The sequence below is a fragment of the Hylobates moloch genome, unplaced genomic scaffold, assembly GCF_009828535.3.
Source record: "Hylobates moloch isolate HMO894 unplaced genomic scaffold, HMol_V3 SCAFFOLD_14, whole genome shotgun sequence".
Taxonomy (NCBI): Eukaryota; Metazoa; Chordata; class Mammalia; order Primates; family Hylobatidae; genus Hylobates; species Hylobates moloch.
In genome coordinates, this window is record NW_026652289.1 from 40,811,508 (window position 1) to 40,955,382 (window position 143,875).

The 143,875-nt window shown below is 47.1% G+C and overlaps 1 protein-coding gene across 1 annotated transcript; it reads right to left on the bottom strand.

The window, feature by feature from the left end:
* Window positions 1-1,479: 1,479 nt before the first annotated feature.
* On the bottom strand, window positions 1,480-71,203 carry ACAN (aggrecan). The gene is made up of 19 exons (XM_058427510.1): window positions 71,155-71,203; window positions 38,849-38,925; window positions 36,080-36,463; window positions 34,940-35,114; window positions 33,247-33,374; window positions 31,483-31,776; window positions 29,257-29,634; window positions 27,955-28,129; window positions 27,342-27,469; window positions 25,651-25,944; window positions 23,336-23,575; window positions 17,395-20,532; window positions 16,389-16,502; window positions 8,380-8,493; window positions 5,182-5,340; window positions 4,637-4,719; window positions 3,707-3,851; window positions 2,709-2,891; window positions 1,480-2,325 (listed from the first exon to the last, which is right to left on the bottom strand). Exons 2-19 carry the CDS (start codon window positions 38,916-38,918, stop codon window positions 2,249-2,251), a joined length of 6,279 nt encoding a protein of 2,092 aa, XP_058283493.1. The 5' UTR covers window positions 38,919-38,925; window positions 71,155-71,203; the 3' UTR covers window positions 1,480-2,248.
* Between the last annotated feature and the right edge of the window lie 72,672 nt (window positions 71,204-143,875).

Genomic DNA, 143,875 nt, shown 5'->3' on the forward strand with positions numbered 1-143,875 from the left:
ACCCTCTGTTGTCACCAAGCCCTTTAGGTGATTCTGATGCACGTTCAAGTTTGAAAACCACTGACAGTTGCACCACCAACTTATCAGTTAATAATGAAGTAATGATTGGGCGCCTACTATGTGACCAGTGCTGTACACTCTACTCTGGCCCACTGTTCTTTCTAGAGGTAGAGATGCAAGTATGTGTCTACGAACAAGCAACTGTACACACGCCCGTGCCTGAAAAGATACCAGGACCCAAGAATTCACACTGACCTGCAAGAACCAACACACACACACATTCACAAAGACTCAATGGCATGTCCAGCGACTGTGATGAGGGAGGCGTCTGAGGAGGTGGCACTGGTAGAAGGACACTGCCTGGCATGCCTGTGTGGGTTCAACTCTCAAGGTTTGTCAGGGGAATCCGTAAGCAATTGGAATTGTTTTCATTGCTCTTCTACAGTGTACCAATTTTTTTTTTTTTTTTTTTTTTTTTTTTTTTTTTTTTTTTTTTTTTTTAGACAGTCTTGCTCTGTCGCCCAGGCTGGAGTGCAGTGGTGCAATCTTGGCTCACGGCTCACGGCTCACTGCAACCTCCACCTCCCGGGTTCAAGCAATTCTCCTGCCTCAGCCTCCTGAGTAGCTGGGATTACAGGTGCGTGCCACCATGCCTGGCCAATTTTTGTATTTTTTTAGTAGAGACAGGGTTTCACCATGTTGGCCAGGCTGGTCTTGAATTCTTGACCTTGTGATCCACTGGCCTCGGCCTTCCAAAGTGCTGGGATTCCAGGCATGAGCCACTGTGCCTGGTCTCTATAGTGTACTTAAGGGCAGAATGCCCAGACCTTTTTGCTAGTAGCTGGCAAGCAGTTTACCTTGAAAATGTGTAAGTAAGATTCACTGTTCCCAGACTGTCTGCAGTTTGTTTTTTCCTTCCCTTCTTATAAATCCTGATTTTTGCCTCTGTTCTTGGACTCAGTCTACCAACCCACCAGAGCAGTGTGATCATAAAGAACCAAAGCATGCCGGGTGACCAGATGTCTTGCTTGAGTTGTTCTTTGACAGTGCCCACTTGTAAATCCATATGGCACCCACTGACCGACACACGTCACACATGTGACAGGCACAGCCAGGTGCACACACGTACAGACATATCACATGTGCTTACATGCAGATCATCTACCAAACACATTGGGACCCTAGGAAAAATAAAGCACAACAGATGTGACTGTCCTAGGCGCTCTGAAGAGACCAGAGTCACAGAGTCACACCAATTTGAGATCATTTGATCAAAACCTGTCTCCACTGCCACCATTCATAAGAGCCCCTTTGGGAGACTCCGGGTCATGATTGCCTTCTTCTTAAATTAAAAAAGGGAAAAGAAAAGAGATAGATCTCTTCCAATGTCTTTATTATTATTATAATATTATAATCTTCAGTTTTCAAAAATATAAATAGGTGCACGGAACCCTGGTGCCTGCACGGTCCCGGGGGCGGGGGTGGGGAGGGGAGAAGGTTGGGTGGCACCCCCCACTGGGCAGGAAGTGCCCCCAGCAGCCCTGCCGAGTTGCCACCTGCTAGGGTGGCAGACCCAGGTGAGAGAGAGGACACTGGAAGAGGGACCCTTGGAGGGAACCCAACTCCCAGGCAGCAGAGGTCCCTCTGATGGCTCTCCCCTGCTGGCTTACCCTTGGCAGGAGGCAGGAACCCACCCCTCTCCCCCAAGGCTTTTCCCTCATACAGATGGTGTAGCCCTCCTGGCTCCTTCTCATCCAATACATTCAGCTGCGGTTCCGAGTTCTTCATGCTCTCAGGCCTCTGCCCCTTCCAGCTCCTTTGGAGCCCTCCTCCCTCCTCCCTAGCTTTCCCTGGAGGTGAAATAACCAACGATTGCACTGCTCTTGGATAAAGTCAGGAAACAAAAATAATCTTCTTTATTTAACTTAACCCCTCCCCTTCTCCCCCTGTCCCTGCACTGGTCCCTGGAAAGGCACGATGGGAAATTGAAGAAATGTCTCTAAACTCAGTCCACGGGTTATAATAAGTTTGCTTTGCTTTGGCATTCGGCGGACAAATTAGATGCGGATTTGCTGATTTGGAGGGGTGAGTGGGTGCATACACAATGTGGGATTTATTTTTTTTCCTTCTTTAATGGGATTCCTTATATGACAAAAATCGACAAGAAGAGGACACCATCTGGGTGGGATGCACGTCAGCCTGGCAGGCTCCTGGGCTCAGCGTCCTTGGTGCGTTCTGGAAGCTCTTCTCAGTGGGCCGTGCTGGGGCGGCTCCTCTGAGGGTGCCGTGAGCTCCGCTTCTGTAGTCTGCGTTTGTAGGTGGTGGCTAGGGCAAAAGGGAGATGGAAAAATATCAGTGGACCTGGAAAGAAAGTGGGGCGAGCCTAGGCTCTCCCCAGACTACCCTCTCTCCCTGGTGGAAACCAGGACTCAGTGAGGCGCCTGAGGCTTTATCAGCTTTCCTGATTTTGATTTTTCTTGGACTTTCTGGCTTTTTCCTCCTTCATCCTCCAAGTGAGCCCTCTCCTGGGACAAGTACGTGACCCTTCTAGGGGCAGCGGTCAGCTATTTGTGACTGAGCCCCCTGACCTCCCCTCCCTCGCTCAACCCTGTGGATGGTGCAGGGTCCCCAGGAGAGGGGACGGGGGGAAGGCTGTGCTGGCAGAATCTAACCCTGTGCTCAGCGAGGGTGGCCGGGGTGATGCTCACGGTCTGTGCAGGTGATCCGAGGCTCCTCCCAGTGCCCGCTGGGCTGGCACCGGATGGTGGGCATGTGGCGCTGGACAAACCCCTCCGTGCACTGGTACCGCACCAGAGAATTGATCTCATACCGGTCCTTCTTCTGCCCGAAGGTCCTGGCATGTTCCACCACAGGGGGCTCTCCGCACGCCACTGAGGGGCAAAAACCCTTTATAAAGGGGCTCACAGGGTCTCCTGGGATGACCTATGCTGGTTGTGACCCTGGGCACTATGGGGGACACAGCCTCAACACCTGACAGTGAGCCCTGGACGTTTTCATGCAGTGCTAAGAATCTGGAAGCTGCTGGCTCTAACATCTGGGTTCCTCAACAATTTGGAACAGCAGGAAGGGAATACAAACGGGGTGGTCTTTAAACGGATGAAGAGAAGATGAAAGGGAGGTAGAAAGGTGTGGAGGGCGAGAGCCAGGCAGACTCAGGCTTCTTGATGAAAACATCCAGTTCAGGGGAAAATGAGACTGAAAGGAGGCCTGGGGGATGCAAGGTGGTGAGCAGGGGCAGTGGGGCGCATCCTACCAGCACCTCAATGTCCACAGACTGAAAGCCAAGGGATCGAGGCCTGACAACTATGACTCTGTGATTGATGGCCTTGGGAATCCCAAAGACAGGGAGGCTCCCCACCTGGGGGCCCTTGTGGGTAACTCTGCTGCTGCTATCCAAGGGACTGTGTGGAGTGTGGAGTGGGGGTCCTGTCTTCTAGCCTGTGACCTTCCTGTGCTCGCTGTCCCTGCAAACGGTCCCTGGCAGCGAGCTTGCCCTTGCCATTGGCCCTGGGATGCTGGTGCTAGGAGGGACCCCCAGGTCAGCTCCAGTCTGCTTTTTGGACAGGTGAGGAGACACCAGCAGCCAGAAGACAAGGGCTCACCCCAGGCCACACAGCAAGAGCCTCACCTGTAGCTGGAGGTCTTGATCCTATCCTCCCCGGACCCCTCCCAGGCACCAGCTTACCTGTGCCCTTTTTACACGTGAAGGGGAGGTGGTAATTGCAGGGAACATCATTCCACTCGCCCTTCTCGTGCCAGATCATCACCACACAGTCCTCTCCGGCGGCAAAGAAGTTGTCAGGCTGGTTGGGGCGCCAGTTCTCAAATTGCTGTGGGTGGGAGTGGGGAAGGAGCAGGACAGTGCGGTTGGCCTGCTCCGACTGTCTTCCCCATGGAGCCTCCTCATCATCTCCTTTCTCTTTTAGCCCCAACTTCAGGCTCATCTGATAGCAGCACAAAGGCTGCTGGGAGTCTGTCTGGTCAGGGCTGTTCTAGGGGCCATGGAACCCGGTGGCCCTCTAGGGAATCAGTCACACAGCCTGGCTTGGGTCCTTTGCAGGAGCTCAGAACCCCCAGGACTCACAGGCACTGTACATGAGCTGATTCAACTCCTCTTATCCAGAAGGGCCAACCAGGGCTGACCACATTGGGTAGGGACGGATGGTAGGAACACGGCTCTTAAGTCCAGCTTCTGCCCACCAAGAAGTCCTCCCAAAGCTTATCCTTCCAGCTGTGCTTCAGGACAAAGAGAATCACTGGGTGCCCGTACCATTCACTTGGCATCTATGTTGCTTTCTGTCTCCTTGAGTAGACTCGAGTCCAGTGTGGGCAAGAAACCTCTCTAAAGCTTCCGTATACTCATGGTGGTGGCTGTTATTCCTTCATTTCCTTCCTGGCTCCTTCCCTTGCCTCATGCTGTCATTAGCTCAATCTGTCCAGCCCCGGGCTGGGTTCCAGAGGCAGAGATGAAGGAGACAATCCCTGCCCTCAAGGACTCCCGGTCCAGCAGCTGGTAAGTGAGTGTCTGCATGGGGTGTGAATGCATCTCTCTCCAGGGGTCTTTATCCCACTCCCTGTCCTCTGGGCCACCAGCTGTGCCTAAAGCAGAACTCACCATGGGGTGTCCATCTGACCAGCGGAAGTCCCCTTCAATGGTCCTGTCGTTCAGGCCGATCCACTGGTAGTCTTGGGCATTGTCTGAGGAAAGGGTGAGGGTGTCAGGCCTCACACTGGACACCCTGAGGGTGTCTGAGAAACTTGAGCTCATGGAGGCAGAGGGGATGGAGGAGGGAAGGAGGTGGGTGGGCTCCTAGGAACAAGCCACCTGCTTCTCAGGTCCTCACAAGAGGTTCAGCACGTGCATGCTTGGAGTGCACTTTGGGCCACCTCTCCAAGCTGGCATGGACAGGTGACAGCCATAGCTTAGTCTTGGGCTGACTCTGGCTGGCAATGGGTCTGCCCTGGGTGCAGCCAGAGCTACTGGCCCCGAAGACCGCTGTCTTCTCTCTGGGAGCTCAAACTGCGGGAACACTGTTCCGCCTCCCCCAGGTCCCTGTCCTGCAGTCTCACGAGGCCCAAGTCTGCTGCCTTCTGAAAGGTGAGGCCCTTTGCCTACACCGCCACTCTTCTCTCAGGCTCCAGAGGCCCCATCGCACTCACTGTTGACAAACTCCTGCTCCTCGGGGGTGACGATACTGCTCAGGTGTGACTGCTGCTCCCGACACCGGCGCTCAGCATCCACCCAGGTCTCACGGTCCGGGAAGTGGCGGTAACAGTGGCCCTGGTACTTGTTCCAGCCCTCCTCACATACCTCCTGGTCTGCAACACAGGTCAGGGGCTTGAAGGGAGGGGCAGAGGCCACCAGGGGATGGCAGATGCTGCCAGTCTTATGGCATAGGTTCCTGCATTCACCCCACCTTCAATGCTGTGCCCTCAAGGGAAGGGAGAGGCACAGCTGGAGGGGTTCAGGCTGGAAACTGGTCTGGTCCCTGGGAGTCTCTGCACATGCTTCCACTCTGGAAAATGCCAGGGGCCCTTTCCTTCCCTGATGCCATGCCCTCCCCCCTCACCCTCTCCCAAGCTTTCCTCCTTTTGATGCCTGCTCTGGTGGGCCGGCAGAGGTCAGCAGGCCAGTTAAAAAGAGGTGGGAAGGTGGGTCTTGAGATTTAAGGCAAAACATGGTTCTGGGGCTCCAGGGGACAGGGAGTGGAGCTGTGGGGAAGTGTGTGGAGGCAGTGGGAGCGGGTAGCGCTGGGGCATGGAGCGGAGCTGGCAGCTTCCTTCCTGCAGAACCTCGGGTGGGAACAGAGGAGCAGAAATAAGTCTGCTTGGGGTCCAGAGAAGACTCAGAGCTCTAAGGCTGTCGATCAGAGGTGGCTTTAGTTAAGCACACTGTGCCTGCCTCTTGCGGGGGTCAGATAGCCCACTGAGGGTCTGGGATCCAGGGGCCCTGGCTTTTTATTTTGGGGGTGAATGGGAAGAGGGGAGGAGCTTCTCTCCTCACAAACCTAAATTTGTAATGGGTTCTCAGTCTGGAGAAGGGGCTGGCTTGGAGTTCTTGGACAGCCTAGGGGACAGGCGGAGCCGTGCTGAGCTGGCTCACTCAGCTTTGAGAGAGCTCATTCTTAGTGTCTCCTCCCAACCTCGCCTTCAGTGACATCATGTTGATAGCTTTAAACTGGCCTTGGTGGAAGCATTTACACCTCAGGAATTGGCAGATGCTACAATCAGGGCTCCTTTCTCCTCTATGAGAGCTGGTTGTTAAACATCTGCCAGCACAGTGTGGGACAGAGTGAATTCCAAGGCCCCCCTTCTTCCTTCTTCCCCTGGGATCTCCCAGGTGGAGGGCCACAAACCCCTCAGGCTACATGGTGGTCTCCCTGATTGGGTGCCACCATAGTCTGGCTGTCCTGGAATGGAAGGACCAGTACCCGAGGGGAAGGAGTCTTAGGCTGAAGGGGTGGATGCTTGGCAAAGTGAGGGAGAGACAGTTGGGGACAATGGAGGGAGAGCAGAACAGGGGGTCAGCAGCCTGAGAAGAAAGAGCAGAGCTGTAGGAGCAGAGGCCTCTGGTGCCTCAGCTACGAACGCCTTCCCCAAGGGGAGAGTCTGCAGTCTGGAAAGAGGTGGAGAGGCTTCAGACTAGCTTAGCACTCTGAAGAGGCCAGAGATATCATCTTAGGGCTGACTTAGGGGGTCAGTTTTTGGCCCCTTCAGTGGCTAAGGGCTGAGCTGGGCAGGCAGAGCTGGAGGGTGCAGCTTCTCTGGGAGGTGGGTATGGGAGGGCAGGGCAGTGCAGGCTGAAGGTTCTTAGGAAACAGAAACAATTCCAGGGAGGCTGGAAGAGGTAGCAGGGACAGAGCCAAGGCAGGAGGCACCGTGGAGTGGTGAGGACTCAGGATTGGAATGGGAGAGGAGATGCAGCCCTGCTTAGCTAGGCCCCCAGGCCCAGGGCCGAGCTGGGTGGCTCTGTCACCATCTCTCTGCCCCATCAGGGTACAGAGCCCTGTGAGGGTCCTGCCTCCATTCCAGCAGAGCCCACTTTTCCAGTCTGGAACCAAACAGCTGTTGTCGGCATGGAAGTCCCAGACTCTTCTACCCTGTGGCAAATGTAGTATCCTGGGGAGAAAATCCTTGTAGTCTCTGCTTCCACCCCAGCCAAGACCCCATATACCAATTTCTTGGGGTCTTGGGGTGAGGATGGAGGGTGGGAGGCTGCAAGGGAGTAGGAGTGTCTAGGCCTTTTTTTTTTTTCCCCAAAAGCCTTAAGTTCCTCTACCAGTCTGTAACCTTGGCAGTGCCTCAAAGGAATATGAAACCCCAAACTACCTCCCCACACTGCTTAGGACCAAAGGGAGACTTCCCAGGAGTTTCAGCTGCTTCCTGGAAGTTTCTGGGTATCCAACTTGAGAGTTCATTGAAAAGGATTTTAAGCCCCTACACACTTCCAGTTTTGTCTGGGCCATTGAGACAAGCATCCAAAGGTCTCGTCTCCCCTTTTCCGAGCTGGGAAACCCCCGAGATCCAGGAGGCTGGTGGGGAGACTAGGAAGCACCAAAGGTGAGAGAGCTGAGGGTTCAGTCTGTCCCTGGGAGGGTTCCTGGTGCACAGCTCCTTTTGGTAGAAGTGGTGCAGAAATGGAGAGGTTGGCAAAGCCCAAGAGAGGTAACTCAGCTCCTTCCCCTTGTAACACAGTTCTGTTCTCTCTGGCCACCCTTTGCCTTGCACAAGGGAGGGAGAAAGGAAGCATAGGCTGGCATGGCATTGTCATGGCAGCTGTCACAATAGTGATAAGAAGAAGGTGACATGCAGCAGTCTTTGCTCATGCATGACTTGAGCATGCCAGTGACATGGGAGATCTCAGGCAGACCAACCACAGCTCTCGCCCCAGGAGAAGAGAAAGGCAGCTTGGCCAATGTGGCACAGTGGCTCCCAGGGCCATGAAGGAACCACAAAGGTCCCATGCCCATGACCACACTGAGAAGATCCGTGGCTGTCATCTGGAATGAGAACCAATTACTCCCACCCCATAGCTTCCTTCAAGACAAGTGCTCAGAATCAGCCCTGTCCTCTTAGTCTGAACCATACACCAACCTCAGTGGTGGCATCAGTAGGTCTGGAAGCCCTGGAGAAAGTCAGATCAGCCAGTGCTCCAGAAAAGGGTTTTCAAGGAGGAAAGCAAGAAAAAGAGTGGGAATCAGTGGGGCAGACTTTTCAGTTGTGGCCCCTGAAATGGCTCTCCAGATGGACCTTGGGGGACCCAGCCAGGGCCTGGAGCCTGTTGTTAGGAGGGAAAGGTGAGGGAGGAGGAGGGGGTGCAGCAGTTAGTAACATTAGCTGAAGCCGAGACGGCCGTACCAATCTCACACAGGTCCCCTCCGTAGCTGGGAAGGCATAAGCATGTGAAAGAGTCGATGGCATCCACGCAGGTGGCTCCATTCAGACAAGGGCTTGAGAGGCACTCATCAATGTCTGCAAGAAACCAAGGGCCGCCATTAGGACTCCTGCCGGCAACTCCAGCCTCACAAGCACTGTGGCCTCCTTTTGAGTGGCCAGTCCTGCTGCTCTCCAGACCCCTGGGAGGGAACTGGCTGGTTTTCCTGAGAACTGTTGCTGCTGCTGCTGCTGCTGCTGCCATCTTGGAGTGCTGAAGCAAAGATCCAGACAAGGGTTTCCTTGGGCGTGTGAGATTCTTGATTGGTAAACGGAGCATTGGAGCCAGATTTCCCAGTGGTTTGAAGAGATCTGATATGTCTAAAGCCAAATGCCTTTTGTGACAGTGAACATAGAGTTCCTCCAAGATGCCTTCTCTTGTGACTATTTTGAGAGACCATGGATTCTTAAGTGGTTATGAACATGGCAGTGAGCAAGGAAACTGAAGTCAAGTTCTTGAAGCTTGGTTAGAGGTCTTTCTTTTCCTGGCTTCCTTTGCAGTTATGACCCAGAGAAAGAGGGCAAGGCTGTGTGGGGCTAGAATGAATGACCTCGAAATGGTCTGAAGAGTGTAGATCCATATGAAAATGGCAGCATGGGATGTTCACGTGAGACCCATCAGACTTCTTGGGCTGCAGACATCTTTGTCTTCAGTAGATATGATTTTAGAATATCTTATAAAAATGAAGCCTGAATCTTTCTCTCGGGAGAGGGATGGAAACTCTGTCCAACATCTCCCCATATAATCTCCTTTCAGCTTCAGGACCCAGAAGGTGGCTATCTCCAGGGAGACACAATTTCTAGAGGGACTCCATCCTGGCCAGTGGGAGTCAAGCGTTCAGAGCTACAGAGGTGGTTACCAAGTGGCCGCACAACAGCACTGGCACCAGTCTGGGATACAGGCACATCCCCATCCTCTGCCTCTTTTCAGATAGGCTCTTCTTCTCTTCTGTTCTTCTGGTCCTGAGATATCCTTTCTGATCAAGCTTCTTTGTGGTACTTGAATTGGTAAGTCATTGGCCACTGCCTCAAATTTTCATGAATTAGCCAAGGTGAGAGCTAAATCTCCTCATCTGGTCTTTCTGCATCTTGCTGAGAAACCAGAAGACCTGGGGGTTCTCTTCTGCTTTTATTTGTATTTGTACTTCAAAGGTTCTTGCCGTTTTATCCCCCTACTTGATTTCCTCCCCTGGGAACATGACAAATGGTATTATGAAGCTCCTCTTGCCAGGAGATCAGTAAAATTCTGCAATGAGTGGGTTCCACTGGCTATGGGGCACCATGACATTGGTTTGAAGATACTGAGCCTCAGTATGTGCAGCTGTGTTCACACAACCTTCCAGATCCAACAACATGTCTGTGGGTGGGCTTTGCAGGACAGCAAAGCCCTGTGGTGGGAATAGGATCTCAGAGTCCTAAACATGTGCCAAGACTTAGTTCTTGCTTCCCATAAGAGCAGACCAGACCTTAAAGTCAACCTTCTGATGAGATGGTAAAGGCGGTTTCCTCTGAGTCCTTATGCTGGTACATAGTAGACATCTTCTAGGCCAGAGGCGGATTTGTGCAACAGGTGGCCTGAAAATCCCCAGCTCTCAGGCATCTTGCTCATCCCATGAAGCCCCTAATCTCCAGTGGCTGGGCATCTCTTTCTTCCCATGAAGTCTTTAACTTCATCTCAGGGAGTGCACACCATAGACTAGAACCAACAGTTCCAAGTTGGAACTGTTCCAAGCAAACCCAAAATGCATGGAGGAACAGACTGAAATCCCAGCATGCACTTGGGTTCCCAGCATGCCCCAGGATTCCCAGCAGCAGCAGTAGCAGCAATAGGTCAGGCCAGTCGGCAGGGCGGAAGCTGGGGGCGGCTTTCCTGCATGTTCTCTTTTGTCCATTAGCGTCATTATGGGAGATGGGAAGCACTGGGCAAGGGGAATTAAGCAAATGTAGGTGTTAAGCAGTTGTACAGAGCAGGGAACGGGAGTGGCCTCTGGGGAGAAGAGTAAAACATCAACCCTGGAGCCTCTGGCTGCCCATGGGAGAAAGGGCAGGAAAGGAAAGACGCTCCAGTGGAGGTCAGGCTGGGGGGCATCCAGTTGTCCCAGAGGCTGATCGCACAAAACCTGCTCCCAGGCTGCCCAAGTCAGGGTGAGGGGTAGCGTTGCTTTCTTTCTGTGTTTGACCAGGGCACAAAATCTGAGAAGGCTGCGGGGACTGAAAGAACAAATTCCGGAGCTCAGAAATTTTTTTTCATGGCCCTAGATTTACAGATGAGGAGGGAAAGAAGGTCCACAATCCTGAAAATCAGAAAACCTGTGTTTGCAGTCAGGGTAGTTTGGAGAGGCTGAGTCAGCATCTTCAGCAGTGGGCAGAAGGCCAGGTGACCGGTGTGGGGCTTTCTTATTAGCTATTTTGGCCTGTGGTGCCTCATCTCCTCTTGCTCTGGCTGTAAGAGCCATTCTGGCCCTGCATGGCCCACCTCTTTCTGAGAAGGGCAATTAGGACATCTCATGCCTTCTGGAACTGATAGAGAAGTTGGGCTGGGCCCTCCTGTGAATGCAGAGTGATGGATCCTGGATAAGGAGCTTGCAAGTGGAGGGAGGGAAGGGCTTTGGGCAATGGGCAGGCTTCACAGAGAAAGAGAGGAAAGGGAGGAAACCAATAACTATCAAGAAGCTCCTGTGAGCCACGTGCTGACTCACACACGTTCTCCTTCATTATCCTTCCAGTGGCCTGGTGGCAAGACATCACTATGCCATTTACAGTGAGAAAACATGTGAATTCTTTAGCATGTTTGAGATGTAAAAACAAAACAGAAAAGAAAGAAAGAAAGAACAAAAAGAAAACAAGTGAGGTGACTTGCCCAACCTGGGTGTTGGGGAGACAGAGTGGAAGAGATGGAGGAGTCAGGAAATGAGACTGGAAGTTGGCTTCTGCCCCACGTGGAGGGAGAGAGACACCGGAGTCCTGGACTGTCAGCACCTCCTTACCATTGCTGCTACAGCCACCCAGGGCTCACTCATCATCACTGAGCAGGGACTCTGGGGAGCATCAGGATTCTCAGGGTCCTCTTCCCACTACTGTAACCAAAAGGGCTGGTTTGTTCCTGAACAAGGCCCTCCAGCAATATCTCTAACTTGGGAGAGAAAATAACTGAGAGCCCCTGATAAAGGCCAGGGGAGTAGAGATAGTTGCAAAGTATCACGTGGTTGTCTGAATTGGAGACCTCAGGCCTCCACCTTGAAAAGATCTTGTCCAGCTTTTGCCTAGGTCAGAGCCCAGGACCTCCAAGTGAGTGAGAGTTTATTTGCTCATAAAAAATGCTGAATGAAGAGCGATGCAGGTGCTAAAACTCAAATGATACTGAACTAAAAGGGTTGCCACTCATAAAGAATAAAAACTACAATATGAATAGAACTCCTCAAGTTGTTCGGTGCACACTTGTGCAGCTGTATGTGGTGACTCTGGACATAACTTTCCTGGGCAAGGATGGGGGAAACCTCTTAAGAAATACAGATATGGCCGGGCGCGGTGGCTCACGCTTGTAATCCCAGCACTTTGGGAGGCCGAGGCGGGTGGATCACGAGGTCAGGAGATCGAGACCACGGTGAAACTCCGTCTCTACTAAAAATACAAAAAAGTTAGCCGGGTGTGGTGGTGGGCGCCTGTAGTCCCAGCTACTCGGAGAGGCTGAGGCAGGAGAATGGCGTGAACCCGGGAGGTGGAGCTTGCAGTGAGCCAAGATTGCGCCACTGCACTCCAGCCTGGGCGACAGAGTGAGACCCTGTCTCAAAAAAAAGAAATACAGATAAAATTTCTCAATTCAATGGGTGCTCTGCATGTTGCAAAGACCTGGGATCAATGAAGATGAACAGACCTGAGTAGATACACTGACCTTCTGGTTGTCTCTTACACAAGTGAGAGAAGGATTATTAAAGCATATTTACCAGCCCTAATTTGCTTTTAAGATAAAATAATTAAATTAAAAAGTATAGGCCAGGCACGGTGGCTCACACTTGTAATCCCAGCACTTTGGGAGGCCGAGGTGGGTGGGTCAGAAGGTCAGGAGTTCACGACCAGCCTGGCCAACATAGTGAAACCCTGTCTACTAAATATACAAAAAATTAGGCAGGCATGGTGGTGGGTGCCTGTAATCCCAGCTACTCTGGAGGCTGAGGCAGGAGAATCGCTTGAACCCAGGAGGTGGAGCTTGCAGTGAGGGGAGATTGTGCCACTGCACTCCAGCCTGGGTGACAGTGTGAGACTCCGTCTTTTAAAAAAAAAAAGATTATAACGTGTGCTATCATTATTTGTACTATTTCAAATCTTTTGTATTTTAAAGGTTGATCTTGAATATAACTTTAATATCTTGCTTTTTTTTTTTTTTTTTGAGACAGGGTCTCACTCTGTCACCCAGGCTGGAGTGCAGTGGCACGACCATGGCTCACTGCAGTTTCAACTTCCTGGGCTTAAGTGATCCTCCCACCTTAGCTTCCCAAGTAGCTGGGACCAAAGGCATGTGCCACCATGCCCAGCTAATTAAAAAATATATATATATTTTTTGTAGCGATGGGATCCCACTGTGTTGCCCAGGCTGGTTTTGAACTCCTGGGCTCAAGTGATCCTCCTGCCTCAGCCTCCCAAAGTTCTGGGATTACAGGTGTGCACCACTGTGCCCAAAAATATCCTGCTTCTTAAATCAATTAGTTGCCTGTTAAAATCTGCCCAGGAACTTTTTGGTTAAGTCAAGAAGGCATACTTTGTATTTTCACTTGCAACCCTATATTTTCATTTGCTTTGAAAACATTTCTTTCCCAAGGATAGGGGTTTCACTGAAATTCAAACATCTCTCCTAGAGGAAGAGAGAGTGGAAGTTCATAGATCAGAGCTTCAAACCTAGAAAGTGAAAAAAAGCAGTAAGATAGAAAGGAAACTGATTAAGTTTAAGGTCCTGCCCTCCTAACAGAGGAGATAAGAGAAGTCTACATAGCACCAGTGATGACTGGAAATTGGATGTGAGATCTGGTTAGAACAGTATTTTTCATCCTTGGCTGGCATATTAGAATTACTGGAGTAGTTTTTAAAAATATTCTTATTTAAAGATTTTTTAAAAATACCAATGCTGAAGCTCCTCTTTAGACCAATTGAATCAGACTATCTCAGAGTGGGGCCCAGGCATGACGCTTTTTAAAAGCACTCCAGGTGATTCTAAGCTGCAGCCAGGATAGAAACCTTAGAGTCTGAGCCTAATTCCCATGGGTGCCGTCAGTAATGGAAGTGGGGAAAGATGCTGCTGCTTTTGAAGCGGGTCAGAATAGAATAGTCTTGCTTTTAATTGCTAAATAATCTGAGTATTCATTAAACAGATCTTGACTTTTTTTTTTTTTTTTTAATAGAGATTGGGTTTCACTATTTTGCCCAGGCTGGTCTCGAACTCCTGAGCTCAAGTGATCCGCCCACTTTAGCCTTCCAAAGGGCTCAGATTACAGGTGTGAGCCACCATGCCCAACCTAGATCTTAATTTTGAAGTCAAAATTAAGACGGGGTTTCACCATATTGATCAGGCTGGTTTCGAACTCCTGAACTCAGGCAATCCATCTGCCTTGGCCTCACAAAGTGGTGGGATTACAGGTATGAGCCACTGCACCTGGCCGATCCGTAGTCTTTTTAACAACCTGTAGTTCCTGGTTCTGGTGTAAGACAATGGTGGGTCAACCATGGAGACTGGCCACTATCTGCAGTCCTTCTGGAAGCACTTGAACCTTGAGCTAAGTTGAACAAGAGTGACCTGGGACCCCAAGGTACAGTCATGAGAAAAGAGACCTAGGTTTTGTGCTGGGCTGATCCCCACCACTCACTCTTTGGAGACGCTAAAGCTTCTCTTAGCCAGTAGAGTGGGAGATAGGGAAAGGGAAGCAATTTTTCTTAAATGCCTCTTCTGACCAGATGCTGTACATGGGTGATCTTCACCCTCACAGCAGCGGTTCTCAGCCCTGGCTGCACATTGGAGTCACCTGGGGGTTTTAAAAACCTCAATGCCAAAGCCACAGAACCACTTCAATCACAATCTGTTGGGGCAGATCTCAGGCATCATATTTTTTCAAAGCTGAGAACCATTACTGTCGATCCCTGTTTACAAATGAAGAAAATGAAGGCTGGGCTGCAAGTCTTGAATCCGACCACCTCGGATTCCCAGCTCCTTCCCTCTCTGGCTCCCCTGAAGTCCAGCTTCAGTTTTTTGAGACCGGCAACTGGTTGTTACGTTCAAGAGGGAGTTTCTTATTTAGCCGAGTGTGTTAAACACATGAATTAAGGTCTTGAATCTTGATTCAATCCACTTACTCAGTATAGTTAGGCAAATTACTTAACTCCTCTGTGTTCCAGTCTTAAATGGGAGTAGTTACCAAGCTGCTTACAGAACCGTCTGGGGAGAAATCGTGGGAACAAAAGCCCTTTGGAAATATACATGATCACAGAAAGGCTGTCCTTATAGCAGAATAGTTACAGCCCACTGACACTTCTATTAATTTCAGGGCTGCCAAGAACACGAGCCTTGCTTTGACTTCTGATGCTAGTGTCAGATTTTTGCTTCAAGTATCAGGTTGAGAAGGATTTCCCAAGAGTGGAGTCACCCATCAGGGGTGAGTGATGGTGGGGTGCAGCTACAGTCCATGGGGTCACTATGGCCCAGTGGAAATGCTGTCCCCTTCTGCAGTAAGCCCGGAACCTTCCCAGGATAGCCCACCCTCTCTGTCCTTGCAGCCCACACGTTGGGGAAAGAGTAAATGAATATCTACCCTAATGCCTGTTTATATATACATATACAGTTACTGCATATGTACCATGTATACAGCATGTTTATATTATATGATATCTAATAATATATAATGATGTATTAATTTGCATGTATATTAATATATATAGACACAGGATTCTTCTCTGTGTTTGATGTAAAGGCTATCGAAGGATAATTGCCCGACATGAGGTTTACCTGGAAGTGATTGTTTTTTCTCCAGGATTCATTTTTTCATTTTTGCACATGTCCTAGGAGTGACCCCTTTTATGAAAGACCCTAGGTCTCTGATTCTTGACTTAGGAGGGAGGCTGGGGATAAGGGCACTGGGGTAGTGGGAGAACTAATGAAAGAATATGAGCTTGGTGGTAACTGGGCATTTCTTTCCTCAAGGTGGTGATGTTGATAAGATGAGATGAGATGTCCTCATGACCACTGGCCTCCCGTGTGTCCGCGGAACAACAGGTAGATTCTAACCATCTCCTTCTGGGGTCCACCTCAGATCAGAGGGTCCCCAGGCTCTCCACCCATCCCACAGGCTGCTTCACCCATACCTAAGGACAAACAGGCTCATGGTGGGTGCCTGGGAAGGACGTGCTGCTGGGTTACAGCTGCCCTACAGCCACGAATCCCTGTGCTGGGTGATTACCGCTGTTTGTGTCATTTCCTTCAGGGCAAGAAGGGGACCCAAACCCCACGCAGACCCAAGCATGGAGGCAACTTGGTGGGGTTCACTCTGCACGATACAAGACGGCCCCACTCAGAGACTCCTCACCAGGAGCAGAGAGGTGTGGCCGCTGTATTTAATACTCACCCCATGCTCAATATTTCTTTGAAGTCTCATCTCCAAAATTCAAGCACATTTTTCATTCTACTCCTACAATAGTCATTGGCTTGATATAAAAATACTTACCAACTTAATTACTTGACTCTTTTCTCCTAAACCTAGACATTCGAGAAAGATAAGCCATGTCTGTCCTGTGGCTCCTGCCCCTGACATGTCATCATGCAGCTCCTTCCCAGCCTGAGAAGCCTCAGCCTCAGTGGACCTTGGTTGCCTCCTCCCACCTGGGGACCCTTTGGGGGATGAAGGAGTCTGTCCAGTGCCTCTGCCCTCTCTCTCCACGGCCAATGAGGGCCTTACCTATGTTACAGTGCTCGCCAGTGTAGCCAGGGGGGCACAGGCATATGACGTGTCCCTCTGTCTCCTTGCAGGTCCCAGCGCCACAGGGCTCCTCTGCACAGGACCTGGCGGGGGCTGCAACCCCCAGGGGAGAGGTTGAGCATCAAGAACACAGTCACCTGGCTACCATGGCCTCCAAGACCTCAAAGTTGGGGCATGAGGTCCCTGAAGTCCACAAGGCTGGCTTTGGGTCAGCACTTTTCTGAGGCCTCTGTCCCTCCTGGGCACCTGGCCCACAGCATCGGGGGGAGCTCTCTAGCTGTGAAAGCTCCCTCAGCACAAAAGAAGGTACAAGGGACCCCAGAGCAAAAAACAAAGGAAAATCAGCTACCAGAGCCCACTGCCTGGCACTTGGAGTTATGTCGCGGTGAGACAATCATGATAGTACAGGAGCCCCTTCGTACAGGGATGGGGTTGGGGATGCAGATTCTAAAGCCAGATAACCAAATGACACTTCATAGTTCCTTAAATTGTGCAGGTTTTAACCCAGCATAAAATAAATATTCAGACATAAACACCATCAGCAGATTTACTCTCTCATCTCACACTCACTCCAGGGCAGGGTGCATGAGCAGAATTTCTAGCACTATCTAAACAGTCATCCTTCTCTACCTGTGCCAAGTACAGATAGTTGAATTCACATGTAAAAACTCATGGACTGCAACTCTGCTGTAATGATAACATCGCTAATCTTTATAAGTGTGCACTGTATGCACAGTGTGATGCTGAGTGCTTGGTTTATCTATCTATGTTTATATTCTGTTTAATCTTCCCTGGTATAGTATTATCCTACTCTTATGCTACAGATGAGGCTCAGAGAGGTGAAGACTATTGCCTGAGGCTGCACACCTAACCTATCGTGGAGCTATTCTTGGAACCTTAAAGCTACATGGCCTCCTTCTGTGCTACAGTAGCCTACAGTCTGAACTACCCAAGCACATTTAAAGGGGGAAAAAAATCACAATACCTGCAGCAGTTGATTCGGATTCACGTTTCCATTCTGGAGAAGTTGGGATGGAAGCATCTGTTGGGGAGGTGGCTGTTTCGACTGTGTGAGTCTCTTCTCCTGAGTACAGGAGGCTTGAGGACTCAATTTCTAGATGCGCCTCTGCAGGGCGCTGGGTCTGCTGAGTCCACTCAGACTCTGGGATGCTGGTGCTGATGACAACGCCCAGCCCCGAGGTGTGACCAGACAGGTCTCTGCTGATTTCAGTCCTGTCTCCAGAAGCCATGGGAGTGGCTGAGGGCAAGCCTGGTGCCTCTGTCCCCACATCTTTGGTGGTGGTGGATTCTCCACTCACTTCTGGGGCAGCTGACGCCTCGCCTTCTTGAAATGTCAAAGTGCTGCCGCTCGCTCCTAGGCCAGAGGATCTCTCGAGGTCAGCTTCGTGGAATGCAGAGGTGGTTTCACTCAGATCAGGGGACCCAGAATCTTCTCTGCTGGCCTCAGGGGCAGCAGATGCCCCAACCCCAGCCTCAGGATAGGCGGACGTCTCACTGCTAGATTCTGGGACTGATGATACTTCTACTCCAGACCCAGGGAGCACGGGGGTAGCTCCACTAATGTCCCCAGCTGCGGAGACTTCTCTACTGGACTCAAAAAGCTGGGGTGTGTGTGTCACAGGGGGCCTTTGGCCAAGTTCCTGAGAAACAGTTGGTTCAGTAACACCCTCCACGAACTCAGAAGTGATTAAAGTAACTTCTGGAAGTCCCGAGGCCTCTCCACTGGTGCCCATGGCTACAGAGGATTCTCCACTTACATTGGTGGTGCTGGCAAAATCCCCACTAAAATATGGAGTACTTGGTGGCTCTCCGCTGGGCTCTACCAGCCCGGACTGCAACCCACTTAGGTCCAGAAATCCAGAATGGTCCCCAGACATGTCTGGTGCTCCAGAATGAGCACCACTGAGTTCTAAAATGCGAGAAGGTCCTTCTCCTGCCTCTTGGGCTGTTGGAGCCTGGGTTACAGATTCCACCAAAGTTCTGTCTACAAGAGAGACAGTGGCGAAACCAGATGGAAGTCCACTGCCATAATATGCTCCCGAGGGCAGGCTGCTCCCAATCTCAGCTCCGGATTCTCCACTGACCTCAGCTATGCCACTTGGTAGGCCACTGAATTCTGGAGTCTGGGATGTAAACCCACTGGAATCGACTGTTCCAGAAAACTGTCCACTGACATCCACCATCCCAGATTTGCCTGACAGATCTGCCTCTCCGGAAGGGAGGCCACTGAGTTCCACAGACCCTAAGCCTTCTTCTTCTTTAAATGTAGTAGGGGTCACTTCAACCAAACTAGTGTCCACAAATGTAATGCCAGAAGATTCACTGCTGCCAGTTGTGGCACCAGAAACCAGGTCAGGGACTTCTGATGTTGCCCCACTGAACCCTGGTAAACCTGAAGGCTGCCCGCTGAGATCAGGGACCCCAGATATTTCTCCACTCAGATCGGTTATGCCAAAGGGTTGACTACTGCCATAAAGAACTCCAGATGCTTCTCCACTAACACCTGGTTGTCCAGAGGACAGCCCGCTAAGCTCAGTCACTCCAGATGTTTCCCCACTAGTGTCAGGAAACCCTGATGGCTGCCCACTAACCTCAAAAATCCCAGATGTTCCCCCACTGATGTCAGGAAACCCTGATGGCTGTCCAGTGACACCAAAGAGTCCAGGTGTTTCCCCACTGACATCAGGAGACCCAGATGCTTGGCCACTGAGTTCAGTTCCTGAAGGGAGTCCACTAGCTCTCCCACTAATGTCCAGCTCACTGGAGGGCAGCCCAGATATTTCTCCTGCACCACTGATGCCAATGGTTCCCCTCCCTTCCAGTTCACTTGCAGTGGAGGCTGTGACCACTTCCACCAATGTAGAATCCACTAGGGAAACAGTTGGGAATCCAGATGGAAGTCCACTAAAGTCAGGCAGGCCAGAGGGTGGGCCACTTCCAAAGTCCACCCCAGAATACTCGCCACTAAATCCAGAGGGAAGACCACTTGTTTCTGGAGCTTGCCCACTTCCTAGAGTTACAGAAGGCAGTTTGCCCAAGTCCAGGTCTCCAGAAGCTGAACCCACCAAGTCTTCTTTTCCAGAAGGCAACCCACTGAGGTCCTCAGCTCCAGAAGCTGAAGTCTCTAGACCCTCCCTTCCAGAAGGAAGTCCACTGAGGTCAGTCCCTACTTCAGAAGCAGAGGTCTCTAGACCTTCTCCTCCAGAAGGAAGCCCACTGATGTCCCCTACTCCAGAGGCAGAAATCTCTAGAACTTCTTCTCCAGAAGGGAGCTTGCTGAGGTCCTCTACTCCAGAAGCAGAGGTCTCTAGACCTTCTCCTGAAGGAAGTTCAGTGACGTCCTCTATTCCAGAGGCAGTAGTCTCTACAACTTCTCCAGAAGGAAGCCCGCTGATGTCCTCTACTCCAGAGGCAGTAGTCTCTAGAACTTCTCCAGAAGGAAGTCCGCTGAGGTCTCCTACTGCAGAGGTAGAAGTCTCTAGAACTTCTCCAGAAGGAAGTCCACTGAGATCCCCGACTCCAGAGACAGAGCCCTCTAGGATCTCAGCTCCAGAGGGCAGTTCACCAACCGTAGGAGTGCTGGACCACTCAATTCTCTCTTCATCCCCTGAGGCTAGTCCACTTTCCACAGGCAGGCCTGAGCCCACTGTGGAAGTAAGACCGCTGGAGTCAAGGTCTCCAGAGGGCAGTCCACTTGCCCTGTCCCCTGACAGCTGCCCACTGAAGTCAAGGTGTCCTGAAACATCTCCACTGCCTGTGAAGTCACCACTGACATCAGGGGCCCCATATTCCTCCCCAGAGCTGGGCAGCTCAGTCCAGCTGGGCACCGGGGGTGAAGGTGTATAGGGCTCTTCTGAGGCTGATGGTTCCTCTGAGGGGGACGGCTCCTTGGAGGGGAATGGCTCCTCTGAGGGGAACAGCTCCACTGAGGGGAATGGCCTCGCTGAGGGGAATGGTTCCTCTGAGGGGGATGGCTCCTCTGAGGGGAATGGCGCCACTGAGGGGGATGGTTCCTCTGAGGCAGAGGGCACTTCAGTTGCAGAAGGGCCTTCTGTGATTTCCTCTGTTGCTGCGCCAGTGGGAGGCCAAGTAGGAAGGATCCCTGTATAAAAGAAGGAAGAAAGATGAGGTGTGGGTTTATTAACTCTGCCCCATTTTAGGCTCATACGTAGAATCTAAACTCCATTCTTTCCACAGTAAAATTTTTCCCTCAAGAGCTCAGCAACGTGTCCAAATGCTTTCTAATGGAACTGTGTAAAGTGTCTTGGAAATGAAGAAATGAGAGAAGGAAGGAAGGAAGGAGAGGGAGAAAAGAAGGCAGAAGGATAGGGAGAAAGGAAGGAGGGAGGTAGGGAACCGGGAAGCTCCCCCAAGTGCCCACAGGGCCATGGGCTATACAGGTTGTACTTTGTGTGAGATGCGGGGGCCACCATCCACACAACCCACTGGATGTGGGGGCCTGGCCACCACTGAAGACCACCAAGGTCATCCTGCAAGTACTTCCACATTACCGTCTCATTGATTTGGTCTCATGGTTTTCAAAGCTTGGACTCGCAGCAACAGCACCCTCTGGGAGCTTGAATAGAAAAGCAAATTCCTAGACCTCCCAGCCCCACTGATTCAGCAACTCTGGGAAGGAGCCTGGCATACTGTGTTTTAGCAAGCCCTCCCTGTGATGCTGGGACTCACTTCAGTGTAAGAACTGTTCATTTTAAGCCATCCTTCTGAGGAAGAAAGGGCCAGGTGGTGATGTTTGTAAACATACAGTGACTTTTTCCAGTTCTGAGAACTCTGTTACAGACAATTTGAAAAATAGAGAAATGAAAAAAGGAAACCCCACAATTCTAACTAATCAAGGCTACATTCTTTGCTTCAGCTCTTCTTTCCTTTGGCATTTGAAAAACAGCCACAATGCATTTTAACCTTGTATGGATTTTGGGCCAACTTCCCAGATGGGGCTCCTGAGCACTGAGGGTGCTGGGTCCACTGGACAGGTTTAGTTTGTTTTTGCTGAGAGGAGAATCTTAGAGGGGGAGGTGGGGCATGAAGAACAGCAGTGGTACCATGCAAAAAAAAAAAAAAAAGTTAGCTGGGCAGGATCCGAAAAAGATTCTTTTTATTTTGATAAGTATGTATGTATGTATGTATGTATGTATGTATGTATGTATGTATCTATCTATCTATCTATATCTATCTATCTATCTATCTATCTATCTATCTATCTATCTATCTATGAAACACACCAGGATGACCATTTGCAGTCATACTATAACAGTTCCCTCTTAAATAAATTTACATCTCTTTCTTTTTCTTTTTTTGGAGACAGGGTCTTGCTCTGTTGCCCAGGCTGCAGTGCGGTGGCACCATCTTGGCTCACTGTAACCTCCACCTCCTGGGTTCAAGTGATTCTCATGCCTAAGCCTCCCGCGTAGCTGGGACTACAGGTGCGTGCCACCACACCTGGCTAATTTTTGTATTTTTAGTAGACACTGGGTTTTGCCATGTTGGCCAGGCTGATCTTGAACTCCTGGCCTCAAGTGGTCCTCCCATCTTGGCCTCCCAAAGTGCTGGGATTACAGGCGTAAGCCACTGTACTCAGCCCTACATTTCTTTTTTTAAAAGCAAGTCAACCTAAAGAAAAATACATGGAGTAAATGATAGTGCAGATGGTTCCCAGACATGGTTGAAATCAGCAAGGTAGTCAGGAACTGAAGTCTAGAAAACATTTCTACAGAGCTGCTGGAGCCACTTTCCCACTGTTAACTCTCCACTAGTGGTTGCCAGAGTCTCGTGCAAAGTCATACCCTGATGCCAAAGAGGACTCAGTCATTCTTGTCCTGGTGAAGGGCGAGGAAGGCCACAGGCAGGTGTGGCTGCTGGGTGAGGCTGCTAGGCCAGACTCTCCCCTGCTCTACAGAGGCATCTTAACCTTCTGATATGGAGAGAGGCCAGGCTTTGCATCTCCAATGCCCAGAAGAGCACCTGACACCGCCAAATTGCTCTGGAACCATGCACAGAATGCTGAAGCATGGATGGATGAGTTAGTGGGAGCTCGGATACACTCCTTTTTTCAGATGCACATACCCCAGGGAAACTGACTCTACCAGGTATACACACATACTACTGTACATTGTTTTAAATCAAGCTTACCCCAGCTGGAAGCTGCTAGATGTTAACAATGCTCTGTGGGAGTGGGGGGAGGCTCTGTGGTAATGTTAATTTGGGACACACTATATCTATCACCTCCTTTTGGAGACTTACAGTGCATATTAGCATATTCAAGGCTCTGAGAAGGTCTGCAGTGAGGAAACCTGTTAATCTCTGTAAGTCAGCATTTCCCAAACCTTAGTGGCCACAAAACACTTTATTCAACAAGGCTTAGGGACTGCTGCTTTCATCCTGTTAAGTCTCATCTGGTTTAATTGTGACAGAGTTCAGGAAGTTCTGCCTGAGGAGGCCTGGCCCAGAAAGGCGAGGAGACAGGTCACAGTCAGACTTCTGACAGTAACCCCCTCCCTGGTTATTTCTCTTCTATTAGAGATCCTCCCACAAGAGAGGGTTGAGGTTAGGGTAAGGGTGTCAGTGCAGGAGGACAAGGTAACTGAGGGCCCTCTGATCAGCACAGTCCTGGGCATTTGGGGGTTCATGCAAGGGAAATAAGGGCCAGAAAAGTTAATGTGTAATAAAAAAATTTTATGAACAAGGCTGTTTTTGTCACTCTGGGGCAGGTCCTAGAGGCCAGCTGAGGTGGCTAAAGTTGCCCACAGCAGCACACCCAGCCAGTGTCAGGGCTGGGGAAACAGCACAAATCCCAGGAAGGGAACCCCCCCACCCCACCAGGCACACTGTAGGCAGACAGGGGTATGCAGTTTCAGGGTGTGCCCCAGAACCCAAGCCATACCAACCTGGCAGCGGGGATGTGCCCACTGGGGTGTAGGCTGGTTCCCGTTCTGTCTGGTTTTCTGGCTCGGTGGTGAACTCTAGGATGGCAGTAGTCTCCCCTAAGGGTACAGCAGTTGTCTCCTCTTCTACGGGGACAGCAGCCACACCAGGAACCACTTGGGTCACAATCCACTCCTCCACACCAGAGGGTGATGTGGGTGTGCCTCCCTCTTCTTCTCCTGGAGAAGGAACCGCTGAAATGCCTAAAGGAGATGTGGGTGGTCAGAGTGAGTCCCTCTCTTACCAGTGACCCGTCCCTAGCTGGCCCTTCTTGAGGGGAGCTAGGGGACTCTGAGGTGGGCCAGGCCCCACCTCCTGGTTCAGCGGATGGCTGTTTGCCTTCTCGCTTAGTAACAGACATCGGCACCAATGATATAATATCCATATGCACCACCAGCAGTTTAGTTCCGGTGATCTGGGTCATCTCACCTGCAGAATCCGTCATACATGCCAGGCATTGCTCTAAAGGCTTATGTAAATAAAATCACTTTATCTCACAACAGCTTTATGAGAGAGATATAATTATCTCATTTTACAGATGGGGAAACTGAGGCACAGAGTTACATGATTTGCCCAGGGTCAATGGCTTACAAATGTCAGATCTAGTCTTTGAATTCAAGCATCTGGTGCCAGACTCCACGCTCTCAACTACTGAACAACGCTGCCGATCTTGGGGACGGGGATTATGTTCCAAGTGTGTCAGGACCAAAAATAGGAGGATGGTGCTTAAATTCCATGAAACCATCTCGGCATTTGAAAGCGTGAAGGTAGTATTCATGGGCTAGGGGTAACTGTTCTGATGTGGGGGAAACCAGCAGTGAGCTTGGTCAGCAAGGAAGCTGAACTGTGCAGGATAATACACAGGGCTGAGTTCATGGAGGGTCAGGGGTGGGAGGCTGGGGGCAGCATGGCTGGAAACTTTCTGGGAGGTTAACTGGCTTGGTTTCTGCTTCCCAGAGCAGAGAGAGGGGCACTGGGACAAGAGCCTCATCAAAGCCTCTGGGAGAGAATTGGACTTGACTTACTGAAGCTGGCTGAACTTTGAATTCTATTTTATTTTTTTTTGAGACAGAGTCTTGCTCTGTTGCCCAGGCTGGAGTACAGCAGAATAATCTCGGCTCACTGCAACCTTCACCTCCTGGGTTCAGGCGATTCTCCTGCTCCAGCCTCCCTAGTGGCTGGGATTACAGGTGCACACCACCAAACCCGGCTAATTTTTGCACTTTTCTTAGTAGAGACAGGGTTTCACCATGTTGGCCAGGCTGATCTCGAACTCCTGACCTCAAGCGATCCGCCCAACTTGGCCTCCCAAAGTGCTGGGATTACAGGTGTAAGCCACTGCTCCTGGCCTTGAATTGGGTTTTAAAAGGTGACCCTGGCTGTCTGGGAAACCTGGGGACACTCAAGTTTTTTTCCCAAGTTTATTTGAGAATAATTATAGATTCACAGGAAGTTGCAAAGACACCCAGTTTTGATATAAACTATCTAAAACATGGCACAGGCTGTTATTACAATCTACATTCTGGTCCATGCACCCAGACCCTCCATGGACTGTGCAGGAACAAATCCAATCAGAGCCCAGCAATTCCATGGCTACGCCCTGGCCATGCTTACTATATTGCTTGATGACATCACTCTCAGAAGTCCAATGTGGAGTGACGGTTGAAATGGTAGCATATCCATAGCATAGGTCAATGAAAAACATGAACCACCAGTGCTTAGTGAAGAGTAATAGAATAATTTGACTAAACTCATCACAGAAATATTTGCAAGCAGGAGAGAATTTGACAAGGGTGTACAAATTACAGGTTGTACAAAGTAAAGCTATATATTATAGTTTTACATATATATGTATATGAAATAAATCTAACATTTATTGAGCATTTACTGTGTCCCAGGCACTATACCAAGGGCACCACATGCACTCAATTAATTCTTGCAGCTCCCTGTGAAGTAGGAACCATTATGTCTCCATTTTCACACAGCTATTAAGTAGCAGAGCCATAACTCAAATTCAGGTCTACCTAATTTCTAGTAGATATAAATACCAGCTCAAGTTCTTACTTATCTCTGCTTGTCTCTGGGGAACTTTAGAAGGATGACCTTGCCTTGGGGTCAAAGCCTGCGTTGTGCTGGTTTCAGAGCTGGCTCTGCCCCAGAGGGACTGACTTTTTCTTGCTCTGATGGATGGGATACTGGGTGGTGGCAGGATGGGGTGAAACTAGGGGGGTCCTCTCCAGACAAAAGGGGCTGCTGGAGCTGAAGCGAGGCTGCATACCTCGGAAGCAGAAGGCATGGTGCCGGGACAGTGGGTCCGGGAGGCCCGTCTGGTTAGGATAGAGGTAGACGGTTCTCACGCCTGGCTTGTCTCCACCACAGGCAGGCCTTGGGGTGACGATGGGGTAGCGGAGGCTGCCGTCGGCCAGCCAGCCAGCATAGCACTTGTCCAGGCCGCGGCTCCAGGCGGCGTAGAGCTGGCCCGTGGTGGCCAGTGTGGCATTGTGAGATTCACAGAACTCCTGTGCTTCCTGGAAGGTGAACTGCTCAAGGCGTGTGGCGAAGAACACCTCCCCTGGGGGCAGAGGCAAGGGGTAGAGTATGACCCCCCATATTCAGGCCAGGTCAGTCCCTGCCCACCCAGGACAGAGTTCCTCCAACCCTCCTCACCAGGGCTAAGACCCAGCCCAGCTCCATCACCCCTTCTTTGACCACTCCCCCTTAGATTTTCTGGGATCCTGGGAAATAGGTGACCACCGCTCTGGTTTGTACTGGACTGGGGTTTCCTGGGACGTAGGACTTCCGGTGCCAAAAAAGTCAAAATTCCTGTCAAACTGGACCAAGTTGTTTCTACAACAACTTCTCCTCCTGCCCTCTTTTCTGGATTCTCTAGTCACACTTAGGCACCCCCTCCCTTGGCTAAGCAAGGCAGCTCGCCTGGGCCCCCTCCAATCCCTGTGCACCCCTACACCACTGCACTTTTCACTGTGACTGCTGTGGACCTGCTCACCCCACACCCTGGGAACTCATCCAGGGCAGGGGCTGGGTCCCAGCACCTAGCAATGTACCTGGTACCTATCCGATTCAGGGGGAGGAGAGCTTACACTTACTGAAGACCTACTCGTGCCAAGAAGATTTTCATACATATCTCATTTAATACTCAAAAAAACCTCTGATGTACATATAAATCAGTCCCACTTTATAGATGAAGGAGCTGAGGCCTAGAGAGGTTAAGTGACTTGCCCAGGGTCTTGAAACAAGTGAGTGGCAATGCCGAAATCTTTCTGGAACACCAGCATTTCCAAAATTGTGTTCAGTGGAAATTTGGTAATTTTCATGGAAATTAAAAGAAATGAAATAAAACAAAATAAAGGTCTGTAATTAAAAGTTGGGCAATGCTGAGTTAAAGAGAGTTAAAGAAGTTTCTCTTTTTCTTTCTTTTTAAATAAGTAGAGACAGGGTTTGGCCATGTTGCCCAGGCTGGTCTCGAACTCGTGGGCTAGAGCAATCCACCCGCATTGAGGCACCTCTGCCTCCCAAAGTGCTAGGATTACAGGTGTGAGCCACTGTGCCCAGCCTAAAGAGGTTTTTTGTTTTTGTTTTTACTGCAGGACTTCTCAGTGCCTTTGATTTGTGCCCAGGCATTGGGACTCTCCAAGAAGGAGTTGGTGTATATAGCATTTATTTATAATAAACCGAGATTTACCCACAGACCTCATTGCTTTTCAAAGGGACTGATGCTCCCCTGCAATGCTGGAGGAGACCACATGAAACATTCAGTAGGAGAGCAGGGGCTGGATCTGAGGGAGGGGCTGGAGGCCTTCCTTTTTCAGCAGGCCCTTTCCCACCTGGAAAGTGGGTGGGATCAGGGGTGAGTGGGTGGTAACCCCCTCTCTTCTTTGTATCGCCCTGTCAGCCCCCTGTCCACCCCCTGCCCATCTAGGGCCCGAAATGTGAGAATGTGGCTTGTACCCTCAAGTCTGTCCACGTAGCAGTAGACATCGTAGGTCTCTGTTGATGGGCGCACGCCATAGGTCCTGACCCCTGGGCTGCTGTCCTTGTCACCCACGCATGGGGTCCGTGGGCTCACAATGGGGTATCTGCAAAGGAGAGTGGGAGGAGAAGATAAAGGCCTCCAGGGCCTGGTAGATGCAGGGCCTTGGGCTGAGGCCAGAGGCTACCCAGGGACTTGGGCATGTCTTCAGTTATCTGGTGGGATTCAAACCAGGAAGAAGCCCCGTATGCAGCAAGTTCTCCGAGCAGCCTGGGGAAGGGTCTGGTGGCTCCTGGGGGATTTCTGGCTTCAGGAGAGAGCAGCTGCATGGAAGGGCACTGGGTCAGGCTGGAGGGGAACGGGGCACTTGAGGAGGGGGCTGCTGCCTCTGATGGGGAGAAATGACCAAGAACTGAACATTACCCGGTGCCCTTCACCACCCTTTCGGGATATGCTTCAGTTGAGTCACCAACTAATTCATTAACCCACAAGGTATTGGGTGCTCAGTGTGCTGGGGGCCGTGCCAGGCTGTGGCTCCTTGAGCCTGACCTCTTCCATTGGGTTTGGGCTGGGCGAGGAGCATGGCTTCACCTGACGGTCTGGTCTCGCAGCCAGCCAGCGTCGCACTGCTCATAGCCTGCTTCGTAGGCGGCCTGGAGCTGCTCCGGCGAGGCAATGGCCGCCCCGGTGCGCAGGCAGGCCTGCTGCGCCTCCTCAAAGGTCAGCGAGTAGCGAGTGGGTCCCGGGCGGTAGTGGAACACGACCCCTGGGTGGGGAGGAGGGAGCGGTCAGGTTCAGGGACCCATGGTGTGCAGTTCCCAAGGCTCCATGGGCACAGAGGGGGACCAACTCCTGCTGCCTGACATATTGGATTTATCTGGGCAATGCAGGCTGAAATCCCACTTGGTAGCCATGTGGGTGTGATGGTGGATGGCAGCATCCATCTGCGCCTCCCCTACAGTTATCCTTTGGGATCCAGGATCTCCTCAGATACCAAAATCCGCAGAGGCTCAAGTCCCTGATATAAAAGTGTAGTATTTGTATAAAAGCATCTCTAGATTACCTATAAAATCTGATACAATAACAATGCTATGTAAGTAGTGGTTATATTGTATTGTTTTAAATCTGTATTACTTTTATTGTTGTATTGTTATGTTATTGTTTCTTTTCTTTTGGGATATTTTCCATCCACGGTTGGTTGAATCCAGACATGAAGGACTGACTGTATTCAACCCCGCTGTGATTGTCCTCAGTTAGCCATAGACAACTTGTCCACAGATGGCTATGGCTTTGTTCCAATCAAACTTTATTTGTGGACATTGAAATTTGAATTTTATATAATTTTCATGTGTCACAAAATATTATTTTTCTTTTGACTTTTTGCCCCTAACTAAGAATGTAAAAATCATTCCTAAGTCATGGGCCATATGAGAACAGCTAAACCCAGCCCACTGGCCACAGTTTGCTGGCCCTTGTCCTGGGAGGTCAGAGCAGTCAGAGGCCTCAGGGGTCATCCAAAGCAGTGGTTTTCTAGCGGCTCTGTTTCATGGGGGTGTCTGATGGGGCAAGGAGGGGCCCTGGACAGAAGGAGCCCCAGTTGTTCTCCACGCTACTTCCCTTAGATCTATGTGGCACATGTGCCTGCTTGATATAGAGACTGGATTCCACATATGACCTCATTTGAAATAAATCCTTGATGGCAAGAGTGTGGACCTGACTAGTCTGGCCTATTGTTTTTGTTTCACAGATGAGGAGAATAAGGTCTGAGAGGAGAGAACATCGTCCCAGGTGCCAGGTTAAGTAGAAGGTACAGGCTTCAACTGCGGGAATCCCTTCCCTGCAGGCCAAGTTCTCTCCACCTGCCCCTGGATGCACCCACGGGCAGCTACTTACCCCCTGGCAAATGCGGCTGCCCAGGGACAGCGGTCACCTGCACGACGAGGTCCTCACTGGTGAATGCCGTGGCAGGGCCCAGGCCAGGCGTGGGAAAGCCCCAGGGCCTGGTGGCCTCTCCAGTCTCATTCTCAACCTCAGGGAAGGCAGTGGCCCCTATTTCAGGGGCAAACGTGAAGGATTCCTCGGGTTCCAGGGGACTGGGGGAGACCTCGAAGATGGGCTTTACGGTAAGGATCACGCTGCCTCGGGCTTCACCCTCAGTGATGTTTCGAGGCAGTGGCAGCTCCATGTCAGGCCAGGTCACTGTCTGGATGGTGATGTCCTCCTCACCCCCCACTCCAAAGAAGTTTTCTGGGATGTCCACAAAGTCTTCACCTAGGGAAGGGGCAAAGACAAGCTTTAGCCTCTCAGCCTGGGACCAGCTTGAGGGGGATGAGGAGTGGGCTGGAGATGAGCATGGCTCCTCCTCTTTCCCTGCTGGGGCAGGAGGGCGCCCCTGTGTGCCAGGCGCCTTGCCAAGCCCATTTCAGGGGTACTCAGCTATCGGCATTCATCGTAGGAGTCCCCACAGTTTCAAGATCGCAAAAGAGAGCAAGAGCTATCAGAGGGCAAGATATTGACCAATGAGCTGACGGCTCATAAAGATCAGTTCCCACCCCAACAGCCCTTCCTGCTCAACACAGCTGCTGCTTCACTCGTCTCATGAGCACCTTACTAACCATCTGATGCTGTAACTATCCAACAGGACCAGGTAAGTCAGTTATAAGGAGAAATCAGAAAATCTTGCAGAAAGTACAGTTTGTGAAGTTGATGAAGGTGGCTTTGAAGAACTGCCTGTCTCATAGTCATGGAAAAATGAGGGTCTCATGAGAGTGATACTACTTCCAAAAGAGTGGTTAGAATACCAAAAAGTTAAGAGAGGCTTCGAGGGGGAAATCCCAACTATTAACCCTCTTCCTGTAAGATCAGGTTGTGGAAATGAAACGTGTAATGAGTTGTCATTGTGTTATCACCACTTAGGACATAAAAGTTTTGCAACTCCTCATTCATGTGATACATTGCTTTTTCCTCCAAGAATTAGCATGTAATTATAATTATAACTCAAAATGTGTTAAATGTAAGATAAAAAGTTATTTGAACATTTTGGTCTAATTTTTCAAAATAAAGTCCCCATCAAACTTTCCCCTACCCTTTTCAATAACATTTTGCGGCCGGGCATGGTGGCTCACGCATGTAACCCCAGCACTTTGGGAGGCTGAGGTGGGTGGATCACCTGAGGTCAAGAGTTCAAGACCAGCTGGTCAACATGGTGAAACCCCATCTCTACTAAAAATACAAAATTAGCTGGGCATGATGGCGCACACCTGTAATCCCAATCTATCTGGGAGGCTGAGGCAGAAGAATTGTTTGAACCTGGGAGATGAAGGTTGCAATGAGCTGAAATAGCACCACTGCACTCCAGCCTGGGTGACAGAATGAGATTCTGTCTCAATAATAATAATAATAAAGTAAAATAACATTTTGCCCAGCCTGGGCAACATGACAAGACCCCATCTCTACCAAAAAAAAAAAAAAAATTAGCAAAGCATGGTGGTGCCTGTTTTCCTAGTTGCATGGGAGGCTGAGGCAGGAGGATTGCTTGAGCCCAGGAGGCTAAGGCTGCAGTAAGCTATGATTGCACCACTGAACTCCTGCCTGGATGACAGAGTGAGACCCTGTCTCAAAGAAAAAAACAAAAAAACACAACAAAACCCATTTTGACCCTCCTTTTAGACACATTCAATTTAAAAAGGCAGATAGCAGCACCCTCCCATGGGTGCCAGGGTCACATGTCAGACCCCCAACATCTTCCCAGGTGGGCACCCCATCTCCCCACTAGACAGATGAGAAGAGTGAGGTTCACGGCCTTGACTTTGCCAGGGTTGCACAGTAGTAGGTGACAGAGCCTTGATTCAAACTGGAGAAAACAGTTTGGAGGCTTTTAAGCCTCTTCTGTGCTGATCTGATGAGACAGGGCTAGAAACGCTTCAGTCTCAAGTGTCTCTACCTCAGTGCTTCCTAGGAACCAGTGAAAATGGAGGGGTGTTCTAAAAACATAGGGTTCAGGTACCCAGTGGCCCCTTCAAGGGCAAAAACCAACCCTCCCTTTCCAATATCTCCTCTTCCCTCTAGGACCCCATTTTAGTGGCGTGAACTCCCTTCCCACCACCAGCCGTGCCCCACCTGTGTAGCAGATGGCGTCGTAGCGGGATGAGGGGTCGGGGTAGCCCGTCTGGTTGGCGTGCACGTAGACGGTCCTCACGCCCAGGAGGTTGCCACCGCAGTTGGGCCGGGCCTTGGAGATGGGGTAGCGCACGCTGCGGTCGGCCAGCCAGCCGGCGCTGCACATGTCCATGCCAGCCTGCCAGGCCAGGTAGAGCTGGCCCGTGGTGGCCAGCCGGGCACCCAGCCGCCGGCACTCATTGGCTGCTTCCTGGAAGGTGAACTTTTCTGGAGATGTTGCATAAAAGACCTCACCTGTGAAGGACACAGCCAGCTGGGTAAGGGTCTTCTCCCCCTCCCTCTGCTCCGCATCCCCAGAGAGATCCACACTTTTCCACGAGGCCTTGGGAGTCCTTTAACTTCCCAAAGTCCTGGTCCCATATGTCTGTATCTCAGATCTTGCCCTTCATTGCTTATTTCTGGGCTTTTGTGTAGGATGACATCAATTTCCTAAAACAAGGGGACTGAGAAAGAAGCAGCAAAAATGGCAGGGAGATTGGGCAAAGGGTGGAGCAAACTTGAAATCTGGGAGGAAAATTCTGCTCAAAAGCCTCTTTGCTCCATTTGCATTCCACCACAGGGGGATCTTTCCTAGGAGTTAAGCATTGCCTACTCAAGGCAAATCCTTTTAAAAAACTCAAATTTTCCTGGAAAAAGCAGGCATCAGACCTTGAGCCCTTGGAGCAGTGGTTCCCAACCTGGGGTCTCTAGACCCTGAAGAGTCCATAAGAGCATCATTAGAGGACCGTGAGCTTAAAAAAAAATTTCCCAAAACCTAACAAGGTTGTGTCAGGGGTAAGGGTAAGGGGTAAGGGTGGGGGCGGAGGGCATCCACTCACAGGGGTGGTTCTGGCTACCCCTGCTCAGTGGCAGCTCTAACTGGCAGTTCTATTTGTCTTTGGTTAGCCAAATGTGGGAACACACAAATAACAGGTTTGCCCCCTGGGGTGAGAATGCGGCAGGGGGCTACGGTGGTGAGAAAGCCTGGCCGGGGCCCCTCACCCAGAAAGTGCCAGTTGTCGGCTCTTCTCCTCAGCCTGGAGAAGCTGTGGGCACTGCACTCAGGTGGGGGGAAGGCGGGGCAGGCAGGGAGGGAGGAGACAGACATTGCAGAGTCTGGAATGTACAAAGGGGTATATGGGTGCAGATGGTGGAAAGGGTGTAATCCACGTGCGTGGGTAACTCTGCGATCAAAACTGGTGCCCTTTACAAAACAGAAAAAGTCCAGGTTCCTCTCCGCTGCTCCCAGCTCTGTCCAGGAACAGAGCTGGGGCTGCCCACAAGGACTCTGGGGGAGGGTGGCTGGGTGGCCAGCTGCCCTGGGAGCTTTGTTGCTGGTGTAGTGTCGCTTGCGAGGGTAAGGCTGGGCTGGACTTTGACAGCACGGTGGACCTTAGAACAGCGATGTGCTTGTCACAGCAGCCAGGGTCTCAGCTGGGAGGGGCAATCCCAGGTGAGAAACCTCCTGTGACACGTGCTCTTGGGTCCAGTGGTGACACCAGACATTTTGCAGATGTTGGGGCCACTGAGACCCTCTCCAAAGTGGAGTGCGAGGGGTGCGGACCTGTAGGCCTCAGCCCACCTCCCTTCGTAGCAGAGGAGGACGGAGTGTGTCAGGCCCTGAGCTGGCACCGTGTGTGATCTCAAGTGTCAGTGGGGAGATGGGGAGGGGAAGGGGGCCTTGGGAAGGGAGCTGGGTGCCTCTTGGTGGGCAGGGCAGCTCACCCTCCATCTCCTCAGCGAAGCAGTACACGTCATAGGTCTCGTTGGTGTCTCGGATGCCATACGTCCTCACACCAGGAAACTCATCCTTGTCTCCATAGCAGCCTTCCCGGGGAGTGTGGATGGGGTATCTGCCAGGAACCCGAAATGGAGGTGTGACACTCAGGGGACAAAGGGAAGCCCATGGCCTCTGCCTTTGAATCTTCCTCCCTCATGGGAGGAAACAGCGACTTAATATTGCATTTGACCATGTCTCTTTTGAATATGTCAACTGCCTATCTGTTTTTACAGTGAATCATGATTCAAGGCAGCCCCCACTACTGAATATTTAGTGGTACAAAACACACTTTGTCTATCAGGGGCTCACATATTTTTTTTCTATAAAAGGCCAGATAGTAAATATTTTAGGTTTTGCATAGTCTCTGTGGTGACCACTCAACTGCCACTGTAGCATAAAGCACCCACAGATACGCAAATGGGTGTGACTGTGTCCCAATAAAACTTTATTTACAGAAGCAAGGGGTGGGTTGGACTTGGCCTCTGGGCCATAGTTTGTTAGGCCTCGCTCTATATCATTTGAGTCTCATGTCAACCCAATGAGGTAGGTGCTATCGTCAATCTACTTTACACTTGAAGAAACTAGGGCTCAGAGGTGTTAAACGATTTGTCCACAGTTACGCAGCTTCCAAGTGCCACAGCTGGAATTTGAGTCCAGTTCTTTTTTTTTTTTGAGACGGAGTCTCGCTCTGTCGCCCAGGCTGGAGTGCAGTGGCGCGATCTTGGCTCACTGCAAGCTCCACCTCCCGGGTTCACGCCATTCTCCTGCCTCAGCCTCCCGAGTAGCTGGGACTACAGGAGACCATCACCACGCCCGGCTAATTTTTTGTATTTTTTAGTAGAGATGGGGTTTCACCATGTTAGCCAGGATGGTCTCGATCTCCTGACCTTGTGATCTACCCACCTTGGCCTCCCAAAGTGCTGAGATTACAGGCATGAGCCACTGCACCTGGCTGAGTCCAGTTCTTCATGCCATCAAGGTGTGGGCTCTTGCTCTGTGCTAGACTATTATCTCATCTTTTTTTTTTTTATGGCTATAGTTTTTGTATCCTAAGATCTCTTTTCCTACCCTGAGATTGCAAAGACAGTTTCCTTTTTTTTCTTCCTGAGGCTTTGTGGTTCTGGCTGTTGGAGCTATGATGCTCCTGAAATGGGTGATATCACCTTGCCTTCAGAGTGCATTGAGATTCCTTGAGGGCAAGGTCTATCTGGACTGCTCTGCCCCTCACTCCTCAGCAACTACGCTCAGGGAAGGATGTACCAAGGGGTTCAATTTATGTCTTGCCTTATTAAAAACAAAAAGGATGGAAGGTTGTTTACAAAAATACAGAAGACACCGAAGTTTAAAAGTGAGGAAATCGTGGCAAAGAAAAAAATGAGTAGGAAAAATAATGACATGTAGGGCAAGGTTGCTAGCAGTCCCTCATCCCATTTGCAAGAGAGAATCACAATAACAAGGGTTTGGGATGGGTCATTGAGCTGCTGTTCGGCCAAGGTATGACCATGGCCCCTAACCTAGGCTGGCCATGGTGTCATGCTGGCACCAGCTCAGTGCTGGCCAAAGTTCCACCCAGCACCCGCCCCACTCCCCTGTGGCCACTGACTCCTGGCCCCCACTAGCTGATGGGCTAGGTCTCACCTGACAGTCTGGTCAGCCAGCCAGCCGGCGTCACACTGGTGGAAGCCGTCTTCATAGGCGGCCTGCAGCTGCTCGGGCGTGGCGATGATGGCACTGTTCTGCAGGCAGGCCCGCTGCGCCCTGTCAAAGTCGAGGGTGTAGCGTGTAGAGATGGCTCTGTAATGGAACACGATGCCTGCAAGACACATACACGCCCACAAGTGGAAGAGCTGGTCAGGCACAGTCTCTGATCACTGAGGCCCTCGCAGAATTGTGGCAATAGTCAAAGGGACCTTAGGGAACTAGCTGGTCCAGGCTGATGCATGATTCCCTGTACACCTTTGCACGTGATCCTTCTGAATTTGCTGGAACACCCTGTAATGGGGAGCTCACTACTTTACAAGGCATTCCTTTTTGAAGACTTATGATAATCCTGATAATGAGAAAGTTCTTTGAATTAAACTAAAACCTGCCTCCTTATAGTTTTTTCCTATCACTCCAAGACCCCCATATTGTATTAGGGGAAAGAGACACTCAGAACCCCCTGCACCCTCAGCCCAGGGCCACCCTAGTGGAAACCCCATTTAAGGTGTGCCCAGGAGTGAACCGTCTTTGACAGAGCCTCCCACTGTACCTCCCCCTGGGAAAAATCTGGTGTTGACTGAAGTCCTGAAGCTAACCAAAGACCTGACTGTTTTCCTTGGGCCATGGAGAGAAAGAGACCAGGGAGTCTTCAGCCCTTGCTTTGGCTTCTGGAACTGAGAATGAGAGTGGAGAGGGGGAGGGAAAAGACACCAGGATGAGCTGTCAGGAGATTGCTCTGACTCATTTCCAGGGTAACCTCAGGCAAGTCACTTGCCCTCAGTTTGCTTGTCTGTAAAATGGGCATGATCACAAGACCCACCGGATCACAGGATTCTTGGGAAGCACAAACTGTCAGTTAACTGTGACCACAGCCAGGAAGTATTTAATGCTCCCTAAGTCCAGAGAGAATGATATTACCAGCTCCATGTCACAGAGGAAGCAGCTGGAGTTAAGTAACTTGGCTGAGGTGCGTGGAGGAGATGGTTTGAAGGCCAGCCTGCCTGCACCTGCACTGCGCAGACTGCTCTGGTTCTTTCTGTGGGTGAAGCAGCGTCTGTCCCTATGGGAGGCTCTCACCTTTCACCACGACCTCCAGGGTGGCCTCGCTGTCCTCAATGCCATGCATCACCTCGCAGCGGTAGACTCCAGAGTCATTGGAGCGCAGGCTCTGGATTTCCAAGGTGGCGTCACTGGGGATGGCTGGGTAGTTGGGCAGCGAGACCTTGTCCTGGTAGGCACTGTTGACTCGCACGCGCCCTTCAGTGGCCACCAGCAGCACTACCTCCTTCTCCTTGGACACACGGCTCCACTTGATTCTTGGGGCCAGGGGGGCGGTAGAGGGGGCGGTGGTCACAGGGTGCATGGGGTCGATGAAATAGCAGGGGATGGTGAGGGAAGTCCCCAGGAGGACCCTCAGCGGGGACGGTTGGGGGATGCTGACACTCAGCGAGTTGTCATGGTCTGTGTGGGAGAGGTGGGGTGGAAGAGAGACCTGTTAGTGCCTAGAGAGGACCACCCCGCCTCCCCATCCATCCTTCCAGCAATGCACTCTCCTGAGAGAGCGAAATCCAATGAGTGTGTCTGTCTCTATGATGGGGATGCTCCCGTGTCATGTGGAAATTCCCAGAAAGGCTTGCAATGCCCTTTCCAGAGCAGCGTTCCTCAAGACTCCTGGCCTCCGCACCTCGAGACAGAAACTACGGAGCTGGAAAAGGATTCCAGAGGAGGGGAGGGGAGACGTCAGAGTCAGGACCAACTCCCTGTTTCTCAAACTGGGGTACTGCAGTGGGCAACAAAGCATGGAATAAAACAGGACCCATCTCCTTGGAGTGACAGCTTAACTCAAAGATTTTGGGAAAAATTTTTTTAGGGTAGAAAAGTAATCTACACAATTTTAAAGCTGAGACAGAAAACTTCTAAGATGTATCCCATTTGGGGAGGTCTGCTTTGGGTGCGAGCCTGATTTTGCCACTGGGACAAGTCACTCTCTTCTGCTGTTTGGGAGTCAGGGGACTCGGGTGGAGAAGCAGCCGAGAAGATCAGACATTTTGGTGTGCAAAGAGTCAGATGCAGGAGAGGCGATGGGACAGGACCAGACTCCAAACATGTTAATATAATGGAGAGTGTCAATAGGGAAGGTGCAACGAGCTTACCAAATCTTGTTGGAAGTAAAAGATCTGCTGGGAATGGGGAAAAAAAACAAACAAAAAAAACAGCTTTCAAAAAAAAAAAAAAAGCACCTTTCATGGAGACGCGTACATTTATGAAACCTGTTCTTTCAGGAGAGCCTACAGGTTGAAATAAAAAATGTTTCAGGTATTTGTGGGTGGTAGATACATCACAGGGCAAGGGGAGGGGAGCGAGGAATGCTTAGAGTCCAGCCCGTAACCTTCCGATGTCCTGGACAGTCCCACCGGCCCCTTCCACAGGCATCTTCTTCCGAGTGCTGGGCCCTCGCACCCTGGACATGGCGTGGTTTTAGCAGTAGTGGTTCTCAGGGGACAGCTGAAAGGCACTGTGGTGCCCAGCTCAGCAGTTTTTAAAGCCTCACTCAAACCTAATGAACTGGCTTCCCTGTGTGGGCAGACCACCCCTGGGTACAGCCAGGGGCTGCATGGCTGTGGGTGTCCCAGCAACAGTACAAATGGAGGTCCTTGTCCCATATGTCTACAGATGCAAAAGTTGTAAATCAGGCCAACAGATTGTTAAGTTCAATGTCCTATCTTCCTATTTGACAATGGTACCTTTCAAAATGACCTGAAAGAACAGATTTAAATTCAGAATTCTCGGATTCCTTGGTGTTTTGCCTTGGGCTGTAGTGGCTGGGTGGGAGCATGGGGAGCTGGGCTCCCTTCTTTTTCCCACACTGACTGCACTGTGAGGGGGTCTCATGTGCTGCTGTGCTTATCTCAGCCCCGCAGCCCTGCTCTGCCCACACCCTATACAAACAGCCACTCCTTAGCCCCTCCCTTGGGCTCAGGGTGGCTCCCTCCAGGGATGTGGTGTCCCCATAGGAGGATGGACCCATGCAGGCCCTGGATGTGGCCTGGGCCCACTCGGGGAGGAAATTCTGGGCATGCTGGGACCCCAGAATGTGCTCTAAAGGGGAAGTGCAGATTTGGGCGGACGCATTGGCCCTACCGACTCCCCTGCCTTTGGAGAGGGTTGAGGCTGGAGGAGGGCCAGTGGGGGCCTCTAAAATACACAGCCAAGAGCAGAGTCCTCTCTTGTCTGGGCCTAGGGGAGACATACCTTCCCTTCTGGGGTCAAGCCCATCCTGGGGTCAGTGGAAGTTTTGCTCATTTGGTCCAATGCTGGATTAGCAGTAGACCCAGTGCCTTCCACATGCACGAGACCAGGCTGGGGCTTCCCGAGGATGGTTTGCAGAAAAGGCAAAGACCTGTCTGATTCCCTGGGGCTTTTCTCTGGCTGTCTCTCAAGTGACCTTTCTTCTTTGGTGCTCCAGGCGATCCTCCCTCAATGGCCCTTTCTGCACTGGTTTGTCTATGTCCTGCCCCTCCTGCAAGCTCAGTGCGCAGCAGTCCTCACTGAGATCCATGGAGGGAAGGAGGGCACCTGCTGGGAGCTCTCTCTGCCAGCTGTCGGGGCTAGAGGGCAGTCAGGAGCAGTGTTATCTGAGCGAGGCTCCTGGAAGTGTGTGCCCGCACATGGGTGCTGTCCCATCACAGTTATGCATGCGTCAATAGGGGAAGGGCGGGGCCAGGAAAAGGCCAGGAAAGGGGAAATTATATCCCTGGGACCAGTAGCACCAGGTTCAGTACCCAGTACTCAAACCCAGTACTCAGGCCTACTGAATACGTGAGACATGCATAGGAATGTCCTCACCTGAAGTTTCTACAGTGACAGCTGCAGTGATGACCCTCAGAGTCACGAAAACCCAGAGTAAAGTGGTCATAGTTCACCTGGAAGAGGGAAAGCAGAGGTGTTATTTAGACAGTGAAGGCATGGTGAGGTCAAGCAGAGTCATGTGACATAGGATGCAACGTGATAATTCCATACCCAAGGACCTGGAATCATCTCCAGAGAAGGAGGTTGCAAGTGGTTTGTGAGATATTTTCTTAAAAAATCCTTCCCTCACAAAACCTTCACAGGTTTCTCAGTTTAATTCCAGGCATTAAGCTAATAAACCTAACCTCCCATCTTTCAGCCAGTGAAGTCTCATCTGAATGAGTTCCTGTGATGGTTAATTTTATGAGTCAACTTGACTGGGCCGGGGCACCCAGACATTTGGTCAAGCATTGTTCTGGGTGTGTCTGTGAGGGTGTTTCTGGATGAGATTGACATTGGAATTGGTAGACTGAATAAAGCAGATGGTCCTCCCTAATGTGGAAGGGTCTCGTCCAATCAGTTGAAGACTGAATAGAAAGAAAAGACTGACTTCTCCTGAGAAAGAGAGAATTCTTTGTGCTTGATGGCCTTTGAGCTAGAACATTGCTTTTTCTTCCCTTTGGACTTGAACGAAAACATCAGCTCTTCCTAGGTCTCAAGCTTACTGACTTTCAAACTGAAACTACCCCAATCAGTTCATTTGGGTCTCAAGCCTTCAAACTGGGACTAGAACTACACTGCCAGGTCTCCTGGTCTAGCTTACCAACTTACCATGTAGACCTTGGGACTTGCCAGCCTCTATAATTGCATGAGCCCATTCCTTATAATAATTCTCTCTCTCTCTCTGTCTCGTGTGTGTGTGCATGTGTGTGTGTGTGTGTGTGTGTGTGTGTGTGTGTGTGTCTGTGTGCATGTGTCCTATTGGTTTGTTTCCTTGGAAAACCCTGACTAATACAGTCCTCCAGGCCCAGAGAAGTGATGAGTTGCTCAACATCCCTAATGAAACCCGGGCCTGCCACCAACTTCAAATCCAGAGATCACGTGTGTTTTAGAATGGACTAGCCTCCAAGGTTTCAGGCAAGGTTTAGGGGCCTGGTTCATGTCAGGGAAAAGACATTCACCTAGAGAGCTTTTGAGGAGGCTGTGGGATGAACAGATTAATATTTTAGGAGAGAAATTAGACCTAGGATGCTGCAGCTCTCCTGCTAGTTCAATGACTTCATGTGGATTAGAAAGACAAACCTTCCTTATTGTCATCTGCTGGAGAGCTGTCATGATAAGTACACAGGTCTGTAACAACCACAGTGTAAAGATGCACAATTGGAACCCTGACTCCAGCATAGGTGGACCCAAGAAGACCCAACAGAATGTACAGGAGACCCATCAGAGCAGCGCTCTCAACCTCAGCTGCACACTGAAATCACCTGGGCTTCTGCCTGGACCTCAGGATTTTTAGAGCTTGAAGGTTCTAAGGTGCAGCCAAGATGGAGCACCGTTGGCTTAGAATACGTGCAGTCCCATTACAGACACCTCCTGTGAGCTTCCCTCCACGGCTCATGCCTGGTGATGTTCCCCGAGTTGTTCTGTTGGATGGACTTGCATCAGCACCTACCTGCCCTTTTGGTTTAAGAAGTGCTTGCATCACAGAGGGAGGGCACCTTGGAGCGGATGGAGGATCTGGGACTAAAGAAAAGAGTGGAGCTTTCAGCAACGCCCATGGCGTTCCCAGACCTTTGCTCTATCAGAGTCCAATGGCCCAGCAGGTGTCGCTCTTGGCTCAGTCACCACCGGCTGGGGCTGGATGGATTTGGGGATAAAGGGGGCACCCCAGGAGTCCCTAGGCTCAGGAGGGGTGTTGGGAGGGCACTGGTGTTCCCATCCAGGAATGCCAGGGGCAGGGGCAGGGTGGGCCCAGGACTCCGAGTGACCCTTTCTTCCTGTTGATTGAGTGTGACATCTTTCTACCACCTATGCTACATATACAAGTCACCCCAGAAATGAAAGGGCTGTCTGTGGGTGCTGCTGGGGGTACGGCGTGAATGCATGAGGCACGTCATCCTCACGCTGGAGAAAGTCTGGAAAATCCCAAAGTTCTGAGAAGTAGCCCCTTGTGTCTCCTTAGGGATTTTTCTACCTAGATGCTGCCTTTTAAAGAAAAGCCTCCGGCTCCAGGCTGTGGCACCATGAGGGGCTCTCGTTCAAGCCCCATGTGACCAGTTGCGGCTGGGAAATAGTTCCCCAGAGGGCAGAGGGCAAGGTGTCTTCTCCACTCTGGGGAGGGGTCTAGACTTTCCGGCTCCTCTCTTCCCAGAGCCTTAGGGATTCGTGTTCAGACACAAGGCCCGCCTGTTCTTCCCTCAGAACACCCTTCATTGGGAGGTTGTGTGTATGTTTTCGGAGCTGTGTTTCTTCCCTCACTCTCTGAACAAGCTGGACATTGTCCGGGGTTGTAGGAGTGCTCTGTGGGGCTTGGACGGCTTGGTTTCTCTCCCTGGCCTAGACCAGGAAATGGGAAGGGAATGAAAAGAGGTGGGGAGGGGGAGAGTGGGGGTGGGGGGACAGGGGTGGAGTGGGCAGAGAAACTAATTTTATTTCTTTTTTTTTTTTTAAAGACAAACTTTAGGATAGAAATATCGCAATAAATATGCTCTTGTGTTTGTGTGTGTTTTCTCAGCTGTAAAGAAAATAGGGAGAAATTCCATTCTGTCTGGCTTCCAAGTGTCTCCAGGACTCACTGAGCCTTTTATGCGAGAAGACTGACTTTGGCAGCCCCGAGTCCCAGCACGGCCCTGTCAACAGGGAGGCCTTTCTCCATGGAAAGCTGAATTAGGTGCTGACAAGGCGACTGCATAGGTGAGGCAGAGGAAGGGGAGAGGGAGCCTGAAATGAAGTGAAGAGGGGAGCTTGGGGAGCAGGAAGGGGATGCTGGGTGAAGGCCGGGTGAGAGCCATGTGGTTTGGGTTCATCATCAAGGAATTGACTTTCTCAGAGAGAATTATGTGGAGATTTGGTAGGGGAAAGTGAGGTGCTTTTAGTTTGAGCTGAGGCTATGTGTCTGTGTGAGCATGCGTGCATGTGTCCAGGTTGGAGACAAGGAAACTTTCACCTCCTCATCAGCCAGACTCTACCCCATGGTTGTCTACCTGGCCAAGGTCTTGGCCTGGATTCCATCAAATTATGGGATTGAACAGGCAGCTCACCCACTCTCCCTGAATGCCTCTTCCAGCAACATGTGCAGTGGAGACCCCTCCTCGACCTGGGTGGACGCCTACTGTTTAATAATCCAGGACCTGCCCCATGGCTGTTTCAAAGACTGAGCAAGATAATGTGACAGCCATCGTCCCTCCTCCAGGCCAGACACTGTTTCTTTGGCTCCGCACCCAGCACAGGCTCTGGCACTCAGCAAGCATCCATCAGTGTAACTTTCCTCCCACCTCCCTGGTTGTCAGGCCTGAGTGAGCCTCTCAGAACTGGGGGATTGGAAGAGAGTTTAGTGGTTGTAGAGAGGCTTCCTGTCCCAGGATGAGGGTTGGACCAGATGACTTTCCATAAATAATAAAACTGCATTCATTTCAAACACAACATTATCATACTACCAAACATTTGGAAAATAGGACAATGGGACAAAAATGACCATCATCTACAATCCGAATCCTCATTATTAGTGTTTTGATAGTTTGCCTTCTACTAATCCAGGCTGGAGTGCAGTGGCATGATCTCGGCTCACTGCAACCTCTGCCTCCCAGGTTCAAGCAATTGTCCTGCCTCAACCATCGAGTAGTTGGGACTACAGGTGTGTGCCACCATGCCTGGCTAATTTTTGTATCTTTTGGTACAGACGGTTTCACCATGTTGGGCAGGCTGGTCTCAAACTCCTGTCCTCAAGTGATCCACCCACTTTGGCCTCCGAAAGTGCTGGGATTACAGGTGTGAGCCACCATACCTGGCCATTCTAGTCTTTTTTTTTTAAGGTATCTACTTGTGTTTTTCTGTAACTGCAATCTTTTTGCATGCTATTTGTGTTTTCCACATAATACAATGGACCACACAACTTCTTTTTTTTTCATTCCTTCACTACTGATGATCATGACGCTTTACAATCATGACCTCCCTGGCATGAATCCTGTATATACAGCTCAGCCAGGTGGTCTTTGCCTTCTGATTGCATGGTAGGCGCTCATTCCTTCACAAGGTGGCCCATTCCTCGGCTGAGCAGCTCCAATTGTACTCAAGAACTTTCAAGATTGAGTCAAAATGGCTCACCCATATCATAATTTACACCCAAGAGTTCCACCATCAGGAGCCACACAAAACACATCCCCTCCTCTTTCATGGGACTCATGGTGAATCTTCAGAGGTCCAATCTGCTTCCTGCCTGCTGTTCCTCCATGGAGACATTCCTGGTCCCTCCAACCAATCCTTCCTCCTGTGGCGGCCTTCTGGACCTCTCTTTACCCCCTGGAGCCACATAAGGTCTAAGCTGTGAGAGACCTTAGTGAACATCAAGCCTAACTTCTTCATTTTACAGATGAAGAAACTGAGGCTCAAGGAGGAGGCTGAGTTGCTCAAGGCCATATGGTAGGTTGGAAGTGGAGCCCAAACCAGAACTCAGTGCTAGGGGGCCTGGCCCTCACAATTCCCAGCATTAATGAACTTCACAAGGTAGCTGCTGTGTCTGTCTTGTTCCCCACTGTCTCCCTGGCACCCAATGTAGTGTGTGGCACAAAGAGAGGAAATTGCTGAATGAATGAATGAATGAACGAATGAACAAATGGCTGCCTGTACATCTTAGAAGTAATCTCCTTCAACCCCAGGCCATGGGGGGAGGAGGGCTGAGGATGGGACTAGAGGCTCACATGTGATGAGCACCTAGGTGGTGCCCGGCCGAATGAGGTAGACCACTCCCACTTCACATTCAGTAAGTCTCAGCTAGAGACACACTGCTTCCTTGTGATGTGCATGGCTGTATTGATTAATGATAACGCTTCAGTGCAGCGTGTGATTTTGGGAAGGTCACAGACCATGTGCGGCCCAGAGGAGGAAAAATCAGGGTCACCCCTTCCCAGGGCTCCAAGGAGAACCAATGTTATGCTACAGCCAACTGGCACCAGCCGGCCAGAGCCCATTTTATGCATCTCTTTCCAATTTTGTGTTCGGCGACATCACACTGGTAGTTTGAAACTGGTTATGATGGATATCAGCAGACACTATCAATGAGGTGAGATTCTTCTTTTTCTTTTTCTTTCTTTTCCTTTTTGAGAGTGGATTTACCAGCACACTACTGGAATTAACTACAGGCATGGGCCACATAACATTTCGGTCAACAACAAACTGTACCTACAATGATGGTCCTGTAAGATTCTAATGGGGCTGACAAATGCCGATCACCTGGTGATCACCTGGTGACGTTGCAGCCGTTGTAATGTCATAGTGCAATTACTTTATTTATTTTTACAAATTTAGTGTAGCCTAAGTGTACAGTGTCTATAAAGCCTACACCAGTGTACAATAATGTCCTAGGCCTTCGCATTCACTCACCACTCACTCACTCACCCAACCAGAGCAACTTCTAGTCCTGCAAGCTCTGTTCATGGTAAATGCCCTATAGGTGTACCACTGTTTATCTTTTATACAGGATTGTTACTGTATCTTTTATATGTTTAGATAGGTTTAGATACACAAAGGGAAGTATTTGGGTATACACAAAGGGAAGTATTTGTGTATCTAAACCTATCTAAACATACAAAAGGTACAGTAAAAATACAGTATTCAGTACAGTAACATGCTGTATGGGTGTGTCACCTAGGAGCACTAGGCTATACCAAATGGCCTAGGAGTGTAGTAGGCTGTACCATCCAGGTTTGTGTAAGCACACTTTAGTGGAGGGGTCTCCACCGCACATGTTGCTGGATGACAAAATTGCCTAAGAATGCATTTCTCAGAGTGCATCCCTGTTAAATGTTGCATGACTGTAATAGTAAATAAAGAAACGGGCTAGGGAAGGATAATGAGCACTTTTCTTTCCTTTGAATGAAGCCTCATTCTCCATTCATTGTGCTGTCTTCCACGTGTCCCTGGGGACACTGAGGCTGGCTCTGAAACCAAGGCCAGTTTGCCAGCCATAGGGTATGGTTAGGAAATGTTCATCTCCATGTCACCTCCCCTGGCCCAGCGTGAGTCCACATCAGTGTAGACTCAGCAAATGTTTGCCGGCTACGTGAACGCCCACCTCCCCCTCCCAGACCCTGCAGGCCTCCTCCCTGAAGCCTCACCAGGCCTTGGCCCTGGGTTCTATTCCCCCCAGCTATGACTTTCTATACGCTCTTTAGCACCCAATTTTTCTTCTGTTGTTTTATGTGCGTTAACTTTGTCTCATCACGCAGACTGTGACCTCCTAGAGGTTGAAAACGAGTCTTAAATTAAAACAAAATCCCTCTATGCTAACTCACACAGTACCAGGAATAACACAAAATGGTATTTGACACCGCCTTGTTAGATGAACAAGTAGACATTGGGGTTTGGTAGACTGATGGACCAGTAAGATTTGCCTGCGACCAGGTGGCTCTGTGTCCCTGACTTAAGTCCTAGAAGAGGATTCGAAAGGACCAAGGTCCCCCATTCCTATAGTCACCAGCCACCAGCACATCACTTATTTGCAGCCTAATCTCCCAATAGCACCTTTTCTTTTGTCACTCGCTCATGAACAAGATAATCCTGATAGCTGTGCATAAACGCAGTAGCATATGCACTTGAGGCTGGGATTTCAAACCCAGCATAGGGAAAAGGCCAGGGACCCTACACCAAGAGCACATCTGGCCAGAGTCACCCCAACTGCAGCTGTTAACTTCCCACATATTCTAAACAGACACGGTGGGATGGTATAGAAACGGGAAACCAGGAAGCTGATTTCAGTCCCAGCTCTGTCCTAACTCACCAGGAAACTCATGTAAGGCCCCAGTTTACAGTTTTCCGTTCTGTAAATTGTGATCATCATGCAAGCCTCACCCCCAGGGAAATTGTGAAGGTAATTTTTGTAGATGCTAATACTCTTTTGATATTTCCTCCTCTTTCTCTTCTCCCCATCTTCTTCAACACCTTGTCTTTTTCCATATCTTTGATTTCCTTTTTCCAAATTTGTTACTTGCTCTGTCATCACTGAAGCATCTTAAATCAAATTCCATAAGTGTTTTCCTCCATTCTGGGTAAGGGTGTGGGTCCTGTGAAACAGGCAGTTGGCAGCGGGGTGGGGCATGCTGGAGATAAACCCTTCAAGGCCATACTTTTGTCTAGGATTGGCCTTGGGCAGCTCTGTGCTAAGACAGAGGGGCCCAGTGAAGGGAAAGAAAGGTTTTTCCTTGGAGTTGCTTCTAGCCTAGTGGGTGCAAACAAACCTGTATCCAGAGATAGCAGACATGAATGAGTTGGCTCTGGGTCCTAACCTTGGCCCTGACTAAAACAGCTGCCTGACCCTGAGCCTTGGATTTTCCATCCTGAAATGGGGGCAGGTTGGGAGAATTAACTCTGGAGCTCTCTCAGATTCCAAATGCCAGCTCCACGCAGTGCAGAGAAGAGTTCCACCTTTTTAACTTCTGGGGACAGAAGCAGCTGCATCTCCACCCTCTCGGCCTCCCTCGTGGCCAGGGACCCGCTCTTCGCTGGCTGTTCTGCTGCAACATCCAGGGCAATGCACAAGGGTTTCGCTTGCCTACCGAGCACATTCTCCGGGAAGGTCCAGCCTATTCAGAAAGATGCCCCCGTGCCCTCACTGTGCTAGGGAGGAAAAGGCAGAAAGGAGAGTTGTGAGGTTGGGAGGGTGGTGCACACGTCTAACAGAAGTGAGGGGAGGCTCTCTGGGTAGCAAAAAAAGGCTCTGGTAGTGGAGCTGCGAGAAAAGAAAATAAGAAACTGAGAAATGACACCATGGAGGGTGTCATATCTGCAGGTTGTACTTGTTACCTGACTGCCGATATGGCATGGGCCTTATCCCCTGGCAGTGCCCTATTTGAATCTGGGGCTAGGGTCTGGCCCTGTCCTTTCTCTCCCTCCTTTTGCTCACACAGTTCCATTCCTTCAAAAAACACTCTCTCTTTAGCTCGATGTCTGACCTAATCCCACCTTCCTTGAGGCCCCGTGCAAATGCCACCACCTGGAAACCTCCCCCAGCCTGAAACTCTCTCCTGTCTGCCCATGTCCTTTGTCATTTCTTGTTGTTATGACCAACTTATTAGCAGACTCATCCTGGCTATTTCCCAATTTTGTTTTAAACTACTAGGCCAACCACTTAAGGGATGTGTGCATGGGTGGGTGCGATGGCCAGGGTGGGAGCAGGGCTGGTGCAACAGAAAGAGCATGACTGGGAGTCAGACAGATGTGGCTGAATTACAGCTCTGACACTTTCCTGTGAGCATATGACCTTGGCTTAATTATTTAACCTCTCAGAGGCTCAATTTCCTTACCTCTAAAGTGCTGATAAGATAGGATCTATCACATAGCATAGGATGCTGTAGGACTTGAATGAGAGATGCTGAGTTGGCCTCCTTTCTCAGGGCTTGTCTGGCTGGTTCCTCCCTCACTGAGGAGCAAGAACACCTGCATTGTGTATGCCCCTCACTGCATTTCATCTAATATGGATACACTAAGCACCTACTATGGGCACTGAGGCCGGTCTTAGCACACAGTAGCCACCCAACTAATGGGTGCTAGCCTGATAAGAAGCGCCACCCACATACAATTTGCATCTGTATCTAATTTTAATGATGCTGTAAGTGAATGGTCATTTGTTCTGCAATGATAGCAAACAATGGGGCCCCCCACCCCACCAACTATTTTAGCCTAGGGATCATTCCTCTATTCACCCCAGGACTAGGATGTGAGTTCAAATAAAACTGTGGACTGTAAAGGAAGAACCTAATCTGCCACTGCCATCTCCACGGCTTGCCACAGAGCTCTCGGAGCTTCTCTGTGGTCAGGGAGGGCAGTCACCCCCTCTCTATCTTCAGGCAACAGTGGGCATTTTATAGCCAGAATCCACTTATGCCATGGCTTCAGGAATAATCTAGGGGCCATCTTTAGGAAGGGCCTGCTGTATGTCAGGAACTGCTCTCTGAGCTGTACATGTACCGTTTCTTATCCTTAGAACAATCTTCATAGGTAGTAAGACAATGGCTCAGAGAGGTTAGACAAGGTGCCCAAAGTCACACAGATAGTGAGTGGCAGAGTTTGGTTTGGAATCCAGGTCCTGTGGCTACAATGCTATGGTTTTCTCAGCATCTCCAGTCCCTTTACGTTCATTAGCTTTACTCATTCATTCCATTATTCAGTCAACAAACACATGTCAAGGGGGAGACAACATACTAGGTAACAAATATAAATCAAGGGGGACATGGGGAATGTTCTCATGGAATTTCAGATCCAGAAAGTTTTAGCGGTTGGTAGATGGGAAAATGCATCACTAATTAGTTCATGAGAGAGGGAAACCCAGATCTCTTCCAGTTCTGCCCGGGAATATGGGCAGAGTGCCTGGAATATGGGCAGAGTTGGTGGGATTTTGCCAATGAGTAACACAGGGTCCAGTTCGGAGGAGGGGGTTCCCAAGTGGGAGTCCTGATCCACTCTTGGACCTTCCATCCACAGGGCAGGGCCCTGCTGGGGCTCTGAGTCCTGGCTTTCCCCGTGTCTCCAGAGGTCCCATGCAAAGCTGGCTCCCACAGCCCAGCATAGTGGCTCTTCACGGTGTCCTTCAGGCAAATTTCCCAGAGGCTCCAAAAAAAAAAAAAAAAAAAAAAGCCGCTATACAAATGCCCTGCTGTGTGGCAGGGCTGCAGACACTCCTATTAACTTCCTCCAGGGGTTTTCAGGATGAGTTTGTTCAAGAGCTCTAATCAAGTCATTTCTGATTAAATGGGCTATGTCTCAGCCAGCACCTACAAAAGCGTGATCATCATCTGCTCAAAAATATCTGGATTCCTACTAGTCAACCTGTGGGTAGTCAGTAGAGCCCCTCCCACGTGAGCTGAGTCTCTATCCTTTTCTAAAGTCCCACCCTACCACGAGAGACTGCGTACCTCTGGCAGTTGGAAGAGCTGACCAACTCCTGCCGCTTCCCGTGTTGCTGATCACAGAGGGACAGGGAGACGGGTGTTTTGAAGCCTCTTCGAAACTTCAGCTTCAGAAATCAGCCCAAGGAGCTGTTTCTGCCAGTGCCAGTCTGAGGCCAACCTCATTGTCCTGACCAGGAGCCAGGCAGATGCTGGTTAAACAATAAAAACAAGAGCTGGCCTTGGTTTGCTGAAGGCCTGTGTGAGCTTTTAGGTGAAGGTTCTGCCTGCTTCTAGAGGTGGGGGTGGGCACAGTAGGAAGTGGAAGGAGCAGGCTGGGGTTTAGGACATGTAGCACAGAAATACTTGAAAAGATGACATCAATTTCTTCCCTCTCTGGCCTCTCTGTCGTGATTCCCCTCACTCACTGATATATGTCCCTGCTAGTAATACCTCTTTGACTTGGACCTGTTGCGATAAGAGATACGCTGTTCTTCATCCTCTCTCTGAGGTCCACTTTGGACCCAGTCTCTATGCAGTTTCCTGAATAGCCTCTTCTCAAGCCTCTTGGAAGATAACATGGTATATTAGAAGGTGGGTATCTTAAGAACACTACCTGAATTCATACCTTTGACTCTTAATGTGCTATCTGGGTGAATTTGGGCAAGTTTCTTGGCATCTTTGGCCAGAATTTTCATAGGTGAGGCCTCCGGAAATTACTGATTTCCAGGTAGGAGAAGAGATACAGAGTGATGACCTCTTGTGGCAACTTACTTGGAACTTCCTCTTATTCCCTCCAAATCACCCACCAGAAGTCCTCATGTTCCCTGGATAGTCTGATCCTGCTGGAGAGGGTGGGAGCAAAAGGGAGCTTGGCCTATGGACTTCATGGCAGAAAAGGATGAATGTTCTTGGAGAAAAATTCAGCTCTTTCCCAGGGCCTATGAGGCCCCACGTGATCCACTCCTGCTCCTGCGCAGACCACTATTCCCCAAACCCTCAACCCCGCCACATTCTAGCTGTGCCTTGACCACACGAGCTGATTTTGTCCTAAGGGTTTTGTGCTTGCTCTCTCTTCTTCCAGCACACACTTCTGGATCTTTCCTTTGCTGGCCATTGTCATTCTAGCCTGTTTAAATGTCCGTTCCTTGACCACCCTGCTCCCCTATCCCTCCCTCCCTACCACGTTACCCTGTTAAAGTCTATTTATAGCTTTTTTTTTTTTTTTAGACAGAATCTTGCTTTGTCAGCCAGTCTAGAGTGCAGTGGTGCTGAAGGCCTGTCAGATCTTGGTTCACTGCAACCTCCACCTCCCCGGCTCAAGCAATTCTCCTGTGTCAGCCTCCCAAGTAGCTGGGATTACAGGTGTGTGCCACCACGTCTGGCTAATTTTTGTATTTTTAGTAGAGATGGGGTTTCACCATGTTGGCCAGGCTGTTCTTGAACTCCTGACCTCAGGTAATCCGCTTGACTTGGCTTCCCAAAATGCTGGGATTATAGGCATGAGCCACCACACCTTGCCTATAGCATTATTATAATTTGAAATTATTGTCCTTTTCTGTTTGTTTGTTCATTGTCTGTTTCAGCTACTCGAATATACACCCCATGAGGGCAGGAAGTTTTATCTGTTTTTCTCACTGCTATATTCTCAGTGCCTAGAACAGTGCTTGGCACATAGTAGGTGCTCAACAAGTATTTGTTGAATGAATGAATGCCTCTTAATCACTAGGCAATGTCCCTTTGTATTAGGTTTGGAAGTAGAAGGAGTGTTAATCTTTTGTTGTTGTTGTTGTTGTTTTTTGTTTTTTTTTTTTTGAGACGGAGTCTTGCTCTGTTGCCCAGGAGTGCAGTGGCGCGATCTTGGCTTACTGCAAGCTCCACCTCCCGGGTTCACGCCATTCTCCTGCCTCAGTCTCCCGAGTAGCTGGGACTACAGGCGCCTGCCACCACGCTCGGCTAATTTTTTGTGTTTTTAGTAGAGACGGAGTTTCACTGTGTCAGCCAGGATGGTCTTGATCTCCTGATCTCGTGATCTGCCCGCCTTGGCCTTCCAAAGTGCTGGGATTACAGGTGTGAGCCACTGCGCCCGGCCAGGAGTGTTAATCTTAAGACTGATCATAACTGTTGAGTGTCACTTGATCTCACAGCCTTCCTGCCTCAGCCTTAGAACACATAAGAAGCCCCAGGAGGGAGGGTAGCTCTGAGTAGAGCTGTCAGGGGTAGCCGGGAGCGCACACACGGCCCATGGAAGTATCCATTCTCACTCCTTTTCTGCTACAAGAGGTGCAAGAGTGGAGAAGGATGGGCCTGGGCCACCAAGCAGGGAGTAGTAGGTGACCCCAGAGACATCCAGGGACAAAACAGAACTCAGAGCTGAGCTGTGTGCTGCATCAAGGCTGCATCTCCAAGAGGCTGGGAGTGATGCTGAGTCCAGGCACCAGAAAGGAAGGCTAGTGGTGCTACCCAAGGATGGGGTGGTTGCAGCCGTGGATGGCCTCAAAGCATGTGCCTGGAGAAGGGTGGGCACGTGAAGGATGAATTTGGCTGAACACCATCAGCCTTTTCCCACGATTCTTACCCCTCCCCACTCTCAATTGCAAATTCCCAGGAAAACCAGTTTAAAGTGGAGAAGCACTGGGCATGATTAATGCTCCTGCTTCACTCACCCAGGGACACTTGGCTTTGCCCTGTTCTGTGAGGAAAAAACCAAAAACAAACAAACAAAAAAACACCAAAAAACCAAAACTAGTACCAGGGACCAGCCCCTTCCCGTTCTCAGCCTTCTGCTCCAGCCCAAGCACTTGGAAGTTTTCTCTGCATTAATTTCAGACTTTGTGTAAATATCAGACCTGAGTTTTTGGAAAGGAGTATACTTCAGCCCAAAGTTTCCATCAGGCGCAAGCACCTTTCCTGGGCAGGGATCTTGGGCCAAGAGCTAAATTCCCTTTACTTGGCGCTGACTGCCAACCCCGCAGAACAGAGAGATCTTTCCTCTGTGAGAAGGGGCTGGGGGACCCAGTGTGATGCTTCGGTAGCCTCCCTGTGTGGAAATTGAGCCCAGGTTTAAAAAGTGACCTCCAGTAAATGTGTCTGGAAGCTGAAGGTCCTGATGGAAATGCCTGCTTGCCAGAAAGAGCCATCAGACGTGTGGGGCTATAGCTGAATTTCTGGACAAAGCAAGGGCCAGGTGCCTGGGATGTGGCTGAAGGGAAACAAGGGGTGACCAGTCCAATCCTTTCAGTTTTGGGGACAGATGCTCAGGTTCTTGGAGTTCAGCCCTTGGATCTAGTCAAAGGTAAGAAAGGAGATGGGTTATCTGTAGTCCAACCTCATTATTTTGACCATAATTGCATCCCCTGATTCCAGGGTTTGGGAAGGACCTCACCTCATAGAACACATGTAGTTAGTGGCCGGGCGCGATGGCTCACGCCTATAATCCCAGCACTTTGGGAGGCCGAGGTGGGTGGATCATCTGAGGTCAGGAGTTCGAGACTAGCCTCAACATGGAGAAACCCCGTCTCTACTAAAAATACAAAAAATTAGCCAGGCATGGTGGTGCATGCCTGTAATCCCAGCTACTCGGGAGGCTGAGGCAGGAGAATTGCTTGAACCTGGGAGGCGGAGGTTGTGGTGAGCCAAGATCGCGCCATTGCACTCCAGCCTGGGCAACAAGAGTGAAACTCCGTCTCAAAAAAAAAAAAAAAGAAAGAAAGAAAACATGTAGTTTCCTTGGATCATGGGTCTCTTTGAGAGCTGATGGAAGCTATGGACGCAGTTCTTAGGAAATGTTGCCCACACTCATGGGATTTTGTGTATGATTTCAGGGCATTCACAGAGCAGTCCTTCTGTGCAGCAAAGGATTAACTTTGCCCAAAGAAAGGTTGGGCCCTTGACCCTGGCTGCCAGGAGGTAACCTCTAAGTCCTTGGAATGTCCTGTCTAACAAGAATCTGTTTATGTGGGAGCCTTGGGCCATGCTGGATGGCCTAGGCTAATGGTGTGATGTATGGTGCGGACCTTGGGGCACGAGGTATCAACCTGACCTCTGGAGGGGCTAGAGAATAAGGTCAGCCATGTCTATATGACCACACCCCAGTATAACCCCTGAATACCAAGGCTCAGGTGAGCTTCCCTGGTTAGCAAGACTCTGTGGATATTGCACATACTATTTCTGGAAGAAGGCAATGCTGTCTGCACGACTCCTCTAGGAGAGGACAACTGGAAGCTCATGCCTGGTCTCTCCTGGCCCCTGCCCTTTGTGCCTCTTCCCTTTGCTGATTTTCATCTGTATCCTTTTGCTGTAATAAACCGTAACTGTGAGTGTAACAGTTTTGCTGAGTTCTGTGAGCCCTTAGAGCAAATTACTGAACCAGAGGGTGGTCTTGGACACCTCCCACCCTGATCCATGAGGTCAGTACATCTTGCCCAGGATGGTTCAGTGTTGGCTGAGTGGACAGTGAACAAGACCTCTTCATCCCATGGGCATCCTTCAGTGACACTGCTTTCCCTTCTTGGGATAGCCTTCTTTCTGGACCTCACATGGCAGGAATAATTGCCTTTCATCCAGAAAAGCTCCAAGCACTTCTTGGCTTTCCTCCTCTTTCCTTTCCTCTGTCAAACACTCACCATATGGAAGACTCTGTAGCAGGTGCTGACAGGGATCTATAGACGGACCAGCTGTGAATCTACCCCCAGGGGCTCACTGTGTGAGGCAAGGATGCAATGTGGGAATAAATCCTACAGTATTGGGAGGCCAAAGCCAGAGGATTGCTTGAGCCCAGGAGTTCGAGACCAGCCTGGACAACATAGGGAGACCACCCCCCATCCCCCAACCCTTCCCCCTGTCTCTACGACATTAGTCAGCCATGGTGGTATGCAACTGTGGTTCCAGCTACTCGGGAGGCTGAGGTAGGAGGATCGCATGAGCCTGGGAGGTCAAGGCTGCAGTGAACCCTGGTTGTGCCACTGATAGAGTTTGGCTGTGTCTCCACCCAAATCTCATTTTCAATTGTAGTTCCCATAATTCCCATATATTACGGGAGGGACCCAGTGGGAGGTAATCGAATCATGGGGGTGATTACCCTCATGTTGTTCTCTTGATAGTGATGAGTTCTCATGAAGTCTGATGGTTTTTTAAGGGGCTTTTCCCCCTTTGCTCGGCATTTCTCCTTCCCACAGTCATGTGAAGAAGGATGTGTTTGCTTCGCCTTCCACCATGATTGGACGCTTCCTGAGGCCTTCCCAGCCATGCTAAACTGTAAGTCAATTAAACCTCTTTCCTTTACAAATTACCCAGTCTCGGGTATGTCTTTATTAGCAGCATGAGAATGGACGAATGCAACCACTTCACCCCAGCCTGGGCATGGAGAAAAACCTTATCTCAAAAAAAATCCTACAATACAAGGAGAGCCCCTCTCAATGAGAGGCAGAGAAAGCGGGCTCTGGGAGTTGAGAGGATGCAGAATCTGCATCATCTGATTTGGGAGATCTGGGAGAGCTTCAAAGAAGAGGTAGGATTTGAGTTGAGCCTTGATGGACAGGTACAATATGGACATGTAGAGGTGGGGAAAGGGCCTTCTAAGAGTAAGAGACTGAACACACAAGGCAGTGAGAAAGGAGCAGGTCCAAGTGGTGTAGCATCAAATAAAGTTAGAAACAAAGTGGGGCCAGATTCTGAAGAGGCCTCCATGATTGGGCTATAGAAATTGACTTTATTCTGTAGGTGATGGAGAGGCTCTCAGGGTTTCAAGGAATGACTCAGGTATGTATCAGGGAGAAACTACAGTCCTCGCGATCTTTGGTGGTGGGCCCCTCCTCCACGAAGTCCCCCATCATGTTCCCATTATGATCCAGTTTGCCCTCCTCAATCACAGCAGGAGCACGTGCTGCCTGTAGCACCTGTCTGCCTCTGCAAGGAGACTGACTTGGAGGAGCATACACTGGGTTTTATTCATCCTTGGGTCTATACCTCATCTGTGAGCACCTATCATAACTACGTCCTCTAAAAGTTGCACGTATCCAGGCTTGAGTCCATGCCAGGCATGGTGCCCAGCAGCATTTTGAACATAAGCCTCATCTAGTTTAATGCTCACAATAGTCCTGGGAGGGGCACAGTGTGATTAGTCCTGTTTCAGAACCAAGGGGACAGAGGCTTAGATGGGGTAAATAACTTATCTTATCTCCCTCAGCCAGTGAGTGGTAGAGCCAGGATTCAAGCCCAGATTGGTCTGACTCCAAAAGCTGGGCTCTCAACTAGTTCCCTGCTTCCCATGTGTGTGCCAGGAATGATGCTAGGGGCTGAAGATAGTACCCCTTGGAGGTTTATTCTAGTCCTCAAAGGGCCTTTGACAACTGTGCCCCAAGATTAATTTTTTTAATTAAAAAAATGTTTTTTAGAGACAGGGTCTTGCTCTGTCACCCAGGCTGGAGTGCAGTGGCGAGATCATAGCTCACTACAGCCTCCAATTCCTGGGTTCAAGTGATCCTCCTGTCTCAGCCTCCTGAGTAACTGGAACTACAGGTGTGAGCCACCACGCCAACTTTTTTTTTTTTTTTTTTGTAGAGACGAGAGTCTCACTATTGCCCAGGCTGCTCTCAAACTTCTGGCTTCAAGCAATCCCCCCACCTCAACCTTCCAAAGTGTTGGGATTACAGGCATGAGTCAATGAAGCCAGCCAACCCCAGATTTATTTAAATCATGGATTCAATTAACAGACATTTGCTCAGTGCCTGCTACAGAAGGGTTCTACACATGGAGTGAGTTCAGCATCAAATTTGACACAAAGAACTAAGGTACCTCAGGGCTGCAGAATAAGGCCTCCAACCCCAGAAGAGGAGAGACTTGCTCTCTGAGCCCCTCACAGACCTCCCTCTGACAGCCTACCTGCCCCAGAGCAGTCACTGAAGAGCCACAAAACCTTGACTTGATGTTGCCCCCTGACCCTTTGTTTCCTTCCTTTCCAGCTGTCTCCAGCATGTCCCCAGTTCTCTGCCAGCCTGTACTGGCTGTGTGACTGTCCCCTGCAAGGCTGTCAGGATTATAGTGCTTAATAGCCTCCCAACAGGATGCCAGAGCAGCTGCCCTCACAAAAGTGCCTTCTAGGGACTCACGCTGTCTGCTGCCTCTCAGTTCCTTCCAGTCAGGGTTTCTCCAATGACATTATCCTCACTAGGAAGCTATCTTTCCTTACTTTAAAAAAATTATGTTTTCTCCTAAATTGTGGTAAAATATACATAACATAAAATTTATCATCTTAATCTTCTAAAAATGTACAGTTTAGTGGCATCATGTATTCACATTGTTATGCAACCATTATCATCATCCATCTCCAGAATGCTTTTCACCATGCCAAACTGAATCTCTTCATGGGTTGGCCCCTAAAGCTCCACACAAGTCAGAAACCAGACACGATCAAAATTCCCCTTGAAAATCTCAGAGGAAGGCACCATATTGGAGACCCCCATGTTATCTTCCAATGAGTCCAACACAACCATCTGTCTTCCATTGCTGAGTTAGACTATTGTGTATTTGAGTGGCAAATAAATTAATTGGCTTGCTATGAGGGCCATGTCGTATGAGAAATAAATATCATCAAACACCAGATACATGCTTGGTGCCTCAAGATGCTCACACCATAAAAGAAACAAGGGAACTGGGGCCAACTCTGGGAATGACAAATTTGGGTCTCTTGTCTCTGTCTCACTGAGGACACATACCTACCAGGAGGAGAACCTGTGGAATTTCTCACTAAAGTATTCTTTCTCCCAATGGCACACCACTGCATTGCAGCTGAACCTCAAATCCATTCAGACTTGGTGGGAGCAACTGTGCAGATTTTCCCTGATGGAAGAATGCACTCACAGTTGTGTTACCAGATGCAGTGCTGGGGCAAAGAACTAGGGCTCTTTGCATTCTACTGACAAGTACTTTTCATTGCAGACATGCCCCTCTCCTGCCTAGACTGTGGGCTCCCTGACAGCAGAGAAAACTTCTATCCCTCCTTTTCTATCCCTTCTTGTGTCTGGTAGAGAGCCTGGCACATAGAATAGTCAAGTAAGGAAAACTGTTTACTGACTTGGAAACATGCTCCTGCTGTATCATTAAGCACAAAAAGTAAACTGCAAAATAACACATAGAATACAATTCCATTCTATTTTTCTGTATATCTATTCAATGGGAAAAAGACAGGAAAGACAGACAGAAATTTAACTCTGGTTATCTTTGGGTGGTAAGTCTATGGTATATTTTTATTTTTTCTTTTTTTTTCCTTTTTCTTTTTTTTCTAAGAGTCTCACTCTGTTGCACAGTCTGGAGTGCAGTGGCGTGATCTGGGCTCACTGCAACCTCCGCCTCCCAGGCTCAAGCAATCCTCCCATCTCAGCCTCCTGAATAGCTGGGACTATAGGCATGTACCACTATGCCTGGCTAATTTTTGTATTTTTTGTAGAGACAGGGTTTCTACAAACTTGAACTCCTGAGTGTGTTAAAACTCTTGAGAATCAGATATTGGGAAACAGAATTTTCTTCTGTTACTGTGTTCAACAGATTTGGGGCTCAAAGTTTTTCTAGCTCACGGCCTCTGTCTCCTGAAGGTGGCTGTGACTCTGAGCTGAAGGAGGCTGTGACTCTGAGCTGAAGGAATCCATATGAAGTTCTTGGGCATGGTGTTTCTCAGGCTGGTCTTGAACTCCTGAGCTCAAGTGATCTGCTTGCTTTGGCTTCCCAAAGTCCTGAGATTACAGGCGTGAGCCACTGTGCCTGGCCAATTTTTTCTTTTTTCTATGTTGAAGCTTTATATTTCCTAAATTTTCTATGATGTCCTTTATTATTTTTAAAGGAAAACTGTCTCTAAAAATAAAGTGAATTTTCTATCCTTAAAGAAAATCTACATTTGGCCAGGCACAGTGGCTCATGCCTGTAATCCCAGCACTTTGGGAGGCCAAGGTGGGCAGATCATGAGGTCAGGAGAGCAAGACCATCCTGGCTAACACAGTGAAACCCTATCTCTACTAAAAATACAAAAAAATTAGCCAGGCGTGGTGGCACACGCCTGTAGTCACAGCTACTAGGGAGGCCAAAGCAGAAGAATTGCTTGAACCCGGGAGGCAGAGGTTGCAGTGAGCCAAGATTGCACCACTGCACTCCAGCCTGGGCGACAAATCAAGGCCCTGTCTCAAAGACAAAAAGAAAAACAAAAATCACGGCCTCTGTCTCCTGAAGGTGGCTGTGACTCTGAGCTGAAGGAATCCATATGAAGTTCTTGGGCATGGTGTGTTGAAATAAACAGGACCTTACACACATACCTTGATCCATGGGGCCCATTCTGGGTAACAGGCCTCTTTGCTTCTTTTTCTCATGGTAGATACAGGGTATGTGAGTAAAGACTGAGAAATTTGCCTTTTCTCTAAGTATAATGCATGGAACAGCCAGGCAACCATGAACTTTGGAATCAGACAGTCATGAGTTCAAGTTCTGGCCCTACCACTTACCAGCTATGTCTCAGTGTTGTTATCTATAAAATGGGAATAATTAGACCTACTTCATAGAGCTTTCTGCTGCTTCAGTGTGAAGTATGTGCACACCAGATTTCAGCTCAGATCATACAATGGCATTCATACCCTTTCTACTCAACCTGCCCAGTCTCTAGTTAGCATAAAAGCACTGACTGATGGGAGAGTACATCATTTGTTTAATCCATCTCCCCCAAGAGAATGACTTCCCTTAAATCCCTTTGATGAAGCACAGGTCTAAATACATTGACAGCAAGTCAATAAAGGGTGTTATATGTTGAACTGAGTCCCTCCCACCAAAAAAAGATACCTTATGTCTAAGCCCGAAACCCCATTGCCTGTGAATGTGACCTTATTTGGAAACAGGGTCTTTGCAGGTGTAATCAAATTAAGATGAGGTTGTTAGGATGGGCCCTTAGTCCAATATAGCTGGTGTCCTTATTGGAGGGGAAGATGTCCTTGTGGAAACACAGACACACAGGGAGATCACCAAGTGACAGTGGAGGCAGAGATGGGAGTGATGCAGCTGCAAGCCAACACCAAAGATTGACGGCTGCCACCAGAAGCCAGGAAGGGGCAAGGAAGGATTTCCCACAGGTTTCAGAGGGAGCATGGCCCTGCCAACGGCTTGATTTCAGACTTCTGGCCTCCAAGACGTGAGACTATAAATGTCTATTGTTTTAAGCCACTCAGTTTGTGGTACTTTGTTATGGCAGGCCTAGGAAATGAATACAAAGGGTAACTTTTTATTATACTACTACTACTAATCTAAAAACTTCTTTATAAACAAGAGTCCCCAATCTTACTTGGTAGTCAACCTCAGGGTCGCTTAGATTTCTCAGGAAAACTATTTCCTATGTCTGATCTCAATGGCTCCTTCTGTCTTTTTTTTTTTTTTTTAATAAGTGCAGAAAATTTCATGTCTTTGAAATTGTTCTTGATGGGTTTTGTTGTTGTTGTTGTTCTTTTTTTTAGATCTTTCTCTTCTGCACTTCTACTTTTTTTTTTTTTTCTTGAGATGGAGTCTCGCTCTGTCACCCAGGCTGGAGTGCAGAGGCATGATCTCAGTTCACTGCAACCTCCACCTCCTGGGTTCAAGCAATTCTTGTACCTCAGTCTCCCAAGTAGCTGGGATTACAGGTGCCTGCTGCCTCACCCAGCTAATTTTTATATTTTTAGTAGAGACAAGGTTTCACCTTGTTGCCCAAGCTGGTCTCAAACTTCTGACCTCAAGTGATCCTCCCACCTCGGCCTCCCAAAGTGCTGGGATTACAGGCATGAGCCACTGCGCCTGGTCTCGCCCTTCTACTTGGAATCCAATCCTTGTGGCTTTCTTGGCCTGGGTTCCTGACCCTCAAGCTACCACATGACCTCCCCTTCCATTCCCACTGATACACAATGTGGGCTCTCTATTTCTAGTGGAACCAGGAGAGGGGAGAACCATATTCCAGATCCTCCCTTTTATTAAGGAAAAACCAAGAAGTGAATGTTTTTTCCGGATTTCTGTCCTGTCTAGACTCAGAGCATCTTTTTTTTTTTTTTTTTCTGTGGTCCACACAGGACAAGAAAAGCCAGTTTCAGCTACAGGTAGAACTGAATCTGTTCAGCCACCTTAACTGGCTGAGAACCACCAAAGATTCTTCTGGTACATTTAGGATTCCCCACTCCCTAGACCCAGGAGAGGAGGACAGGGGATGGAGGCAGAGTTTGGTAGGGCCAGAGGCAGTCCCCAGCCCCGCACCAGCACCTCCTGCCCCACAAGCCTCCTGATAGCATGGACATGCTGGCTAGCAGCTATGACACCTGAAGAGGAATTCTTGTTGATCCAGCCTTTGTGCAACATCTGTAGCGCAGTCCCAGAGAATGGTTGAAGGAGGAGTCAGGTACAATCAATTGCAAAAACTGCACACTGGCACAACTCGAGGAGTCGCTATTCCCATGGACCATGATGGAATGGCGCCCTCTGGAGTGATGCACTGTGGGAGCCCTGTGTACAACAGAACCTGCTGCACTTCCCAGGCCTATCAGGAGTCAGCCCTGGCTTTCGTCATGTGCCTTGTCCCTCAGCTAGCTTCAGGGTGGCAGACAGCATGTGGCTCTTCTTGCATTCCTGAGGCCCCTTTCTGCTCCAGGATGGTAAGACTATCTTAAGAGCATAAGTAGGCAGAAAAGCAGCTGAGAAACTTGTTTGGGCAAGAGGAGGCAGTCATGATCATCCAAAAATTCAGGTTCAGAGATACCAGGAATGGGTCTGGGAATATTCACGATTTACAGCAGTTACTCTTTTGAGAGCCCTTGCTCTGTGGGAGGTACTGTGGTTTAGCTATATTATCTCATTTTACCCTCCCAACAAATTTATCGGGAGGGAGTCATTATACCCAATTCACAGATGAGGAAAACGAGGCACAGCAAGACTAATCAACTCTGTCAAGGTCACACTGCTAATGAGGTGGCTGCTGATGAAGTCACTTTGGTTAGCTTGGAGCCCTTCTATCCCATCCACTCCTGGAAGACAATGGCTGAATGGATTCTTTTGTGAATCTAAGCACTAGATGTCATCAGGAAGGGAACTGGGAATAAACATGTAGGTACCAATGTGCCAGAGTCACCATCACAACTGAGGAAAGACCAGAGGGAGCTGGAGGGTCAGGGCAGGCCCCCAGGGCATGGAGCTGGAGAAGACAGAAGCAGATGAGTCTGGAGGTGAGGTGACAGATATTCAGTGTGGACCCCAATGACTGAGAAGAGGTGCTCAGTGAGATCTACAAAGTCATGAAGCCTGAGTAACCAGGGAGACCACATCTTATTCTCCATCCTAGCCCCAGTGCCTGACCTGCTTCCTACTGTGGCACAGAGGTGCTAGGACCCTGCGGCTCAAAAGATGTAAAGGAAATGAGGTGAAAGATGGCCCTGGCACATGCTGGGTAGCCCAGTAGTGATAAGACCCCAAAGGTGGTAGCACCTAAAAATATACATTTATTCCTAAAAGCAGCTCCTCCCTGACTATGTTTGAGTCATCATGAACTACTGAGAGAAGCTGCGGAGATGTGGGGTTGGCATATGGAAGTGGCCATCCCTCTCCTCAGTTGGGTCACTGGTGGCAGAACATGAGCTGGCCCAGGTGGTGGCCATTCTGACTGTGCAGAGTCTCTGACCCATGGCCAGAGTAAAGACATATTCTTTTCTGAGTCCCAGATTTCCTGTCTATGACAAGAGCAGAGTGCAACATATCAGTGGCTTTCAAAAGACAGAAAACTGGAGATGTTCTAATAGAATCTGGCTGTGCCCTTTTTGACCCACCTCTCTAGCCCCCATGGGGTATCATGGACTGACCCCCGCAGACTCTGAAGCATGATTTGAAAAGCTCTGAAGTTATTTGTCCAGCCAACAAACTTTTCCTGAGCACCTACTGTGTGCCAAGCATTTCCTAGGTGCTGGAGACACAGAGTGACCAAGACAGATGGGGCTCATGTCCCATGCAGCTTTTGCTGCATGGAGATTTCCAAGGTCCATCAGCATATTAAGAAGGGACCCAAAATTAACTAGGGTTAATTTTGTTCAACATTGACTTTCTCTGAGGGATGAGATCCTTTTCACCTACAAAGCCTGTTGCTGGCCTTGGAAGGTGTGTTCTATAGAAACTACCTTGGAGAAGCAAGGGAAGAAGGGCCCCTGTCTCAGGCAGGGAAGTGGAGACAGGAGAAGCTGGTCATGACCTTCTCACTCCCCTTGGTGGTAAAATGAGTGGACTGACCAGCCAGAATTTCTAGATAATGAGAAGTTAAAGAAAAATGCAAGGGATGGGAGTGGGGGTGTTTGTTTTCCTTAAATTGGATGGGCAAAAAAAAAAAAAAAAAAAAGCTTCCCAAGAGGAGGTGACATTTGAACTTGCATGACCAGAATGAACCAGCCACACAAAGCTCTGTGGGAAGAGCACCTGGGCAGGGGGACCGAGAGGGCAAAAGTCTTGAAGGAAGTGGGAGGCCAGGGGCTGCAGGGCAGTGGGGTACGGGAGAGTGATGTGAGGAGGAGGGGATACCAGCCAGCTTGGGGGCCTGTGGGCCAAGGCTAGGGATTGGGCTTGATTTTAAGTGAGACAGGACCATTTCTAAGGTCTTCTAAATGCCTCTGCAATCCCCAGGGGGCTGAGAAGAAATATGCAAAAAACCTTGACCAATTGCTGTGTGCATCTAAGGGCGAGTCATTCCACACAGTACTTGCAGTGACTTAGGAGGGGGTGGGAGTCCTGTTTTCCAACCACTGAAGCATCAGAGCCTCATCTGGTGTATATAAGGCTTGCTGACCCTGCTGTGTGCAAACCCAGGAGTCCCTGGGTCACTGAGAAGGCAGATCCAGAGAGGAGGGGAGATGGGGAGGGCCTAGATGGGGGCTGCAGGAGGCCCAGGTGCTAATCCCAGTGCCAGGCTCCTCCTTCGCTAATGAAGCCATCCCCACTCCTAACCCTCCTCCCGCTCAGGAGTGGGTGTGAAGGCAATCTAAGCAATCAGGTCTCCCACACCAGGTGACCCTCTGTCAAAACATTAACAAGTCATAACAGAGACCCACATGGGTTGCGTTTAGGAAACAAGTGGGAATCTCAGAACAAGGCTGCTTTAGAGGGAATAGATAGCCTGGGGATGGGGGAGAACAAAGCACCTGGCTGGGTCACATTAGTCTGGGGTGGGGGTGATGCCCATGGATGGGGCAGTGAAGTTAGGCGACAGAGACAAGCATGCAAGCAGGGCACCTCTTTACCCAGCTCCAGGGGCTGCTGTTCACCCCCATTGGTGCTAGTCCAAGTCTTCCAGGGGACTGGCACCCACTGGAGTCACCCAACAGGCCAGGGAACAACAGAGGGTTAGGCCCTCAGCTCACATAGGGGAGGCAGGTGGCCAGGTTTGGATAGAGAACAAGTGGAGAGGCAGGAATCCACTGAGGGGTCAGAGCCCCACCCCACCCCACAGTGAACTCCACTGAATGCTCCACCTCATTGTTTTCTTCTAATCCAGAGAAAAAGGAAGAAAATGAGTACCCAGCATGGCCAGCCTTTAGAGGGAAGGCTACAGATGTGAGATGTGGGGCTTGGAGATTGCTTGCTGGGTCAGTGACTTCATTTGAGATTTAGGATTTTAAGCCCTACCTGGTGGGGTCTCCCCTTGCCCCTTGGCCTGGGTGCAGCTGCTGTATTCCTGCTGCAGGCTCAACCTGGGCCAGTGCCTAGATTAGCATCTTTTTAGGCTCAAGTCCCTCCATCTGCTGTAGGAAAAAAAAGCTTCATGGTCAAATTCAGTTTGAAAAACTTGGTGATTTCCAAGGTCCGTCAGCATATTGAGAAGCCCTGCAGGGAAGAGACCCACAATTAACTAGGGTTAATTTTGTTCACCCTTGACTTTCTCTGAGGGATGAGATCCTTTTCACCTACAAAGCCTGTTGCTGGCCTTGGAAGGCGTGTTCTGTAGAAACCACCTTGCAGAACCAAGGGAGGAAGGGCCCCTGTCTCAGGCAGGGAAGTGGAGACAGGAGAAGCTGGCCATGACCTTCTCACTCCCCTAAAGGACAAACTGGGGGCAGTGGCTGCAGTTCTGCCCTTGGGGAAGGGAGAGAGCAAGTGGCCCAAGAGCCAGGGCTAGAGAGAAGAGCTTAGAACCCAATACACTCTGAGGAACTGTTTTGGGCTTTGAACTAGGAGCTGACAAACTAGACCACAATGGAATCACCTGGGGCAATTTTGAAACCCACAGATTCCCCACCCCCAAGCCCCCATCTCACTGAAGCAGAATCTCTTGGAGCACATTAGGGCTTCAGCCACCTGTATTTTTGAAAAGCTCCTCAGATGCAGCTAATTTTAGGGACTGAAGGCTAACTCTAATGACACCACCAGGCCTCCTTTTCAGTGTCTTGTGACGTTGAAAAACATTTACTACATTCCTGCCTGAGTCATCCTAGAATCCAGGCTTCCCCTGAGCCATCTGGATATGCAGGTCAAAGTGAGATGGCCTGGAGGGGAGACAGGGAGCATCTGCTTGGGGAGGGAAGGAGTGAGGGGAGGGTCAGGCCAAGGGTCCAGACTTTGCTGGGAAAAATCCCCTACACAGGGCCCGAGGTGGCGGCTGAGGCGAGGAGGCCAGGTTTTCTGAGGGAGATGGGAGGCTGAGCTCTGACTTGCCTTACACATTTCTCTTCTAGAGGTTCTTTTTTTTTTTCCCCCAAATCAGCCCTGGAAACAGCGAGGACATGGAGGGACAGAGCTAGAAGGTGTCCCAAGGGTGGACAATGGGTAACCCAAGGACCAAATCTGTTTAGAGTTGGGTTCCGATTGGATGTCACAGCGTTGCTGTGATCTGACGCTTCCCTTTACTGGCTGGAATGGGACTTGCGTGGTGTGAAGGGAGGAGCCTCAGAAGCCTGGGTGCAAGAGCAGCCTGTGAACCCCCATCCAAGTGCCCTCCTCTCTCTGGGACTCAGCCTCCCCCTCTGCATAATGAAGAAGATGGTGTGGTGACCCATAAATCCCTTTCTGCTCCAGTGTTTTATGACTCTGTAAAATAGAAGCTCAGGAAAGCTTGACAGTTTACCCAAATCCACCCCTTTGGCTAGTGGCTTTTAGTTAGGCCTTACTTTATCATGACTTCCACTCCATTTTACAGATAGGAAAGTGGAGGTATTCAATGACATGTCTGCATTGAGATAAATCTCTAGGGTCCTGATCCTCACTTGGTCCTCTTTTCAGTAGCTGGGCTCACCTCAGCTCTGGAGAACCCCACCCCTCTACCTCCCACTCCCCATGGGGATGCCCCTTTGGGGCTGTCACAGTGCAGCTGCTGTATCTGCAGTGCTCTCTGGAGGATGCAGCTGCCTTGTGCTGCAACCTGATGCAGCACATTCTGGGAACCAGAGGTCTCTGCATCTTGCAAAGGATGGAGGAGTGACAAAGTGAAGGATTGCCCATCTGGGTATTGTTGGTGCTCTCTGTCAAGAACTGAAAGGAATTTATAGTACTATGGTTCATTCAACTAGTCTGTTGTATGTACCTGGCTCTGGGTTAGGGACAGGGCACATCAGACACCAAAGGTGCCTGCATTGGCTTCAAGGCACCCCCACAAGCCTCCTTCACAGATAGGAGGTCCTCACTGGATCTTGGCTCATGAGGGCAGGCTTAGCATCTCCGTGTTATAAATAAAGAACCTGAGGCTGAGAGGTGAAGCAGTTTCCCCTTGGTCATATGGCCATCAGTGCCCTGTCCACGTGACTCCAAGTGCAGTGCTCCTCCCACCACACACACTGGAGGGAGATGCTCACACCACCCACTGCCCCTCCCCCAAGCAGAGGGAATACTATGGCAACCCTGCCCCAAACAGCAACCTTCTTTGGCTTCCTGATCACACGTGTGGATGCTGTAATTTTCCATAGTGGGGACTTTAAAAGCCTCAAATATACTAATAACAGTTGCCATTTTATTGTATGTCTAATTTGTGCCAGGTCCTTTATTTGCTTTCAAACCTTCACAACAGTACCATGAGTCCATCTCATGGAAACAGAAACGCAGTGAGGCTCAGAGAGGATAACTGACTTACCCAAGGGGATACAGCTAGGATTTCAACCTCAGTCTGGGCCACCAAAGCCCACATTTTTTCTAATTTACCATGGGGGCTCGGACTTTTCTTTTCCTTTTCATTTATTGTCTCCTCTGCACTGCCTACCTAACTCTCCTTCTTGTCCTATCCCCTCTTTTCCAGTTGCCATGCACAGTTGGGCATGGCCTGGCCCATGAACTACATGAAGGTCTGCAGCAGGGTGTCTCATCCTTGGGACTATTGACATTTTGGGCCAGATAATTCTCTATTGTGCATGTATGTGGGCGGGGGCTGTGCTGTACACTGTAAGATGTTTCACAGCACCCCTGGCTCTATCCATGAGACGCTAGCAGCAAGCACCTCACTCTCCAGTGGTGACAACAAAAAATGTCTCCAGACATGGCCAAATGTTCCCTGGGGAAGGGGGGCAAAATAGCCCCCAGGTGACAGCCACTGCTGTATAGAAATGAGGGGTCAGGTTCAGGTTGGTTACAGTCTGTCTTCCCCATTAGACTGTAAGTAGGTGGAGGGCAGGAAGAGTGAGTTGATTTATTCACTGCTGTGTTATCCATGCCTAGCACAGTGCCTGGCATGTAGCAAGTGCTGCTGAAAGAAGAATGAATGAATGAATGATCTCTGGGAACATGACATATTCTGTGATGAGAGCCTGAAGGTCTAGATCCCTGTCCAGATTCTTACCAACCTGCTCTGGGGCAGCAGCCTGGGGCATATCCTTCCCCTCTTTGGGCCTGGGTCCCTTTTGCAATCTCTTAAATGAGGACCATCACAGGCCTGGAAGGCCCTGGGCATCTGTGATGTGGGGACTGCCAGAGACCAGGGAGCTGAGGGAGGCTGTCTCCCAGGTCAGGCATTGCAGATCTGCCATGTCCTGTGTTTCTTCTTCTTACCCTCACCCCTCAAGTCAAATCAATTACAGAGAGACAGGCACCCCCACCCCCACATACATCAAAATAATGACCTACACAGAAGAGGTGGCTCCTTTTTTGAGTGTGTACCTTAAAAGGAAAAACATGTAACCTCAAAGGTAACCAAATATCCAAATCGTGATGCCCAGCATCACACACCCCAAATCTACCTATTCATGAGTTTAACAAAAAGCTTCTTTAGGATACACTGTAAGGCCATTGAGAGGGAGAGAAGTCACCTCTCACAGGCCTAGCCAGCCCACAGGGCCCGCCCTCCCAGTGTGCATGCACACACACACACACACACACACACACACACACACACACACACACTCCACCACTTACAAGGAGGCTCTGAGTTTTTAAAAGTAAACTCCACCGTTTCCGTTCTTGCCCTGGATTCAACTTTTGAAAAAAGAAACCGTTTTACCGTTTTCCCTACAAATTCCCCCTCTCTGGTCCTCCTCTCGCCTGCACTCCTGCTCCTTCTCCAGCCCTCCCCTTGTTCTGCCGGCCTCCCGGTGGCCCTTCTTCAACTGTGCCCAGGGGCCCAGACTCCCTCGCAGGGATGGCTGTGTCCTGTTGGATCTGGGGGAAGGGGAGCAGCCACTCCCAAAGTAGCTGTCACAGAAACAGGCCCTTCATCCTATTGAAGGGGCTTCCTTTAAATTATCAGGGCGGCAGCGTAGCTACCATCAGGACATGAAGCATGGCCACGAGGCCAGGCCGTGACAGCAGGAGAGGAAGGCTCCTGTTCCCGAGATCTGCTCCCGGTCCCCTTTCCCAGGGCAGCTGCTGGCCTGTCCCCTCCCCTGCTCTACTTATAAGCAGACCTGTCCTCCATGCCCTGCTTCCTGTCTGACTCTGGGTCCTCTTCCTTGAACTTGTGTTTCCCCAACTCCAGCTTCCACCTCAGCTGCCTTGACTCCCCAACACTTGGTGCAGTGGCAGCAAGGGTGCCCCAGCACCTGCCACCTAGGGCCACAATGCTGGAATTTCTGAGACAGAAACATCATTGGGACCAATAGAGTAAAAAAAAAAAAAAAATAAAAATATATGCAAATATCAACTTTGTATATATTTGCATATATGCATTTATATTATAAACACACATACCCTTACAGAGGGCTTCAAAATATATAACAGAAACAAAAGTTTCCAGAAACAATACTTACCTTTGCTACATAGGAGGCACTATGAGATTATCTAGTATTTCCTATTTTATTAAGAACCCCGCTAAATTGATTTCACAACCTGCAGTTGGACAAATCTGGTGCTAGACATCCCTGCAGACAGACTCAAAGTGGGACTCTAGGCAGGGTCTCATGGGCTTCCTTTGGCTCAGCTGAGGTCCTCCTAAGGGCCCAATAAGAAGGGCCTTGGGAGGAACCCAGTTCTAGAAGGCATCGTTAAGAAGAAATTCACTGGCCGGGCATGGTGGCTCACGCCTGTAATCCCAGCATTTTGGGAGGCTGAGGCAGGCGATCACCTGAGGTCAGAAGCTTGAGACCAGCCTGGCCAACATGGTGAAATCCTGTCTCTACTAAAAATACAAAAATTAGCCAGGCATGGTGGTGCACACATAACCCCAGCTACTCGGGAGGCTGAGGCACAAGAATCACTTGAACCTGGGAGGTGGAGGTTGCAGTGAGCCGAGATTGGGCCACTGCACTCTAGCCTGGATGACAGAGTGAGACTCCCATCTCAAAAAAAAAAAAAAAATCACAGCAAAAAGTTAGGACACACAGTCTCTTACCAAGAGAAAATATTTGAAATTTTTGCTATCCATAACTTGGGGTTTGTGACCCACAAGGGGGCTTAGGAGCTGTTAGAGGAGAGGAATCAAAGTTTGTGGTGCTTGCTGAGAGCTGGACAAGGCACCCACTTTATGTCTTTAAATCTTCACAAAAATCTCTTATTGGAGGATTTTCTCCCCTTTTTAGAGAAGAGGAAATGAAGCCTCTGGGAGGCTCAGTACCCTTATCAAAGCCATGTAGCCAGTGAGTGGCTGAGCTGGAATTTGAATCCCAGTCTTCCTTGCATGCAGGCTGTCCACACTCCTGGCTCTTGCTCACTGTCTCAGGAGGTGAGCTCTCTCTTGGAGCTCCCTCTCTAATTGGGGAGAGGGCATAAGAGGAGGAGAATGCTCTGCCTCGGCATGCAGGGGTGAGTGGCTGCCTGGGGTTGGGTGTGTGTGTGTGAGAGAGATGGGGAACAGGGGCAAGAGGTGTGCCTGGGTGTGAGGAGGGCTTCCAAACATTAAACAAAATATTCCCATTTAAGTATGATTTTCAGTGAATATTCTCGAAAAAGAAAAGCATTCATTTACTACTAGAATTAAGAATGATAATAGTAATATTAATAATATCAAACAGTTACTGAGTACTTGCCCAGTGCCAGGCACTACGCTAAGCCCTTTGCTTGGGTCATCTCATATCTGCTGTTTATTGAGTACCCGCTGTGGGCCAGCATTGAGCACAGGGCCTGGCATCTAGGTGGCACGCAGCAGATATTGGAGAATGAATGAAAATACCAGGCACAGCACTAGAAACTACACATAAGTATTTCTAAATTAAACACAGCCCAAGGTAACCTGTGGAATTCCAGCATCTCTCTAAGAGATATTTTCTTCCTTTGGACTATTCCTTCTTCTGAAACTTTTTAAACTGGGGAGATCTACTGTTCTGCAATCTTTCTTTCAGTTAGAACCTCCCCTCCCCACTGCCGCTCAATGCTTCCTCCCCCAACAAGCTTCAGGGTTTTCTTCCCCATTGCCTTTCCATTTCCTGCAGTTTCTCCCTGGAGCCTGTGATTGACATGCCAACACTCCTACACCGTATCTTCATAGTGCCTCCAAACCCACCTTGCCCAGGGTGCATGAGCAACCTGATTGCTCCTTGTCCATGGCAACCCAGGACAAGAAAGAGACAGAAGGATTAGAACCCAAGACTTCTGGACTCCTAAATCAGGACGAGCGACCGACTATGGCCTCAGAAAACCTGGATTCTAGTTCTGCCGTTGCCCGTAAGTCACAGTTCAACCTTCAGAAATCCATTGCACCTTTCTGGGTCCACTTGCCCTCATCTTCAGACGAGGTGGGTGAATTTTCAAGGTCCAGAGTCCCCTCTAAACTGTCAGACACCCACACACTGCAGCACCCAGGACCCCAAAACACCATGCTAACCCAATTCAGCTTTGTATTTTCCTCCTGGCAGCCACCCCCACAGAACTGGAATTTACACATCAGTCAACATGCTGGAACTCCAGCTTCTTCATGGTGAAACCCTAGTAGGATCCGGTCAGAACCCAGCTCATGACTGAAAGGAGGATAATGATGGAAAAGTTTGGGTTGGATCCTGTCTCACAACCAGAGACAAGCCCCCACCCCCGCAGCTCGCTCTGCCTAGAGTGTGGTTCAGTTGACATACTGACAGCCTCCAACCCAGCCCCAGGGTTGGAAAGGGCTCCTACTCCACCAGCATTGGCTTCGTTTGAAGAGGAACCCACAGACGGAAAAACCGCTCGTGGTCGTGTGTCCTCAACTCCCCTCCCCTTTCTTCCTTGAGAAATGCCCCTTCTTGGTTGGACACCCATGTGTTCAGGGCACTGCTCTGCTCTCCCTGCTGGCAGTTCAGTAGCTCTGTCCCAGGTTCTGCCACTCTCCCCTGGGCAGACTCTTCAGGCACTCTGGTCCCTGGAGTAAGCCAAGTGGCATCGACTATCTAGCCTCGGCTTAGGACCCGCTGTGTCCCTGGCATACTGTCCATATGATTTCATTTATTCTTCCAGACCCCGTGAAGGCCTTTTCCTTCTCAGCTGACAGAGGGCAGGCCAAGGCTCAGGAAGGTGAAGCACATCTTCCAGCTCAAAAGTAGCACCTTGGGGATTTGAACCCACATTCCCTTGACTCTGAAGCTGCTACTCTGTCAACCATGGGTCTTTCCAGACCCTAAGATTTAAAATCACATGGGGGTTTGGAGTAAAGGCTCCCTTGTTCCTTCATCCTGGCGGACTAAGAGACAAGTGCCCCTCCTCACGTGTTCCTTTGCCCCATTCACTGAGTCTGCAACAGCCAAAAAGTTTGGTCAACTCCACCGCGGACGCAGCCGGTGGATGTCCGGCGCCCCCGGCACGTATAGCTCCAGGGCGGAGACCAAGGCAGTGCAGCCCCTAGCCCGGGGCGTGCAGCCTCAGCCCCATTCCTGGCTCACCGGGCGCCCTGGGAGAGCCTCGCTCTGGAGAGAAGGAGACAGTTACCTTGAAGAGTTGGACTCCCTTCTCCAAGAACTTCAGTCCCATAAACCTGGCGAGGCAGCTGGGGGCTCCTGGGGCCGGGAGGCCCGGGTCTCGCTGCGCAGCGAGGGAGACGCTCTGCGCGGGCGCTGCGCACCCCTCCTCCTGCCGGCGTCCTGTCCGCAGGTCTCCTCAGGCTGTGGCCGCAGCGGCAACTGCTGGGTTGCGGAGTCCTGGCTGACTGAGGGAATGGACACTGAAAGGTGCCCGGAGACCCTGGCACCCGCGTCAGATGCCGGCCGGCAAGGGTGCTGAGAGGCTGAGAGAGAGAGAGACCTTGAGCAGCGCTGCGCGCGTCCTCAGCTCTGCGAGCCCCCTCTGGAGCGGCGGGGAGGTAGGTGGGCGGGCAGGCGGGCATGGCGCGCTGTGACACATACATAGGGACGGGCGGGGGAGGGGAGGGCCCGCGAAGGGGTGGGGGGCGGGAGGGGGCGAGCGCAAAGGGAAACCCCACCCCCGGGGACCGAGGGGCGGCCGACAGGGGGAGGGGAAGGTAGAGGCGTCTGGAGCGCTCTGGACCCTGGCTCCGGACCGGCGCGCCAATGGGGAAGCCGCCCTGCGCTCAGGGCGCGAGAGGAGCGCTCCTCGCGGCGGCGCGGACCCGGCACCTCCGGGGCCGGCGGGAGGAAGGCGGCGCGAGAAGGGCTGGAGGGCCCGCGTCTGCATTGCGGTCGGCAGCTCCGCAGTCGGAGGGGCCCGGGAGGGCTGCACCCTCAGAGTATCCCCGAGTGCCCGGACTCTGAGGCCGCCGCGGCCGGACAGGGCTCCCGGGCGCCCGGCGGGGGTCTGCAGCTGAGGCTGGGCACGACGCGATCAAAGGAGGGTGCAGCCCCCTACTATCGGCCACGATTTGGAAAGACTGTCACCGAGGAGCTGGCTGAAAGTTTTTCCGGGGGTGGCGTACACCGGGATGGCAGGGGATGGTGGAGACGGGGAGGTAAGGCGGCAGCAGGGAGGCACACGGGGAGCTGTGAGCCTCTGGGTCTTCAAATTCCCCAGGAGAGACCAAGGACATCTCATATGGAGCAGAAATTCTCCAGTGTCTCTACAGTACTCTTTAATACTGTTTCCGGGAAAAGGAGTAAAAGAACGAGCAGCTTTTGAATCCCTCCTATGAGCCCATTGTGTAACATCTATTAACATTTCATTTAATTTTTCCAAAGAGCCCAACAAGGTAAATATGGCAACTTCCCACGTGCCCCTAACCAAAGATGTGGAAACTGAGGCTCAGAAAGTGGTGGAGTTCCCTCTTTTAGGTGGGTCTGAGTTCAAGTCCAAGGTCTTGTGCTCTCTGCTACACAGGCTGCTGGTTGAGCCACAGCACTTTCGGAGGACTCAAGCTGGCTGGTGACCTTCAGAGTTCTTGTGGAGGAAGCTGGTGGTGCTTCACACCAGGATGTGGTGGCCAGGGTCAGGATGGTGGTGGAAGCTTCCTGACCCTCTCATTGAGCAACAAGAGGAAGAAGGGGAATCTTTGGGGGGTTCTCAACTACAGAGATAATAGACCACACTTTAATCAGTTCCTTGATGAAAAGGAACTGAAGTGCCTCTGTTTCCCCAGGGCGACTCCACTGGAATTATGTGGTTATTTTACCGGCCATCTCTGCCTGGGGGCGGGACTGGCCCTGGCCCAGCACATGCTCTGTGAGCCCCCTGTTTTTCCCCTGTCCAGGGCAGTGAAGCCCCATCAGAGGGGGCATAGTGCCCACTCTACCCACCCACCTCTCAGAGCCATGGCTAAAGTGTTCCAGTGGTTGGCCATTCTTGATTTCACCTATTTTCCACCTGAGCCTATTGAGTCCGGTCTGTAAGTCTTGAAGCATTTAGGACACAGACAAAATGCTGGTGACCAAAGCCCCTTAGGGGGTGATAGTGGCTTCTCTCACAGATAAAGAAATGAGATGAGGCCAGGCGCAGTGGCTCACGCCTGTAATCCCAGCACTTTGGGAGGCTGAGGCGGGCGGATCACGAGGTCAGGAGATCGAGACCATCCTGGTTAACACGGTGAAACCCCGTCTCTACTAAAAAATACAAAAAAATTAGCCGGGCGTGGTGGCAGGCGCCTGTAGTCCCAGCTACTCGGGAGGCTGAGGCAGGAGAATGGCATGAACCCGAGGCGGAGCTTGCAGTGAGCTGAGATGGCGCCACTGCACTCCAGCCTGGGCGACAGAGTGAGACTCCGTCTCAAAAAAAAAAAAAAAAAAAAAAAATGAGATGAAATCTTAATAGTTACTGGCCTCAATGCCCGGATCAGGGAGAAATGACCCTCTGGGAAAAAAACAGTCCCTGAAATTCCAATGAGGTCATGGATTCTCATGCCTGTGTTTACCTGATGCCTTGTGGGAGAACAAATTGCTCTCATTTGTAAAATGGGGTCATGTCAACATTCATCCTAGGGCAGGTGGGATTAACGAAGAACAAGTCAAGGGCAAATATTAATTAGGTGATTTATCTTTGTATTGAAGAGAACAAATGTTTATTGATCATCTGGTTTTGTAATGAGTCTAAGAAACATATATTGGGCACCTATTATGTGTCAGATGCTGCTTGGTACAGCAGCCTCTCAGATGGATGCCATTCCCATTTACACACTAAGAAACCAAGACTCAGAGGCCACCAAGGCAGTGAACGGGATTGGAGTGCAGGCTGGTATGACTCCACACTCCCTACCCCTAAAAGATACAGAAAACCCAGGATGATGGCAACGCATTTGGACACTTTAAAGACAGTATTCAGAGAGTCAAAGGACATGTGTGTCAGAAGGCCCTTGGTGGCATACACAGGCTCCTCCTGTCCAACTCAGGAGCTCTGTTCCGGTGTAATATTTCTGAAGCTGATCATCCCTCTTCTGCTAGAATACTTTACAGTTGCCTAATGCCTTTTCCAGGCTGCCCGATGCAATTTGCTGTAACTGGCAATTTCTAACTTCTTGCTGCTCAGAGTATGTTCTATAGACTGGCAGTGTCTCCTGGGAGCTTATTCAAAATGCAGAATACCAAGTTCCCCAGACCTACTGACTCACAATCTGCATTGTAACAAGATCCCTCCCATGTTGTATATGCCTGCTGAAGTTTGAGAAGCACTGCGCTGACATCATTCAGCAGGTTCTACTCATTCAATCACAAATCACAGAATAAGAGAATCTCAGAGCTGGGAAGAGCTCTTGGAGAACTTTAAGGACAACCCTTCATAGAGTATGTCAGTCTTGTCCATGATGTTTCCCTCAAGTAGGACATCAGACTCTGCTTGGATGTGGCCATGAGTTTGACTCCCTTCTGAGGCCACATCCAATTTTTTCACATGGTTCTAGTATTTAGGCAGCTTGCAGCTTTCAGCTTTCATAGAAGCTCATGCCCAATACTATGAATTCAGCAGTGAACACGACAGGCCCATTCCCATCTCCCCCCATCCTGTCTCAGGACCTCCTGCCATGTGATAAACCTTTCTATGTTTGGAATCAGTGATCTCAAGTCTCTCCCTTCTCCCTCTTCTCCTTTTGTATTGGGGCATCCTCTCTCCTTCTATACTTCCTCATCTGTCTCCATCAGCAGACCTCTACCCTGATCCATTAATCTTCTTTAAGCAGGTCTGGACTTCCCGCGTCTCATATAAAGAGTGATTCTGAACTGAACGCACTCTCCCTGTTGGAGTGCTCAGTCCAGAGGAGAGCTCACCTCAACAACCTGGGTCCTATGCTTCTGGTAATGCAGCCAACATTTATGTGCTTTTATGACAGCCTCATCATGACTTATTTGGAGCCTGCAGCCACCTCAGACTTCCTTTCCACATGTGCCGCTGCCACCTAGCATCTCCTTTGGCTTATCCTGGTACAATGGGTTTTTCTAATCCAAGTGTGGGGCTGCATTTTTGCTTCTCTTAAACATTACACTAACTAATTCAGTTTACTACTTCAGATCATCTTGGATTCTGACTCTATTATTCTATGTGTTTGCCATTCCTCTTAGCAGCAGACATTCTACAAAGTTAACTAGTGTGCCACTTCTATGTTTTCACTCAGGCTGTTCATAAAAATATTGCCTGGGACGGAGATTAGGGCTGAGTTCTAGGGCAGAGCACTAGAGACAGCCCTCCTGGAATGAATGACATAATTCGATATTCCAGTTATAATGGCTGTGTAACAAATCACCCCAAAACTGAGTGTCTTAAAACAGTAGTTATTTAATATCTCTTATGGTTTCTATGGATCAGGAATTTGGGAGAAACTTCACCAGGCAGTTCTGGCCTGGACTAGCTCATGAAGCTGTAGTCAGATGTCAGCTACAGCTGCAGTCAGCTGAAGGCTTGACTGGGGCTTGAGGATCCATGGCCAAGGTGGGTCGCTCACGTGATTGGCGAATTGGTGCTGGTTGCTGGCCAGTGACCTCATTTCATCTCCATAGGGCCTCCCAATGGAGCTGCTTGAGTGTCCTCATGACATGGCAGCTGGCTTCCACCACAGTGAGTGACACAGTGAGTGTAGTGCTTCTGTGTCATAGCTTTGGAGGTCCCACACAGGGCCAGCCCTGAACTAGTATGGGAGGGTCATACAGGATGTGAATACCAGGGGATGGGGATCACTGGGGGCATCTTTGAGGCTGGCTTCTATACTCCATTAAACCAACTCATAGAGCATGGCCAGTCCCCCCATCCATCTGACTTATTACCATGGAGTACTTATTTCTGTCCCATACATGGGGACGCCATGAAGGTACCTTGCTAAGTCCCAATATAAGGTGCTTGCAGAATTCCTCTGAAGCAATCATTCCAAACTCTTTTTACAAGTGAGTGGCCCAATTCTGCGCTCTAGAGCAACACAGTCTGCCCCCATTTCAACAGGGGCAGCCTCCAGTTAGTGCAGGAGGGTTCTCACATCACTCTTCATGTTTCTCCTCACAGGGTCTTTGACTGTTTCCCAAGGGAGTGTTCTTCTGGAGTTTGCTTCTGGATTCCTCACTCTGTGCGAACCTTGTTTGTGGATGCCCCTCAAAAATGCAACGCCCGGCATTAGATGCACAAGCCCAGGTGTGGACTGATCAGAGGGGAGCCAGGACAACTCTTTTCTCTAACCATTTGGATATTCTGCTCCTACCGGTGTGGCCAAACATCGTTGAGTTTCAGAATTACATCTCACTGTTGCTTGATATTTAATCTTGCAGGCCATTAAAACTAAGACTGTTTCCATGCTGGCCCCCATGAAAGGGATTCCTGTGTATCTCAAGCAACAAAGAGAGTTGTGGAGCGAGGAGATTCCCTGTGTAATCAGGAGCGTTGGATGTGAATCCCAGATCTGGCATGGGAACCTTGGGTGAGTTTCTTAACCTCTCTGGATTTTGGTTTCACATCTGTAAAATGGAACTATCTCATGGAATTGTTGTGAGAATTAAAATAAGATATGGAATGTCAGCCCCTAGTAACTGATCTGGCTCAAGGTGCAAGGATGGTTAATTTTCTTCCTTCCCCTTAGCCCCTGCAATTTGGTGTGCCTGAGTAAGTACATTCTCTCCTGTGTACTGTTTTCTGTGTTTGTAAAAGAAGCTAAAAATACCCACCTCATAGGAGTGTGGCAATGATGAATACTATATGTAATATGTGTAGAGAATGTTGTGATCCTTTTTGGAAGCAAAGGGCCATAGAAACATGATATAGAAAAGCCTCTTATAGCAGAACTGGGCCAGGGAGTGGAGTCTAGTGAGAACTAGTGGAACACTTGAAAAGTGCTGTTTTATTACTTTAACACTGTACAAATGGCAAAGTAGGAGGGAAATGTTATAATAAAGAACATGGAGACAGTTAATGAAACACTCACAAGCCCCCACGGGTCTGTGTGGAATAATGATGTACTGTAACAGGAAAGTGCTGTGTCACCAAAGACATAGAAATTGAAGGGCGTATTTAAGGAAACTCTCTTAAAGCTTCGGTTTCGATTTTTTTTTTCTGAATTCATAGCAGATTCTTATTTTTAGTAAAACCCTGCCATCTATAAAAGAGGAAATTATGGCAAGCATTTTACTTATTACTCACTAGTGGTTTTTTTTATCATTGAGAGTACTCAGTGAGTGATGCTGAGTGGAATGTTATGTATCACCATCATCGTCAGCATCTGTCCCATCACCATCATCACCACCATCATCACCATCACCATCATCATCATCATCATCAACAACTTTTTCTAAGTAAGTCTGGAATAAGAAGAGAAGTAGGAGGATTTAGGCTTTGTACTTCCCGGCAGCCCCAGCCCCTGACGCTCATGCAATCCTGCTCACCTTCTCTCCCTGACCCCAAACCCTAAGGGGCTCCCACACTCCAGATCGTAGCTGGCTCTTCTCTATTCATTTCCTTATTCCAGCCATTAGAGTCTTTTCAGACTGGCTTCTCAACCTTTGTCGCATTGGGCTTGATATTTTTAGTTTCTTTCAGTGGTAAATATTAGATTATTCAGAAAAATTGTTGTCCCAGATTTCCACACATGATGGTATAGATACAGAATATACACTTATAAAATAAGAAAAAATGATATCTCATGAACATTTGCTAGAATTGAAATAGAAGAGGTACAGGCAGCAACCCCATAGCTTAAAAATGATCTGCTAAGACATGGGCACGACTTTCCCCACAAAACTTGGCACTCATTTGATATTACAGTGCGGGCGAATAGTCTTCCTGACATTTTAGTGGTTGTTATTGCTGTATTTTTTTGTTTTTTAGTGTGTATTCTTTTAAGGGGAGAAAATGAAGAATATGTAAGGAAAAAAATCAGTATCTAGCTGGGTTACCTTTTATTCTTAGGACATTTACTTGTTAGCATTACAGTCTTAAAATAGTCATCTACCAAATACATTACCAACAGGCGTTTCCAAAATGCTGAGAGTACTCTATCTGGTCTCAAATTCTCAAGTTCAGAAAAATGGAATGCCAGTTCCTCCACGGGCTGACACAGCCTCATCATGATGGCCATATTTATTTACTTATTTATTGTAGTAAAATATACATAACATAAAATTCATCATTTAAACCATTTTAAGAGTACAGTTCGGTGCCATTAAGTACATTCACATTGTTGTATAATCATCACTATTATCCATCTTCAAAACTTTTTTCATCTTCCACAATGAAAACTATGTACCCATTTAATAATAATTCCTAATTACCCCTACCCTCTGCCTGTAGCCACCACCATTCTACTTTGTCTCTATGAATTTAACTACCGTCAGTACCTTATGTAAGTGGATTCGCACCAAATTTGTCTTTTCGCGACTGGCTTATTCACTTAGCATCATGTCTTCCAGGTTCAGTCATATTGCAGCATATGTCAGGATTTTCTTCCTTTTAGGGTAACACTTATTGAGCTCTTACTACATACCAGGCCTTGTGCTATGCGCTTCAACAGACTTCACAATCACCCTATGAGGTAGGGACTCTCACTAACTCCATTTCACAGATGAAGAAACTGAAGACAGGAATGTTTAGAAAGCTGCCTGATAAATGGTTTAGCTCTGCGTCCCCACCCAAAACTCACGTTGAATTGTAATTCCCAATGGTGGGGGAGGGACCTGGTGGAAGGTGATTGGATCATGGGGATGGATTTCCCCCTTGGTGTTCTCGTGATAGCAAGTGAGTTCTCACAAGATCTGATGGTTTAAAAGCGTGCAGCACCTCCCCCTGCAAGCTGTCTCTCCTGCCCTGCAGTGGTAAGCTGTGCTTGCTTCCCCTTCGCCTTCCACTATGACTGTAAGTTTCCTGAGGCCTTCCCAGTCATGCTACCTGTACAGCCTGCAGAACCGTGAGTGAATTAAACCTCTTTTCTTCATAAGTTACCCAATCTCAGGTAGTTCTTTACAGCAGTGTGAAAACAGACTAATACAGTGCTCTACTAGTTAGCAATGGTCGCTAACTAGTAGAAGCAGGGATCTAACCCAGGCCACCTGGTTCCAGAGCCTTCCTACTTTAAAACTTTTAGGCCAGGTGCAGTGGCTCAGGCCTATAATCCCAGCACTTTGGGAGGCAGAGGCGAGTGGATCACCTGAGGTCAGGAGTTAAAGACAAGCCTGACCAACATGGAGAACCCTCGTCTCTACTAAAAATACAAAATTAGCCAGGCATGGTGCCGCATGCCTGTAATCCCAGCTACTCAGGAGGCTGGGGTGGGAGAATCGCTTGAGCCTGGTGGGGCAGAAGTTGCGGTGAGCCAAGATTGTGCCATTGCACTCCAGCCTGGGCAACAAGAGCAACACTCCATCTCAAAATAACAACCATTTACTGAGTACTTACTACATACCAGGGACTAAGCTAGGCACTGTGCCAACATATTCCCCTCCCTCTCTTCCTTTCTTTTATAATATGTAATATATATATAAAGTGCATCTGAAGTGTATAACTCAGTGAACAACATTGTAGTCACACCCAGGTCAATATGAAGAACCTTTCTAGCTCCTTTGAAGATCCCCCTACCCCAGGGCGACCACTATTCTGACCTGACTGATAGATCAATTTTGTCTGTTTTTGAACTTGATTGGATGTTATTTTCCCGGGTGTACTTCTTTGGGTCTGGCTTTCACTCAAACTGGAGGTTGTAAGTCCCATTCATAGGGCAGCGCTAACTACCCAGCTCCCACTGAATGTTGGCACCAGGAACTCAGGCTCACTCTTGCTACATCATGTTGTTTCTGCAGTAGCAGTAGTTATTATTTTTTCTTTGGGAAACCAAACATCTGGATTTTTATGTAAAATCAGATGATTATTAATTTAAAAATTTAAAATATGGCATGTGCCAACACATTGAAGGGTACGTGCAATGACTGCATCTGCAGGTGGTGAAATAATTCTATGGTGACGGCAGTGAGAGTGGACAGGAAGGGACAGGAATCACAGATGGCCTCGAACTTCTGAGCCTGAATGATTGACAGAGGTGGAGTTGCTGCAACAGCAACAGGAAGGTGGGGAACTGGGAAGCATCTGGCTTGGGGACAAAAGATGGAGCGGGAAGTGGTTGGCTTGGGGAGAAAAGACGGAGAGTTTAGTTGTAGACAAGTTGGGTTTTTAGAGGTAGAGGGACATGCAGGGGGAGGCAGCCAAACGGCAGAGAAATGTGGGTCTGGAGTTCAGGGAAATTATTAACCTAAGGTAAGAATGGAGCATTAAGCTGGGTGCGGTGGATCTCGCCTGTAATCCCAGCACTTTGGGAGGCCGAGGTGGGTGGGTTGCTTGAGCCCAGGAGTTCGAGACCAGCCTGGGCAACAGGGCAAACCCCATCTGTACAAAAAATACAAAAATTAGCCAGGCATGTTGGTGTGCGCCTGTAGTCCCAGCTATTCAGGGGTGCTGAGGTGGGAGAATTACCTGAGCTTGGGAGGTCAAGGCTGCAGTAAGCAGAGATCATGCTGCTGCACTCCAGCCTGGGTGACAGGGTAAGATTCTGCCTCAAAAGAAAAAAAAAAAAAAAAGGAGAAGAATGTAGCATTAAATTGTATTCAACAAATACTAAAATATATCTTAATTGCATACTAATTAAGGGAGAAAATGGAAGCGGCAGAAAAGATGAAGAAAGGGAGGCTACTGGATAAAAATGTAAGGATGCTGAGAGAAACAGAGAGATCTAGAAACACAGGGAGGGAATGCCAGAGACCCTCACACACCCAAGAAAAGGTGCTGCGTGTGAGGAGGTTCTAGAGAAAAAGAAACAGACATTGTCAAGCCATGAACTTTTGTTGGGCAGACAGCTAGAGTTTAATTGCATGACAACTGCATCTTGTTGTGGCTTCTAGGACTTTGTGGCCAATGAACTTCATAAACAGTTGCATTTTTGCAGCTCTGTGCATCAGTGAGCCTGGAGCTTCTTAGTGCTTACTCCCAGACCCAAGGAAATGAGATCAACTACGAACTTGGGGATCAGGTCCACCCTGAAGTCCCATATCAAGTCAGAAGTCCAACCCCCTAAAAGTGACGCCAACCTTCTTGAGGATCCCTGGCTTAATAAGGGTCTTGTGTAGTCTGGTCTGGAATGTACAGGGCCGTTAGAGCCAGTTTAACCTTTCAAGGATGAAGGCAAAGAGAGGAGATATGTGTTGAAATTCCCTCAGCAGGAAGATACTTTCTTGTTACCCCTTCTTGCCTCCTGTTTTACACAGTTGGAGAGCTAGCACCAATTTGTCCTGCTGTATTGCCTATAGAGTAAAACCCTCCACCAGGTTTAAGTTGTGTGTGTGTTAAAGAAACAGTAGGCATACAGCTATCAAAGGGACATACACAATGTAATTAGGAAGCAAAAAATGGACAAATCAGAGTGACTTAAAGCCTCTTAAAACCCCATCTGTACAAAAAATACAGAAATTAGCCGGGCATGGTGGCGCATGCCTGTAGTCCCAGCTATTCAGGGGGCTGAGGTGGGAGTATTATTTGAGCTTAGGAGGTTAAGGCTGCAGTAAGCAGAGATCATGCCTCTGCATCCCAGCCTGGGTGTCCAGAGTGAGATTCTGGACAGATATTGGGCATTTTTGTCCAATAGCCTCCTTTTCTTCACCTTTTCTGCCTCTTAAAGCCTTAATGAGCAAATACGTAAGAAAATTAATACCCAGCAAAACTCACTGATAAAGAGGAGACAGATGGCAGATATGGAGTAGAGAATGGCTAGATTGGACTGGGGCTAATCAGGTAAGGCTAAGGGAGCAAGAAAAGTCCATGAATTACCTGGGGGATAAATAAGTAGAAATGACACTGGAGGGGCAGAAGGGCTTCCTCCCAAAGCACCCCCAGTCTGAAAATCAGTTTTTCCCTGTGCCCAGGTGAGCTGGGTCTCACTCCCTGTCTGAATCTCACACGCGTGCATTTTCTCCCTATCCCTGGCCCCTCTGCATGCCAAGGTTGGAAACGCAGCTTTTCCAGAGTCAAAAGTCAGAACACAAGGCACCTATTCACCCTGCTGGGTTTGAAATTCTCCTCCGAAATTCCTTTAACGGCAACGCCTTCTCTCAAGTACTCTGTGCATCTTTTCAAATTTCAGACATAAACAGCGCCGTGGCCCCGCCTGGCAACCCCCTCTCACTCTCCTGATAAAAATAGAAAGGGCTGAGGTGGGGAAAGCCGTGGGCACAGTGGGGGTTTTGTGGATCAGCTGTTTGCACGAGTGTTCCTGACCCTCTTTGCCTATTTTGGGGAGGGGTGTCTCTGGGGGGAGCTTTGAGCTGGATTCCCGGAGGATTTGTCATCCCTGGCACCTTGGCCCTTCCATTCTGGACTTGAGACACATCTCTGTGGTTGTGTGTTTAACTCAGTGTCCCAGGGAGAAACACGTTTACCTGTGGTTATTGGCTTGGGTGTCAACTCCGGTAGTTGTGGGGGATGGACACGGTGGGGAAGGAGTGCAGGGTAGTGTTGTTTGCACAAGCCATTGGTATGGAAACGTTTGCTGGACCCTCAATTTTTGTGCATGGTGGTGTGAGTTTAAGTCAAGACAGGCACCACGACCCTATGATCAGGTGAAGGGCTTTTGGAGAGTTCGTTCCTGCTGTACAGAAGAGGGTGGGTGAGAAGTAGTAAACTGGCAAGTTTGCTGAGCTGGGGCTGATGAGAGCTGTTGTAGTTCCAACCACATCATTTACCAGGGATGTGAGCTTGGGCCTCAGTTTCCTCTTCAGTGAAAGGAAAATTGCAGTGTGCCCATTGAAAGATGTAAGATGAGATCCTGTCGCTTCTCTGCTTGTAACCACCTTGTGGATTGGGGTTGCACTCAGGACACCAACCATAAGGCCTGACTGACCCGGCCCTGCCTGCCTCCCTCCCCTCATCTCCTTCATCTCCTTACCCATCTCCCTTGCACTTCCCCTTGCTCTTTTCAGGATAGCACTACCTCATCTTCACATTGTCCTTTAAATATCAGAAGCCTTCCCTGACCCACCCCCACCTCTCCTCTGCCTCCATCAACCTCTGTTACAGTGCCTCCTTCCCTCCTAGCCCAGATCAGTTTGCTATTCACTGGTTTACTGTCCTCCCTCCCTCCCTCACCAGATTGTGAGCTTCATGAAGGCAGAGACACATGTGCCCAGCTCCCATCACAGTGTGTGACACATGCAGTCCCTCAATGAATATTTGTTGAATGAATGAATAGGTCTATGTTTTTCTCTTTGTGTGCCCTGTGTCTGGCACATTTAGATACTCTGTGGGTGAATCATAATAATTCACATGCACTGGGCACCATGCTAGGCATTGTTCTAGCATACACTTTATGTCTAGCAACTCATTCAGTAACCATAACAACGTGATGGTTTGTTAATACCCATCACAAATCACTCCTTTTTGTTTTGTTTTGTTTTGTTTTGAGACAGAGTCTCCCTGTGTCGCCCAGGCTGGAGTGCAGTGGCGCGATCTCGGCTCACTGCAACCTCTGCCTCCTGGGTTCAAGCAATTCTCTGCCTCGGCCTCCCGAGTAGCTGAGATTACAGGCGCCCGCCACCATGCCTGGCTACTTTTTGTATTTTTAGTAGAGACGAGGTTTCACCATGTTGGCCAGGCTGGGTCTCGAACTCCTGACCTCATGATCCACCCACCTCAGCCTCCCAAAGTGCTGGGATTACAGGCATGAGCCACCGGGCCCGGCCCCATTGCTGTTTTATACAAAAACAAAACAGAGGTCCAGAAAGGTGAAGCAGCTTGCTTAAGATCACACTGCTAGCAAGTGGCAGAGCTGAGACTCAACACCAGGCAATTTGATTCCAGAACCTGTGCCTTTAATCCCTCACCATCCTGCATGAGTCATGGAGTCAGTGAAGGAGAATGACTAGCTCATTGCAGGTCTCATAAACGTTCATTTATTTCTTCTCCCCTCCCTACCTACTTGATTGAAAAGATCAAGTTTGGTCTTTCTGAGATGTAGTAAAGATGCGGTAAAGTATATAATGGGAATGGGCAGGGAACGCATGGGAACTCCAGGGGTGGATGGATGAGGTCTTAGTAATGATTAGCCAGCCTCTATCCATTAGGGGATGCTGGGGTTGGGAGCTGTTTCAATGACAGAAGAGAAGGATGATTCTATAGGCAAAGGCCATGGCCTGAGGCTTGAGCTCACAAGGGTTGGGAGAAAGGAAGAAGGCTAGAAGCCACATTCTTCATGACATAGCAAGTTAGAGAGTTGATGGGAGAACTAGAGTCACACTAGGATTCACTGGGACATGAGGCTGAAGACAGTGTGCCAAGGGAGACTTCAGATGAAGACCCATAGGCAGGAGCTCTCCGTGGCCAAAGAGAAACCATGGAAGAGGCCAAGTTGGTCTGTCTTTAGTCAAAGCAGGCAAGAAGTGCTAGTACTTTGGAGTCTGATGTCAGACACCAGTTCCTGTGTCACAGCTCAACTCCTGGGACTCCATGGACAAGCTGGGCTTTGCCTCCTGTAGCAGTCTAACCCTCAACCTGACCCCCACCGGAATCCACTGAATCCCGAAGAGCTGGCATCTCAGGCTCAGAGAACATCATCCACCTGGAGTCCACGCTGGGTTGGCTTCTGAGATACCTTTCTCTGTTGTTGTGTTAGGACTGAGGCAGTGGCTTGGACCCAAAGTTAGAAGTAGGTGATAGAGAAATAAGATTAGAGGGGGTCCCTGGAATTGGGCGATACTGAACGCGTGCAGCTCTGGTTGGCCTTTGACTCATATTCCAGTGAGGACAGGCTAGGTTATGCTGCAGTAATAATAGCCCCCAAATCTCAGTGACTTGAAATAACAAAGATGTCATTCTTGCCCATACTCATGGCCAAGAGAAAAGGCTGGGAGCTTTGCACCAGGTCAACATCATCTTCACTCCAGCACAGGCTGATTGGAGCAGCCACCATCTGGAACACTGCTGGTTGCCACGGCAGAGGGAAAGAGAACTCTGGATGTGCATGCATCAGCAATTAAATGCTCCAGGTCATAGGTGGCACATGACACTTCTGGTTAAAATTCATTGGCTAGAACTAGCCATATGACTCCATCCAACTAATGTGGAAGAGAAAGTGCAATCCTATGTGTCATGTGAGTGAAAAGCTGAAATATTGTGAACAGCCTCAATTGCTATCTCTAGTCAGTTTCCCAGTGGTGGAATAAGGTTTGGGCTCCACTTGGCTATTTCAGTCACTGGGTTCCCTTCTTTAGGGGTCCGAATGTTCCCAGAGTATGTGAGGGTCATAATGGTGCACTGTGAGGCCTGGCTGACCCCATCACTGGGTCCCTGCTGCCAGAATAGCCCATCACACCGTGATGGGGGCCCTGGACCTTTGGTGGAGCCCCATTTAGTGCCCAGTTTGCCCATGGTCTAGGCAAAGAGAAAAGGGCAGCCTCCTTCCTGTGACTGTTCCACACCAGGGCTTAAGACATGTTCTAGTTCGAAATCTTTCAGTTAACGTGGTGAGTTCAGGGAGCTGGCCAGGGTGAGGTTTCCTCCTAGTCCTAGGATTGTTAGCTCCTCAGAAGGCCCCATTCCTCCTCCCAGCTTTATTCCTTGTCTCCTGGGACCAGATATCAGAGACCACCAAGCTCTCCAAAAGGCAGAGGCATCACAAAGAGGTGGTTGTGGCCCTGCAGGCTGCAAACTTCGCATCTTGGGACCCTGTACAGGCATGATTATCCATCTAACCAATGGGGAGCTCTCCTCACTCCATGAGGATGGATACAGGCAAAGAATGGAGAATCTCATTGTGAGAACAAAGAAACCCACCCAGAGGCATTCCTGGAGTACACAGGGCTCAACATGCCGGTCATGGCTTGTAAATAGCTTTGGGAAGTCTGCCCTTCCTCACTCGGCAAAGGAGGGAGGGGTAGGGCTACTTACTGGGAGTTGGGGAAGAAAAAAGCTAAGAGATTCCAAGTTGTCTGTCTTATGCAAGGCACATAGGACCAAATCCAGGGTCTTGTGCTGGGATCAGAGTCTGAGAAGGTTTAAATTGCTTCATTTTTGGTCCAGAGAGGCCCTGGAGCCTTGGCCTGGGTCCATCCTTGTGAGTTCACGAGTTGAGTAGTGATGGCCTAGGAAGAGCCAGGGATGGGGAATGGAGGTGGGGCTGAGGAGCCAGGTCATAGGAGAAGGCCTAACCACCAACAGTGTGCCTCTGCTGTGGAGGGCAGGGACCATCTGGAAAGCCCGTAGAACTAGATGGAACTTGATGGATATTTGAATTATGTCCAGATTCAGGCTATTATGAATAAAGCTGTTATGAACAAGTGTGTGTGTGTGTGTGTGTGTGTGTATTTTTATTTCTCTTGGGTGATTGTTAGTTTATATGATAAGTATATCATATAAATATAGTACATATCCATGTACTGTATTTCTGTAGAAGTTTAAGAGAAACCAGAGTCAGAAAAGACACAGAAGGGACCAAAGAGTCGGGCCAAAGAGATTGAGCCCTTGGAATTTGAATGTCTGGCTGGAGCTGTGGATTGGGATCTGAGGGTGGAATAGTCAAGAGAAGGGACAACCAGGCTGGTTCTCTGCAGGAGGAGCCTCCCCAGGGTGCCTTACTGAAGGCCAAGTCTTGTTGTTGGGGCTTTGCTGATGAAGAATCTAGGGAAGGGATTGGCATGGCTGGCACATGGCCCAGCTTGGGCAAAAGACAGAAAGACAGGAGGCAGGGAAGAATGCATGGAGAGAGGCCATCCTAAGTGAGCTTGACTCAGATAGGGAGGACCAATGGGAGGACAGAGGACTCAGGGAGGACCAAGAGGACATGAACAGGAGGCAGCTGGTGTTGACTGTTCCGTGTGTCAAAATCCTGCTCCATCATCAGGGCCCAGCTTGAATGCTGTCCCATCCAGAGAGCTGTTGCCAGTCTCTGGGTCAAAATTCACCTTCCTCTGTGATTCTATACCTGTCAGTTCTTATCATAGCTGCGTTGGGCTGGAGTGAGTTGTAGGCATGTGTCTTTCAACAGCCTGAACTTATAGTGGGCAGGACTTCACTGCAGGACATCCCCAGCTCTGCACCTGGCACTTGGGTATTTGTGGAACCAAAGGGAAGGCAGCAGGATGTGATAGGCCCTTTCTCCAACTTCCAGAGCACTCTTTATCCAGTGAGGTTCCAGGACCACCTCCTGCACAGGCACCTGGGCTGTTTATTTAAAATGCACCCTAGACTTGTCAAATGGGACTTTCCAAGATTGGTCCCCCAAATCTACATTTTTTTTTTGCTTTCTTTTAAAATGAATTCTATTTGTGTATAATAAAATACACTCATTGTAAGGGTACAGTTTGATGAGTGTTGATAAACTTACACAGTCATGGAACCATCACCACCATCATAACATAGAGGACTTCCTTCCCACCAGAAAGTTCCCTCATGCCATTTTGCAGTCAGTCACCTCCACCTCCTTGGCCCCAGGCAACCACTGCCTTTTGTTACAGCAGATTAGTCTTATTCCTTCTAGAATTTAATGTAAATGATATCATTCAATGTAGTGAGTGAATGGTGGCCCCAAAGATGATATGTCCTATTCCTGGAATTTGTAAATGTCACCTTCTTTGAAAAAAGTGTCTTTGCAGATGAAATTAAATTCAGGATTTTGAGATGAGGAGATAATTCTAGACTATCCAGGTGGGCCCTAAATGCCATTATAAGTGCCCTTATAAGAGAGAGGTAGAGGGAGGGTCAACACCACACACAGAGAAAGGATAGGCTATGTAAAGATGGAGGCAGAGATTGGAGTGATGCAGCCACGAGCTAAGGAATGCCAAGGAAGGCTGCAGCCACCAGAAGTCGGAAGAGGCAAAGAACAGGTTCTCCTCCACAGCCTCCAGAAGCAGTGTGGCCCTGCTGACACCTTGATTTTGGACTTCTGGCCTCCAGAATGGAGAGAATAAATTCCTGTTGTTTTGAGCCAACAAAAGTGTGGTTATTTGTTATAGCAGCCCCAGGAAGCTAATACATACTGTATGCATGTACTGTATTTCCTGCATCTAATTTCTTTTCCTCAGCTGGATTTTAATATTCTTCCATATTATATGTATCTATAGTTCATTTTTAAATTACTGAGTAGTATTTCATTGTATGAAATCACTTACTAATTTCAGCTGTTGATGGATATTTGAATTATATCCAGATTCAGGCTATTATGAATAAAGCTGTTATGAACAAGTTGTGTGTGTGTGTGTGTGTGTGTGTGTGTATGTATGTGTGTATGTGTGTGTATTTTTATTCCTCTTGGGTGATTGTTGGTTTTTATGATAAGTATATGTTTAATATTTTAGTAAGAAACTACCAAATAGTTTTCCAAACCGATTGTACCATTTTGCATTTACTTCACTTTCTCAGCAATACTTGATTTTGTCAGTCTTTTAAATTTTGGTTACTTGAATGTATTCAGGATTTTGAGATGAGGAGATAATTCTAGACTATCCAGGTAGGCCCTAAATGCCATCATAAGTGCCCTTATGTGGTTTTAATTTCTTCCTAATGACTAATGGTGTTGAGCATCTTTTGTTGTACTTATTGGCCATTCGTATATCTTCTTATTGAAATATTTGTTAAAATCTTTTGCTCGCTGTGTGTGTGTTGGGGAGAGGGGGTACATTGCTTATCTTCTTGTTGATCTTTAAGAGCTCTTGTAATTTGGATACAAGTTCTTTATTGACTATGAGTATTGCAAATACTTTCTCTCAGTCTGTGGTTCTCCTTTTTATTTTCTTAATAGTGAATTTTAAAGAAAAGTCTTTAATTCTGATAACATTCAGACTTTCATCTATTTCCCTTTATAATTAGTGGTTTTTTTTTGTTCCTACCTAGAAAATCAATGCCATAAAGATTTATTTTTGTGACATCAAGGTCACAAATTTTTTTCTGTTTTCTTTGAGAAGTTTTATAGTTTTAACTTTTGTGTTTAGGTCTATGACCCATTTTGAGTTACTTTTTGTGTTTGGTGTGAGATAAGAGTTAAGGTTCTTTTTTTTCTTACAGATATTTAATTTTCTAGTACCATTTGTGGAAAAAATTATCTCTTCCCCATTGAATTACCTTGGCATCATTGTTGAAAATCAAGATATAGGTCTGTTTCTGGACTCTCTATTCTGGTCTACTAATGTCTATCCTTATACCAATAACACACTCTCTTGATTGTTGTAGCTTTGTATTTTGCAGTTTGTCTCAGAATAAGTAGGGTAAGTTCTTTTTCAAAAACTGTTTTGAACATACATTCGTATATAAATTTTTAAATTAGCTTAACAGTTTCTACAAAATGCCTTCTGAGATTTTGATTGGGATTGAGTAGAATACATTTGGGAAAATGGACATTTTAACAAATATGATATATCTCTCTATTTGTTTAGGTTTTTTTAAAAAAAATTTTCTTAGCAGTGTTTTGAAGTTTTCAGAGTATAGACGTATTGTATGACCTAAAATTTCAAATGTTGCCTTGATATCTTTGAGCCTCACAGGGCCTCAAAGTCCTAACCATGAGTTCCCTTGCTCTACCAGCTATACCTCCCACCCCACCCAGCAGGAAAGACTCCCTACCTGGCCAGCTTCCCCTGCTGGATCAGCCAGACCAGCTGCACCCCACCAGATCCTCAAGCTAACAGGCTTCAGTTCCCTACCAGCCTGTGGACTTGTTCAAACAAATCAATCACATCCTTTTGTGGGGACCAGGGGGTATCTCATCTTCTTTGTTATAAAGCCTGCCTCCCACAGCCCCTGCTGGTTCTCTCTGTTTCCAAGTGTCAACCCTGCATGCCCCTGCATGGCATGTGGTGTCCTTCTCTCCTGGGCTGTGAGTCTATATGACTAAAAAATTGCTGTCATCTCATCTGTTCAGTGTTGGGTGTTATGTGTTTAACCATTTCATACTTTTTTTTTTTTTTGAGATGAAGTGTTGCTCTGTCACACAGGCTGGAGTGCAGTGGCGTGATCTCGGCTCACTGCAAGCTCTACCTCCCAGGTTCATGCCATTCTCCTGCCTCAGCCTCCCGAGTAGCTGGGACTACAGGCACCCACCACCACGCCCGGCTAATTTTTTGTATTTTTTAGTAGAGATGGGGTTTCACCATATTAGCCAGGATGGTCTCGATATCCTGACCTCATGATCCACCTTCCTCGGCCTCCCAAAGTGCTGGGATTGCAGGTGTGAGCCACCGCGCCCGGCCCACCGTCTCATACTCTTTAGGGCAAGGGATCCTTCTCTCACTAACAGGGTAAATGGGAGGTGGTCAGAACAACAGGTCTTATCTGTCTTTTGTTAAATATATCCCTAAAAATATTTATTTTAAAACATTTTGGTAAAATATACATAACATAAAGTTTATTATTTTGACCGTTTTTAAATGTACGGCCCAGTGGCAGCAAGTACATTCACATTGTTGTGAAACCATCACTATCATCCATCTCCAGAACTTTTTCTTGCAAAACTGAAACTCTATATCATTAAACAATAACTCTCCATTCTTCCAGCCTCTGGCAACCACCATTCTACCTTTTGTCTGTGAATATGACTCTCTAGCTACATCATGTTCATCTGTATTGTAGCATGTGTCAGAATCTTTTTCCTTAATAATATTCCATGGTATGTACGTGCCACATTTTATTTATCCACTCATCTCTCAAAGGATCATTTTTTTTTGATGCTATTGGATAGTATTACTTTTGAGATTTCTTTTCCCAAATGATTTGTTGCTTAGATCTGCATTTTTACTAAGCACCTCTGGTGATCCTTATGCCTGCTAAAGTATGAGAACTTCTGATTGCAGAGCTGTGGTTCTTAATGAGAATATGATTAATAATACGCCAATGCAACGGCCTCACCTTCAAAGCACCTGACTTAAAGTATCCTAATTAAGCCCGCAAACTTGTATATTTTGAAAAAACAAAACTTCCTAGTAGACTAAGAGCTGGTGATTCTTTGCTTAAGAACAGTGGACACATCTCCTATTTTCATTCATGTGTTCATTAGACACATAATGACAAACTCTTCCGCTGGGCTCTGAGATACCACAGTCAACAGGGATTAGCAGAGTCAGGTAGATAAACCAATCGGCCATTGCAGCCCCAGGTGTGGGGCGCAGATGAGGGTTGGGAGAGCCTTAGGGGCAGAATGGATAAATTTTGTGGTCCTAGCTGTCATTATGGCTTCTGCAGTTTGTGGATCTAAGGGCGCCTCTCTTTGTCCTACGAACATCCCCATGAGACCTGGCTACACTCCCATGCTGGTTGGACTGTGAGCATGAGGTTAAGACTGCATGTTAAGTCCCTACTGTTGTGAACTTACTGGCTTTGTCTTGGGACAGCCACGTCACACTGCCTCCAGATGCCCTGTCCCTAGTGGAAAGTTTTGGTGTCTGGAGGTACAGAGGCAGCAGCTCTGTGGGCTCTGTTGGAGTTCAGTGACCGCTGAGCTGTCCACATAATTTGGTCTCAGTCCACCTTGCCCTGTTTGTTTGCCGTCTGGGTTGCTTCTCCTCATAGGATTGACTGTCCCTCATGCTCAATTTCACACCACACCTGAAGTCATTTGGCCTTTCTTCCCTGCCCTCCTTCACCTGATCAGTGCTTTTGGGAATGTTGTGCAGCGTGATTGCTCAAAATGTGCAAACCCAGCTAAACGGCCAAAGCATCCAGGCCTGAGAGGTTAACCCAGCTCAGCTTTTGATGGCTTGCTTTCTGGCCTGGGCTAGAGCCTTGCAGTTCTGTAAGGAGAGGGGAACTTTGTTGTTCTCCTCTGAAATGGCCCAGAGACCCCTGAAACTGCCTTTTGGCCTTGGAAGTGGGTGTAGACTGAATGTTGGGAGAAGCAGCTGCTCCTGCTCAGAAACGGCCCTGAAATAGTGGTTCTCAGCCCTGGCTTGCACATACACAACACCGGGAGAGCTTTTAGAGCCCTTGATGCCCCGGCTGCACCCCAGACCAGCTCAACCAGAATCTCTAGATGTGGGACCCAGGCTGCATGATTTTCAAAGCTCCCTAGGTGATTCCCACATGCTGCTAAGTTTGAGAGTGACTGCTCTAAAGAGACCAACCTCAGTGAGATGAGGTGAGGCAGAGTGGGAGGGTCTAAAACCAATCTTAGTAGTCTTACCTTCCTGGAAAGAACATCTCTTTCTCCATTTCTTTTTCTGTGTTTAAAATTAGAGGGGTATCATTTTGCTTGCTTTAAATGTGTACTCCAGCCCTGACTGATACTCTTCCAGTGTTAGGTCCTAGGATCATCACCTTTGGGTGCAAAATATACTCCCTCAGGCAGGGGCACAGGATGCCGAGGGCATTGGATGTGTTTGGCTCTGTGCTTTCAGTGATCAGCACGCTGTCACGATGTTGCAGGGTTGGTGACATCTGGTGGAACAGGGAAGTACACTGGACTGTGACTCAGGAAGTCTGGTTCTTCTGGGGGCACCACGCTGGAGGCTTTTCCTGTGCCCACCTTACCACTCACGGCCTGATTCTCACGTTGGGCTTATCCTTCTGAGTCCACACCACCGCACAAATTCCCAATGCAGGCACCCTGTTTTTTGACCACAGCCACTTCCCCTTCAGCCCACTTTTAGGCCCTATCTTATACCCTCATTGGGATCTCTGCCTTTTCCTATCTTTCAGCCCTCTCCTTCCCTCTTACCTAGACTATTATTCCAATAACACTTTCGTCAGACCCCTAAACTCCTGCACTCCTCCTATATTTTGTAGAGAGATTTGAGACTGTAGATTAAAATTCTGCAACTTCCAAACCCACCTGTGCCCTCACTCATCCTCTCCTCCACCTTTCTATTACCATAGCGGAGCCTCCGTCCTTCCCTCCCAGGCTAATTCTCCACCTCACTGGGGTGCCTGCACCTTCCCCTCCTGTGTAGTCTCAGAACCTCACACTCATGACCTCTCTCTCTTGTATATTCATCCACTGGCTCTCATCTCCATTGTTCTATTGAAACAGCTCTGGCTGATGCTACTTGCAACTTCTGAGTTACTAAATCTGATGGATTTTTCACTCTTTGTTTGCCTGCCCTCTTGACCTCTCAGCAGCATGAGGCACAGGCAACCACTCCAAAGCTCCCTCCTTTGGCTCTCTCCCGGTTTCCCTTTAACTCCGTGCCCACTCTTCATTAGTTGCTTTTGTGGACTCATTCTTTTTTCACAAGCCATTAAATATAGACATTTTCTAGGCTGCGTCCTAGGTGCCTTTATTTTTCTGTTCATAGCTGTTTACATCCTGAATCTTAATTATTTTATTTTATTTTATTTTATTTTTTTGAGACAGTGTCTCGCTCTGTTGCCCAGGCTGGAGTGCAGTGGCATAGTCATAGCTCACTGCAGCCTCAACCTCCCCAGGCTCTGGTGATCCTCCTGCCTCAGCCTCCTGAGTAGCTGGAACTATAGGCACGTGCCACCATACCTGGCTAATATTTTTGTAATTTTTGTAAAGATGAGGTTTTGCCATGTTGCCCAGGCTGATCTTGAATTTCTGTGCTCAAGGGACCTTCCCACCTTTGCCTCCCAAAGTGCTGGGATTACAGGCGTGAGCCACCATGCCCGGCCCCAAACATTAATAATTACTGAGTCCTAGGTGTTGCATATATTTCATCTCTAGTCTAGATATTTCTTTTGAGCTTCCTTTTGAGTTGGATAACTACTCCTTTGTCCTGTTTGTCTTTAAAATTGTGATAAAAATGTGAACATAAAATTTACCATCTTAACCATTTCTGAGCATACAGTTCAGTAGTTTTAAGTATAGTCACAGTGTTGTGTGATCAATCTCCAGAACTTTTCCTCTTGCAAAATGGAAACTCTGTACCCATTAAACAACATCATTTATTTCCCCCCTCTTTCCCTAGCCCCTGCAGCCACCACTCTATTTTCTCTATGAATCTGACTACCCTAGGTACTTCACATAAATGGAATCATACAGTATTGGTCTTTTTGTGGCTGTCTTATGTCACTTAGCGTGATGCCCTCAATGTTCATTCACATTGTAGCATTTATCAGAATTTCTTTCCTTTTTAAGCTTAATAATATTCCATCATATGTATATACCACATTTGGTTATCCATTCGTTAGTGGATAGACACTTGGGTTGCATCCACCTCTTGGCTATTATGAATAGTGCTGCTATGAACATGTGTAGGAAAATACCTCTTTGAGATCCTGCTTTTAATTATTTTGGATATTTACCCAGAAGTAGAGTTGCCGGATCACATAGCAATTTTATCTTTAATTATTTGATAGCCATGCTGTTTTCCACAGAAGCTGCACCATTTCATATTCTCACCAACAGTGCACAAGCATTTCAATTTCTTCACATCCTTGCTAACACTCGTTATTTTCTGTTTTTTGATTGTACCCATCCTAATGGGTGTGAGGTGACTTCTTAATGTAATTTTGATTTGCATTTCACTAGTGATTAGTGACATTGAGCATCTTTTCACATGCTTGTTGGCCATTTGTTTATCTGTTTTGGAGAAATACTCATTCAAGTCTTTGCCACTAAAAAAAATTAGATTATCTGTGTTTTGTTGTTGTTGAGTTGTAGGAGTTCTTTATATACTCTGGATATTAATCCCTTATCAGATATATGAGTTGCAAACATTTTCTCCCATTCCATAGGTTGCCTTTTCACTCTGCTAATTGTGTCCTTTGATGTTCAGAAGTGTTCAGTTCTGATGTAGTCTGGTTTGTCTATTTTTACTTTTGTTGCCAATACTTTTGGTGCTGTATCCAGGGAATCCTTTCCAAGTCCAGTGTCATGCGGTTATTTTTCCCTACATTTTCTTCTAAGAGTTTTATAGTTTCAGGTCTTAGGTGTAGGTCTGTGATCCATATTGAGTCAATTTTTCTTCATAGTGTAAGGTACAACTTCATTCCTTTGTATGTGGATATCCAGTTTTTACAACACTGTGTGTTGAAGAGACTGTCCTTTTGAATGGTCTTGGTGCCCTTGTCAAAAATCATTTGACCATATTTCTGAGGGTTTGTTTCTGGGCTCTTTATTCTATTCCATTTGTTCTATATGTCTGTCTTTTTTTTTTTTTTTTTTTTTTTTTTTTTGAGATGGAGTCTTGCTCTGTGGCCCAGGCTGGAGTGCAATGGCGCCATCTCGGCTCACTGCAACCTCGGCCTCCTGGGTTCAAGAGATTCTTCTGCCTCAGCCTCCCAAGTAGCTGAGATTACAGGCACCCACCACCGCACCCAGCTAATTTTTTTGTATTATTACTAGAGACAAGGTTTCACCATGTTGGCCAGGCTGGTTTCAAACTCCTGACCTCAAGTAAGCCACCCTCCTCGGCCTCCCAAAGTGCTAGGATTACAGGCGTGAGCCACCGTGCCTGGCCTCTATATGTCTGTCTTTAGCCAGTTCTACACAGTTCTGATTTGTGATAAGTTCCTCCTTGTCCTTTTCAAAAAAATTCGGTTTTTGTTGTTTTCACAGATGTGTATGTGTTTGTATGTATCTGTGTATGAATAAACTTTAAAGAGTTCACTATTTTTAATAATAACAATAACAATAAAGAAGGCCTACACATCCTTCCTCGCAAATCAGATCTTGCCTCCCTCTATTCTTTTGCTCCCCAGAGGCAACTACTTCCACTCTTCCATCTTTTTCATTTAAATTCATATCCATATATTTATATAATATGGACATAGTGATGCTTTTTGGTTTTTGGGTTTTACGCATTTTCTCTTCTTACTGTGTTAAAGCGGAAGAGTCAGCTTTCTTTCACCAAAGGCCTTCCGTACGTGCACACTTTCTGTCCTCTTTCTTCTGATAAAGTTAAACCGTAATTCTGGATAGGTCAGTGTCCAGCATCACTATGACTACGTAAGTGTGTGTCACAGCTGAGCCATGTAGTACACTGTCATATATTTACATTTCTTGCAGAACTTTCCCCCTTCAACTTAACAGTTTTTTTGTTTTTGTTTTTTGAGAAGAAGTCTCACTCTGTCACCCAGGCTGGAGTGTAGTGGCACGATCTTGGTTCACTGAAACCTCCGTCTCCTGGCTTCAAGCAATTCTCCTGCCTCAGCCTCCCCAAATAGCTGAGACTACAGGTACTCACCACCATGCCTGGCTAATTTTTGTATTTTTAGTAGAGATGGGGTTTCGCCATGTTGGCCAGGCTGGTCTCGAACTCCTGACCTCAGGTGATCCGCCCGCCTTGGCCTCCCAAAGTGCTGGGATTACAAGCATGAGCCACCCAACCCGGCCTTAACAGTATTTTTATTTGTTTTCTATGTATGTATCATTAGTTTAACCCCAGAGGGTGCCTGGTGAGCCCCCTTGGCTCAACCCTGCAAGCCATGAGGAAGCCTGCGGTTTGGAGATGGGTCATATGTACTGAACGGGGCAGCTTCCTTCTCTGGGAGAAGGCTTGGTCACAGGGAGGCGACTGAAAGTAACATTGCTGATGGAGCTCTTTCTACATATAAGGTGCTGGGCTAGGGTGACAGGAATATATATGACATTATTCCATATACTGGGACTTATAATCGAGTGACAGATATTGAGGCCATCATTCCAATATGAGGCAAAGTTTGATAAGAACCATAGGAGAGACTGCATATTTAAGAGAGACAGGTTAGGAACAGTCTAATTAGAGGACTCAAGGTGGTTCTGGTGTGTAAGCTGAATTAAGATTTCCATGGGAGGATTGTTGGTACAGAAAGAAGGAAGAAACAGCGGTACAGAGATAAGGAAATACAGTATGGGTTCAGGGAAAGTCAACAGGCTCAGCATAGCCACAGTATGGGATGAGTGCGGGTGTACCGTAAAAATAAGAGCTAATATGTATTGGGTATCTCTGTGCTAGGCACTGAGCTCAGCCTTTCATAGGCGCTACACTAGTGGCTCTCAAAATGTCATCACCTGGGAACTCGTTAGAACTGTAGAACCTCAAGCCCTACCCAGACATGCTGAATTACAAACTCTGGGAGTGACTGAATTACAAACACTGGACTGTGACTCGGGAAGTCTGGTTCTTCTGGGGGCACAACGCTGGAGGCTTTTCCTGTGCCCACCTTACCACTCACGGCCTGATTCTCACGTTGGGCCTATCCTCCCGAGTCCACACCACCACACAAATTCCCAATGCAGGCACCCTGCTTTTTGACCACAGCCACTTCCCCTTCAGCCCACTTTTAGGCCCTATCTTATACCCTCATTGGGTATAAGATAACAACCTGTGTTTTAACACATCCTCAAGATGATTCTGATGCATACTAAACTTCGAGAACCATAGCACTGTACAATTTGATCTTTAAAACAGTGTCATAGCTAGACACTCATACCCCCACTTGATAGGCAAGGAAGCTGTCTCAGAGTGAGTAGGTAACTTGCACAAGGTCCAGTGGGTGCTGGAACCAGCTTGCAATGGCCCTTGAGAGCCAGTTGTGAGCTTCTCTTCCCAACTCTGAATATAGTGATATCACATTGGTAGCCTAAAATCGGCCATGATGGAAATATTTATATCATAGAAATTGGCAGATGCTAGCAAATCAGGACTTCAAGTCCACCCTGAGAGCCTGTTAAACACTTACCAGTGGCTGGGTGCAGTGGCTTATGTCTGTAATCCCAGCACTTTGGGAGGCTGAGGCAGGCAGATCACCTGAGGCCAGGAGTTTGAGACCAGAGACCAGCCTGGTCAACGTGGTGAAACCCCGTCTCTACTAAAAATACAAAAATTAGCTGGGTGTGGTGGCGTGCATGCCTGTAATCCCAGCTACTCGGGAGGCTGAGGCAGGAGAATCTCTTGAACCGGGAGGCAGAGGTTGCAGTGAGCCAAAATTGTGCCACTCCACTGCAGTCAAAACAAAACAAAACAACACTCACCAGCATATTACTGCTCAGATCACTCAGTTGATAAGCTGTTGGTAGAAGTGGGTCTTGGACCAGTTAAACCTAGCGTCTGAATGCATACTCTTAACCATTAGGTTAAACTTATTCTGGAAGTCTGGAAAGACAGGCTGAGGTCATAAGGTAGAAATCTTTAAATGCATGTCAAAATTGTGGGCTTTATTCTGTACACACTGGATTTTTCAGAGTTTTGAATAGATAAGTGATATGATTGTATGTTTAGGCAAGAGAACTAAATGTTGGCTGTGGCTTTTCAATTTGCAAATATGGTGAAAAAAATGGGATGGGAGTCAAAATAGTTGTACTTCATAGAGAAAAGCCTCAACAACCGTGGGTTGCCCATTTGCAGAAAAGGCTGTTAAGCACTGCAGAGCAGATGCCTCATGCCTCACAAAGCTTCCTTGTTCTTCAGGAGAAAGGTCCTCTGTCCCTCACTCTCACCGTCTGCCACAGCATGTATGGGCCTTAACACTGCAGCTGTTGGCCACCGTTGTCCCAAAAGTCCTTGGTCCAGGTCAGGATTCACTCTGCAACCACTGTAGCAGACCTCTTGTTACCTACCCACATTCATTCCTCCTTCCTCAGGGAGCCTGAGAGTTTTCAGGCATGCTTCACATTAAGGCAGCCATGTGCTTCCCATGTGTGGTGGGGGCTGGACCCACCTCTGGCCCTAGAGGATGAATCCTGATTGGATTTTAAGTCAGTGGTTCTCAAACTTTTTGGTCTCTGACTTTTTTTTATTTTATATTTTGCTCCTGTCACCCAAGCTGGAGTGCAGTGGCATGGTCACGGCTTACTGCAACCTCCACCTCCCAGGTTCAACTGATTCTTCTGCCTCATCCTCCCAAGTAGCTGGGATTACAGGTGCGTGCCACCATGCCTGGCTTCAAGCGATTCTCCTGCCTCAGCCTCCCAAGTAGCTGGGACTACAGGCATGTGCCACCATGCCCAGCTAATTTTTGTATTTTCAGTAGAGACAAGGTTTCATCATGTTGGCCAGGATGGTCTTGATCTCTTGACCACATGATCCTCCCTCCTCAGCCTCCCAAAGTGCTGGGATTACAGGTATGAGCCACTGCACCCAGCCTGTCAGTTGTTTTCCTTGAAACGACAGGGTCACTTTGTTCATTTGCAAGAAAATGTCTGCCAAATACTCAGGTTTAAATAACTACAGTTGATCAATTGTTCTTTCATGTAAAAATGATGTTCTCTGAAAAAAGTGGCTAGTTTAGTTGGTAACTTAATTGCTCCAGTGCCTTTGCTCTCGATAACTCTTGTACTTTGATACAGCAGATGTGTTTTATGCTTTCATGCATTTGTCTTTTCATCACATAAGACATTCCGAAGTAATGTTAAAGGAAGACATGTGTTTTTAAGTTTTGAGATCTAGTTAAATGAATAATTCTTACTGCTTCATCAAGGACATTCTAAAATGGAACTGGCTTTTTATAATTATTTATTTATTTGTCTGTTTACTATGAGTGCATGGCAGTGAACTATCCAATGAGTATGAGGACAGTCTACCACTGCCTTGATGCTAAGGCCTCAGCAGTGTCATCCACCATTGCTGTTACAGCCCTTGTGCACATATCAACACAGTTGATCTAGGATAAACCATAAGATTCAAAAACGTTCTTCAATACTTTGCCTATTTCAGCACCACTTGTGTTTGTTGCCAAGTGTTTACATAAAAGAAGATCTTCAATGATTAGTTAGTGCTGATATGGGACAAATACAAGCAAAACAGTCAATCCAGCCACATCTGTACACTCATCTAGTTGTTAAGGCAAAAGTACAATTCTGCCAATGAGAGATTAACTCAGTCTTTGTGTTCACAGCTAAATCTTTGATTTGGCAAGTTGCGTTAGCATTGGGAAGTGGTAGTGCTGTTATTTATTTTACTGAGTTTGTACTCAGCAGGCATTCAGCAGTGTCAACTGTACGAGAGATTTTATTAGTTAATGTAATTTGATTGCTTTCTCTATAAGATGCTTCTGTGACTTTTTCATTTCTAGCTTGAAAAGATGTAAAAAACTTTTGGCTTTTTGAGAGCTCATAACATCTAAGTTTAAAACATTTAATTCCTTTTTTATAATAATGGATATTTATTTATTTATTTATTTACTGAGACCTGTTCTCATTCTGTCACCCAGGCTGGAATGCAGTGGCACAATTACGGCTCACTGCAACCTGAACCAGCCAGATTCAAGTGATCTTCTCACCTCAGCCTCTCCAGTAGCTAGGACTACAGGTGCGTGCCACCATGCCTGGCTAATTTTTGCATTTTGTTGTTGTTGCTGAGAGGTAGTTTCGCTATGTTGCCCAGGTTGGTCTCGAACTCGTAGGCTCAAGCAATCCGCCTGCCTTGGCCTCCCAAAGTGCTGGGATTACAGGTGTGAGCCACTGTGCCTGGCCAGATTTAATTCCTTTTTGTTTAAACTCTGGTCTTAAAATAATACCCCAACTTAAATGGCCCCATCAGGTCTGGGCCTAGGGTGCAGTAGCAAGGTGCTTAGTGCACAGGGTCTAAGGAGACACTCACTCTACTGACCCTGCACTTAGGCAAAGCCGAGACTGATGCCTCCTTAAGTTCTGCACCCTACGCGCCTTACTTGCCTCACTCTAGGCCTGGCCCTGAGCACCGTGAGGCTCTTCAGAAATACGCTGTCGCATCAGGCAGAATGAGGTAAATAGTCAATATCTATCAGGTTGAGAGAGAGAGAGATTGCTTTTTATCATAGTTTTGCTGCTGCTTCACAGTTTCTTTGGAGTAGATCCCTCCTCACCACTAGTCAGCAAATTCTGTGACACATCACTTGCATCTTTTTCAGAATCTTTGGATTTAGGTGGTGTGGTGACAGAGAAAGCAAGTCTTCTAAGAACTCTTTTGAAAGCTAATGATCCATCCTTAAATATAAAAAAAAAGTATAATTTATTTTATTTCAGAATAAAATATTACTAGTCCAAAAATAATAGGTATAGATTAAACTTAAGAATTCAGAAAAGCTTCAGAATATTTAACAAATAGTATTTCAAAATAAGGCAACAGATTGTGCTTCCCGTGTTTCTACATAGGTACAAGGAAAACTGGGGGTTTCAAAATAATGATTTATTAGATAACAATGAGATTTTTGATTATAGCAAGGGTAATTAAAGATAGCTAATCAGAACACAGTAGAAATCCTGAGAATAAATGGAGTGAATCTCTGGAAATGCATATATTTATACCCTGAGCTTACTTTCCTAAGAAAACATAGGCAGATAAAAGGGCACATGCTGTCCATGCAGTGACGTCAGAACCTCCTGTACATTCTGGAAACTCCATTGTCCACTCATGAGAGAATGAGCACAAAAAAGGCAAATAATGTCCTGATATTTTTATTTTTTGGCAAGCCCAAAAGGATCTTGGAAGGTGTGTTGATGTTATTATGGAAGAAGTTTTGATCTCATAGCCCCACTGGAAGGGGTCCCTGGATCACACTTTGAGAACCACTGGGCTAAGATCATCAGTCTCCTTGCCAGTGATTGGTTTAGGTACAATCATGTGACACAGTTCTGACAATGAAACACAAGGAGAATTCTGCTGGGTAGTTTCTGGAAGGTTTCCTAGCCCTTAAGAGAGAAATACAAGAGATAATCTCTTCTTCCACAGGACATTGTTGGAACTGGATGTGATGTCTAGAACTGTTTCAGCCACCTCACGATCTTGCATTACCCTTGATTCCTGTCTTCCTTTCCCATCCCACAGCCAGTGTGTTAGCAAACACCATTAGCTCTACTATGAACATATATCCAGCATCTGACTACCTTCCACCACCCCCACAACCCCTACCCAGTCCAAGCTACTATCATTTATCACTTGGATTATTGCAAGATTTTCCTAAGTAATTTTTCTGCTCCTCTTGCTCCATATATTATCCATAGGGTAGCCAGGATGAGTCTTAAAAAGAAACCCAGTCATGTCACTCTTCTGTTTAAAAGCTTTCCCTCTCTCAGGATAAAGGCCCAAGTTCTTGGCCAGCCGCGATGGCTCACGCCTGTAATCCTAGCACTTTGGGAGGCCAAGGAGGGCAGATTGCCTGAGCTCAGGAGTTCGAGACCAGCCTGGGCAACACAGTGAAACCCCGTTTCTACTAAAATACACACACAAAAAAAAAATTAGCTGGGTGTGGCAGTGTGCCTATAGTCCCAGTTACTCGAGAGGCTGAGGCAGGAGAATAGCTTGAATCTAGGAGGCAAAGGTTGCAGTGAGCCGAGATCGCACCACTGCACTCCAGCCTGGGTGACAGAGTGAGACTCCATCTCAAAAAAAAAAAAAGGCCCAAGGTCTTGTCATGACCACAAGGACCCACCTGACCTGGCTCCCAGCGACCTCTCTCTGCTGTTCTCCCCCTTCCTTACTCATTCCCTGGTCTCCTTCTGTTCGGTCTCAAGGCCTTTGCCCTTGCATTTCTCTGTCTGCAGTGCTCTGCCCCTACATATGTGCATGGCTTTTTCCCTTAGTTCATTTACGCTTTTGCTCAGATGTCTTCCCACCAACCCTAGGCCCCACCTGGCACTCCTTATCCCTGTTGCCCTGCTTTATTTTCCTTCACGGCTTTTTTTTTTTTTTTTTTGAGATGGAGTCTCGCTCTGTCGCCCAGGCTGGAGTGCAGTGGCACGGTCTCGGCTCGCTGCAAGCTCTGCCTCCCGGGTTCACGCCGTTCTCCGGCCTCAGCCTCCCGAGTAGCTGGGACTACAGGCGCCCGCCACCGCGCCCAGCTAATTTTTTTTTTTTTGTATTTTTAGTAGAGATGGGGTTTCACCGTGGTCTAGATCTCCTGACCTCGTGATCCGCCCGCCTTGGCCTCCCAAAGTGCTGGGATTACAGGCGTGAGCCACTGCGCCCGGCCCCGCTCCATGGCATTTTTATCTTTGACATATTATATAGTTATTTGTTTATTGCCTATCTCCCCCCCGCCCCCATCATAATTCAAGTTCCATGAGGGCTTTGTTTTGCTGAGTGCTGTAACCCCATTACCTGGAAAAGTGTTCAGCACTTAGTAGAGCTCATTAAATAAGGATTCCAGAACAGAAAAAGAAGTATATGGAAAAGAGAAAATTGTGACTAAAATTTTCATAGAATTAAAGAAAGAGGGAAGAACTTGGATTTTAAAAGTTCATAGAGTACCAAATGGGGCAGAGTGACTCAAAACAAATAAGCTAGATGCATTGCAGAGAAATCTCAGAACACCAAACACAGGAGAAGATTCCGAAAGTTTATAGAAAGAAAAACTAGATCATGTACAAATACAATAATCACATTGACATCAGACTTCTCAAGTGGAGGAAACAATGAGACATAGAAAATAAGGACTTGTAAATTACTTAGATTTGTCATGCTCTAAAAAATAAGTTTTAAATAAAGGTGAAAAATTGCGTGTAACAGTCAAGAACCAATTCTGGGTGATACCAATATGGCAGGGTGGGGATAATGTTGAGGAGATATACATACCAGAAAGAAGTAAGTGAGTCCTACGGGAAAAGAAATTGATAATGAAACATAAACATAAGTATGGTTCTTAAAAAGGGGAAACAACTAGAAGAATAAAAATAGAATATACAACTTTCAATTCAGCAAAAGACAATCTGATTCATGCAATGGAGATTAGAAAAGAGAGAGAAATTGATATAATAAATACAGTAAACACAAGGATGAAATAAATGTGAATATATTAGTAATTAAAATAAACATAAATGAGTTAAGTTTCCTGATTGGATTAGACTGCAGGTGGAGCAAAACCAAAATAAGATCAAACAATATGTTGTCTTCTAAGGACTGTGGCAGATGCTGGTATTATTCCCAGACCTTTCTTCCTTATGGCTTTTCTCTATAGCGGTTAAAACCTTAAATTGTTACTTCCTTAGTATCTATCACAGTTGGGGTGGCCATGGGACCCAGTACTGGCCCATGAGACATAAATGGAAGTCTGCTTGACCAAACTGGCACAAAAAGCAATAGAACACTTCTATAGGTCAGTCAGCATTTTTAAAAAATCAAAATTGTATTCAAAGGCTTCCTTCCATGTAAAAGCTGTAGGACCAGATGATTACAGCAAACTTTTAAGGGATAGACAATCCCTCTTTTATACAAATTTTCCAGAATATAGGAGTGAAGTAAATAAAATGACCTCATGAAGCTGGTATAATCTTGAGTCCAAAACTGATAAAAGAACTCACAAGAAAATTTTAGATTAGTTTCACTTATAAACATAGATGTGAAAATCCCAAATAAGAGATCAATTAAATTAATCAAATCTGTATTTTAAAAAAAGCATCATGATCAAGTAGGGTTTATTCTAAGAAAGCCAGGATGGTTCAACATCAGAAAAAAAGTCAATCTAATTCACCATATTAATGGACTAAAGGGGAAAAAGCACACCAAAGATGACAAAGAGACAATTCTATTGTATATAGAAATGACTTTTGATAAAGTGCACACCTATTTATCATTTTAAAAATTCTTAGAAGATTAAGAATAGATGGGAACACCCTTGATAAACTTATCCAGCAAAAATCTCATACTTAAAGAGAAACTTTAGAGGCATTCCTTTTAATATAAGGAATAATGCAAAGATGCTTAGTATTCAACATAGAATTTGGGGTGTGGTTAATGCAGTAAGATAAGAAAAATAAATAAAGGCAGACCAATTAGAAAGGAAGAGACAAAATTGCCATTATTTATAGATAAGATTATCAATTCCTATCCGTCCTCCAAACACAGGGCCCAAAGTAAAAAGTTGGAAATAGAAAGAATCTCTAGCAATACCAATTACATAAATTAAAATCACATATACTCACCAAAGCACTGTCTTTTTGAAGTTGCATAGGGAAAGAAGAATGCTTATTAAATATATTAGAACGAGGTTGTCAATGGAGAGGGAATGAGAGTGAAGTGAAGAAGACAGGGGAAGTGGAAACAGGAGAAAATGGCTGTGTGAATGATAATGTGTAAAATCTTCCCTACTCTTGGGTACTTGAAGCCCTCAAATTCAGTGCAATGCAATGCAATGCAATGCAATACGATACAGCACAGTTCAGTACAATACAATGATAAACTAAAAAAGTAGCGCAGAGGTGAAAACGATCTTCCGGGAAAGCCCAGTGCCCACGCTACTCCTGAGAACTTCCACTTCTTTCTAAACGCGTTTTCCTGTGGCCTCAGAGTGTGCCAGGCCTGTATGAGGCTCCGGTCAACCTGCGTGGAAAGCGCAGGACAAACTGAAACCCACTCTTTCCTCCGAGGGGGTGGGCGACCTCCCCGGGCAGGCCTGGGAGGCACCTTGGCCAGGCGGGCAGCTTGCGAAACAGCCGGGCCTCTGTGCGTCCGTGAGCTACCCACAGCGGCCAGGCTGCTGCGCCTGCCGCGGAGAATGGGCTTCTCTGTGCGCGCTTGTTTGCTTTGGTTTCAAGCTAAAAAAAAATGATTTCACACATAATTAGGGTTGTGGCAGCGAGATTGTGTTCGAGGTGCTTTTACTGGAAATATCAAGAGGAGGGACAAGGGAGGGCTGTGTTCCTCTTCCAGCCGGGCGGGGAGGAGGAGGAGGAGCCGCGAGGCGCCCTGGAGAGGACAACAGGCAGCGTTTAGGGCGCAGAAGCAGCTTACAGGAGGCGCGGGACAGGCCCGGCTGCGCGGAGCCAGGCTGGACGTGGGGGCGGGCAGCGCGTGCGATGCGTGCGTGTGTGTGAGTGTGAGTGTGGGCACGCGCCTGTGCTGTGCTGGGGGTGTGGGGAGAGTGGGGAGGGCTCTCCTAACCCCTACCCCTTCCCCCCATCTCTCCTAAGGCCTGTGGAGGAAGAAGAGGGGTCTCCATAGGAAGAAAAAGTGAGGGAGCAGGTAAAGGGTGAAGAGGGAGGCAGGGACCAGGGATCAGGGCCCAGGCCACAGGAGAGGCTGAAGGATGGGAAAAGAGATACCCCAGGAGAAAGCCTGGGCACGTCCTGTGAATCCGCACAGCCCCCAGGAGGGGGCCCTTGGGAACAGCCTTACCCCAGGGGCCAGGCAACCTGAGTTCTAGCCTTGGCTCCAGATGTGTCCCCGCAGGTCTCAGGACTTTTCTGGCCTCAAATATCTTCTTCATGAGACTAGGGCTGGACCATCAGCTTTTTTTTTGCAGAATGATAGCCTATGAAAAAAAAATCTGTTAAGGGAACACCAAATACCATATCTCCCTCTTGGAGAGTCACAGTGCACATTGTACACTAAAGGCTGTGAGGCGTCCATGGTAAAACAGAACCCTGTTTTAGTTGGAATTTGTGTTGCCAAGCACCTTCCAAAACATTTAATTACAGAGCTCTCCACCCCTCTATTTTTACATAATATCTATTAACGTCTTGTGTGTTCCAGTTAGTATTGCTGCATAATAAACCATCCCGAAATTTAGTGGCATAAAGCAACCATTTTATTATGCCCATAAATCCCATGGATCAGAAATTCAGACAGGATATGAAGGGGATGACTTTTCTCTACTCCTTGATGTTTGGGGCCTCATCTTGAAGACTGGGGGTGACTTGATGGCTGGGGCTGTCTTTATTCGCGTTCTGGCTGTGGGTGGGACCTCAGCCAAGACCGTGAGCTGAAACACCTATGCGTGGCCTGTCCAGTGGCCCTCAGGCTCAGCAGCCCCAGGGGTGGTCAGACTTTTTACATGGGTCAGGGCTCCAAGGTGAGTGTTCCAAGAGACCCAGGCAGAAGCTCTATTGCCTTTTATGAATTGGCTGGAAGTGTCAAAGCCACTTTAAGAAAAGTATGCAGGATGGAAGAGATTGTCACGGCCATCCTTGGAAAATACAATCTGCCACACTCTGAGAAATGGTGGGCTAAAGCTCTAAGGACCGCTAAGAACCTTTTGAAATCTGAAATTCCACCAGGACTCTGTCCCCTAGGTCCTGACCCTTAATCCATCTTGCACACTCAGGTTCAAATAGCCAGTTCCAGGCCCCCGTGCTGCCGCTCCCCTGCTATGCACCACCCATGTGGCTATAGAAAGCCCACCAGGAGGTATGATTTCACCCAGGCCAGTAAGACCCACAGTGTACTTGTTGCCCTGGTTCTAAAATCCTTTGGAGTTGGCTGTTCATTTCTTCCTTCTAAGAGAGATTTGGTTGGGAAGAGTTGGGCAGGGAAAGATTCACCAACCCCTACTGAAAAGTCCTTCTCATGCCTGGTTTGGGGAGGCCATTTCTCCTCGACCATCTGCAATAATGAATACATATTTCGTCTTTGTCCTGGCACCCAACTCCTAAAACCCTTGTAATTCCCCAAGTCACAAGAGTACCTTTGATATAAGTAATGAGATGACTTTTGGCTGAGGGGCTCCAAGATAGCTTCAGGATCGGGGCTGGTTGCCAGAATGCCCAAGGCATGGTTCTGTGGTTGGAACTTTCAGCCCTATCACCCCCAGCCTCTCATCTAGGGAGGGGAGAGGAGCTGAAGATTGAATCCAATCACCAATGGCCAGTGATTTAATCAATCATGCTTATGTAATGAAACCACCATGAAAACCCATAAACAATGAGATCTGGTGAGCTTTCCAGTTGGTGAATGCATTTACAAGCTGGGAGAATGGTGGACCTCACCCCAACTCCCTAGGGACAGAAGCTCCTGTGTTCAGGACCCTCCCAGACCTCTTCCTATGCACCTCTTAATCTGGCTGTTTGTTTGTAGCCTTTAAAATATCCTTTATAATCAACTTATACTACTAAGTTAGGTGCTTTTCTGAGTTCTGAGAACCATTCCTGCAAATCTTTGAACGTAAGGAGGGGATCACAGGAACTTTAGTTTGTCAGTCAGAAATACAGGTGGCCTGGGACTTGGGATTGGTGTCTGAAGTGGGGGGCGGTCTTGTGGTACTGTGCCCTTAACCTGTGAGCTGTGCATTAATTCTGGGTAATAGAGTTACCTCTAACTCTGTGCTAACTCTGGGTGTCAGAATTGAATTGAATTGCAGGACACCCAGATGGTGTCCAGAGAGTTGGAGTATTGGCTGTTCTGAGGAAAGAACCCACACATTTGGTATCAGAAGTATTGTGGGCCGGGTGCAGTAGCTCACATCTGTAATCCCAGCACTTTGGGAGGCCAAGGTGGGCGGATCACCTGAGATCAGGAGTTTGAGATCAGCCTAGTCAACATGGCAAAACCCCGTCTCTACTACAAATACAGAAATTAGCCGGGCATGGTGGTGGGTGCCTGTAATCCCAGCTACCCAGGAGGTTGAGGCGGGAAACGGAGGTTGCAGTAAGCCGAGATCACGCCACTGAACTCCAGCCTGGGCCACAGAGCAAGACTCCATCTCAAAAAAAAAAAAAAAAAAAAAGTATTGTGGATAAAAATGGCCCATGCCGCCCCATATTCCTTGTCCAGTTTTTCCCACTTCTGAATCCATGTTCTTTCTCATGGAACTGTCTTTTGAATCAACCAAACTAGACACAGTAGTAGTGACCAGAGCAATTTATGCCAGTTATTGAAGAAAGAGCACGGCACACACAGGAAGAGAAGTCAGCTTAGAGTTGAAGGGTGAATGGAGGTTAGCTAGGCAATGGGGTGAGGTAGGGAGGAGAATGTTCCGGATGTGAGGAACCTCACGTGGAAAGACGCTGAGGTGTTTCCTTGTGATCACATTGAGGTTATATTCTTGTCTGGAATACTGCGAAGATGACACCGTGTGCTTCTCAGGGTCTCACATCCGGAGGCACTGGATGCTCATCTGTCTCTCATTGATAGGAATTTTGATCACTTGGTCTAGGTGTTGTTCAATTTTTTTCATTGTATAGTCATTATTTTCTCCCTTGCAATAATAAACAATCTATGAGAACATACCTTAATATTATGTAAATATCTTGTTCTTCATCAAAATTTCCTCCTGGATTTAGCATCCACTGATGCTCCTTGTCTGATCCGATCTTTACTGTGATAGTTGCAAAATGATGATTTTGCAATTCCAATGATGATGAAAATGATGATTTTACCATTCCAGTTTCCCTCAGTATTGTACTATAACCGACTCTTCCTGTCTCCTCTTTATTTATTCATCTATTTATTATTACTATGGACTCATGAGTTCCTTGTTGGCGGGCGCCTGTATTCCCAGCTACTCGGGAGGCTGAGGCAGGAGAATGGCGTGAACCCAGGAGGTGGAGGTTGCGGTGAGCCGAGATCTTGCCACTGCACTCCAGCCTGGGGGACAGAGAAAGACTCCGTCTCAGTTGTTTATAACTCATTGCTGCACTTAATTATTTTGGTGCTTATATTGCCCTAGTTTCATCAGTAAGCATCCCTTCAAGCTGGGGCCCATGTCCTTATGATGTTCCCATCATTTCTTTCAGCACTTACTTTCTAGCATAACAAAATGTTCCAGGCTTATTTTGTACCAGCTCTTCCTAAAACTACAATTTTTTTGAGGAGACTTGGTTCCTTTTAGTGGAGTCTCCACTAAAAGGACATATAGACTAAAGGGACATAAGATATTAGAGACTAAGATCTGGGCAGGAGTAATAATACTGCTATTGGAGTGGCTTTGCTTCTTGGAATTGTGGTGGATTTAAAACACTGATATACGTTAATGGTTTTATAAAAATACAACATAGGGCTGGGCGCGGTGGCTCAAGCCTGTAATCCCAGCACTTTGGAAGGCTAAGATGGGTGGATCACTTGAGGTCAGGTGTTTGAGACCAGCCTGGTCAACATGGCGAAACCCTGTCTCTACTAATAATACAAAAAAAAAAAAATTAACTGGGCATTGTGCCATGTGCCTGTAGTCCCAGCTACTCGGGAGGCTGAGGCAGGAAAATAGCTTGAACCCGGGGGTTGGAGGTTGCAGTGAGCTGAGATCGTGCCACTGCACTCCAGCTTGGGTGACAGAGTGAAACTGTGTCTCAAAGAAAAAAAAAAACATTGTAGAATGGTACTATTTGCAAGAGAATGATGGGATTTATAAAACCATATTATTTCATAGTGCACAGTTGTTCTGTGCTGGGACATTGAAGCTGAGTAAAGGTTGTTCTCTTCTATCCATCCTGGCAGTAGGAATCTGTGACTGCAGGAAGGGCTCACTGGGGAGAATTTCAAGAGTGTGAGTTTGAAGCACTTTGTGAATGCAAAGTCTAAGCCAAATGCCCTTCTGTGCTGCACCCCTTTGCCCCATTCCAGCCACTACCTGTTAACAGGCTAGCATTTGAATAGCATTGGTTACAAAAGTACTTCTTCTACTGCAAATGCCTCATATTGTTCAAGAACAAGCTGCCCCCATAACCTTGTTGCCTTGGCCTAGAGCTGACCAGAGACAGAGAGGCTGACCTTCTGCTAGGCACCTCAGTCCATCTCACCTCCAACAATGTATCTTTCTCTGGCTCCCTTGCAATTCCCTTTTTTTCTGTAAATGGTTGTAAAACATGTCGTTCCTCCTGGCTGGGTACGGTGGCTCATGCTGTAATCCCAGTACTTTGGGAGGCCGAGGCAGGTGGATCACCTGAGGTCAGGAGTTCGAGACCAGCCTGGCCAGCATGGCGAAACTCCCGTCTCTGCTAAAAATACAAAAATTAGCAGGGTGTGGTGGTGAGTGCCTACTACTTGGGAAGCTGAGGTGGGAGAATCGCTTGAACCCAGGGGGCAGAGAGGTTGCAGTGAGCCGAGATTGCGCATTGCATTCCAGCCTGGGCGACAGCATGAGATTCCGTCTCAAAAAACAAACAAACAAAAATCCATGTTGTCCGTCTTGAGCTAAGCTAAGCTTCTCTGGTGTTCCAGTGAACACCGGAGAAGAGCTCAGATTGCCTCTGATGTCAAAGATGACCGAGGTCTTTTGTTTTGAGAAAAAACATAAATGTTTAATATTATTATTATAGCCTATCCCATTTTTAACATTGTAGTCTCACTCTCTGACTCTCAGTGCCCTGGGCCACTGAGCTGCAAGTCTTCTGAAGCTTACCCAAGGGGAAGTGGGGCTACTGTACCCCAGGCCACCCTGCAGCCTCACCCTACTGGAAGAGGTTGGATATTGGGCCTGAGGAGCTCAGGAAGAAGGGACTTAAGCAGCCTCTTATAAGAAACATCTTCAGTTCAATCTAACAAGCCTTTATTGAGCCACACTCTAGTGCAAGGGCCCATTCTGGGTGCGGTGGGGAGGCAAGGGTAGGTCCAATGCCTGCCTTAAGGAGCCTTCAGTTTAGTGGAGAAACAGATTCAACCATCTGGAATCTGATAGGCTGTGGCTTCTGCTTTTAGGAGAGAGAACAATTGCTATGTAAATCCAAAGAAGTGAGAAGTTCCATCAACTCCTGGAGGGGGTGGCATGAGAGCAGGATCCTGAAGGGCTGAGAATGAGGATGAGGTGAGGGGAAGTTGGAGGGAAGCAAGCCTTGCTTCCACAGACCTGGCTCCCCTTCTAAAGTCACCCTGGCTGGCTTTGGCTGAGGCTGCAAAGGCTGACGTTAAATGGAGAGTACATGGGATAGGGAAGCCAGATGGCTCTGGGAACAGGAACCCTCTCCTTTGTGGGTCCTTGCTGGTACCTGGGATGGGGCCTAGGTTCCAGTGTGTCCACTGCCCAAGGCAGTGTCCTTGGGGGTAAACCTGAGGCCAAAGTCAGGAGCTTCAGAGAACAGCTGCCACCACTAACCTCTGTAAGGCAGGCATCAGGAGGAGAGACTATGACAAGAATGCACTGAGGTGGGATCACGACAGCAAGGACATTCCCACTGTATACAAAGCCAGACAACCCAGGAAAGGGAATAATCGATCAGTCTGAAAACAGGAGCTGCTTTCATTTGAAACAACTTCTTGTTGTTACTCCTGGGCTTTATAACTTAAATCATAGTTTGCCTTTAGAACATGAGGAAAGAATAGAAAATTAAGTCCAGGAAGAAAAGCTAAAGGACTGGGCTTATTTAACAGGGAGAAACAGAAGCTCAAATGCTGCTGAGCCACCAGTTCTTAAAAATTTGTGTCACCGGCTGGGCGCGGTGGCTCACGCCTGTAATCCCAGCACTTTGGGAGGCCGAGGCGGGTGGATCACGAGGTCAGGAGATTGAGACCATCCTGGCTAACACAGTGAAACCCTGTCTCTACTAAAAATACAAAAAAAAATTAGCCGGGCATGGTAGTGGGCGCCTGTAGTCCCAACTACTCGGGAGGCTGAGACAGAATGGCGTGAACCTGGGAGGCGGAGCTTTCAGTGAGCCGAGATGGCGCCACTGCACTCCAGCCTGGCTGACAGAGCGAGACTCCGTATCAAAAAAAAAAAATGTGTCACCTAGAGTTACAAGCATCAAAGCAATGCTCCTATATGCCACAGATATGCCTTAATTAAATTCATTACATAGTGGTGCACTAAATAATCCAAAGAGCTCCTCCAGTTGTGGTAATAGTGAGGAAGGAAAAACACAGAAGTCCCATATATCTGAGGATCACAATTGAAGGCATGCTATTGGGGTCAATTATAAGCCATTGGGAAAGCCATCTTATTCTCATTCTGTTTAACTGACTGGATGCATTTATAGAACTTCTTATTCCCTCTGCAAAACATACTGACAGAGGTCCTAGCAATCTGAAATGTTCTCAGCTACTGTCTAGAACGCCTGTCTTCTTCTGCTCTCATCTATTGAGTTTTCTTGTTGTTCTTGTTGTTGAACAAGAGTCAACTGTGGTCATTTCCCAAATTTATTTATGCCAGTCATACTTATTATTGTAATGAAATAATTTAAACAGACATTATATGATACAATGAAATACAAATAAGAAAATAAATACAGTTGTTTCTGAAAATTAAATTGATTGCTTTGGGAAAACACAGTAAAGGCAAGTCACTAAAGAAAAATTTAAAAAAATGAAAACAACTTCTTGTCTTCAGTCTGGTTTAAGAGCAGGTCTGCCTGGGACCAGATTCTGTGAATACGAATCTGTTTTTTCCTAGCCATGCTCTCACTTCAGAACCTCTGCACCTGCTAGATCTGCTTCTTGGATCCCCCTTCCACTGAATACATGCATGCCTCGCTCTTTCACTCTCCAGAAATCCTTGCTCATCTGTTACCTTCTCAGTGGGGCCTTCTCTGACCTCCTCATGTAAAACTGCAGCCCTTTCCACAAGCTGGCATTTCCTCTCCTTTCCTCTATTTTCCTCCATTGCACTACTGACACTTGACATGCTACATATTTTACTTACTCATTTTGTGAACTATTGGTCTTCCTCTTCCTTCTCCCCCTACACACAGTAGAATGTAAGCTCCATGAGGGCAGAAATACTTGTCTGTTTTGTCCACCACTGTATGCCTAGTGCCTAGATCACTATTTGGCCTATAATAGGTCCTCAATAAATAGTTGTTGATAGACACAGTACCTTTTTCAGCAAAAGGGCCAGGCTGGCCTATCTGAGCACTGCATTCAGCAGTAGCTTCTGGGTGACAGTGTGATCTGTCTCCTAAGGCCCTTCACCCCAGCAACCTTGGTGAAGGGCCTTAGGAAAAAACACAGAAGAAAGGCTGTTTCCTGGTGGTTGATGCTCAACACTCAGGAGATTTCCACCTTGGACAGTGAGAGATGTTTGCAAATAAAGCTGTGCTCTGAGGCATCCCTAATCCTCCGTGGCTGATGGTGGGTGTGGGAGCTTGGGCTGGTGCTGTGCTTCTTGTCACAGACATTCTCCCAAGTGGGCTCTGTCTCCTGCAGAGCATGGGCCATAGAGGTCTTGGCATGGTGGTGGTGGGCACCTGGACGTGGATGAATGCAGGGAGGCATGAGGTTGGATGAGGGACCTACACTAGGTGAGGCCCATGGGTAGTAACCAATTGGTTTGGGAAGAGAACATGGAGGAGCAAGCTAGGGCCAGCTAAGTGAGAAGGGTGCTGAGTCCAGTGGTTAGGACTTAAAAAACCTGTTGCAACTTTTTCACCACAAGGAAAGACAATCATGATCATTTGGAAGGGAGGGCATTTTAATTCCCACTTTATATTCAATGATATATTCTAGTCCTTTCTGGACCTCTTGCATGCACTATGCAGTACCAAGTGCTTTCTATCTTGAGTTCCCCAATTGTTTGATGTGTCTTGGTAATGATAGTAATAATAATAATAATAATTTCTTTCACTTTTATAGCATGCTAAAGTCTCATACAATTCCTTTATATGCCTTTCATTTAATACACCCTACAACAAGTGAGTTAGTGCCATGTGCCCATTCTATAGGTGAAGGACCCTGAGGCTTAGACCATTTGAGAGACCTGGGCAAAGTCTCTTAGCTGGTAAGTGGGGGAGCTGAACTTGAGACCAGATGTTGTGACCTTATGCATCCTGGGTTCTGCCCATTATGGCACAGTTATCTCCTGCTTGGGTTGAGAGTTACTTAAAAACAAGATCATATTTCATGCTTTCAAAATCCTGTTGTTCAAAATAATTAGTACAAATTTCAGTTCACAAAATCCAGTGTACAAAAAAAAAAAGTTACTTTATCATATGGTGACTTACCTCTGCTCCAAGTCCTGTTTCCATTGCGCGGTGGGAAATATTAATATCTCAGTCAACCCAGGGTTCCTCTTTCTTTCTCCTAGAGTTGTGCCAAGGGGTTGGGGCTGGGGCTGTGGGTTACTCCTATACCATTCTTGTCTCTATAGGAGAGGGTCCTTCAGGCTGGATAACTCTCCTTGTCCTCCAGGGCCACCCTTGCACACACGGGTGCCTCCCTGCTCTGCTGGGACATGGGAGCTTAGTGAGGGTGCTTGGGCCTGTCTTCTGCCTGGATACCCCACTCGGACATCTCTACCTGGGCTTGTTGCCATCTCCTCATTACTCTCAGATCTCAGATTTTATGAACCTTTTCATTACCTCCATCCTGATCAGAGGTGGGGACAGAAAGAGGCTCTACTTCCCCTGGACACACCAGCATCTCCACTCCCAGGTCTCTTACCCATAATCAGGGGCCTCTTGTCTGGCCTCTGGGCTCCAAGCCTGTTCTTTTACTGAACATTCTTCGCAAACCTTTGCTAAAGTCTTCTCATTACCTCTAGGGCTTCAACTCAGAAGCCAGGAGAAGTTTCATTTTTTTTTTCTGTCATTCTGCCTCATTATCCCTCCTCTGAGGCAAAAGATGCCACATGCCAGATATGCTGGAATGCAGAAAGGGCCACAGTATACACAACAAAACCCAAGTTAACATTTCAAAATATCATCTCAGCACAGTGGTGATATGTTCATCCCATAGTAGATGCCCAAAAATTCCTTGATCTTATTGAGGACAAATAGCTCCAGCAAGCGTTGGATAAACCAGGCTGGAGGCAAAAAGCGTGGGTTTGAATCCTGGCTCCACCACTTACTTGCTGTGTGACCTTGTGCAAGTTACCTGCCCTTTCTGTGCTTCACCTTCCTCATGTGTGAAATGGATATAGTAACAACTTTACAGAGTTGTTATGAGGGCTAGACAAAAAAGGTATGGAAAGCACAGGGAACAGTACATGGCACATAGTAAGTGCTCAATACACATTAAGCATTATTTTATTTTATTTATTTATTTAATTAATTAATTTATTTATTTTGAGACGGAATTTTGCTCTGTTGCCCAGGCTAGAGTGCAGTGGCATGATCTCAGCTCACTGCAAGCTCTCCACCTCCTGGGTTCACGCCATTCTCCTGCCTCAGCCTCCCCAGTAGCTGGGACTACAGGCACCTGCCACCATGCCCGGCTAATTTTGTGTGTGTGTGTGTGTCTGTGTGTGTGTGTGTGTGTGTGTGTGTTTAGTAGAGACAGGGTTTCACCGTGTTCACCAGGATGGTCTCGATCTCCTGACCTCGTGATCCACCCGCCTCGGCCTCCCAAAGTGCTGGGGTATTATTGAGGTCTTTGGGCTCAGTTAGAACCTTGGAAATCTACTCAGGAACATGATTAAAAGCTTGGTCAAGGTTTGAGACGATGTCCTGACACTGTCTGGTGTATTGCCTGCTCTGCACTCTGCATTAATCTCTATTGGCTGTCAGCAGGAGATTAAAGCTGCCACTTTTTTTGGTCATGACAGGCATTGTGGTTTGGCATGGAAAACAAGGTCCCTCTGGGGACATATAACTTCATATTTACCAGCATTTATTTGAAAGAAGATGAAGTATTTATAATAAGAAATCAAACTGGTTTGCTAGGCAAATGCATAAACCATAGAATACTAAACAGAATGAAGATGAACAGAAAGAATCCGTATCCTAGAGCTGGACTATGCCTTAGAGGTGATCTCCTCACTTCTTTCTGTTTTGGAGAATCTGAGTCTCTCATGGGGGAAGGGGAGAAGCATGCTCAGCATCACCCTGCTGGTCAGCAGAGCTGGGTCTAGAACCAGGTGATCTCTTTCTAAAGATCACATGGTCTAAGCTTCAGGGTCCTTCATCCATAAAATGGGCACATGGTACTAACTCCCAGTTATGGTTCTGCCTTCTACTGGCCACGCTGGTTCTCCAGAACACATCAGCAAAGGCATGCCCTCTTCTTGGGCACATCATTTCTTCTGAATCTGTTGGTGCTTCCTTCTTCTGACAAACTAGGTGTGAAGAAACTCCAAGGCCCGGTAATTTTCCTCACTCTCTCAGAGCCTATGCCAGTCTCAGCAGAACACAGTGACCGTGGACCCTGGGGCAACTCACTCAACTTCTCTAAGCGTTAAATCATTTCCTTTTTGAAAATGCATAATGCAACCTGACCTGCTGACTTCAAAGTGTAGTGAGGATCAGAATGTGATAATGTATGCCAAAGTGTCTGGCGTTTAAATGGACCTAAATAAGAAGCAGAATGGTTTGAACCCTCCCTCGGATAGTTTGTCTCTGCCATGCATTTGAGACTGTAGCAATCAATATATACCAGGGCAGCTGGAGCCTGTTATAACAGCCTTGAGGACATGTATCTGGAACACCCAAATCACTAAATCCACAGTTTCTGCCTTTGTTGGAAGAGCAATCGATGGCTGTAACCAAACAAAGATCACGCTTTGGGGGCCTCTGCATGACTCTGCCTTCCAGAGTGTTCCTGTCCAATTGCGTGCTTCAATATCAGTGTCTCTTAACTGGTGACCACGAAACGAGGGATGGATCCTATTCAGAAGGTTTCTAGTTAGTCTCTTTGGAAGTGGGCCCTGGCTCCTTGTTTCTAAAAATCTATGTGCTGTTTTTGAATACCTCTTCTTGGTCCCCTCAGGCCCACAAGGCCAGCACTCTCAAAGAGACCCTCAAGCTGCAACTGCCTCTCTCTCCATTAGACTGACCTCCAAATTGTATTTCAGTTGCTTGTTTAGAGTTTGGGGCTATGAAATTAGAGCATGGTAGTAGGTTCAAGCATTTCCTCAAGGGTAACCTTGAAGTCCCCTGAACTTCTGAGTCTAAGGTGTCACTATAGACAGAGTGATGCTGGTTATAACTAGGGGCTCATTGTGGGTGTAGATATTGGCACTCGTTAAAAAAGGCATTAAAAACACAGAAGTAATAGATGCCCTGTGATGGTTAATATTGAGTGTCAATGTGGTTGGATTGAAGGATGCAAAGTATTGTTTCTGGGTATGTCTGTGAGGGTGCTGCCAAAGGAGATTAACATTTGAGTGAGTGGACTGGGAGAGGCAGACCCACCCTCAATCTGGATGGGCACCATTTAATCAGCTGCTAGCAAGGCCAGGATAAAAGCAGGCAGAGGACCGTGGAAGGACTAGACTGGCTGAGTCTTCCAGCCTTCATCTTTCTCCTGTGCTGGATGCTTTCTGCCTTCGAACATTGGACTCCAAGCACGTGGGCTTTTGGACTCTTTGACCTATACCAGTGGTTTGCCCGGAGCCCTTGGGCCTTCAGCCACAGACTGAAGGCTGCACTGTCTGCTTCCCTACTTTTGAGGTTTTGGGACTTGGACTGGCTTCCTTGCTCCTCAGCTTGCAGATGGCCTTTTGTGGGACTTCACCTTGTAATCATGTGAGTCAATACTCCTTAATAAACCCCCTTCATATATATATATCTATCCTATTAGCCCTGTCTCTCTAGAGAACCTTGACTAATACATGTTCATTATGAAAATCTTGAAAAATACAGGAAAGGACAAAGCTGAAAAGCAAATACAATCCATAATCTCACACAGATCATCACTTTCATATATTTTCTTAGAGTTTGTTTATGTTTAAAGCGTGTGATATGGTTTGGATCTGTGTCCCTGCCCAAATCTCATGCTGAATTGTAATCCCCAGTGTTGGAGGTGGGGCCTGGTAGGAGGTGGTTGGATCATGGGGGTGGTCCTTCATGAATGGTTTAGCACCATCTCTTAGTACTGTTCTCCTAATAGTGAGTGAGTTATTTTAAGATCTGGTTGTTTAAAAGTGTATAGCACCGGGCTGGGTGGGGTAGCTCATGCCTGTAATCCCAGCACTTTGGGAGGCTGAGGTGGGTGGATCATGAGGTCAAGAGTCTGAGACCAGCCTGGCCAACATGGTGAAACTCCATCTCTACTAAGAATACAAAAATTAACTCTGTGTGGTGGCGCTTGCCTGTAGTCCCAGCTACTCAGGAGGATGAGGCAGGAGAATTGCTTGAAACCAGGAGGCAGAGGTTGCAGCGAGCCGAGATCACGCCACTGTACTCCAGCCTGGGCAATAGAGCAAGACTCTGTCTCTGGGGGGAGAAAAGTGTATAGCACCTCCTCTTCTTTCTCTTGCTCCGGCTCCTGCCATGTAAGATGTGTCTGCTGCTCCTTCACCTTCTGCCATGATTATAAGTTTGCTGAGCCAACCCTAGAAGCTGAGCAAGATGCCAGCATCGTGCTTTCTGTACAGCCTACAGAACCGTGAGCCAATTAAACCTCTTTTCTTTGTAAATTACCCAGTCTCAGGTATTTCTTTATAGCAATGTAAGAATGGACTAATCTAGCACATATGTGTATATACATTTTATATATATCAGTAGTGTGCTGTTAAATCAGCTCTTTCTAAAAAGTCCCTGATTTATAGCACTTGCTGGGATCTGTGTTGTACATACTCTCACCGTGGTGAATTTCAAGCAACCAACAGTTTAACAACTGACTTTCAAAATTCCTCAAGAATTAGCAATTGGCTTTTGAGGGCCAGTAAGAATCAGCTCCAAACACCAGTGGTTGACATTGTATGGTCTGTAGCTTTGTGCCCTAGCTTTTTTCATTTAATATTATATTATAAGCTGTTTTGCAACCATCGTTGTAATAATTGATTCAGGAAAGGATCATCAATGGATGCACTGGGGGAAAGTTGTTGGCAAAAAGATATTCACACCATTTCAAAGTGTCATCCTACAGCTAAGTTCTGGATTTCAACGAGTTAAAAGTGCTTTACATTGGAGAGGTCTGGAAAAAGTCGCTTTATGTGAGGGATCCAATATATCATCAGGAATAATGGAACAACTTGACATTATGGATGTCTTCATGTAATACAGGGGAAAGAACACAACATTGCCTACGTGGTCTTTTTTGCTAAAAATGTTTAACCCAAACATAGTTATAAAGAAACAATCAGATACCCAGATTGTGAGACTTTTGGCAAAATGAGCCTGAACTAAAAAAAAAAAAAGACTGGGACTACTCTAGATTAAGGTGACTAAATAGACATGACAACCAAATGCAATCCATCATCCTTGAATGGATGCTGGATTTCTTGTTTTAAAAAAGAAAAAGCTACATAAACATTTTGGGGCTAACTGGAGAAAGTTGAATATGGACTTAGTATTAGATGATATTATTACATCAATATTGATGTCTGGGGTGTGATGTGGTAATACAGTTCATGTAGGCTAAGGTGTTCATTCTTAGAAAATGAGATATGTTTGCAGTGCTTAGAGGTGAAGTAACACAGTGTCTGCAGTTTACTTTCAAATGATTCTGCAAAAACAAAACAAAACCCAGCAACAACAAAACATACATTCAAATATCAATGAGAGGGGAGCGAGCAAGCGTGTAGCAAATGTTAACAATAAGTGAACCTAGGGGAAGGATATATTGGTATACATATATATATATATGATTCAGCTTTCCTCTCAGTTTGACGTTGTTTATTCATACTAAAAAGGGAAATTGTTATGATAGTTTTATTTTAAGATATGGTTATTATAATGATACATATTATTCTACCATAAAAATGTGCTACAATTTATTTAACCAAATCTGTTGCTAGATTACAGTTATTTACTTTTATGAACTGTGAACATCTTTGTAATTAAACCTTAGCACACATTCATAATTGTTTCCTGTGTTGAACTTATTGTGCAGAAAGAAAAGAATTTTTTTTAAATTAAGGCTCTGATGAAATGAATTCCTATGCTTTAAACTTTACAAGAGACTGATTTGTCAACTACATGCCAAATTATCAATGTGACAGAAGAAGACATCTTCATGGCCTTCTTTAGAGGGTTGGGTGAAGAGTAAGGATGCATGTCAGAGAAATTAGGATGTTCTACACAAGGAAATTTGGAGAACTGTGGTTCTGGTGGCACCTTAGAAGTCCTGGGGTAGCTTGGAAACAATAATAGGCCCAGATCCTACCCCAGGATAGTTGAATCAGTGTCTCTGAGGGTGAGGCTCTGCACTGGTTTACTTTGTAAGCTCCCCAGGGGATCATGAGATGCAGCCAGTGTTGAGAACAGCTGGTGTAGTAGGATTCATAAAAAAATGATCTGAGAGGTGGGAGGAAGCCAGGGTGATGGGAGGGAGTTGAGAGAAGAGGCTAGGCAGCCCTAAAAAGGGGCTGGAGAGAGAAAATAGACATGATTAAGAGGGACTTGAGAATGTCATGTTGGGTGGGATATGATGTGACTTCCTTCTATTTCCCCTAGGGACCTGTAGTAAATTTATAATTACTCTTCAATGCTTTTGTAGTTGGGATTTTTTGGAGGGTGGGGGCGGAGGGGTGCTATTTAGACTTATTTCAAGGTGGGGACTGGGAGAGAGCAGGGATGGTCTAAGGAGGATTTGGCACCTTCCAGTTACATCTGTTCCCTGTGGGAGGAGGAGTTCACAGGGCTACACACAGCAGCATCGTATTCTGTCTTGCTGCCTGCCCTTTGGGGCACAAGTCCACACAGTAGGCTCTGCTGGGTCATTCGCTCTCTTCTGGGCCAACCCATTGCCAAGGTCACAGAATTATAATAATTCTATTATTTTATTGTTAGATTTAAGAGATGCTCATCCCTTGATTTGATTACAACACACCATGATTTCCAAGGTTATATTGATTCAAAGCCAATAAAGGTAACTCAAACTACAACAGAAATGTCTCTTCAGGAGGGCTCATTTCAATCTTTTTTTCTCTACTCAAAGGGCATACTTGCTCATTGTGACGCTCTCCACCCTGCAGTGTAAAAGGCAGATAGGCTTCACATTCGGAAGATATACCAGGAAATTTTTTTTTTTCTGTAACTTCATATTAGAAGTGAAATACTTGGGAATGTTAAGCAGTGATTTGTTTTGATAGTTTTTCACCTTCATTTTGCATCTGCATCAAAAAACTAAAGAATATCTTCTTTCTCCATAAGTGTCTGCTAAGGCAGTTGCCAAGAGGTAAGAAATAGGGGTTTACCTGTAAGTTCTCTATCTATCTATCTATCTATCTATCTATCTATCTATCTATCTATCTATCTATCATCTATCTATCTATCTATCTATCTATCATCTATCTATCTATCTATCTATCTATCTATCTATCTATCTATCTATCATGTATCTCTTTTTTTACCACAATTTCCTTTTTAGGACACCAACCAAAAATAAGACATGTGAACTTCTTCAATGAAAGGATCACGTGTCTTTTATTTTCTTCCATAAAAAGCTCGTGATTCTTTCTTAATAACAACATGTAGATGAAAGCTGAAATGTATGGTTTTTAAAAATAAAAGACCATTTCAGCTAGTGCAACTTAAGAAACAAAATATTGTATTATGTGGTCAACTTTGTTTGTGGTTGACTTTCCTTTTCTTTTTCTCTTCGTGACAAGGTCTTGCTCTGTCACCCAGGCTAGAGAGCAGTGGCATGATGGCTCACTGCAGCCTCAATCTCCTCGGCTGAATGATCCTCCTGCCTCAGCCTCCTGAGTAGCTTGGACCATAGGCTTGGTCTCAGATTCCTGACCTCATGCAATCCTCCTGCCTTGGCCTCCTGAAGTGCTGGGATTACAGGTGTGAGCCACTGTGCCCAGCCTCAGTCTTCCTTCTCTTGTTTGTTCAGAGATAAAAAGGGAAAGTTGAGATGCATTTTCTACCTTATCAATTCTTAGGCAATTTATCATTTTATAATTAATTAGTACAAAGATAAAATACTATTTTAAAAATATATAGAAGATATTTCTACTCTAAAAGGATTTTGAAGGCTGCTTGCGACTAAAATTCGTTGAATCTAGGTCAGGGTGACACACTCAAATGCCCATGGGGACTGTGCAAGAAAAACAACTGAGCAAGTTTGACATTAAATGACCTCTGGAACTCTTGGTGTTAGACGTGCAATAGTGAGTGCTGGAGACCGTGGAAAACTGGAAGGGATTAGCTGTGTCTAAAGGGGAAGTCACTTCTCAACTTCAACAAAGCATTTTGTTTTGTTTTATTTTAGTAAGAGGCCAGAATTTTGTATTTTTATGTGAAATCTCTTAATCTGTAATTGTTGTTCTATAATTCAATAGTATGTGGGTCAAGAAAAACTGGTTTGGGGCAACGTTTGGTTCTCGGGTTGCCCGTCTGATATACCTTATCAGGTAGGAAAAGTTGAAGTAGAGTGTTGGCAGAAGGGGGCAAATGCACGGGGCATTCTGGAAGAATATCTGCAGGGCTTGGTAAGGGACAGGATGCAAAGGGAAGAAGAGCCTGAAGGCCTGGGAGGACTTAGGATTGTGGAGAGCTTGCTTTGGTGAAAGGAGTGCGTGTGTCTGTGTGTGTGTGTTGGGAAGGGATATGTAGACAGAGCAGGCAAGGAACCCGAGGAAAATGAGTTCAATTTTAGCAAATTGCACTTGAGAGGTCATGACTGGGAATATACAAGAGGAAAGAACAAGGAGGATGTAATTAACCTTGAACTAAATATGTGCCTACAGCATTACGGAGCTGCATGTGATACATGATCAGATTCGGTGTCTGCATTATCAAGGAGGCATTTGTCTGTACTCAGTCTTGCTCTCTGCACTCATCAGTGGATTGTGTTCTATTCTGGATATCACTTTTAACAAATGCTCTTTTCTCTTAAACTACAGAAGCAATATGTGTATCATTGCAGAAAACTAAGAAAATGCTGAAAATTGAAAGAAAGAAAATTGCCTGTAATCCTAGCTCCTATAATAACTATTGATGGCTTCCTATATGTCCTTCTAGTCTTTTTTCCTATACATATATACTTAAATACTTCACAAAATTGGAATCGTATTATAAATACTACATTACAATCTGCTTTTTCCACTAACATGTCTTGGACATTTTCCCATATCAATAAAATAATCTGTCACAACTTGATTTTTCATGGTTATTTTAGCATTTATTCCATTTGATGGAAATATCAAAATTTATACCTAATAGCCTACTGTTGGACACATGCTGCTTCTCCATCATAAACGAAGTCATCTCTAATGCTAAATCTTTGCACATATGCTTGGTTATTTTCTTAGGATAAACTCTCAGAAAAGACAATTGTTAGGGATATCAAAGGAAGAAGGCACTAGTGAAAACTTGAAACAAAAAGCAGGATTTAATGTTTGTAAAGTAAGAGAAAATTGTGCTTTGAGACAGTCTTTCTGAACAAAGTTTGGAGGAAACACGGAATTCAAGGATTAATAGAATTTCAGGAGTGAGAATTAAGGGATTGTCTGACCTTAAATTGAGGAGGTGTGGTTATTAGAGTGCAGCTATTGCTGATTGGATGGCAGAAGCATGCAGCTATCTTTGATTGGCTGACTTTCAGAATCATGTGCCATTTATGATTGGCTGATTCAGGAGCGTGGATTTCAGTGTGAGACTGAAGACAAGGTAGCACGTCAGGTTTTAAATCCTTTGTACTGCTTAGTTGTTACTATAGCTGGAGAACAAATAGACTTTTCTTAGAAAAGAGAGACTTTTAATTTTCAAGTCAAAGGGCCATATTGCCAAACTGTTGGCACAATATTTGAAGCAATATGTGCACAGACTAAAAAAAGCCTCTGGAAGAGATTGATACTGGTGGGAAGACTGGAGGCCTTGCTATAGGAGGGAAAGTGTGAGGAAGGTGGTGGTGACTAGCTTGGAGTAGAGAAGACCAGGGCAGGCATGATCACTGACTTCAAAGCCTGTCACTACACAAAGACACACTGGGCTCTTTTATTTTCTCTTTTCTTTTCTTTTCTTTTTTTGACAGAATCTCGCTCTGTCGCCCAGGCTGGAGTGCAATGGCGCGATATCTGCTCACTGCTTCCGCTTCCCAGGTCCAAACCATTCTCCTGTCTCAGCCTCCCGAGTAGCTGGGATTACAGGTGTGCACCACCATGCCCAGCTAATTTTTTGTATTTTTAGAAGAGACGGGGGTTTCACCATGTTGGTCAGGCTGGTCTCGAACTCCTGACCTCAAATGATCTGCCTGCCTTGGCCTCCCAAAGTGCTAGGACTATAGGCATGAGCCACCGCACCTGACCCACACTGGGCATTTTTCTAACAGTGGAAGCTCTCCAGCTTTGAAATAGAGGTATCATAAAAGAGAGAGACCTCTGTATTCAAAAAGAGATTTGTCATACAGGTTGGTTAGGAGTCTGGGGTTTGGATTCAGTGGGATTTTGAATCCTTTCTGGGCCACTTGTCATCTCTGTGACCTGGGACAGGTTATGAAAGCTTTCTGAACCTGAATATTTTTCTTATCAAGGGAGAAAAATAACAGAATCTCTCTCATTATGCAATCTAGGCATAGCATGGTAAGTCACAATTCTGAAGACTTGGTGTGTTCTTTGCTCTTTGATGACTTGGAATTTCAGTGAATAGTATTGAGAGCACACAGCAATTTGCCAGTTGCTGCACCCTCCAGGGAATTACAGAGAGACAAAGATGTGATCCCTGTCCACAAGGGGACAATGGAGAGACAAGAGTGAAGGTGCTGCAGTGCTGCACACAGCGCAGAGATGAGCGGGTTGATGGGGGCATTTGCTACAAAGTAAACAAGGGGGCACAAAAATGTATATAAACAAACAAATATATTTGCAAATGGACAACAATAACAGAAAGAAAGAATGAAAGAAAGGAAGAAAGACACAAAAATGCTTACATTTGTTTGGAAACTTTTCCTTTTGTTTTCCAATTTTTATGCAATATTAATGCAGCTATGTGAAGAAATTTTATTCTCTGGCCACCACTAAAGAGGACATAGAAAAGAGGAAAGAATGAGGAGGGACAAGGGGACCATTAACATTTGGGTTACATTATATTTAAAAATAACTTTATTTTTCAGTACTATTGGGAAACCCATATTTGGTGACATGAGTGGATCTTAAGGATAAATTTAGCATGCTGCAATCTGCAAATAACTTTTAATCCGTTAGTTACATCAGCATTTTTGTAGCCAGTGAGTGGTGCTGATTTATGTATGCTTTTAAAGAAACCATTTAGAGAAATGTCATTTCCAGTCATTGAAACAACAAGCTTGAGAATTTTTAGATTCACAAAAAGCTATTTTCTGAGGGTGGTTAGATTTCTAAATGTAACCTTCATGCAAAAATATAGAAATGTTCCAAGTCACAAAATAAAGCTTATGGGTCAAAGACCACATTCAAATAGAGCTTTTAATATTTTAGTAAATGAAAAATTACTCGGCAGATATTGATGGAGAACAGTGGTTGGCTGTGTCCCACGATGTAAGCTGGGGATACCCATGCTTGGTATTGTTAGACTTTACACCCCCTTTTTTTCCTGGAGGGATTTAAATAGAGTTCATTGTCACCAGGACTGCAAAATTTTAGAGGGCATTCTTGCTATGGGTGGGAACTTAAATGAGACAACTGTGATTCCGTGACATGGCAGTTTTCGCTAATCCCAAGGCATGGCTTTGTTTACAGCCAGATGAGAAAGAAGCACATATATCTTGACTGGTTTTATTCTTACTCCTGAATTTCTTACTTGAGGAATAATGGAGTTGAGGCAGACATGCTATAGGCGTACCATGGCCAAGTTAAAGCAGTAGGCCTCTCAGCAGGATGGCATGACTGACACGTCATCCTAGCTTGGTTCTTCCAAAGTTCTTTGTTTTCACTTTCTATCTTGATGAAAAAAATTAGCAATTTTTACCTAACCCAGAAGAAAATTTAGAATCATGAATTATGTTTGGCATTCATTGATATTTATGGGGGCTGGGTAGCCTCTTGGAAATGATCTCAAATTGTATTTATACTTGGGGGTTCAGACATACAGAAATGGGGGGAAGCCAACAGACACTTAATGGCGAAGGAAATGGATATTTGAGAACATGGAAAAGAGTACACCATGGGGAAAGGAGGACTCAGCCATGGTGAGACTGACTCAGCAACAGGATTGAGGGTTGAAAGGGACCATCATCTTATTAACCACAGGATTGTCCTTTGACTTGAACCTGCCTGAGCCTGGCTACCCTGGAAGTATGTATGTGACTTGGGAAAGAAGGGGCAGTATGTGTCTACCTCCTGGGAACTGGAACAGCTCTAGCAGAGTGCACCATTCTTCAAGAGACAGGTGAGCACTGGCACCTAGAGGAACAGTAGAAAGGTCAGGCTGAGCATTGGGGTGTGGTCAGCAGCCAATGGGTCTGAAGATGAGTGGACAGAGTAAGTGGTGACAGTGGCAGGGTCGTGAGCTTGGTGTTGAAAACCTGGGGTGGGAACCTAGGGTGTAAGCACCAGAGATTTTATTTGCGTTTACCCATCTCCAGTGAATTTGCTAGCCATTCCACTTTCCTTTTCTGTAAATTGCATCTTCATACCTGTTAACCCAAAATATCCAAGACAGGTCTCAGTCAATTTAGAAAGTTTCTTTTGTCAAGGTTAAGGACATGCCCTCAGCCTCAGGAGGTCCTGACGACATGTGCCCAAGGTGGTCAGGGCACAGCTTGGTTTTATACATTTTAGGGAGACCTGAGCCATCAATCAATATATGTAAGATGAACAATCTTACAATCAATATATGTAAGATTTGTTCTGTCTGGAAAGGCAGGACAACTCCAAGTAGGGAGGGGGCTTCTGGGTCATAGGTAGATAGGAGACAAATAGTTGCATTCTTTTGAGTTTCTGATTAGCCTTTCCAAAGGAAGCAATCAGATATGCTTTTATCTCAGTGAGCAGAAGGATGACTTTGAAAAGAATGGGAGGCAAATTTGCCCTAAGCACTTCCCAGCTGGACTTTTCCCTTTAGCCTAGCGATTTTGGGGTCCCAAGATTTATTTTCCGGGGCGAGGGATAGCATTAGGAGATATACCTAATGTAAATGATGAGGTAATGGGTGCAGCACACCAACATGGCACGTGGATACATATGTAACAAACCTGCACATTGTGCACATGTACCCTAGAACTTAAAGTATAATTAAAAATATATATATATATTTATTTTCCTTTCACATACCATTTGCCCATTTTTTACTCTTGAGCTTGTCTTTTTGCTGATGTTTAATAATTCTTTTATAAATTCTGGAGACTAATCCATCATCAGTTAAATGCGTTGCAACTATCTCCTCCCAGCCTGTGGCTTGTCTTTCTCTTTTGTTTATAGTAGCTTGTCATGCAGGATGTTTTAATTTTAATATTGTCAGTTTTATCAATCTTTCCCATTATACTTTGCATGTCTTTTTAAAGACATTCTTCCTATCCCCAAGGTCATAAATACTTTATCCTATATTTTCTTGAATATTTTTAGCAATGTGCATTCTTCTATCACTAGCTCATCATGAGTTTGAAATTCATTTGTGGTCATGAGTGTAGCTGTGGTTAATCATTTTTACTAACCCACAGTATTCCATCGTATGAATAGATCATGATTTGTTTATCCGTTCTATCAATAGACATTTCATTTGTTTTTATTCGATTTGATTTTTTTGGCTACTATAACAATGCTGCTAACAGCATTCTTCTACTGTCTCTTGGGGCATGTGCAGAAGTTTCTGAGGGTGGAATTGTTGGGTCATAGGTGTGCATTTTATTTTATTTATTTATTTTTGAGATGGAGTTTTGCTCTTGTTGCCCAGGCTGGAGTGCAATGGTGCCATCTCAGCTCACTGCAACCTCTGCCTCCTGGGTTCAAGCGATTCTCCTGCCTCAGCCTCCCAAGTAGCTGGGATTACAGGTGTGCGCCCCTATGCCTGGCTAATTTTTTGTATTTTTAGTAGAGATGGGATTTCACCATGTTGGCCAGGCTGGTCTTGAACTCCTGACCTCAGGTGATCTGCCTGCCTCAGCCTCCCAATAGGTGTGCATTTTAAACTTTACTAGGTGAGGAAAATTGTTTTCCAAATTAGTTATATCAAGTTTCACTCTCTCCAGAAATGTAGAGGCGTTTACATGACCTTATGTAGTTGCCAGCATTTATCTTTATTATTTCCTTCCTTCCGCTTTCATTAAGTTTACTCTGTTTCTCTTTCTCAAATGTCTTGGGTACTTTGCTGACTAATTTTCAGTCTTCTTTTGTAATATAAGCATTTAAGGCTATAAATGTACCTTTACTGATTTAGCAGCATCCTGTAAGTTTCACTTTGTTTTTAAATGAATTTTTAAATACAGTCTCCAACTTATAGAAAAGTTCAACATAAAGTGCAGAGTATTTCAGATGGAGTGCCAGAGACTAACTAGAGTAAGAAACGTGTCTGTCTTTTTTGGAGGAAAGGCAGTAACAGTGGTGAGCGGTATTGACAAGGGGGAATGAATGGAATGCAACCGTAGACTAAGGACAAGGAGAGCCAGGCTTCTCGCTGTTGGAGAAGGGAAGTCCACATATGGAAAGGGAGATATGTGAATGAACCCTGGGTGTTGGATTGGAATTGTATTGGTGTGGCGTTCATGGGTGTCCTCTTCACCCAGAGTGACACCTCCTGTCAGGTAACGCCCCGTATATGAATGCCATCCTCACCACATTTGGGCTTCTACACCACACACTGGGCTGCTTCCTCGCACAGCTGCCCTCTCCCCTAGCTCAGGCTCTGACTCCCCATGCTGAGCCGCCCCCCTGCATGGACGTGCTTCTCCCTCCTCTGAGGATGTGGTGCTGGTTCCAGGCCACTCCTCCAAGTGGGTACGTATCAGTTACCTTGCTCTGTCCATTCAATAGCTTAGCACTGAATGGATCAGGAAGGAAGAGAAAGGAAAAGGCACCCATCCCATAAGTTTTGATACACAGCATTTTCATTGTCATCCAATTTTAAATATTTTCCAACTTTTGATTTTTTCTTTAACTCATGAATTATCTAGAAGTTTGTTTTAAAAGTGTTTCAAAATGTTTGGCATTATATTTATTTATCTCTCTGTTCTTGATGTCTATTTTAATTGCCCCGTTTTCAAATACAGGGTTTATATGATACTGATTATGGTTTTTATTATGATTTTCTTTATGCCCATAGTACATAATAAGTTTTAGCAAATGTTTTATGTGTTCTTGAAAAGTATTTCTCTATGTGTTGGGTACATAGTTCTGTATATGTCCATAGATTAAGCATAATTGTATTTTTCAAATAGTCTGTCCTTACTAAATTTTTGTCTGCTTAATATGTCGATTACTGAGAGAAGTGTAATAAAAATCTTCCATTATGATTGAGGATTTAGAAATTTCTTCTTGTAACTCTATTGCTTTTTGTTTTATAAATTTGGATACCAAATTTATTATATGCCTACAAACTTATAATTCTTATAGCTTCCTGGTGAGCCACTCCTTTTATAATTAGGTACTTCTTCATATTTGCAATAATGCTTTTTATCTTCAAGTTTAATACAGATACAGCAGCTTTTTGGGGGGTGAGAGGTTAATATTTCTAGGTATATCTTTTCCAGTCTTTTATTTTTAAGGTTTCTTTTGTTGTTATGACTATTTCTCTTATAAATATCACGCACTGTGGGTGTGAATTTATAAATTTCTTATAATTCTATCACTTTTTGCTTTATGTACATATTTTTTAAACCAAGTCTGGCAAACATTTTAGGTATTGAGTTTAGACTTTTAATATTTGGATTCATTACTGATGTCATTATTATTTTTCCATCTTATGATAGGCTTTCTTTATCTTGCTTTTCCTCTGCCTCTTTTACTTTCTTTCCTGCCTTCCATTGTCTTGATACAGTTTTTTTTAAATTTCTCTCTACATCTTAAGCAGATGAAATAATGGAGCCATATGCAATTGCTAATTTTTGACCATTTTTGCCTCATAAAACAAATTCCATATAGTTCAAACTATAAACTCTGTAAGTGCCAATATATATTAATATTTAACTATTAGCAGTTCTAATATTAGCTAGCTAGCATTATTTCATTTGATCATTGAGAAAACCCTGTGGCATTTATTACTAGGCATGGGAAATCCTGGGTGCTCTTTAGTTTAGTTCTCAGCTTCTTCTTACTCAGAATACCGGCTTCCTTAAGATCTATTAACGCATTTTTTTTTTTTTTAAGACGGAGTCTAACTTTGTCGCCCAGGCTAGAGTGCAGTGGTGTGATCTCAGCTCACTGCAATCTCCGCCTCCTAGGTTCAAGTGATTCTCCTGCTTCAGTTTCCTGAGTAGCTGGGATTACAGGCCCATGCCACCATGCCCAGCTAATTTTTGTATTTTTAGTAGAGACAGGGTTTCACCATGTTGGTCAGGCTGGTCTCAAACTCCTGACCTCAAGTGATCCACCCGCCTCAGCCTCCCAAAGTGCTGGGATTACAGGTGTGAGCCATTGCGCCCAGCCCCATACAGTTTTTATCTTACATTTTTTCCACTTAATGATCTATTATGACAATTTTTCCCGTATCCGTTATTTGCAATGTCTATGTCATAGTCTATCGGTGGCCATGAACTTGTTCCAATTGCTTTGTTATTATCTGTAATGCTTTGTGCACTTTTACAATTCCTTTCTTAGGTTAAATTCCTTCAAATAACTCATCAGAAGGAAGAACCAGTTTAAAGACCTTGCCAGGGGTTTCTAAGTTGCCCTCCTGAAAGGTCATGCCTTTGTGTGGACATTCTCCAGCAGAGTGTAAGAATGGCCAGAGAACAGTCCAATAGCTCCCTTCCCAAGACCAAATCAACTCCAGCAGGATCAGTCTTCTGGTAGAGCCCCGGCCAGGTCCTGGGAGAGAGGCAGGGGGTGTGGTCTGTTGTGGCCATGGGTCTTGGGAGCACTGGATGGCTTGGGACTGAGATCTTAGGCTGAGAACCCCAGAGACCCTCCTCAGGTTCCCATCAGCTTGCCCCTGCAGTGAGCTCAGCACACAGACTTCCTGCTATAGCAAGACAGGCATAGCTCAGAGAGGAGGAGAAGCGCAGGTGTCTCAGCTGTGCAGGCCCCTCACTCCTGGGGGCCATAGGGAGACTGGGCGCTGGGGCCCTTGGGGAGGACCTTGGCCCACTATATTAGAAGCACATTCCGCCCCTTCAGTGGTGGGTGGGAAGCAGCAAAGTGGGCCTCTGTGTTTCTCTTCCCGAAAAGCAAGTTTGTGTCTATTCTGCCACTATCTGCTGATTCAGTGGGTGATTTGCATCCTTCGGAGGTCCAGGCACTTCTCTTCCATCTGGGGCTCTTCTCCTGGAGAGACGGGAGAGCGAGGGCCGGGTCAGGGGCTGCCGCGCTGCCAAGATACGGCCCGCAGGAATCTGCTGGGCAGGGGCTGGGATCTGGGCCGGGAGGGGCGCGGGGGACTCGCAGTCCTGCCGCCGCCCGCGCACAAAGCCCGCCCTTGTTTGGCTGCCTCGGATGCGTGCCCAGGTTTCGGACCTCCCCGGTGTCCTGTGTGGCCCGTGCGTGGGGCAGCGTGTCCTGACCACGCCGGGAATGTATGTGCTGCCCGCCGCGGACCCCCGGACCGCGGGAGGGGCACGCTCTGCCCAGGGCTTGGGGCCCTGCCTTGGGCTCTGCTGGGCATGGAAGGCCAGGCCCAGACCCTGACAGCTTGGCCCCCATCGATGGGTTTCTCCAGCTGAGGGTCACGGGCGTCCGCCACCTGAGAAGGCAGTAAAGGTGTTGCCTTTGTCATGGTCACTCTGCAGTGGGTGCCGGGGGAAGCGTGAGGGGCATGCCAGGGTGCAGGGGTGGGGCTGAGGTGGCCATGGGAGCCTCACCCCTTCCCGTGTGCTGTTTTGATGTCATGCCCCATCTGGGCTGCCGCTGGGCATGCCGGCCAGACTCATTCTCAGAGGAAGGCTGTAGATGCCAGGGGTTTTAGTCCGGGTGGATATTAGATCGGCCAACCACACCTTCCTACCTGTTCGTCCCTCCAATACCTACTCATTAACCATCCCCTGCCACCTCCCCTTTCACCACAAGGAGTCCTGTGCCACATTCCAGAGCAGGGCAGATGCCATCCAGGCACTCCTGAGGGGGAGGTCCCCAGCCCTGCGTGGTGTTTCTTAGACTTTCACAGGCTTACAATGGTGGGCAAATCCTTCGTTCCACAGGTTTCTCCACTAGCATCCATTTACTGAGCACCTGCTGCATGCCAGGCACATTTCCAAGTGTGGGGAGTCCATCAGAGAGCAAGGCAGACCAGTCCCTACCCTTAAACACACCATGGCCCAGCTCCAGGGTGGCATTGCTTTTGGCACATCTCTCCCTACAGATTCAAACATAACAGGTACGGCAACACACTGCCAGACTCGTGTCTGGATTTGCCAAGGATCCTCTCCTTGGAGATTGGCAAAGAGCACTGCAGAGGACAAAACAAAAATTGAAATCCTAGTAAAGTGAGAAGAAACACATGTGAAAATGGCACTCACACTAAATCAGCATTAAATCAAACCGGGGCCTGCTTCGAAACCAGTGCAGACCTGCTATTTCTCGCTAAGTCCTGTTATTTTAACTCAGCAAATTCAAGCAAGATTTCGCATTCCCATCAGAGGGCAGGAAAGAAGAAAACTGTGATTCTCAAGGGCAAGGCTGAAGCTGTTTGCTGCGTAGGCTGGGGTTGGAGGGTGGAGGGGGGATGACATTAGGGTTGGGGTGATCTGAACACAAGGACATGGGTGACAAGACCGCAGGCTGAATTCTCTGTCCACAAACTCCATTCTCATCTTGTTCCCTGATTCTGTCTCAGTTCACATTTCTCCCTTGGTCACAAACCTTCAATGGCTCCCCATGACCACTGAATTAAGTATAAACATCCCACAGCCCTCCACAGCATGATCTCCAATCTATCTTTTCAGTTTGCATGATGTTTCACACCTGTGGCTCCAGCCAAAGAGGATAACTCGTAGGATTGATGCCTGTGCACCCTTCTGCTTTTGCACTTGATAATCATGGTAGCCAATACTTGCTCAGTACTCACTGTGCTAGGTCCTGAGCTTCCCTTATCCCAATCCTACAAGAAACGACATAGTGTTACCTGCCTTTTTACAGATGCGTTCCTCAGAGGAGTTCCTGACCTGTCCAATGGGAATTTGAATACAGGCCTCTCTGTCCCCACAACCTAAACCCTTGACTGTGATGTAGACTTTTGGTGGAATCATGGTGCTGTGTCCTGTGCTGTCTGTATTAAATGGCTTTATGAAAATTCTAGAAGTTTGGGGCAAGGTGCCGAAAGCGAGATGAGACCAGTTGGTCTGGATCTCTCAGGAGATCGCAGACCCTCCTGTTAGACCTTCCCTTCTCCTCAATACAGGCTCATAACCCCCATCTATCCCCATTCTGCTCCATTATGCCTCACCTTCTCCACTAGCCACCCACAGCTGGCTCAATAGACCACAAGGTTCTGGGTCAGTGACCTTCCCTTCCCAAGCACCCCATTTTGCAGAGACAGAGCCATGATTCAGGGGGAAGGTGTACTGTGCTCTCTCGGGCTCTCCAGAAATCCTCGCATTGGTCAGGCAGTACTTCTGTTACAATTTAAGATAACTGACTCTTCATGACCCCTTGCAGTGACAGAGGGAGAGGGAGAGAAGGGTGATGGCCCAGATGTTGTGGCCACAGGAAGAAGCCCCCCAACTTCTTGGGGACACTCGTTCCCCATGCAGCTGGAAAGAGGGAAAGGTTGCAGCCTTCTTGGTTTTTTCAAGGTCTTGGGAAGTCCAAGAGAGTAGAGTAGGTCATGGGCTGGTGGAAGGCCATTTGTCACAGGCCTTTCCTGGGCTTTGCCCACTGCCTGTTAGACCTGCAGGTCAAGTGAGGCAGTTGAGAAAAAATCCTCATTGTGAAGTGTCTGTGGCCCTGCTCAGATGAGAGAATGGCCCCCTTTCAGCAGCCCCACTTGGAGCCAGGACAGTATTCCCAGAGGGCCAGGTCGGTGAATGGTCATCTGTCTGCCCAGATGGACCAAGGCCTGGCCTGCCAGGGAGGAGATGCAGGTTCTGGTTTCTGTTTGTGAATTCAGGGGCTCTGGAATACTTCAAAATATACACACCTATTTATTGAGCTCCTACTGTGTGCAGGGCACTGTAGGGAACACAAAGAAGCACTGACTTGAAAACCACAGATCAGACTTTATCCATGCAAATGAGCTTGCTCCCTAGGGCGGCTGGATACTCGTAGATCCAGTGAGGCCACCGCTATTCGAGGAACCAACCCCCACCCGTCCCTACTCCAAACTATTTTGAGTTTTCTCAGTGGAGATGGTTGATGTTTTAAAATTAAAAATAGCTAATAGTCATTAGCTTATTCATTCTTTGCCTATGAGCCAGCTTTGTTCTTGCTGCTTGGAGATGAGAATATCCTGACAGTGTTCAGTCTGCTAGGGGTGATCAGCAGGTCAGCCAGGCCAATGACCAGCTGGGCTTGACAGTGATCCCCTCCAGGCGACCCTTGGCTCATCTGCTATGAGTGACCCCAGGCCTTGAGAGTGCAAGAACATGCCTCGTGCTGGGTATAAAGCAGCAGGCAGGTGATGCCAATGCCCAGGAGGTAAGTGCATGGCAGGCATCCTGAGATGCTGGGGGAGCAGAGAGGAGGGGACCCTCCCCTCACATGGAGGGCACAGTAAATCAGCCAGAGCTTGCCTGGAGAGGATCACAATTGCCAATGCTTACTGAGCACTCTTTATGTACTAGGCATGGTGCTAAGTGCTCTAAGTGGATTAATTATCTTGCTCTATCATTACAGCCTTTCAAGGGAGATACAATAAACTCCCCTTGTCCACATTTTACATGTGAGGAAACTGAGGTGTAGCAAATTTAAGTAACTTGTCCAGGATCACACAGCAGGGAAGCAGATTCAAACCCAGTTGATCTGACACCCAAGTCTCCCTGTTTAACAGCCACACTGCTGCTTCCAGAAGGAAGGGGACAAGGCAAAGGGCTCATCAGTAAAGGACAACTCATACTGTTGAGACTAGTTTTTTGGTTCTGAAGACAGTTCCCAAAGAGGATCTGTGAGCCACAGCAATGTCACTGGACGGAGTGTGTACAGAATCTTGGAGGAACCCAGCTTTTGGAGACAGACGAACTTGAGTTTGCATCTTGGCTCTTCCATTTCTTGCTGAGTGACCTCAGGCAAGTTCCTTAAACTCTGAGCATTTATTTTCTCATCTCTAAAGTGGAGCTATTGACACTAATTTGGCAGCGTTTTTTTTTTTTTTTTTTTTTAGTCAGGGTCTCACTCTGTCCCTCAGACTGGAGTACAGTGACTCAATCTTGGCTCACTGCAGCTTCAATCTCCCAGGCTTAAGTGATCCTCCCACCTCAGCCTCCCAAGTAGCTGGGACTACAGGTGTGTGCCACCACACCCAACTAATTTTCGTGTTTTTTGTAGAAATGGGATTTCACCATGTTGTCCAGGCAGGTCTTGAACTCTGTTGCTCAAGCGATCTGCCCACCTTGGCCTCTCAAAGTGCTAGGATTACAGGTGTGAGCCACCACGCCTGACTGGCAGTGTTCTTATGAGGACTGTTCAGTCTGCTATTACAGAATACCATGGACTGGGCAACTTAAAAACAAACGTTTACTTTTCACAGTTCTGGAGGCTGGAAGTCCAAGATCAAGGTGCTGGCAGATCCAGTGTCTGGTGAAGGCTTGCTTTCTGGTTTGCAGATGGTGGTCTCCCCTTTTTATCTTCACATGAACAAGAGAGAAATCATTTCTATCCTATCTCTTCCTTACAAGGGCACTAATGCCACTTGTGAAGGCTCCAACCTCATGACCTCATCACGTCCCAAAGGCCCCACCTCCTAACGTCATCACACTAGGGGTTAGGATTTCAACCTATGAATTTTGGGAGACATAAGCATTCAGTCCATAACAAGGACTAAAAAGGATATTTTATGTAAAGCATTAGGTAGAGTAACCACTCAGTGAATATTAATTTCCCTTTCTCTTCTTAACAAAGTTATGTGGAGCTCTTCATTTCCATTTTTTTAATTTTTGTTTTTGTTTTTGTGTTTTTGAGACAGGGTCTTGTTCTGTCTCCCTTGTTGGAGTACAGTGGCAAAATCTCGGCTCACTGCAGCCTCTACCTCCTGGGCTCAAGCCATCCTCCCAGCTCAACTTCCCAAGTAGCTGGGACTACAAGTGCACGCCACCATACCTGGCTCATTTTTTGTATTTTCTGTAGAGGTGGGGTCTTGCCATGTACTCAGGCTGGTCTTGAACTCCAGGGCTCAGCCTCCCAAAGTGCTGGGATTACAGACTTGAGCCCTCATGCCCGTCCTCCTGGTTCTTGTTAATATCTGGCAGTAAGCGAGCTCTGGTCTGGGAGAAATTGCCAGACAGACAAGAGAGAGGAGGCTGAAGGTGAGCCTCATTTCTCTGAGCCTCAATTTCCTCAGTAAGCATCTATCTTGTAAGGTTGTTGTGAGAATACAATGGGATGATACATAAAAAGCACTTAGAACACTCCTGGTACATTTTGGATAGAGCCATGTGAAATTGCTAATATTTAACTATCTTTGCCTCATAAAACAGAAATTCCAGATAGTTCAAACTATGAACTCTGTAAGTGCCAATGTATGTCAACGTTTAGTAGCAGTTCTAATATTAGTTTTCGTGTTTTGCACACACGCAGAGTCCACCAAGGCAGCTGGGAGCTCTAACTTCCCTCTAGTACTAGAATTGGGATCTCTGGTGTTTCCCTTTCTTTACAGGTGTGGGAAGGCCCCATGGCCTGGGGTGAGTCAGCAAGGGTCCCACTCAGGACTGACCCCAGGTCCTGCCCTTCCCCTCCCATGACTGGCTTACCTCATGCCCTGTTCTTGGTGGGGTCTAGAATGCTCTGCTCTCCCAGCGTCAAATGCCACGTCCTGCTGAGCTCAGGAGGAATTTCACAGCCTCCGTACAAACCCAGCCCATTGAGGGACCTGACCCCTGGCCTCTCTCTGAGGATTGCTCACCTCGTCTGCTGGATCCCATGAGCTCAGCGGGAGGAGGAGGGTTGCAGCCATCACGGCTCACAACAGTCTCTATGGCCCCTGTCTCCAGACTCCTGGAAGTTTACACATGTGATTCGGGCTGTTTTCTTGGCCTGAAATCCTGCTAAGGAAGCTCTAGCAGCTTTTGCCTCTTGCCTTCCTCCTTTTCCAAAGATAAACCCTGATACAGAACACACCAAACACAAAGTCAAAGACAATTGGCATACTGCGGGGAAACGTTTGCAATCTGTATCGCAGACAAAGGGTTCACATATAAAGAGCTCGTGGAAATAGAGAAGAAAAAGAGAGCAAAAACCTAAGAAAAACATGAGTAAAAGACATGAGCAGACATTTCATAGCAAAAAGAAAGGCACGTGGCCCTTCAACACTCAAAACTCTGTTCAGTCCCACAATTAGAGAAATTCATATTAAAACGTCATTGAACTACCATTTCTCACATACCAAACTGGTAAAAATCCAAAAGCTTGACATTCACTCTGTGTATCTGCTGTCACACACATTACTGGTTTGAATGCAAAATGGAGAATTTGGCAATGTCTAACCAAAATGCATATACAATTACCCTTGATCCAACTATCTCATTCCAGGAATCTACCCTGAAGACATAACTCCACCAATAAGTGCATGGTTATTCATTGTGGCATTATCTGTAAAAGCAAAAGATGGCAAGCAACTCAAATGCCCCTCAACAGGGGGACTGGTTGAATATATTGTGGTTCATTTGCATACTGAGTACTAGGCAGGCTGACAAAAGAATGAGGAAAGTCCCTATGAACACGTACCTGTACAGTGATCTCTAGGATGCACTGTTAAATGAAAAAGCAAGATGCAAAGCAGGGTGTATATGGTTATCTTTTGTGTAAGAAACAAATACAAATAATAATATTTATATATTTGCTTAGTTTGCAAAATAGAAACTAAGGAAAATAATTGCATATTCAGTGGGGATGGGGTTCTGATGAGCAGAGTGGAGAAGTTAAAGATGAAGGAAAACTTTTCTGAGTGCACGTTTCATATAATTCTACCTTTTTTTCTTTTTGAGACAGTCTTGCTCTATAGCCCAGGTTGGAGTGCAGTGGCACTATCTCAGCTCACTGCAACCTCTCCCTGGTTTAAGTGATTCTCTTGCCTCAGCCTCCAGAATAGCTAGGATTACAGGGGAGGGTGACCACTTCTGGCTAATTTTTGTATTTTTAGTAGAGACGGGGTTTCACTGTGTTGGCTAGGTTGGTCTCAAACTCCTGACCTCAAGTGATCTACCCATCTCTGCCTCCCAAAGTGCTAGTATTATAGGCTAATTCTAACTTTTGAAGCTATGTAAATGTTTTAAATATTTGAAAATAAAATTAATAAAAGAGGCAAAAAAGCAAACCCTTAAACTGAATACAAACAGAAATAAATGAACCTAACTCTATGTTAAACCAGAAATATTACCTCATGAAAGAAATAATTATTTCAAACAACTTTTTTCTTTTCTTTTCTTTTTTTCTTTTTCTTTTCTTTTTTTTTTTTTTTTTTTTTTTTGAGACGGAGGCTCACTCTGTCGCCCAGGCTGGAGTACAGTGGCGTGATCTCGGCTCACTGCAACCCCTGCCTCCCGGTTTCAAGCAATTCTCCTGCCTCAGCCTCCTGAGTAGCTAGGACTACAGGCACATGCAACCATGCCTGGCTAATTTTTGTATTTTTAGTACAGATGGGGTTTCACCACACTGGCCAGGCTGGTCTTGAACTCCTGACCTCAAGTGATCTGCCCACCTCGGCCTCCCGAAGTGCTGGGATTACAGGGGTGAGCCACTGCACCCGGCCCCAAACAATTTTTAACATAGTAGTCTGACTAAAGAGGGATGTGTTCTAATGAGAGAAACAACTGCAAAGAAATTTTAAATTCATTTAGTAGGTTTATTGTTAGAAGTAATCTTAGTATTGTGATTTCAAAACTACTTTATTTTTGTAGAATAAAGCAAATAAGTAAATGTATTAATTATATTAGGAACTAAGATTTTCAGTGTAAAAGAAAAGAGATATAAAACTTGAAAACAAAACATGATACTAAATTTGAACTTAAAATTTAATATAAACACATATTTTTTAAAAGTTTATTTCCCATCCATGTCCTCTGAAAAGCATTAGAGGCAGTGACACCTCAGCAGTAATTAGCACACCTAGAGCCCAAATGGTGGTTTGTAAACACTAAGGTCTTTGGAGCAATGGCTGATGCCAGATCTGTAGCAGGAAAAGCACAAGATGAGCCTAAACACCTTTTCTGTCAAATGAAAAAGGAGGTGCTCAAAGGTGAATGGAAGCCATGTCAAAAGAAGACAGGAGCCAGCTTGAAGGGGCTTCCTCTAAACAAATGTAGTCTAATTGGAGACAAATCACAAAGAACAATGATGATATTTAATTGTAATGTGATTAATAAGAGTCCCTAGACATGTCCCCCAAAATAAACAGAGAGAGTGATGGAGAGAGAGAGAAAAAGACAGAGTGAGACAGAGAAAGAAGGGGGTAAAGAAAAGTTTTTTTCATTGAAAAAGGTCAACTTATATATCTAAAGGGAATAATAGCATGAGAAAAATATTTCACAACCTCCAGTGTAATAATTAATTTAGGAAAAGATCATCAACAGATGCTAAAATCATTAGGTGAAAGATTCCTGGGGAACTGCACAGAGTAACACTCCACAAAATTACTTACTAATTATACCTTTGCCATAGAGAAGCTTGCAGGTCATCACCTTAACCAGAAGATCAAATAGCATCACTCAGAGTGAGACAACCTAATAGCAGACACCTCCTGGTGTGATGCAATGTGAAAGATGCAAACTCATGTATGAAATATTGTTACCAAAATTGGTTTACCCTGAATCTACTCAAGCATCTCTACTAGTCTGTTCTCAGGCTGCTATAAGGACATACCCGAGACTGGGTAATTTATAAAGGAAAGAGGTTTAGTGGAATCACAGTTCCACATGGCTGGGGAGACCTCACAATCATGGTGGAAGGTGAAGGAGGAGCAAAGGTATGTCTTACATGGTGGCAGGCAAGAGGGTGTGTGCCAGGGAACTGCCCTTTATAAAATCATCAGATCTCATGAGATTTACTCACTAACATGAGAACAGCATGGGGGTAACCACCCCCATGATTCAATTACCTCCCACCGGGTCCCTCCCATGATACATGGGGATTATGGGGACTATAATTCAAGATGAGATTTGGGTAGGGACCCAGCCAAACCATATCAGCATCTAAACCTAACTTCTCGTTTATAAGACAAATAGGGATTGAGGAACAAGTGACTAAACACAATGTGGAAACAATCAGACGAATTCAGAATGTAGGACATTCCATACTGCCTACACTCTTCTAAGAGCCAATATCACAGCCAGAGCTGGCTACAGATTTTTTGCAGCCTAGCGAAAAGGAAAAAAGTTAGGTCTCTTGTTCAAAAAGCAAGAAAAAAGTGCTGTTAAAGATACTAAAAGACAAACCTTTCTTCCATGATTATTCTCTCTTGTTTGATCCTGGTGTTTCTTATTTGCTATTTGATGTTATTTGCTATTTGATGTCATTTTAGGTAAAAATAAATTAAAATTTTAAGTTATTAGCATAAAATTTACAGTTATCTTTTTATTATACAACACCACTTTTAAATGCAAATGTAAGAGCATTTAACTCATGGCGGAATCATCAAAATTACACAATTTGTTATTTCATAGTTCATACATGCACATATATTTTGTTCTTATCAGAGCAGTGAAAATGCTGCACAAAATTAACACAGCTGTTTTTATTTCACTTCTTTTTTTTTTTTTTTTTTTGAGACGGAGTCTCGCTCTGTCGCGAGGCTGGAGTGCAGTGGCGCGATCTTGGCTCACTGCAAGCTTTGCCTCCGGGTTCACACCATTCTCTTGCCTCAGCCTCCTGAGTAGCTGGGACTACAGGTGCCCGCCACCACAACCAGCTAATTTTTTGTATTTTTAGTAGAAATGGGGTTTCATCATGTTAGCCAGGATGTTTTTGATCTCCTGACCTTGTAATCTGCCCGCCTCAGCCTCCCAAAGTGCTGGGATTACAGGCATGAACCACCGTGCCCAGCCTATTTCACTTCTATTAATACATGTGTGTGTATATACATATAAACATTATGGGTTCACTATATATATCTTTTTTGAGACAGGGTCTCACTGTGTAGTCCAGGCTGGAATGCAGGGGCACAAATATGGCTCACTGCAGCCTTGAGCTCCTAAGCTCAAGTGATCTTCCAACCTCAGCTTCCTGAGTAGCTGGGATCACAGATGCACACCACCATGCCCAGATAATTTCTTTATTTTTTTGTAGAGACAGGATCACACTATGTTGTCTAGGCTGATCATGAACTGGGCTCAAGCAATTCTTCCGACTTGGCCTCCCAAAGTGTTGGGATTACAGATGTAAGCCACCGGGCCTGGCCTGTTTCTCTTCTTGATACACATTCTACCTACTCTCTACCTTCACATACTTATAAATAAGAAAGTACTGAAAAGAGAAAAAAATTGCTCTATCATTTGCTTTCCTTATATGTCATCATTTTCAGTGTAATTTAACAGGGAAGCATGTTACAGAGAACATATCACTCACTTTACAGAGAATTAAGAGGTGAGTAAGGAAGGATATGATGACCAAGTGTGGTGGCTCATGCCTGTAATCCCAGTACTTTGGGAGGCTGAGGTGGGCAGACCATGAGGTCAAGAGTTTCAGACCAGCCTGACCAACATGGTGAAACCCCATCTGTACTAAAAATACAAAAATTAGCCAGGCATGGTGGTGTGCACCTGTAATCCCAGCTACTTAGGAGGCTGAGGCAGGAGAATCACTTGAACCTGGGAGGTGGAGGTTGCAGTGAGCCGAGATGGCACCACTGCACTCAAGCACTGGGTCCTTCAGAGCACACAGGGTCTTTGTACAGGTCACATGTCCATGAAGCTGGCACTGGTCCTATTGCAAGGGGTATGTGCAGAGAATGTGCTAGATCAGAGGTGGGCAAATATGACCCATGGGACGGATCCAGATCACCCACCACTTTTTTTTTTTGTACAGTTGCCAGCTAAGAATGGTTTTTATGTTTTTAAATGGTTGTTAATGTAAGTACCTAACTTATTTTGCTTGTTGGACTGCAAAATCTAAAATATTTACTGTGTACTATCTGGCCCTTTATGGAATAAGTTTGTTGATCCCTGTTCTAGATTAAAAGAGACTAAAGAAGAAAAAAAAAAAGAGAGAAATTGAGAGACTAAAGAGCCAAATAATGAAATGCAATGAGAGAACTTTGATTGGATCCTTTGAATCTTTGTTTGGGAGAGAATCCACTATAAAACCATGCTTGGGGCAATTGGGGGAAATATGAATATGTAATTGGTGAAGATACACATGTTCATTGCACTATTCTTTCTTTTTTTTTTTTTTTTTCTTGAGACGGAGTCTCGCTCTGTTGCCCAGGCTGGAGTGCAGTGGCGCAATCTTGGCTCACTGCAAGCTCCGCCTCCTGGGTTCACGCCATTCTCCTGCCTCAGCCTCTCCGAGTAGCTGGGACTACAGGCGCCCTCCACCACGCCCGGCTAATTTTTTTGTATTTTTAGTAGAGACGGGGTTTCACCGTGGTCTCGATCTCCTGACCTCGTGATCCGCCTGCCTCGGCCTCCCAAAGTGGTGGGATTACAAGCGTGAGCCACCATGCCCAGCCTTGCACTATTCTTTCAACTTTTCTGCACATTTGAATTTTTTCATAATAAAAAAGTTGGGAAAATAATTGCAAAACTCAGGCCTAATGAATTTTGCAATTATTGTCATACAGGTTAGACTCTTTTTTTTTGAGACTGAGTCTCACTCTATTGCCCAGGCTGGAGGGCAGTAGTGTGATCTCGGCTTACTGCAACCTCTGCCTCCTAGGTTCAAGCGATTCTTGTGCCTTAGCCTCCTGAGTAGCTAGGATTACAGGCGTGTGCCACCACCCCTGGCTACTTTTTGTATTTTGAGTAGAGAAAGAGTTTCATCATGTTTTCCAGGCTGGTCTCGAACTCCTGACCTCAAGTGATCCGCCCGCCTTGGCCTCCCAAAGTGCTGGGATTACAGGTGTGAGCCACTGGGCTTGGCCAGGTTAGATTTTAATTATGCCATAAATGATGTTAGTATGCAAGGAGATGCTTTGTGCCTGAGCCCAGCATCAGGACTGTCCGTACTTCTCATGGTGGGGCTCCCGGGGTACCCAGTGTGTCGTTTCATGTTTAACAGCTGGATCTCCAGAAATAGCAAAGCCAATGTGTAGCATTTACCAATCTCTATGGTGTAAATACTCCCATCATGACTGATTTCAGACTATCTCCGTGATGTCACTCTAGTCGAAGCTGGGCAGACATTTACACAGTCAGCTCTCACAGGCTCACTAGAGTTGGCCACAGCAAAT

What these genes read in the sequence shown, in the direction of transcription:
- ACAN (XM_058427510.1), bottom strand. Translation starts at nt 38,918, where the DNA reads ATGACCACTTTACTCTGGGTTTTCGTGACTCTGAGGGTCATCACTGCA. An exon ending in CTGGCTGACCAGACTGTCAG is followed by an intron (nt 33,375 to 34,939) that starts GTGAGACCTAGC and finishes GGTTCCTGGCAG; the next exon opens with ATACCCCATCCACACTCCCC. An exon ending in ATCCGAATCAACTGCTGCAG is followed by an intron (nt 16,503 to 17,394) that starts GTATTGTGATTT and finishes TGGGGGTTGCAG; the next exon opens with CCCCCGCCAGGTCCTGTGCA.